This window comes from Astyanax mexicanus, chromosome 6, assembly GCF_023375975.1.
Source record: "Astyanax mexicanus isolate ESR-SI-001 chromosome 6, AstMex3_surface, whole genome shotgun sequence".
In the NCBI taxonomy this organism is placed as follows: domain Eukaryota; kingdom Metazoa; phylum Chordata; class Actinopteri; order Characiformes; family Acestrorhamphidae; genus Astyanax; species Astyanax mexicanus.
This window is the reverse complement of record NC_064413.1, coordinates 17,804,549-17,928,954: the sequence shown is the minus strand read 5'-3', so window position 1 is coordinate 17,928,954 and position 124,406 is coordinate 17,804,549. Positions and strand designations below refer to the sequence as shown.

At 37.9% G+C, this 124,406-nt stretch overlaps 5 protein-coding genes across 12 annotated transcripts; 3 read left to right on the top strand and 2 right to left on the bottom strand.

The window, feature by feature from the left end:
• Positions 1-4,827: 4,827 nt before the first annotated feature.
• kcnv1 (potassium voltage-gated channel modifier subfamily V member 1) lies at positions 4,828-33,701 on the bottom strand. Its single transcript, XM_007228869.3, has 3 exons — positions 33,332-33,701; positions 21,721-22,685; positions 4,828-7,637 (listed from the first exon to the last, which is right to left on the bottom strand). The coding sequence occupies exons 2-3, from the start codon at positions 22,661-22,663 to the stop codon at positions 7,123-7,125; spliced, it is 1,458 nt and encodes a 485-aa protein (XP_007228931.2). The 5' UTR covers positions 22,664-22,685; positions 33,332-33,701; the 3' UTR covers positions 4,828-7,122.
• A 6,927-nt stretch (positions 33,702-40,628) lies between these two features.
• dek (DEK proto-oncogene) lies at positions 40,629-48,754 on the top strand. 4 transcript variants are annotated; one of them, XM_007228873.4, is made up of 11 exons: positions 40,629-40,739; positions 42,578-42,692; positions 42,793-43,004; positions 43,098-43,192; positions 43,837-43,957; positions 45,005-45,310; positions 46,157-46,282; positions 46,372-46,474; positions 46,733-46,881; positions 46,977-47,045; positions 47,669-48,754. In XM_007228873.4, the coding sequence occupies exons 2-11, from the start codon at positions 42,605-42,607 to the stop codon at positions 47,678-47,680; spliced, it is 1,281 nt and encodes a 426-aa protein (XP_007228935.1). In that variant the 5' UTR covers positions 40,629-40,739; positions 42,578-42,604; the 3' UTR covers positions 47,681-48,754. The 4 variants fall into 4 exon arrangements, with proteins under 4 accessions (XP_007228935.1, XP_007228932.1, XP_049336466.1 ...); XM_007228870.4 differs by having other exon boundaries at positions 46,154-46,282; XM_049480509.1 differs by having other exon boundaries at positions 40,658-40,739; positions 42,581-42,692; positions 46,154-46,282.
• A 1,251-nt stretch (positions 48,755-50,005) lies between these two features.
• On the top strand, positions 50,006-68,459 carry aldh5a1 (aldehyde dehydrogenase 5 family, member A1 (succinate-semialdehyde dehydrogenase)). The gene is made up of 10 exons (XM_022674141.2): positions 50,006-50,446; positions 57,649-57,732; positions 59,180-59,350; positions 59,457-59,573; positions 59,702-59,845; positions 60,763-60,906; positions 61,781-61,939; positions 63,333-63,496; positions 65,000-65,058; positions 66,036-68,459. Exons 1-10 carry the CDS (start codon positions 50,162-50,164, stop codon positions 66,245-66,247), a joined length of 1,539 nt encoding a protein of 512 aa, XP_022529862.1. The 5' UTR covers positions 50,006-50,161; the 3' UTR covers positions 66,248-68,459.
• A 1,274-nt stretch (positions 68,460-69,733) lies between these two features.
• On the bottom strand, positions 69,734-96,027 carry kiaa0319 (KIAA0319 ortholog). 5 transcript variants are annotated; one of them, XM_022674139.2, is made up of 22 exons: positions 95,830-96,027; positions 94,836-94,887; positions 93,407-93,486; positions 91,011-91,735; positions 89,835-90,000; positions 87,860-87,958; positions 87,676-87,773; positions 87,490-87,577; positions 86,199-86,294; positions 84,352-84,484; positions 80,255-80,483; positions 79,904-80,027; positions 78,447-78,576; positions 76,280-76,428; positions 76,014-76,165; positions 74,605-74,743; positions 73,338-73,497; positions 73,091-73,227; positions 72,857-72,979; positions 71,863-71,944; positions 70,537-70,628; positions 69,734-70,438 (listed from the first exon to the last, which is right to left on the bottom strand). In XM_022674139.2, exons 3-22 carry the CDS (start codon positions 93,462-93,464, stop codon positions 70,266-70,268), a joined length of 3,153 nt encoding a protein of 1,050 aa, XP_022529860.2. In that variant the 5' UTR covers positions 93,465-93,486; positions 94,836-94,887; positions 95,830-96,027; the 3' UTR covers positions 69,734-70,265. The 5 variants fall into 5 exon arrangements, 4 of the variants coding, with proteins under 4 accessions (XP_022529860.2, XP_022529861.2, XP_049336369.1 ...); XM_049480411.1 differs by having other exon boundaries at positions 70,274-70,438; positions 70,529-70,628; XM_022674140.2 differs by lacking the exon at positions 94,836-94,887.
• Positions 96,028-97,540: 1,513 nt separating this feature from the next.
• LOC103032754 (tyrosyl-DNA phosphodiesterase 2) lies at positions 97,541-106,473 on the top strand. Its single transcript, XM_049480660.1, has 7 exons — positions 97,541-97,658; positions 97,879-97,966; positions 99,672-100,214; positions 103,388-103,479; positions 103,577-103,695; positions 103,953-104,123; positions 105,596-106,473. The coding sequence occupies exons 2-7, from the start codon at positions 97,938-97,940 to the stop codon at positions 105,977-105,979; spliced, it is 1,338 nt and encodes a 445-aa protein (XP_049336617.1). The 5' UTR covers positions 97,541-97,658; positions 97,879-97,937; the 3' UTR covers positions 105,980-106,473.
• The last annotated feature ends 17,933 nt before the right edge of the window (positions 106,474-124,406 follow it).

The following is a 124,406-nucleotide window of genomic DNA, read 5'->3' as shown; positions in this document are numbered from 1 at the left end:
AATTTTGTCTAAAGACCTATCCAGACAGGATTCGTTTTTCAGGGAGTTCTAGGGTAATTTTGTCTTTTACGAGGGGGTCCTCTGGGATTTTATTCCCGTCCAGAACGACCATGTACATGTTTTTCTTAGACGTCCTTTGAAAAAAATTACAGGTTGAATTACCTACTGTTTTTCTTTTCACTGAATGTGGTCCTCCGGTAATTTTATTACCGCCCGGACCTATCTCTGAGTTTCATAACCTCGCGTTTAATAAGAGTTATTTATCCACTGCCATGCACCATAAAAACACTGATGTCATGTGACCGAGAAAGCCAAAAAAGTCACTGGTCCTCCTGTTTTTTCAATTGCAGTCCGGATGCAGGAGTTTTATCACTGAGTAGAAGTGTGAAATATTGTTCACAGAAGTCCCCCTGAGAAACTAATCCCATCCGCATAGGGCTTAGGTATGTCATTTTCTGTTTTTCTTGTTCAGTAAGAGAAACCTAGTCTGTTTTGAGCTTCAACGAGTGCAAAAAAATATGGTTCAGTTTCTGAGGAGGATATTTAAAGGGCCAGGTATAGAAAGGCAAAAGGCTAAATGTGGCCTCCAGGCCCTAAAATGCCAGGTCTGATATAAGAACACTTTGTAGTTGTGAAATTACAAAAGTTAAAGAGAAAAAAACTCATCTGTTGCTGCACAGTTTGTGTTGGTCATCCTCTAGTAGTCCTCTATCAGTGACCACAGGATGCAACCCAGACTGGCAGTGTTGGTGGACCATTCTCAGTCCAGCAGTGATATGATACTGAGATGTTTAAAACCTCCAGCAGCACTGCTGTGTCTGATCCACTCATACCAGCGCATCACACACTACTAACACACCATAACAATGTCAGTGTCACTGCAGTTCTGAGAATGACCTGTACCTGTAAATAAAACCTGATCTGTGGTGGTCCGGTGAGCTCTTGATGTCATGTTCTCGTCCTGTCCCTTGTCTGTCTCCGTGTTTTTTCCTGTCTTCTCATGGTTTCCCAGACATGTGTTTTCTAGCACATGGCCCTGTTTTGTTTTCTTGTCTCCTCTGTAGTCTCTAGTTACTCATTTGTAACGCCCTCTTGTTACCTTCCCCAGGTGTTTCCTGTCTTCTGTTCCTGTTTTAGCATGGTTGTCCATTCTTGAACGTGTTATGCATGTGTAATGGTTGCTCCTTGTTTGTTCCTAGTCTCAGTTCAGTTCCTTTAATGCATTCAAGATGTTCAGTAGATGTCACATATACAGGTACCTCATTATTTAAAGTATATGAGAGGTGGTTTTAAGTATTTTAAAAGGGCTGTGACACAACTGTGAATATTTTTCTTCATAATTCTGTATTTTTGCAGCCTTCAGCACTGACCCTCACTTCGCTAAAGCCATATGTTCCTCCCTGCTTCTCTGCAGCTGTGTCAGTCCGAGTTCACATTGGGGGAACCTTGTTAGTCTGCCTCCCTTAAATGTCCAGGGAATAAGTCCTGCGTCTGAAAGGAGGGGGAGCCAAACCACCATGTAAGGACATCTCCCTCAGAGTCTGATTCAAAATAAAGGATTCTTGGGAGTGTTGGGAATGGCCAAAATGGGCAAATGTCAAGACCCTGCCTCTCTGACGTATGGCGACCCTTTGCAAAGTTGGCTCTGTAATTTGTGAAAGTGGCATGAATATGAAACAGGCCTTTCCTGTCTCTCCAGGTTTCTGGGACTAACTATCTCGCAGGGTCACTGTGACCTCTGAGGCATCGGTGACATTTAGAAAAGAACACAATGGAGAGTTCACAGAAGAGGGCTAAAGGATGAGCACATATTTAATTCTGGAACTGCTAGATATAAAAAAAATAATAATACAGAGTAGTACATTTCAAACTGAATGGCATACACTAGGACAGTACAACTCAAATAAGATATACACCAGGGGTCGGCAACAGCCAGATGTGGCCCGCAAGCTTGAAACATCTGGCCCGTGAGGTTATTTGAACTATAACGAATGATGAATGAAAAATAAATAAATAAAACGCTTCTCTGGTGAACTTTAGTTTACATGCCTCCCCTGTCTCACTGTTTCCGCCCGTTCTTGGGCTCCCTATCTCCTTATAAGGGCGCTTTTTTCCCCGACCGTGTCCTACTTCACTTGTCGGGGCAGCAGTAGTGTATTGGACCACGACCCTGACAACACGAGTTCAAATTATTCCTTTCCTCTTGGGTTTACCTGCTTTGGGATCAAATGTTCTACAGTTGGGTTCAACAACCCTCTGGGCTGGAGAGCTACTAGTCTGTACCACTTCATCCCATTACACTTCATTTTCCGAAACAGAATTGTTTTTTAATGTCTTGAAAATATCTGGCCCACGGCCAAACTTAATTGCCGACCCCTGACATACACTATACAAAGACATTCATGTGATTGTGATTTTTCTTGTTAAAAATAACACAGAATGGATGTTTTCAGAACCCCTGGTCAAACATCATGATTTGCCAAGCAAAATGTGTTGCCCTCCTGTCTGGTTTGATGCTGGCGGAAGATCAACATTGATTAAGTATCCCTGCTGTTGCCTGAACATGGAGCTGCCTGGATGTGCCATTCCCCCTCCACTGAAGTCAAAAACCTTACCATCATGCTCCACTTATCACCCTGATGGACTACCTCTAACATAGAAGCTTACTAAAACTATAAATACTAACAGTAAGTACAGTAACTTATACTAATAATAGATACCAAGTTGTTCTTTCTTTACATATTTATATTAACATTGCAATTACAGATCGAATCTTTATGCCAAACGATAAAACAGTATTTTGCGAGGATCTGCATTTCTTGTTCTAGGACTCCTGCTACAGTCAGGAAGTGGATTTTTGTGGATTTTGTGCTTTGAGCCAAGACTTTGCTTTGCTTTAAGCAATGACTAAGTATATGCTTTTCACATGCATTTCTGCAGCGTCTCTACTTGAGAAAGCTGAGAAAGGCCCGTCTCCCTCCACCCATCCTCACACTCTTCTATAGAGGGACCATTGAGAGCATCCTGAGCAGCTGCATCACTGCCTGGTTTGGGACCTGCACCGTCTCTGACCGCAAGACCCTCCAGCGTATTGTGAGGACAGCTGAGAGGATCATCGGCGTCTCTCTCCCCTCCATCACGGACATTTACACCACCCGCAGCATCCGCAAAGCAACCAGCATTGTGAATGACCCCACTCATCCCTCACACGAACTGTTCTCCCTCCTGCCTTCGGGAAGAAGGTACCGCAGCATCCGGTCCAGCACGACCAGATTCTGCAACAGCTTCTACCTCCAAGCCATCCTCAACTGCAGAGACTGAACTGATTTCTTTTCTATTCTTTTCTGTACTGTCACTCTACCCCACTTACCCCAGAAAATGAAAGCACTAAAAAACCCTACTACCTCACTGGACTCTATTGCACACTACGTAATAGAGGTAATTACTACCTCACTGGTCTTTTTTGCACACTGCATAATTTGCACACTGTTTTGATATTTATTTTTCTTTGTCTGTATTGTGTTGTATTGTCTGTCTGCACTTTTTGTACTGTTGCACTATTGTTCTGTCTACACTGTGTGTATGTGCACCATGGTCCCTGAAGGAACGTTGTTTCGTTTCACTGTGTACTCTGTATATAGCTGAAATGACAATAAAAAACACTTTGACTTTGGACAAGCTGAGAGACATAGCAATATCTCTGTGAAATAAAAACCTGCAGCCACACTGGCCCAATGTACACAAGTATAAGATCCCTGCTGTAGAACAATATTACAGGTGTCACGCAGCCTGACTCTCCTTCCACACCTCTGGACTCCACTTCCCAGAATCCTTTGGGATATGACGTCACCGTCAGTCGCTCGCCATCGCCCAATCACGTTGCGCTCCGGCGCTCAGACTCACCTGTGTTCTGAGGAAGGTCCGGGTTATGCTCTCTGTTTTTCTGTATTTAAGGTCGCACTGTGTAATGTATCTTCGCGAGGTATTGTCGACTTATGTTGCGTACTAAGCGGTTTCTTCCTGTTCTTGGTTATTGCCTTCTCGTTACGACCCTGTTTTCTGATTACCGGTTAATGTCTTTTGTTTTGCCCTTATTGGATTTGATGTTTGGTTGGACTGTTTCTCGGTTACGAACTCGGACTGTTTATACGACTACGTTTTCTGTCTTTGGTGAGATCTTTGTTTACCTGGCTATACTGTTAGCTACATTTGCTTGCCTGCCTGTAAATAAACCTGTGAGTACATTCTACTCGGCGTGCGTCACTCCTCACTACCTGGCGTTACAACAGGATTTTGCACAAATAAAGCTCAGGTTACTCAGCACTATGCAGTTTTTAAAATCCTTGTTTTGTGTGCTTTCCCAGAGTTACATAGTGTTTGAAGTGCCTGAAGTGGTAATAAAGCTGTAGTAGAAATAATGCTTATTCTCAATAGTACTAGTAAGTGGAGCATCAACATCATTCTGAAACTTCTGCTATTTTAAGGTGAAATGCTACATAATGTTAACCTTTCTCATTACAGTATAATATACCATTAGTCATAACTTTATTTCTGTTGCTTGGGTTGTGTTATCCGTCGTGCTATCTGCTGTCGGTTTGACGGGGATAGGTTCCCCCTTTGAGTCTTGGCTCCTCTCGCTGTTTCTTCCTCCTGCTTTGAGGAAGATTTCCTCACTGCTGTCACCTCTGGCTTTCTCACCAGGGGCTCAGACCCAGTTCCCTCTAAAGCTGCTTTGTGACAGTGGCTGTTAAAAGCGCTGTGTAAATAAACCAGACTTGATGTGAAGTGAAAATAAGAACATGCTCCATAGAGACACACTTCTGCACATTTTAAAGCACAATTACAGTTTATTTGCATAATTTAGCATATTGGAAACAATGTGGAAATACAAAATGGGGGAAGACCAATGGCTTATTCATTTTATTCAGCAAATATACATAAGAAATGTGTCTCTAAAATGTTCAGAAATGCCATAACTGACCTGTTTATTTACGCATCTTGACAAAAATCATTTAAAGAGGGGTGCACAGATGTTTGCATACTACTTTATGTGCTTTTAGATATACAGTGAGGAAAATAAGTATTTTAACAAGTTCTCTCACTTAGAAATCATGGAGGGGTCTGAAATTTTCATGAGCATGTCCACTTTGAGAGACATAATCAAAAAAAAAAAAAAATGAAAATCACAATGTATGATTTTTTTATAATTAATTTGGGGGAACAACCTCCTTTCCTCAGTTAGAGTGTTGAAGATGGATCATGGCTGGGTCTTCCAACATGACAATGACCCAAAGCACACAGCCAGGATAACCAAGGTTCGTAAAAAACATATCAAGGTTCTGGAGTGGCTGAGCCAGTCTCCAGACCTAAATCCTATAGAGCGGGAGCTCAAACTCTGTTTCCTGATTTTTTTTTCCTCTGCTTTTCCACAGACGTGGAACCAGCACCATTTGTTCACAGCAGGAAAACCAAAGAATACCAGGTCACTCATCTGTGGCCGTGTTTGAGAATGCACAGTTGTCTGCTGAGGAAACACAGTATTTACTCTGGATTTGGTGTTCTCCGGAGTTTCAGGATAAACTTGAAGGGAGAACTAGGAAGGAGAAAGTCTATGGTGAACTAGAGGAGGATTTATCTCGGGCAGGGTATGTTCGCACTAAAGAACAAGAGATAAACAGACTGAAAAAGTTTAAAAATGGAGTGGAGCTGGACGGGGAGTGTACCAGCATTTTATGATGTGTTGGACAGCGTGCTGGGCAGTAGGTCAGCTAACCAGCAGCGGACCAGTGCAACCCTGGCTCTCTGACTCCGTCCACATCAGCCAATAGTGTCGGTACGTTTACTGATGTGACGTTTTGACGGTTCCACTAAAACTGGTGGAAACGCGGACCAGTTCGCTGAAAAGCACCGCAATCCTTATAAGTCCGAACGGAACTGGTTCAAGAACCAGAGTTCTTTTGGTGGAAAAGCGCTATGTGTTTCTTAGTGACAGCCCAGAAACCGGGCTGATCTGGAGAAGATCTTTATGGAGGAATGGGCCAAAATCCCTGCTGTAGTGTTTGCAAACCTGGTGAAAAACTACAGGAAACGTTTGACCTCTGTAATTGCCAACAAAGGCTACTGTGCCAAATATTAACATTAATTCTCACAGGAGTTCAAATACTTATTTGCAGCAGTAACACACGTTTTTTTTTTTTAGATTATGTCTCTCACAGTGCACATGCACCTACGGTGAAAATTATAGACTCCTCCGTGATTTCTAAGTGGGAGAACTTGCAAAAGTCGCAGGGTGTTCAAATACTTATTTTTCTCACTGTATAGACTCATTGTCAAGAAATAGTTGCACCTAAAAGCAATCAACCAATAGGAATGAAACTTGGAGGGTTTGGTGTCAGCCATGATACATCCAGAAGGCTAGGTGCCAGGGTGCCCGATTAATACTCCAAAATCTCGATCATATGTGAATATTCAAGCTGTATGGGATGGGTTATCACAGAACACCATTAGGAACCTCTACAACATGAGTTACACATACAGTACATTACACATTACTTCTGTATGTATAGCTAAATAATTAGTACCAATATTAAATCATTTGACTATATCAAGCTAAAATGTCAGAAATAAAGGAAAACGTTGTATGCGAAGGTGTTTCTTTTCACTGGTACTCTACATTCAAATGGAAATGGCAAAAGTCATGGGACAAGACACAAGATACTAGTTCCTATTCTGCGTTCCCAGTAAAGCACTGCAATCCGACTGCACTTCCGTCTGGGTGCAACTATTTCTTTGTAGATAAAGTGTATAACCAATAAATGGCAATAAAACCAAACTTTTATTTGTGTATTTTTTTGTGAACACTTTGTTTATGCTTTCAGAGCAGATGTGTGTTCACACTAGTGATAAATATGGGTCACATGGGTCTTCTGAACACAAATGTGAACCAACAAGGCTAGATCAAAAATTTTGAACTGTGTTTGATACGGCTTTTCAAGTCAATAGCCAATTGGTGGCAGTTCCAATATAACAAACTAAAATACATACAAAAATGTGCGTTTTTGCGGTGCGTCAATCAGCTGTTCACCCAACTCCACTCTTCAATCTTCCGAGGTGTGTCCCACACTACCACCACATGTCGTCGCCTGCGCTGCTGCGTGTGCTGGCCCTTTCTCGGCCCTGCAGCCGCAGCATTTCCAGCACGCTCCTGGCGTAGGCGTCCCGCAGGTTGACCCCCACCGCCGTCACATCGGAGGCTGAGCTGCGCGTCAGGCGCTTCAGGGCCTCGCCGTGCCGCAGCGCCGCCTCCTTCATCTTCAGAGTGAAGTAGCAGGCCGAGAAACGGTCGTTGATGATGGCGATGGGGAGGGCCAGGATGAGGATGCCCGAGAGAATGCAGATGAAGGCCATGACTTTGCCCACAGCCGTGTCAGGACGAATGTCCCCGTAGCCCACGGTGGTCATGGAGGTGGTGGCCCACCACCACGCGCAAGGTACGTTGGTGAAGGTGGTCTCGGGGATGTCGTGCTCGATGGCGTACTCCACGGTGGCGAATATGGAGATGCCCACCGAGAGGAAGAGCATCAGGAGGCCCACTTCTTCATAGCACTGAGCGATGGTCATGCCCAGAGACTTCAGACCTGAGGAGAGAAATATGATATAAGTCAAACGCAGAGTTCAATCATACAGTTATTATGATTACATTACAATACAATAAACAAATATACAAAATAACACAGGTTCTACATTTCTATATTATTTGATTGTATTAATTCTAATTATATAAGTTGGTATTTAATTTTTCTCCTCAGATCCACAGTGGAAAGAGAACAAGATGTGTAGTAATGATGGTGGTCTCTGGCTACAATTGTCAGTGTGAACAGAAAAAATGAGCAGAAATCACATATACAGTACGAGTCAAAAGTTTGGACACACCTCTTCTCATTTATTATGTTTTATTTATTTTTATGATTTTTTTCATTGTAAATTTAATATAGAAGACATTAGTTATACAGGAACAAACCAGAATATGTTTTATGCTTTAGATTTTTCTAAGTAGCCTTATTTATCTTAGAGAACAGATCTGCAGACGCTTGGTATTTTAATCTTAGTGTCTTCATGGAGTCTTGAAGGAGTTCCTGGAGGTGCTGAATAATAGTTGCTGTTTTTTTCTTCATGCTGTGAAGCTCCAGCTTATCCCAAATCATCATCTCAGTTGATCAGGTTTAGGTCAGGGGATTGTGGAGGACAAATACCTTCTTTTGTTTATTGTTTTAAATGATTAATTGTCCATATTTGTCCCTTAATTGTTTTCATGTATGTAATATTAATACACAATGTAGAAAAAAAGGACATTGAATTAGGAGGTGTGGCTTTTGATTGGTACTGTACATTCAATACAGTAGGCCCCACACTCACATCCCTCAGATTGCAGAGTGCAGCATTCTTTAGTTTTCAAGGGAAATGGCAAAAGTCATGGGACAAGATACAAGATATTAGTTCCTATCCTGTGATCATATTGCTTGTGAATTGAATTGTACCAGTCATTCAATATTTCTATATATAACTATATATATTGTAACTTTATAACTCAACCAGTAACAGCTCTCCCCTGATGTTTCCTTGAACTCTATTGCACTCACCATATGTTCCCCATATCTTGTGTACTTTAACTTGATTTTGATATCATGTAACTAAGATTACTTTCACAAAATGCTTTGATCTGAGTCGTTTCAAAGCATCAATGAAACATAGTTAGCTTTCGGGTGTGCCTTCTATTTGTGCAACGGGTGTGCAACCTTAATATGTAAAACAGAGACCATCTGTTTGCATATATCTTCCATTGCTTTGCTTTGCTCACTGTCAGTGTGTAGTCAGTCTACTTTTTTTCTGTATTCCTTTGTATCATGTTATGTTGGGTAGCTGCTAGGCCTCTGTGTTCAAGGTTGTAGGAGCAAATATTTATTTTTCAGCTGTTAAAGGGGCTTTTTGTTGACTTCATGCTATAGTGGCCATCACAAGCTTTACCTAGGCTGACTTAAGTCTTGTATTAGTAAACATGTTCCCAGTTCTGGCCAGGTTTTAAAATCTGGATTCTGGTTTACAGTCACATTAATTTTTGTTCTGCATTGATTTGACCAGGACTAGATACTGAATTTAAGGTCCAGATTTAAAGACTATTGTTTGAGTAATGACTATACAGGGGTTGGACAATCAAACTGAAACACCTAGTTTTAGACCACAATAATTTTTTGTTCTGGTGGAAACAGGAGAGTTGAGGTGCACATTGAGTTCTGCCGTGATTTGAGCAGCCGTGGTTTTATGTTTCTTGGATACAATCCGGGTTAGCACCCGAACATCCCTTTCAGACAGCTTCCTCTTGCGTCCACAGTTAATCCTGTTGGATGTGGTTGGTCCTTCTTGGTGGTATGCTGACATTACCCTGGATACAGTGGCTCTTGATACATCACAAAGACTTGCTGTCTTGGTCACAGATGCGCCAGCAAGACGTGCACCAACAATTTGTCCTCTTTTGAATTGTGGTATGTCACCCATAATGTTGTGCTCTTACCCTGCTAATTGAACCCTCACACTCTGCTCTTACTGGTGCAATGTGCAATTAATGAAGATTGACCACCAGGCTGCTCCAATTTAGCCATGAAACCTCCCACACTAAAATGACAGATGTTTCAGCTTCATTGTTCAACCCCTGTACATTTACCAAAAAAAAATGTTTTTTTAATTAAACATTATTCAAAATCAAATTCTTACATTGAATTGAATACAACTTTGAAATTGTGAATTTTGCACAGCCCCCACACAGGATGATATATTGTTTAAATCATCCTGTTATACAGTCTCTGAATTTCCTGCACATATAGTACATTATATAACACCATCTCAACCCAACAAGCGAATAAAAGGCGATGCTCTTGCAATGCAGCAGTGTTAACAGGGTTTTTCAGCACTGACATTAGTAATGCTAAAAAAAAAAAGTCTTGCTCTGCAGTAGGAGTTTTTGCAGCAGAGAGCCACTTGAATGCACATGTTGAGCTAGTCGTGAAGTTTAAAGCCCTCAGTGAAGGACATTTATAGCTGCACCTTTCAGTGTTTAAAAAAATAGTTTAGGTTTCAGCCTTACAGAAATTGCCAGTATTGACGTGTGAAGCTCTTGGAGAAGGGCTTCTGAAAAAATGATTTAACACCATCCAAGAGATGTCAGTCTAAATATAGGCCCCATTGAACAGCTGTTATCATTTCACACTCTGAGATGGCGTGACACTCTGTGAATTTCTTCATTTATCTTTTGTGTCAGCCTCACTGAATACATTTACATTCCCCACTGTGTTTAGACACAGCAAGTTGCCTATTTATAAAAAGTTTTCTAATCCTCATGAATTCACACAATTTCTGCCTTTGTGAAAGGATGAAAATATTCCAGTCCATCTGTAGATGCATTAAGTAACGCAGAGGCATCTGGATCTTCTAGCTTTTTCATAGTAGAATCCACCAATTCCACCGAAAAACCACTTCTGACAAGATTTTACTGCTAGAGCTAAAACCTTGTCTAGTGTTTGAATACTCTGAGTTATATCCGCTGCCCACACACTGAATAGATATACTGAAGATGTCCTTGAGTCACATCATATTTTCTGAACAGCAAACTGTACTCCAATTAAATTCAGTCAGTATACCTTAAAAAACTACTTTCCTCTCTAAAAGGAGGACCAATTTTATTATAAGCATATTAAATATTGTCAGATAGATATTGTGCCCTATCTGGAGGGGATTAGTTTCTCAGGGGGTCCTGGAGTGATTTTCTCTTTTATTGGGGGTCCGCTGTGATTTTGGATAGGGCTTTTGACACACCTGCCAAACACAGTGGCTTGCAAAAGTATTCATACCCCTCAAACTTTTTTTCCATTTTTTTCTTCTTACACCCACAAACTTAAATGTATTTCATTGAGATTTTAGGTAGCACATAATTGTGAAGTGGAATGAAAATGATAAACGGTTTCAAAATGTTTAATCAAATAAAAATCTGAAAAAGTATTCAGCCCCTTTTACTCTGAAACCTGTGCAATCAACTGCCTTCAGAGATCACCTAATTTGAGTCCAGCTGTGAAGGCCTCAGAGGTTTGTTAACTTGTTAACTAGAACACTAGTGAAAAACAGCATCATGAAGACCAAGAAACCCCAGAGACAGGTCAGAGATAAAGTTGTGGAGAAGTTTTATGCCGGGTTAGGTTATAAAAACATTAAACTATTGTAGGCCTGTCTTCAGTTCTCCCACATGTGTCATTTGTAGCTCTGCCTCCTCGTTACCTGTCCCCAGCTGTTTCCTGTATGTATATATAGCCCCTTTGTTTCGGTGGTACCTTGTCTGTTCTTGTACGTCTTCACGTCTGTTAGGTTGCTAATCCTTTGTTTTCTGTTTCAGTGTTTTTAGTTTCTATGTTCTGCTTTGTTTCTTGTTTTTTAAATAAAATATTCGCATTTGAGTCCACCTCCGCATCCTTCCTGCTGCAACTCCTGACGATAACGTTGTGATGCCAAACATTAATTTCAAAAAGTTGCAAAACATTCTTATAAAGTTCTCTGTTAGCTGTAATCAAACATCCTCACTAATGCTCTTGTGTTGAAATAATACAATCAAATTGTCAAAGCAATGTTTTAACCCTTGTGTGGGGTTCATGTTTGTGTTACTCGTTTACTTTGTTACTTGTATTTAATTCAGCAAAATTAAGCAATTTTACATTAAAATGCTTTACACATGCTTGCTTCACCTAAATTACAAGCTATATAAACAGCTTACATGGTTAATATTTGCCCTTTACCTTTCTTATGTTACATTTCTTTCAAGAAGTGCTACTCTTTTTTTATTAGTTTTTAAATAAAATGTAAAAGAAAATGAATTTAACTCAAGATATGAGTAGAAAATTTGTTTAGTTTCAAATTTACAAATGAAGCAATGTTTATTAGCCCTTGGCCAAACATACTGTATGTAATATAAATGTTGGGTTGGGGGGGTGTGCAGTGTGTGTTTATCGAAAATGTGTTTTGATATATGTTTCTCACAAAAAAATGAGCCAATGCCAATGAGTTTGAGTTAGAAAAAATATTTTTTTAGTATCATTTGATGAAAAATTAAAACGGGTCCCACAGACCCGAACACCACACAAGGGTTAATATTTAGAGTATGGCCTGCCTTGGAGAGGAGAATTTGTTATTGCACTAAATAGAGAACATAATGTGCAGAAGACACAGTGAATGAGCAGATTCTAAGGGTGGGCAATAGACCCTAAGATAAGAACACAAAGTTTCTGAGTATTTTTGCTTATTTCAATAACGATATTCTTTGTAATATGCAAAAACACTGAAAACATTTAATTGATTTCAGTTTAAATAATATAATGCAATAACATCAATGTTAATGATTTATTTAGTATAGCAGTTTCAAACATTCAGTAGAAACAGTAAAAACTGTAAACTTTTGTTGAACAGCAGCCTAATAATGTAACAGTAGCATAATGATGTAACATAAAAATAATGTAATATAACAAAATGCATGTATATAGAAACTGCAAAGATAAAATCTAATATATAATATAATATGATCTGCACATATCGTGCACATGGCTGCGTGGAAAAATACACGCTGTGCTCCATCAAACCGGCAAAACCAACCTATTTGCATCATCTTTCCATCTCATGCCCTGAATGTTCAAGGCTGAATAAAGCTTTTTAAAAGACGTTCATTCAGAGCTATTTCTATGAAGGCTGCCACACACGGCTTAACCTTCATCTATTCATTTTGTGGTGGTTTGTGTTTCTCTCATCAGATTAGCCAGCGGAGGGGACAAACACCTTCAGAGGCGAGGCGAGGCGAGGCGAGGCAGAGTGCAGATGTGAGAGACACACGTTTATTAAAATGGGATGGAAATAACAGCGCAGTGGCTGCTGGCTGCAGATTCCCTTTGTGGATTATCTGCCTGTGTTCACTTGATAATAAAAAAACACATTCATTCAGAAAACAAACATTACAGTGGCCGCTGCTGAGAATTCGGTGCAAAGCACAATATTAATCCACAGTATTAAACAGCTACAGCTTTGGATAAAGAACATCACTGTCTCAACAAATCAGCAAAAAAATAAAAGCTAGTTTTATTGCTTAAGTACCTGAACTGACCACACAGTCTTTCATCTTCTACAATTCATTTTAGGATTTGAAAGAAGAGATGATGCTTTTAGAGAAAAGTTTATGCTCCTTGGATAAAGAGACGCTCACTGGAAAAAACATGCTGCTCTTTAGAAAGGAGATAATGATGCTCGTCGGAAGAAGAGATGATGCTCTTCAAAAGCTGATCTTTGGTAAAAGAGAAAAAAGACATGATATTCTTGTAGAAAATGGATGATGCTCTTTGGAAAAAGAGATGATATTCTCTGGAAAATTAGATGATGCTCTCTGGAAAAGGAGATGATGCTTTCTGAGAAAAGAAATGATGCTACCTGGAAAAAGATTTGATGTTCTCTGAGAAAATGGATGATGCTCCCTGAGAAAAGAAATTATGCTCTTCAAAAGATGCTTTTTGGAAAAAGAGAAAATATTCTTTGGAAAAAAGATGATGCTCTCCAAAAAAGGAGATAATGCTCTTTGGAAAAAAAGATGATGCTCTCTGAAAAAAATTATGCTCTCTGAGAAAAAAGATGATGCTCTCAGAGAAAAGAGGTGATGCTCTCCGAAAAAAAAAAGAGATGATGCTCAATGAAAAAAAGATGATGCTCTCTGAAGAAAGACATGATGCTCCTTGGAAAAAAAGAGATGATGCTCGCTGAGAAAAGAGATGATGTTCTCTGAGAAAAGAGATGATGCTCTTTGGAAAAAGAGATGTTGTTCTTTGAGAAAAAAGATGATGCTCTTTAGAAAAAGAGATGATGCTATTTAAAAAAAGAGCTGATGCTCTTTGGAAAAAGAGATGATGATTTTGCAGTGGCTGTATATAAATGTTTTGAATCCATAACTGAATAGCGCTGAAAATTCAATGAAAAACACTAAATTAATGCACAGTATTAAAAACAGCTTTGGATGAAGAACATCATGAATACCGTGGCTGAGCAAATCTGCAAAGATAAAGGCTGGCTTAGCTGCATGATCAAATAAGCCATTATTCCTTATGTACCTGAACCAACTAAGCAGCCTTTCATCTTCTGAAATTCATTTTAGGATTTGTCATGAACTAATGCAATAAATCTCTCTTTCCCTCTAGACCTTATGAAATGTGTCAGCCCCCTCTCCAATGCCCTCCGCTGTCTGCTCTGAAACATCCTTTTCTTTAATTATTTAGCTCCGTGCTGCATCTGAGAGTTGAACCCGTTTTTTCCCAAATCCACAAGATCAAAGCTCACCACACTCCGCTCCCAAACTTTTTCTGCTGCCGATAGGACTCCTCTCCTCCCAATCTCTGTGGTACAATAGCGAAATGTGAATGGATGAATAAATTTGCTCTCTTCTCGCTCTGACACCAAAAATAGCCCAGCAGAGTGAAAGTTCATGAATTATGTTATCTCTCCTGCACAGGGGTATGTTCTCTCCTGCTGCAATTACAGACTTTAACTGCATTGTTTCTAATGAAACAAATTCATTTTCAGTGTCAGGTAATTACAATAAATAATCACGCTTTCATGGTTCCCAAGCTGACTAGTGTCAAACCTTTAATAAATGTACAAAGAAAAAAAGAGATTTTGCTCTCTGAGAAAAGAGATGATGCTCTCAGGAAAAAGTGATGGTGCTCTCTGGAAAAATAAAAGATGCTCTCTGGAAAAAAAGATGGTGATGATGCTCTCTGGAGAAAGAGATAATGCTCTCTATAGAAAGAAATGATGCTCTCTGGAAAAAGAGATGGTGATGAAAGAGATGATGCTCACTGGAGAAAAAGTAGGTGATGATGCTCTCTGGAGAAAGTGATGATGCTCTCTATCAGTGTTGGGAGTGTTACTAACGCCGTTACTTTTTTTCAGTAACGAGTAATCTAACTAATTACTATGACTGTAACTATAACGCCGTTACCATTTCCGACACCCCGTTACTGCACGTTACTTTAGCCGCTCTATGAACTTTTTTTTTTTACTTCGCTTTACCCTGGTTAACCCCTCCTCTTTTTGCTGAACTTGAGCTTCTGGCCGCTGTGCCTGTGTGTTGGCGTGGTGAAGTGAGGCACAATTGTGACGATTTGCTGCTCTAATTAATTCAGTGATTGCCGTGGACAGGCCAAGTTCCGAATTAAGGACGTTAAGCTCTTTTTAGCTACTCCGGTTTTTGTGGTGCTGCTGCTTTCTTAGATTCTTTTCTTTTCTTAGATTCTTTTCTTAGATTCTCCGCCCGAATCCCACCTGACCTGAGGACCGACCCGAAATCGGGCTCCTATTTTTATTTTATATAAAGCTCTGGTGTGATAATCACAATGTTGCTAAGTAACCAATTATTATTGTTCACTAAAGCGAGCGAAATAGCGAAAATTGAAAGTGAAAAAACATTTGTGTTAACTGAATCTAATAAAAACGGTAATTAAAAGGAAAAAAACAACTATCTCGAACGGTATTTTGTGTTTATAAAACTAACTAAAACGAACTGAAATTACTGATAGAATACCCTCATTTTCGTGTTTATTTTATTTATTAGCGCTGTTGTACAGCGGAGTTGTACAGCGGGCGGTGCCGAGCGCGCGGCACCTCGTGGTCCGTTAGTTCTTGTGTAAAGCGCTCGCACCGCAAAATATGACAGAAAACACTGAGAAACTGCAGAATTATGTATGGGATTACAATATGCGTGCGAGGCAGATGAAAGAGAAACAGGAGATACAGTGTGTGAGAACATTTAGGAGCTCATACCAAAACACGCAAATCTCTCTCTCTCTCTCTCTCTCTCTCTCTTTCTCTCTCTCTCTTTCTCTCTCACGTTTCTTAGATTGATCTCTCTGATGAGATGTGTGAAAACTAATAGAAACTAGCAAGCCCACCCTAAAAACTTACTGAACATAAAAATAAATAAATAAATAAAATTAAACTATAATAAAAATGAAAAATGTAATCACGTAGCTCTGGGCGCACGTGAACGCCTACGCGTTTGACTTGCAGCACTGTGTGTAGCTGTTCTTAAAAATCATTTAAATTAAATAATAGTTCTATGCTTTTATGTTTTATGTTTAGTGTTAATTAACATAATTCTGATTATATTTCGCTCATTCAATCAGCCCCAAAACATACAGTTTATGTTTATCGGCTCATAATGACAGTTCGAGCCGAGTTCGAGTTCGGGTTGAGTCGGGCTCGGGCAGAACGTGCACGGGCTCCGGCTGGGTCGGGTCGGATTTTTTGGGCCCGATCTAAACTCTATTCTCTTTTGGTGAAGCTGTTATATTAATACCATTTTAACGTCATTAGATTGTTGTTTTTGTCCATTATTTTGTTTTGTTTATATACATATTTCCATTGAGTGTGGCTTGGTTTGTTTAATTTCATCCCCAGACGCGTTTTTCCGTTTTTTCCGTTTTAGTAATTTATTTGGTTCTGTGGAGAATTTCGTTTTGTTTTTTTGAAATTCGTTAGATTATATTTTTGTCAACATTTTGGGTTCATTTTCGTTTGTTATTTTTCTAATAATAATAGTAAATGCATAATTGATTTCCTTTTTTTGACGGGCGAATAATAAAAAGTAACGCATAGTTACTTTTACTGGTAACTAATTACTTTTATAGTGGAGTAACTCCGTTAGTAACTCAGTTACTTTTTTGGAGAAGTAACGAGTAACTATAACTAATTACTTTTTCAAAGTAACGTGCCCAACACTGCTCTCTATAGAAAGAAATGATGCTCACTGGAAAAAGAGATGGTGATGAAATAAATGATGCTCTCTGGAGAAAGAGATGGTGATGAAAGAGATGATGCTCTCTGAAAAAAGTAGGTGATGATGCTCTCTGGAGAAAGTGATGATGCTCTCTATAGAAAGAAATGATGCTCACTGGAAAAAGAGATGATGATAAAAGAGATTATGCTCTCTGGAAAAAGAGATAATGAAAAAGAGATTATGCTCTCTGGAGAAAAAGAGATGGTGATAATAAAAGAGATGATGCTATCTGGAGAAAAAGAGATGGCGATAATGCTCCCTGGAAAAAAAAGAGGTGATGATCCTCTCTAAGGAGTAAATGATAATCCCTGGAGAAAGAGATTGTGATGATGCTCTCTGGAGAAAGTGATGATGCTCTCTATAAAAAGAAATGATGCTCACTGGAAAAAGAGATGATGATAAAAGAGAGACTGCTCACTGGAAAAAGAGATAATGAAAGAGATAATGCTCTCTGGAGAAAGAGATGGTAATAATGCTTTCTGGAGATGCTCTCTGGAGAAAGTAATGATGCTCTCTGGAGAAAGAGATAGTAATGATGCTTTCTGGAGATGCTCCCCGGAGAAAGTAATGATGCTCTCTGGAAAAAGAGATGATGTTTTCTAAAGACAGAGATAATGCTCTTTGGAAAAGGAGATGGTAAAGATGCTATCTGGAGAAAGAGATGATGATGCTCTTTAAAGGAATAGATGATGCCCTTTAGATTCAGAGGAAAACATAATGAAGCTCTCTGGAAAAAGAGATGAAAAGGCTCTGTGAGGAAGAGATACTGGTCTCTGAAGAAAGAAATGATGCTCACTGGAAAAAGAGATGATGATAATGAAGAAGACGATGCTTTCTGGAGAAAGAGATGGTGATAATAAAAGAGATGATGCTATCTGGAGAAAAAGAGATGGCGATAATGCTCTCTGGAAAAAAAAGAGGTGATGATGCTCTATAAGGAGTAAATGATACTCCCTGGAGAAAGAGATGCTCTCTGGAGAAAGTGATGATGCTCTCTTTAAAAAGAAATGATGCTCACTGGAAAAAGAGATGATGATAAAAGAGAGAATGCTCACTGGAAAAAGAGATGATGATAAAAGAGAGAATGCTCACTGGAAAAAGAGATAATGAAAGAGATAATGCTCTCTGGAGAAAGAGATGGTAATAATGCTTTCTGGAGATGCTCTCTGGAGAAAGTAATGATGCTCTCTGGAAAAAGAGATGATGTTTTATGAAGACAGAGATAAAGCTCTTTGGAAAAAGAGATAGTAAAGATGTTATCTGGAGAAAGAGATGATGATGCTCTTTAGAGGAATAGATTTGGAAAACATAATGAAGCTCTCTGGAAAAAGAGATTAAAAGGCTCTGTGAGGAAGAGATAATGCTCTCTGAAGAAAGAAATGATGCTCACTGGAAAAAGAGATGGTGATAATAAAAGAGATGATGCTATCTGGAGAAAAAGAGATGGTGCTAATGCTCTCTGTAAAAAAAAGAGGTGATGATGCTCTCTAATGAATAGATGATACTCCCTGGAGAAAGAGATTGTGATGATGCTCTCTGGAGAAATAAATGATGATCTCTGGAGAATGAGGTGATAATGCTCTGTGGAGAAAAAGATAGTGCTAATGTTTTCTGGAGATAGAGATGATGCTCTCTGTAAAAAATAAATGATGTTTTTTCAGGAAAAAGAGATGATGCTCTCTGGAAAGAGAGATGATAATCCTAGAGATGCTAATAAACACATATCAGTAGAGCACACACTAGCATATTGGTGTCTCATCTTTTCAGTGATGAATGGAGTAAAGGGGGTGTAGAGGGGGCTGATAATTTGTGCATACCTCCATTAACTATAAACCAACACAGTGGAGAAAACTATATGTGGTAGGTGCTTTATATACAACAGCCAATAGCAATCAGCTTATCTTTAGCAAAATAGTAATAGATGGGACTTGATAACATTTCATGATGCACAATACATTATAGTTCATTTTCCTGAGGTTGGATCAGTTGGAACAATACAATACAAACAACGTAATTCCACATTTAAAATACAGCATTTTACTGGCAAAGCTCTGAATGGCTTGTGGCAGAGTTTTAAATCTGTTAAAGCTCACCTTCCGCGAAAATCCGATTTTTCTTGTTTTTTGTGGAATACAGTAGGTCTCTCCGAGTTGAATGTGTACACCTGCACATTAAACTGTTTTGCAGCCCCCATTGTCTGCAGGAGCTAAGCAAAGAAATCCCCCCTCCCCCCCTCCGAAAAACGGGTGAATTTTGAATTATCTTTCTGCCTACGTAGGCAGAAACTCACAGACCAGCCCACCTTGGCTCGAGAAACTCCCAGAGGCGGAGCTGAAGCGACGCAACATCACCGCTCATCAGTTAGGAGGTGGGAGGCAGTGAGCGGCAGAGTGGTGGAGGGGCGTCGCAGTGCTCCTAGCCAATCAGAGGAGAGATATTTGCATGCTGTTTGCATGTATGAATATTCATGAGCAAAGCTGGAATCCGGTCATTTTGGACACACCCCTAAAACAGTCCATTAAAAAAGAGCTATACAGAGACACCTGAGCACTTTTTTTTTACAAAAACGGCTCACATGTCATTCATTCATACTAGAGACCACAACTAGACATTTTAAAATGAAAGAAAAAACGACGGAAGGTGACCTTTAATATCTGGGCTGGGACACATGAAAAGTTTGATAACAGCATGGAAGCAATATGTTAAAACAATATGTAACACATTATGCCACTGGTGATTAATTACTTAAAAAAAATGCTAATAAGACATGGTTTTGAGATTTTTGTGGCTGGGAAAATGATTAAAAGGAGTTTAAAACATTCCTAACAAAAATATGTTCATTTTGTTCCCTGAATAGAATAGAATAACATTTAATTAGAAAAATATTCTGAAATACACACAGCATTGAAAATTACGCAATCTGCTTTCCTTCTCCTGATTCGTCAAATGTGCCTACTCATGTCTTTCCACAACATACAGTGCATTCCTCCTCTGGTGCAGAAGTTACTAAAGGATACAGAATTGCAGCAGTGCTTGAGTCACTCTGTGTGAACCATTACAGCGAAACAAAGAACTTAGTTGAGAAAGTAATGAAATAAAAGTTAATGAAAGATTGCTCTTTTTTAATCTTCTGTATTTTCTTTTTAGATGGTTTTATATAAGGATTCTGAACTTCTGGCCTTGTCCTAATGTGATTTTTTCTTAGCAAACAATGTATTTGATAGATCATTAAATATACTAGGGGTGTGCCATATAGCTTCATACAAAAGAATTGCTTTTTGATTTTTCAAACAAGAAAAAAAATCCTATAGTGATAACTGTGATAATCTGTATTGTTTTGCTATTTACTGAGAGGTTTTAATGGTGTCTATAAATGTTTGCAGTGTTAATGCATGCACTAAACATTCAGTTTTGTGGTAGATGTTTTGTCACATTACATTATTATTATTATGTTATACAAAATGTATTGGTCTTGTAAAGTTACAGCTTGATTTGTTTAAAGGTCACCTTCCGCGAAAATCCGATTTTTCTTGTTTTTTGTGGAATACAGTAGGTCTCTCCGAGTTGAATGTGTACACCTGCACATTAAACTGTTTTGCAGCCCCCATTGTCTGCAGGAGCTAAGCAAAGAAATCCCCCCTCCCCCCCTCCGAAAAACGGGTGAATTTTGAATTATCTTTCTGCCTACGTAGGCAGAAACTCACAGACCAGCCCACCTTGGCTCGAGAAACTCCCAGAGGCGGAGCTGAAGCGACGCAACATCACCGCTCATCAGTTAGGAGGTGGGAGGCAGTGAGCGGCAGAGCGGTGGAGGGGCGTCGCAGTGCTCCTAGCCAATCAGAGGAGAGATATTTGCATGCTGTTTGCATGTATGAATATTCATGAGCAAAGCTGGAATCCGGTCATTTTGGACACACCCCTAAAACAGTCCTTTAAAAAAGAGCTATACAGAGACACCTGAGCACTTTTTTTTTACAAAAACGGCTCACATGTCATTCATTCATACTAGAGACCACAACTAGACATTTTAAAATGAAAGAAAAAACGACGGAAGGTGACCTTTAAACTGAATATTTGGAACTGTTAAACTACAGATAAATCTTCAAAGCTGATGTCTGTAAGTTTTGGGATTTAGGGCCCTCTCTGGTGAGAATGAGTAATTGCACTGAACATGCAGAAGAATCATTTTAAAGTGGGCGGGTGTGATGTGGTCTCCTTTCAGAGCAGATGGATCCGATTCCAGTTTATGGCTCAGTCAGAAACCTCACTCCATTGTTTCTTTGTTTTTACTATGAGTGAATGAGATACTGAGTTCTGAGTTTCCCCTTCTGAAGTCTCCATTGCTTCACCAGCCGCTTGCGTTCAGTAACTGAGCCGGATCCTCTTTTAGAGGCTGCACATGTAATGTAAATACGTAAAAACGTGTGACGTGGCCAGAAGAACTCCCGTAAAAAGCATCCGGACACCCTAGTTTATAGCATAAATATATTAGACTTAGCAGGGATGGGCATTCCAGCACACTGGTACCATTAAACACAATATTGTATCCCTTCTCCACTCAGAAATGCTTCTGCTTTTAGTTTAGAAACAAAATAATACAGACTGCCACTTTAACATTACACTAAAATATTTTTCAGTGTTTTATCATTTCACCACAAATATTGTTGTCAAATACCCATAAATATTATTTTAGACCTATGTTGCTCATCCCTCATATGTACTCCCGATCCAAAGTATATTTTCCTCTACTGGATAGATTTCTAATACATTTCTAATTCTAATAAAACCTCCTAAATATTTTTTTGTTGTTGTTTTATTACCTGTGGAATGTCGTCCGAGCTTCAGCATTCTGAGGGACCTCATCAGTCGCAGCACCTGCACCACCCGCCCCACGTTCTCCAGCTCTGTGGATCCCCCATGCAGACACTCCACTGCCAGCGTGACGTAGAAGGGCAGGATGGCCAGCAGGTCGATGATGTTCACCACACTCCTGCTGAACTTACACTTGTCCTTCACACACAAGAACCTGAGCACCAGCTCGCCCGTGAACCACACGATGCAGATGTACTCGAGGATGTCCAGGACGGATGCACCGAGGATGGTGAAGTCCAGGGAGATCAGGGCCATGTTCACGATGGACACCACCACGAAAAAGATGGATAACGTCCCAAACGTCTTTGCTGCCTTTGAGGAGTCCGGCTTCTCCATGAGGTCCCAGAGTCGCTGCCGCAAGTCCTGACACAAAACCCCGGCAAAGTCCTCCTCATCGCTGTCCGCCGCTTCTGCTTCCTTATGGACGTCGAGAGATTCCTTCATCTCCTTCCGCCGGTAGTACTTGTCCCTGCAGCAGTTGTCTATGCGGAGCTCGTCTATGCCCCAGTACTCGATTTCCTGCAGGAAGGAGACCACACAGAGCTCCTCCCTGACGTGCAGGTGGCCCGTCTTGTAGAAGTTCATGACATACTGAAACGTCTGCGAGTTGCGGTCAAAGAAGAACTCGTTCTCCAGGAAGTCTGCGTCGTCGCACAGGTCTAAAGCCGAGTCTCGCGTGGACAGGGCCAGCTTTCCCAGTCGTGTCTCTGGGTGGGAGGCCAGAAGCTCCTGGGAGAGGATATAGCGGCTCCCTCCCACATTAATGATGAAGAAGTCCAGCGGATTGTCGGAAGGTGGAGGTGGTTCGCTGAAGAACACGCTGGAATCCAGGGACAAGACTGAGGCGCTGTCCCCACAGAACTCCGCTGCACTTGATGCATTACTGATCATAGTGCTCTATATGGGGTAGAGCCTTGAAGACACAGAGAAAGATCCATTAAAACAAGCGCAATAATTAATCAAGCATGTGTATTTTTAATCAGAGAATCTCCATCTGTTACAGCGTGAGCTTCAGCAGACATAATGACGATGATGATGCTGTCTGTTCTTCTTTTTTTTGTGATGCTTTATTGAGCACAGATGATTAAATAATAACAGCAGACAAAAGCACAAAGACGAGGGTGCAAAATGAGGTGCAAATACACTGACATTCCTAAAGTGATGGGATAGGAACTAGTCCTTGTCCATGTCCAATGAAAACTAAAGAACGCTGCACTGACCTGCAGGATACTTGTGTGGGGCCTCCTGCATTAATAGTGGATTTTTGTGATTTTTGACAGACTTGTTTGTCTGTTAGATCAGACAATTCTGTCCATTTATAGCCAGACACTGCAGGTCACGATCATTACCACTCACTATATCAGACAGACCTCACTATAAGTCGCCTTGTCATTAACACGCTTGCCAGTTCTCAGCTTCACTCACAAGATAACACCTTACAACTTCTGCAGCTGTGGGTGTTACCAAGTTGGTGCATGCATTTTGAGGTCTTCTTTACCATTTATGTTTACTCATAGGACAAATAGAAAAAAAAAGTTTATGCCAGATAGGCCTGCCACAGTAATTACATTACTGAATTATCGTACAATATATTGGCATGACCGCAACAATTTTACTCATCAAGGATGGTCAATTAATGTGAATGAATGGGCTTGGAATGTCAGCTTTGTTTAAAAGCACTGTTTTTATACATATTTTTGTCATTAAAACTATGTCACAATATTTACATTAGCAATTTATTGTACAATATATGGACTAAAACTGATCTTTGTATCACTCATTTTCTTTTTCTTAGCAAGAAGAGCATATTAATGTGAATGGCCAGAATGTAGAGGTTTATGATCATTTCAATTTTTGTATTTTAATTTAGATTCCTAATATGTACTTAAAACTATTTACTGTGTTTTTGTATAATTATTTTATACATATACATAATATGTTAAACTATATATATTTTAAATAATCTCAAAACTAAAATAATCTTGCTTAACACATTTATTTATGGGACATTATATTGCTCACACAAGTGTAGCACTGCCAGGCTAATGCTCCAGCTTTAGTGGAAATCTGTAAATCTAAGCTTACTCAGCCAAATAAACAGTTTTCAGGAGAGAAATCTGTGTAGTTTAACATCCAGCGCTTATTTGACTTGTTTGACTTTTTTTTTTTAAGAATTTCTGTTTTTTTTTTTTACTTAACTTAGCTTAGCTTTACAGGTCACCCAGTGGCAAGACCTGCTGAATTAGAAGGAAAACATGGTATGGTGACACCCTTATTCCTTACTAGTGTTGCATGAAATGTGCCTTATAATCCAGTGCACCTTATGTATAAAATAGACCAGAAAATAGATATTCATTGATAGTGCACCTTGTAATTCGGTGCACCTTAAAGTGCAACAAAATCCGGTATAGATTTTTCTGACTGTTTTTCTGATTGTATTGTTTACCCTAAATCAAGGCTGTACGACTTTATCTGCAACCTTATCTTATTGGTGTTGCTGCAGGTTTTTATTGTAAATAACCAGCAGCAGACCTAATTTAGTTATATGCATTGTTCATTCTTTAGACGCTTGATGGCATGCTTCTGATTGGCTGGAGCTTGCCGATAGTCTAGACACCTCTAACCTTTAAAGATATTACATAATGCAATAACAACCCTACTATGCCCAGCATACAATATGTTTTTTTCTGGACACCAACTTAATTTAACTCAAATAAATACCTAATATGAACCTAATTAAATTTGCTCATTACTTTTTTTTTCACAGCGTAGTATGCGTGTTTGGAAAGCTTCCCTTATTTTTTACTACACTGCTCCTTAGTGAGGTTCTCTTCAATGAATGTGTAAATTCCCTAAAAGTTCCCTCCTCCACCAGCACTGACTGATCACACATCAGATGCGGAGGGTAAGAGACGAAGCCTTTGGCACTGTCCTACATCTTCAAAGCGGCTCATTGAGATTTAAATATTTTAGCTGGACTGTCTAATTAATTGGTCTAATGGTACTATTCTTGTAATCATTAATTCTCTTTGGTAAGTTCCTCTATAATGTTGTCATGATGGTAATTCTGAGGCCTGCATTTTTAATCAGATCTCATGAAGTAGCCTTAAAGAGGTCCGAAAGCCAAAGCTATGCAAGCGGAGAGACGTGTGAAACTGCGAATAAAGATGAGCACCAGAGCAGTGAGGAGAAAACAGGGATATGATCTCATATATGATCTGGTATTTACCCAGCTGGCCACCAACATCAACATACATTGTTATCTGGTTGAATGTAGGCTGTGACATTGAGTGACCAAAATTCAGTGTCAATACAGTGCAGAGTGCGTTTACATGCACAGCATAACGTGTTTACATAACATCAGAGTTTGTCAGTAATCTGATCAATCTATTTACATGAACGTGTGTTGTCAGATAATAGGAAAACTCAAAAAGTCAGGAAATAATTAGATTTTTGATTTGCAACCAGCCATTAAACTAAAGAAGACGTGATGTCAACATTATGTAAAACCAATTAGAGCTTAGAATCTCTGCCCAAACCCGATCCGGTTCAGGCTAAAAAAAATGTATCTGTGATCTAGGTGTCTAGTTTTTAATGTTATTTTTTATTTTATGTAAGTCTATGGAGTGATAATCACAATATAGCAAAGTTCGAACAAATCGAACTGTTTTTTTAAAAAAAGTTGCACAAATGTGCACTGCACACACCCCTTGTCCGTATTATGCATTTGACTTGCAGCACTGTGCAGTGCATAGCTTTATAACTGTTTTTGTGTGTTTTTGCACATAGACTATAAGCTCAATATAAAAAATTAGTTTGTTCAATATTTCTTTTCTATTCTTAAACCATGTTTAATTATATTAGATTAGAGAAAAGTCATTCAGACATCATTTTTGTAGCCTAATTTACTGACGTTTAGTCCTGTGGATCATTGTTTACATTGTTCGTGTTTTAATCTTTCGGAGATCTATTCTTAATAAACATTTTTCTTAAATAATAGTTCTTTTTTAGTGTTGCATTGTTAATTAACATCATTCTGAACAGATTTCACTCATTCAAACTGCCTGAAAATCAGTTTTAAAAATCTGCACTCTTCTCATTATTCATGACCTGTCAGAGGCAGAATTTATCTGCCCAAAACTGTTTAATTTACTTCAACATTTAATAGACAGAGGGCATTAGTGATATCACAACATGGTATTAATGTATCACTGATGTCTTGAGAAAGCAGGTGAAAATATATATAAAATATACTAGTGCGTAATTCAGATAAAAATGTAAAACTTATTTTTATTTATTTTATTGTTGATGATTATGGCTTACAGTTAATGAAAACCCAAAAGTCAGTACCTTAGGAAATTAGAACATTATATAAGACCAATTGGTACTTTTGGCAGTGTGGGCAGTGTGCCAAGTCCTGCTGGAAAATGAAATCCACATCTCCATAAAAGTTGTCAGCAGAGGGAAGCATGAAGTGCTGTAAGATTTGGTGGGAAAACACTGCACTGACTTTAGAAATGATAAAACACAGTGGACCAACACCAGCAGATGACATGTCTCTGCAAACCATCACTGATCATCAGTAAAGTTTACATTTTGTCATGCCTGAGTAACTGCGCCCCCCCTCCGGCACTCTCTGAGAGAGCACTATGCCCATATAAGGACATCCGCTCCTTCAGAGCACACACACACCGTGATTGCGGACTACGTCCGTCAGGAGCCCACGCCCAACCCCTTGGACAGCGCCGGGAGTTTACTCCAGGCGCTAATGTAGTGAGTACCTCAGCCAGGGGGTTGGTCTCAAAATCATTCCTGTTGCCAGTGCTAATACGCTGTGTAAATGAGTCTTTCTCTGTTTTAGCCCTGATAGACTGTGGTGCCGAAGGCAACTTCATCAGCGCGGAGGTCGTGGAGCGGCTCCAAATCCCCACTGAACCTGTCAATCCCTCCCTCCGTGTCACTGCTCTGGATGGTCAGCCGCTGGGTCAGGCTCCTATCACGCACGTCACCCAACCCACACGTCTTGCTGTCTCCAGCCTTCACAGTGAAGAAATTAGACTTCTAGTCCTGCCTCAGACAGACCATGCCATTATATTGGGTCTCCCCTGGCTTATGAACCATAATCCCCACATCTCTTGGCCTGAGAAGGAGATAATAGCCTGGTCCCCTTACTGTCAGCGCCACTGCCTGGAACGAGTTCCGGTTCAAGCCCACTCTACACGTATAGAGAGTCCTGAGCCCCTAAACCTAATTGACATTCCTCCAGAGTATCACGACCTCCAGGAAGTTTTTAGTCAGGTCCAGGCCACCAAGCTTCCTCCTCACCGTCCCTATGACTGCTCAATAGACCTGGTTGACAATCCTATCCTCTGAATCCTATCACTGAAGCTCTCGCTCAGGGATTCATCGAACCATCCAGGTCCCCAGTAGCCTCGGGTTTCTTCTTTATCAAGAAAAAGGGTGGGGGTTTTCGTCCCTGTATTGACTATCGGGCCCTGAACGCAATCACCAAGCGCTTCCCTTACCCCCTTCCTCTGGTGCCATCCGCTTTGGAACAGCTTAGAGGTGCCCGGGTCTTTACTAAGCTAGACTTAAGAAGTGCCTACAACCTTCTATGAGTCAGGGAGGGGGACGAGTGGAAGACAGCATTTCTTACCACCTCCGGCCATTACCAATACCGGGTTATGCCGTATGGGCTGGCCAGTGCCCCATCCTTTTTTCAAAGCCTTATAAATGATGTCCTCAGGGAGTTCCTTGGCAAGTTTGTGATAGCATATTTGGATGACATTTTGATTTACTCCCCTGATTTCCAGTCCCATGTGAGCCATGTTCGCCAGGTCCTAGTCCGTCTACTTGAGAACGAGCTATATGTTAAGTTAGAGAAATGTGCGTTCCACCTATCCAGAGTTTCCTTCCTGGGGTATATTATTAGTAATGAGGGGGTAGTCATGGATCAGGAAAAGGTTCAGGCAGTCCTAGACTGGCCCAAGCCTACCTCAGTCAAAGAGGTTCAAAGCTTCCTGGGATTCGCCAACTTCTACAGGCGATTTATCAAAATCTTTAGCACCCTGGCTGCTCCTATCACTTCCCTTTTCAAAGGTGCCCCTAAGAAGCTAGTGTGGACACCCCAGGCCGATAAAGCCTTCCAGGCCCTTAAGTTGGCTTTTACTTCCGCCCCAATCCTTAGACACCCTGACCCCCAGAAGCCTTTTATCGTAGAGGTAGATGCATCTGACACCGGAGTGGGGGCTGTTCTCTCCCAACGCCATGGGGAGAGTGACAGAATCTACCCAGTGGCCTTCTTCTCACGTAAGTTGAGTGCAGCTGAACAAAATTATGGCGTGGGAGATCGTGAGCTCCTTGCTGTGAAATTGGCCTTGGGCGAATGGCGTCACTGGTTAGAAGGTGCTGCCTTTCCTTTCCAAGTGATCACCGACCACAAGAATTTGGAGTATCTAAGACACTCAAAGATAGTAAACCCCCGTCAGGCCCGTTGGTCCCTCTTTTTTTCACGCTTTGCTTTTTCAATTACTTATAGACCAGGTTCCAAGAACACCAAGGCCGATGCCCTGTCCAGAGTCTTCCAAAAAGGCCGTCCCATCCAGGCTAGTGCCATTCCTGTCCTGCCCCCTAGTGTTAAGATCCAGGCCATTCAGTGGGATCTAGACAACGAATTATCCCAGGCCTTAGTAAATGTTTCCATACCCCAGGCCTGTCCACAGGGACAGACCTATGTCCCTGCTCCCTTTCGGGTCTGCCTCGTCACTTGGGCTCACACGTTACCCTCATCAGGTCACCCAGGAGGGAGGAGAACCTTCCACCTTCTCTCTCCGAAGTACTGGTGGGAGGGCATGAGATCAGACATCAATAAGATTGTGGCATCCTGTAGTACCTGTGCCAAATGTAAAACCCCTAAGACTCTCCCCACAGGCAAGCTCATGCCTCTCCCTGTCCCAGAACGCCCTTGGTCCCATCTGGCTCTGGATTATGTAACTGATCTGCCCAGCTCACAGGGTTTCAACACAGTCCTGACCATCATCGACCGTTTCTCAAGGGGGGTGCATTTTATCCCCTTTTCTGCTTTGCCATCCACCCTCCAGACTGCCCAAGCCTTGGTGGACCATGTATTCCGCAATTTCGGTATCACAGAGGACATTGTCTCCGACCGTGGCCCCCAGTTTATATCGAGAGTCTGGCGTGCCTTTTGTCAGCATTTGGGGGTGAATGTCAGCTTGACGTCAGGGTATCACCCCCAGAGCAACGGCCAGTGTGAGCGTGCTAACCAGGAACTAGGAAAGTTCCTTCGTGTGTACTGTCATCAAAATCCAGAGGACTGGCCCAAGTTCCTGGTCTGGGCAGAAATGGCCCAGAACTCCCTCAGGTGTGCCACAACTGGTCTGACCCCATTTCAGGTCTATCTGGGCTACCAGCCTCCGCTGGCCCCCTGGACTGCAGTGGAGACCCCGGTACCCGCCATTGACGACTGGATGCGACGCAGCGAAGAGGTTTGGATGTCCTCTCACCAACATATCCAGACCTTCCTGCGACGCTACAAAGCTCAAGCCGATCGTCGGCGGGGTCCGGACCCAGACTACCAGCCCGGAGATCGAGTCTGGCTGGCCACCAAGGATCTGAGGACCGGGAACAAGACGACAAAAAAGCTTCAAGCTAAGTATTCTGGTCCTTATACCATTCTCAAAAAGATAAATGATGTTTGTTACAAGCTGCCCCAGTACTCGAGAGTTCACAACAGTTTCCATGTCTCCCTGTTCAAACCAGTGATCCCAGGTCCCCTGGATGAGGCCACCCCTAGCGAGGCTCCGCCGGAGCCCCTGGAAATTGAGGGTGCCCCAGCCTACCGAGTAAAGGAGGTGCTGGACTCCCGGAGGCGGGGGAGTGGGCTGCAGTACCTTCTGGACTGGGAAGGTTATGGCCCGGAGGAGCGTTCCTGGGTACCGGCTGCGCAAGTCCTCGATCCGGCTCTCCTTCACGAATTCCACGTCAAGCACCCTGACCGGCCGGCGCCCAGGCCCAGAGGGCGGCCTCGTGGGGTGCGCTCCGTCCCGGGGCTGTCTCGTCCCCGTTCTTTGAGCACACACACACACGGCTGCTCAGCCCTGATCACAGACTGGCTTCAGCTGCGGAGAGCAGCTTAAAAGCACGCTGCTCTCCTCCACTCTTCGCCGAGTAATGGTCACTATCATGGTCTGTGTTTCCCTGCGGTTCCGGCCTGTTAGCTGTCTTACAAAGCGTTCTCTCAGACGATCCTGTCTTCCCGTTTTCCCGGAGTCCCCTTTGCCTAAGTATTTTCTGTTATATTTTCTTATTTTGTTTCTTTGCCCAGTTTCAGTTTTTTAGTCTAGCCGTTTTCCCTAAGCTCTGCTTAGTAGTTTTTCGTTCTAGTTTGTAGCCTAGTTGTCCCGTTTTCCCCGTTGTACCGCGCTACGCGCTGGTCTTATTGTTTTGGCCACTTCCTGGTTTTATTGTTTTGGCCGTTTTCTGTTTCTCCAGTTTTTCAGCTTTTTCTTTACTTTGCCCAGTCCCATTTTATTTGTCAGTTTCTAAGTTTGTTTCTAGTTTTCCCCAGTTAGTTATTGTTGCATGTTCATTGTGTTTTCATTTGTTTTCCATTTTTGAGTTTTATATTATTCCCGTGTTTCTTAATAAACACAACTGCTTCGTATTCCATCCCAGCAGTGTCTCCCTTTTCTCTCTCTCTCTGCCTGATCCCAGTCAGGTATGACACATTTCATTTGAAAATTAAGGGATCAGAGTCTGGAGGAAGAGTGGAGATTATTACGTACATGGCTGTAAGCCATAATGATCAACAATAAAATAAATAAACACTTAAAATAGATCACTCTGTGTGTTAAACATCTATATAATATATACGTTTCACATTTTGAACTGAATTATTGAAATAAAGTAACTTTTTTAGATGAACTAGTATATATATTTTTTCAAATATTGCACAGCCCTAATTTTGCATTTTTTTTTCCAATGTTGAATCATCACATCAGTCTAATTTTGGTTTCTGACAGATATTCAACATTTGTATGATTTTCCTTTTTGAAACATAATTTTAACATCTGTCTAATGTTGGAGCTTTATACCAACACAACACTGGTTATCAACAGATAATGGATGTCCACTGCTGTTGGGTTTGACAACAATTTGCACTCCAATATGGTCCTTTTCTAGTTTTGGAACCTCAGTTTTAAGTGGTTTTGCATATTCTCATATTTGGACAAAGTTGGGTTATTAATAATAGCCTGTGTTCAAATGTGAAATAAAAGAGCTCTTGTAATAATAAATAATACCCCCAAAAACAAAGTTGTTCTATAACCTATCACGCATAAAACAATGAGTCTAAATTACTGTGAGGCTATAAATCACTTGATCCAGGCTTGATGAAGGACAAGTGCCACGTTTAGTAAAGATGAGTTGTGAAGTAATAAAATGAAGCAATAAAAACAGAGGACCTCTCCACTGATTCAATGGTCCTATCAGTTTAAAACAGAAACACTTCAGTGATATTAGTCATATTAGGAGGTTCACTAGTAGGTTACAAAACATCACATGCAAATGGTGCCTCCAGTATTACACAGCTGATGGTCAGTATCAGAACACTGTGCCTTTTGGCATAATTCAAAAACTAAAAATATATATTTCTGACTATTTATTATAATTATAAGATTTTAGAATTCACAGAAATAATATTTTCCCAGCTTAACTCAATTTTATTTTTTGTCATGCTTGAGTTCACCCTGACATGTCAAGCTACAGGGTGGACATTGTCAGGGTGCACAATTTTAGAGAAAACTGGTATTTGATTAAAACCATGATTAAAACATGTTGAATTGTTCATGATGACCTTGTTCTGTTTCAAAGATTGATTTAGATTTTTTCAAATTATTTTAAATACTTTGATATTTTACCAAGACAGGGTGGACAGCTTAAACTTTAAATAAAGCTTTAGGTAAGTATCAAGACAATATGAGATATATTATTATTATTATTATTATTATTATTATTATTATTATTATTATTAAAGGAGAAATCCAATATGAAATGGACTTGGGTTGTAGTGGAACATGATAACGAGAACTTTTGTTGAACAGTCCACCTCCATTTACCCCCAGCATTCCAAACTACAGTGCCTATAGCCAATGCTTCCAACAGGCTTACAATTGTAGTGATAGGGGCATAAGAAATGGATATTTTTACACTGTTAACAACTCTCTGCATGTTGAATTTGACTAAATAATACATGTAGTTTCAAAATTAGCATTTCAATTTTAATATACTCATTAAAGCTTAACTTTAGTTCTATTCACCTGTTCCTGTAACTTAGATTAACTTAGTTATTTAAGTTCCTGGGGGATTCCTTCACAGTTTAGTGAGTAAAATATTGAGTATGAAAATGCAGTAAATGGCGACTTGGCATCAACACCAAGGCTGGCCAGTCAATAATTGTATATAACATTAAATAACAGATTACAAAAGAGAAGGTTAGCTTTGGGGCACAACTACACACTGATGGTGAGTAAAGGGGACAGGGAGACACAAACACTATGCAAATAAATGGTTGAAATCACATTTTTTTTGGACAAGTTAAGATAAAAGAAAACATGAGCTATCATAGCTTGCTGTTTAAATACATTTACATGGGTGCTTGTATGAAATGGATAGAAATATGCTGCAGAAACAAAAGGCACAACATATATGGCATATTCCGCTGAATCTGTGCCATTTCGGTCTGCATAAGATTACATGTATAAATGTGCACACAAAATAACTTTAAAATACATTTTTTTTATTAAGCATAGTGTCTTGTACATTGACCTAATCTCACAAGTAAGATATGTAATTCAAATAATGAATAAAAAAACGACTTAGAACTAGGGGTGTTCCATATCATATCATACGCGATAATATCGCCAACATTTTGGAATATCGTGAACGATATTAAAAATAATTCAGATATTAAACTGAATTATTGGAGCATATCACCCACCGCTATTAATCACATCAGGGTACTACTTTTTTGCTGTTTTTAGCAAAAGAAAAATTCACACTCAAAATTACAAATACAAAAAAAAAATTGAGTTTTGTCATATAGTCAAGAGTATCGTTATCGCAAAAATACCATGAAATATCGTGATATTATTTTAGGGCCATATCGCCCACCCCTACTTAGAACACTGAAAAAATAGCATTTGTTAACTTTCCCCACTCTCTAACTATAAAACTAAAATTAAAATCCTTCAGAGATGTATTTTTTGCATTGTTGTGTGACTCCAAATCTCATATATGCTTTAAAATGTTTTATTATATTTTTCATAATGAATCCATATTATTTAAGTTATATTTAAGTTTTCCTATTTAGGTTAGGAAGAGTTACAACAAGCAAATGGCACATATTTAGTGGAAGGATATTGACCCAGTAAATAAACTGCACTAGTCCAGACATGAAATCCAGGACACACATGCATCAAAACAACACACACCATTAACCCAACACACATTAACACACTACATACACACAGTATAGCCTACTTCATGAAACGTCGGTGGTCTGTTAGAAGCGTGTGGAGGTCAGGGGTCATGCTCCAGCTGGATGTTTCTTTCCAGTTCCAGTGCAGAAGAGCGTTCCTCCCGCCGGCGGGGTGATGAGGTGGAGTGAACAGGTCCAGGTCATGCTGGAGGAGAGGAGCAGGAGCTCGCGCTGCTGCTGCGGCTGAACTCTCGCTGCTTCTGGAGAACTGAGGAACACATGTGCGCCTTCTGAACGCTCTGCACTGCCAGCCAATCACAGAGCTCCCACGCTGCTAGGCAACAAAGTCCGCGCGCGCACACATACACTCACTCACGCGGGTCAAACAAATCCCATAAAGGATGTGGGTCCTTCAGCGCGAGGCTGTTTCCTACACAAACTGGTGGGCACACTATGCATTTTTAGAAACACCCCACTCTAACATCATTTAAAATAAGAGATCTGAATGGAAGCTCAAAGCTCCAAGAGCCACTCAGATTAAAATACAAAAAAAAAAAAAAACACTGTAGGCTCAAAGTCTGAAGTCCTTTAACTATTTATAGGTATATGTTTGAGTAAAATGAACATTGTTGTAAAAATACTGTCATTTAGATCATTTATTTGCAGAAAATGAGAAATGGCTGGAATAACAAAAAAAGAAGCAGAGCTTTCAGACCTTAAATAATGCAAAGATTCAAGTTCATATTCATAAAGTTTTAAAAGTTTAAAAATCAATATTTTGTGGAATAACCCTGGTTTTTAATCACAGTTCTCATGCATCTTGGCATGTTCTCCTCCACCAGTCTCACACGCTGCTTTTGGATAGCTTAAGTCCTTAAGTCCATACAAGCTTGAAGTCCTAAGCCCTATATAGGCTCAAAGTCCCAGGACCCATAATTAGGTCTATAAATATTTGGACAGTGAGACAATCTTCATGATTTGTGCTCTACAAACCACCACACTGGATCTGAAATGAAACAACTGAGATACAACTGAAAAGTAGACTTTTAGGTTTATTCCAAGGAGTTGGACAAAAAATATTCTATGAAGCATTTGGGTATTATAACCATTTTTCTACTAAGCCTCCTCATTTCAGACACTCAAGTAATAGGACAAATTATCTCAAAAGCTATTTTATGGGTTGTATGGTCTATCCCTTTATTAATTCCTCATAACTTAATCAGATAAAAGGTTTGTTGATTTGTTCGTAGGTGTGGCATTTTATGTTGGAAGCTGTTACTTTGAACCCACAACATGTGGTCAATGGAGCTCTCAGTGGAGGTGAAACAGATCATCATCAGGCTGAAAAAAAGAAGAACTCCATCAGAGAGATAGCAGAAATTTTTGGAGTGGCCAAATCAATAGTTTGGTACATTTTGGTAAAAAGAACGCAGTGGTGAGCTCGGGAACTTAAAAAGGCCTGAATGTTTACAAAAGACAACAGTGATGGATGATCACAGAATCCTTTCCACGCTGAAGAATAAAACCATTCACAACATCCACCCAAGTGAAATACACTCTTCAGGAAGTAGGTGTATCAGTACCCCAGTCTACCATGAGAGCAAATATAGAGGTGTTCACCACAAGGTTCAAATAATTAATAGAAAGCCCAGATTTAACAGATTTAAATAAAAACATATAAAGAATCCAGCCTAGTTCTGAACAGAGGTGGAAAAATTACTGAAAAATTGTAATTAAGTAAAAGTACCTTTACTTTGCTAAAATTCTACTCAAGTAAAAGTAAAAGTACCCATCTAAAAACCTACTTGAGTAAAATTAAAAAGTACCCAATTTAAAATGTACTTTGAGTAAAAGTTACATAGTTACTTTTAATTTTAATTATTTGATGTAAAAAAGTAAAAACAAATCATAAAATAAATTGTTTTTAATTAACTATTATTATCAGGCAGCATTTGTTCAGAACACCCCATAAAACAAGTAGCATAGGTTTCTATGATCATTTTTTTTCTTTACTATGAAAAGGTTATGGTCATATAGGTGACTATAAACTGTAATTTTATAGTTTTACAGTTCATTATTATTTTTTAACTTGCCATTGCTATGCTTTAACTGCTATATACATTTTTTTTTTACATTTGAGCAGATTGTTTAATGATAAAAGTACTTACACCACATGCTTTCGCAGGTTTGATGTGGAAGTTTTTAAAGCTGACAGCTCTGTCCGGCGGGGCACATTTTGTATTGCGTGAGGACGTTATTGCCTCGTTATTCCACGTGCAAGCATCCGTGCACCAGTGCATCCATGCAAATTTTTTTTTTTAATTCAGACAATTTTTTTTACCCCAGCATTTTTTTTACTCAGTAATTGGAAGTTTTCCAATGTAGCAAAGTAAATTACTTGTGTCAAAATGTACTTGAGTAAAAGTAAAATTACCTATTTTAAAAACTACTTAAAAAATTACAAATTACTCATAAAATCTACTCAATTACAGTAACTGAGTAAATGTAATTAATTACTTTCCACCTCTGGTTCTGAAACAGTGTTCCTTTGGACAGATAAAACTAAGATTGCTGCGGTCTGTGGGTTCCAGTCTTCTGGCAGAGATCACCTGCAAAGGTTTCTAAACAAAGTATTAAAAATAAATGTTTTATTTATGGTAAAGTTTATGTGTCCAATTACTTTTGCGCCCTGAAATGAGGAGGCTTTGTAGAAAAATGCTTTTAAAAGGATACATCATATGATACATATGATAGTTTTGTTCAACCCCTAAATTTAATCTGAAAATCTACACTTCAGTTACATTTTATTTGTTTCATTTCAAATCCAGTATGGTGGCCTGCAGAGCCCAAGTCATTGTCCAAATGTTTATCGACAAATAAAAATATAAAAGGCTCTAAGATTCAAGGTACATATATGTTCTGAAAGTCTTAAGGTCCATATATGCTCAAGCTAAAAGTGTAACTTAGTGTTGTAGTCAAGACAAAGTCCGAGTCAAGACCAAGACTTTTTAGTAGTCGAGTTTGAGTCAAGACCGAGACCGGGAAAAGCTGAGACCACGTCCAAGACCAGATTAAGATTTAAAAATAAAAGTTCAGATTCAAATACTATTTATTTTTGTTCTAAAATGTAAAAAAACAGTCACAAATTGTAGTTCTCTCCCTGGTAGCATTAGTATTTTAGCTAGCTTATTGCTAAGGTTAGCTAGCTCGTTGCTAAGGTAAGTTAGCTTGTCATTAGCTTTAGGTATTTCACCAGTAACAATATTGTATCATTTAGCTTGGTGCTAAGGTTAGCTAGCTTGTCGCTAATGGTAATTATCTCCCCGGTAGCATTAGTATTTTAGATAACTTGTCGGTAAGGTTAACTAGCTCATCGCTAACGGTAGTTATCTCCCCAGAAATATTAGTGTGTTAGCTAGCTCATTGCAAAGGTTAGTTATCTCTCTAGTTTGCACTTACTTATCCTTGTGCTTTCTTTCTAGATGTCTGGAATAAATTAATTGTGGTCCCTGGGGTCAAAAGATTCAATTAACCAAAGAGTATAACTACAGCAAGCAGGTGAAAAAAGTACATTCAACTTAACATTGGAGTATTCAGAATGAAAGGTGTACATTGATTGGAACAAAAGCTGGAGTAGCTTGCTTTTTGCCATTAGCCAATCTGTGTGCAGATTTTAGCCACACAGAGAAAGAACTGATTTAGTGTGTTTGAATGACTTGTTGATTTTTAGTAACATAGAAAAAAGGTTCAGTTTCTAATGAACTTAACCTCAGAGGACTCAGACTCGGCCAGACAAGACTCAGACCGATTCCAAAGAAGATTGAGTCCTTATTTTTGGTTTCAAGACCCAGATCGGACTTGAGTACAACAACACTAGTGTAATTGCATTAAAATATAATTCATTATCAAACTTATGTTCTTTTTTCTTGGATTGGGGTCAAGTATTTTGTTACGTCACGGCAAAAAATCACTAATTTGCACTAATTCACCAATGACAGAAAACTAGATTTGATCAGATTTACTGAAAATAAAAAACTAAAATTTACATAGACATAAGTATTCAGACACTTAGCTCTGGGGTGCCTCCCATTTCTCTGGACCACTAGAGTCCACCTGAGGTCAATTCCGCTGACTGGACCTTGATTTAGAAACATTTTGGGCACATCTTTCCAAATTGATCCTGCAATTTCTACATATAAACTCTCTTACTCACTCTCTCCCTCCTTAAATCATATAGTCTACTCTTTTCCTCATTCAGGTTCATGATTCTCCACTAGGGGTCTTTTTAACACTCAGGAGGTTTTTAAATACTTAATAAGTCAATTAATACTTACTGTTTATAATGTGTTCTTTTTATAATCACCCATGTTACCTAAAATGAGTCTTGAGCTGTTTTATTTCCGCATATTAATACACACATTCAATAGCACCAGGCGTCTATTTAAAAAGATTTGGAGAAAAAGCAGATTATCAAAAGTGATACAACACTGACCCCTGCTGTTCATCAATAGCATGTAAACATATTAAACGTGATGTTCTTTATAGATATATAAGATCTGACAGAGCTTGACTCAAGTAATCCTCTGAGAAATGCTGCTTTGTGATATCCTGTCAAGTTTATTAGCTGTCTCACTAAGAAAAAATATATTTTTGAATGAGCTTAACTAAAATAACTATTAATACTTTTTATGTATCAAATTACAATGATTAAAATGCTCCATTGGTTTAATAAATCATTACATCAATTTAACAAATTGTGTTTCTTACTTTAAATATTTTAAACCACAAAATATAATAAATACTGAAAGTAAGCATTAATTTCTTAAATTATTAAATCATGCTCTAAATTGATCAACTTCTCAAATTCCTTTAATTTGAAAAATATGTTTCATGACTATAATGCATCATTCTGTTAATTACATTAACTGTGCCCCTCAATTTAAAATGTTGTTTGCTCAGTTTATTGCTCCTCAAATCTGAAATTTCTCAGTTTAACTATCAATTTCGTCGATTAAATCATTCCTTTAATGAATCACTTTGGGTTTTTTTATTTAATAATTTAGTATTATAGAGATGCGAAAAAGGCGTCCAATAAACGTCCCTACGAAGTCCTCCAGATGTCATATATAGCCCTATCCGGACAAGATTAGTTTCTCAGGGGGTCCTGGGGTAATTTTCTCTTTTACTGTGGGTCCTCTGTGATTTTATTCCTGTCCAGAAAGACCATGTATTTGTTTCTCTCTGATGTCCTCTGAGAAAATTACAGGCTAAATTACCAACTGTTTTTCGCTGAACTCCGTGATCCTCCGATAATTTTAGTCCAGTCCAGACTCACAGTTTTGTCTCCTTGCATTTAATAAAATAGCTGTTTGTCCACTGCCACGCACCGTAATTACACTTTGGGTGCCCGTTTCCATAGAGATCCACATAAACACAACAGCAAGTGGAAATGGAGGAGCTATTAAACGCGATGTCATGTGACCGAGAAAGCCTAAAAACTTACTGGTCCTCCTGTTTTTTTAACTGCAGTCCAGATGCAGGAGTTTTATCACCGAGTAGAAGTGTGAAATATTTTTCACAGACGTCCCCCTGAGAAACTAATTCCGTCCAGACAGGGCTGGACCGAAAAAAGACATTTAAAATACTTTCTATAAATGTCCCATGGTGGTCATCTGAATGTTAAGTACCCTACCATCCCCTGCAACATTTTGGCGACCCTCCAAAATGCCCCGGCACGTTCCGGTGTGGGTTCGGAGGACTCCCTAGAGACCTGTTGTTTAAGCTGGGTTGTTCCCTCAGTTTAAAGTTACCCCACTAAAATTTAAGGAAACATTTTTATTTTCTTCGCTGTTCTGGTGCTCTGTATTTTTGTTAAGTTTTTAAAAGAAAAAAAAGACAGAATACACTTTCTGTCATTTGTTTGACGAATATGATCTTTTTTAAAAGTGCAAAATTACAAAATGTCTACACTCTAAGAAAAGTAAGTACAGATTTGTACTTAAAAGAGTACAAAGCTTGTCGCTGGGGCTGTACCTTATATTGAGGTACAAAAAAGTACCTTTCCATGAAAGTCCTTTTTTGTACCCATTTTTGTGCCAGTAAAGATTATAAAGATTATAAACATTATCATCAACTAAATATGGCTCAAAAACTTGATGATGCAAAATTGTCTGGCTTTCAAATAAAAAATGTGCAATTAAAATATATATTGTTTATTAGTACAGTGATGCAGAACACTGAATGTACCTTTTGTCTAGTCAAATGGTACAAATTTGTACTTATTGCTGTTAAAAATTACTTTGTACTTCAGAGGGAACAAATCTGACCCTGTAAAGACCAATATTGTACCTTTAAGGGTACAATTATGAAGAGTGTACCTTTGAGTACAAAAAAGTACTCATATCGTACCTCTGTTTTTTAGAGTGTAAGAGAGGTATGTGAGGTATGAAGACCTGAGAGAGGTGGAAAATCTACTGTAATTGAGTAGATTTTATGAGTAATTTGTAATTTTTACAGTAGATTTTAAAATAGGTCATTTTACTTTTACTCAAGTACATTTTGACACAAGTAATCTACTTTGCTACATTGGAAAACTCCCCGTTACTGAGTAAAAAATAAAATGCTGGGGGAAAAAAACAATTGTCTGAATTAAAAATAATAATAATTGGCACGGATGCACCGGCACACAGATGCTCATGCATGGAATAACGAGGCAATAACTTCTTCATGCAATACAAAATGTGTCCCGCCGGACAGAGCTGTCAGCTTTCAAAACTTCCACAGCAAACCTGTGAAAGCATGTGGTGGTAAATATTTTTATCATTAAACAATACGCTTGAATGTTAAAAAAAAAAACATTTAAATAGCAGTTAAAGCATAGCAATTGCAAGTTAAAATATAACAATGACCTGTAAAAACTGTAAAAATACAGTTTATAGTCACATATATGACCATAATTTTTTTACAGTAAAGAAAAAAATTGGATCATAGAAACCTATGCCACTTGTTCTTGAAAATGTTTTATGGGGTGGTCTGAACAAATACTGCCTGAAAAATCCAAATTATTATATGAAATAATAGTTCATTAAAAACAATTTAATATATGATTTATTGTATTTTTGTACATCAAATGATTAAAAGTAACTATGTAACGTTTACTCAAAGTACATTTTTAATTGAGTATTTTTTTAGATTTTATTTTTAGATGGGTACTTTTACTTAAGTAGAATTTTAGCAAAGTAAAGGTACTTTTATTTAATTAAAATTTTTCAGTACTTTTTCCACCTCTGAGCCTTGATGAGGTCATATGAAGTTCTTACATTAGTTTTTTTTACTCTGACTCTCTCCCGACTTTTGTGTGTGTGTGAGACGGTGGTCCGGGTCACGTGACTACACGCCCACACTTTTCAAACGCCATGTTGCGGAGTTTATCGGAGTGTTATCACGCAGCCCGGGCGTAGTTTGGATCCTGTGAGTGTGTTTCTCCTGTTTAATCCACGCGCTGTGTGCTGTAGTTTAGTGTGTGTATGTAGGGAGGCGGTGGGGGTGTCTCGGAGGGTGAGGGCAGTGCGGGATTTGGTCGGTTCTCCGCTTCTGCGGGGATTGTTTTGGTTCGGTCTGTGGGCGGGACGGTCCGCTAGCTGCGTAGCCGAGTTAGCTAGCGTTAGCTCCCTGCGCTGCTGTGGAGTTACCGCGGCGGAAGAGCCTCCAGCAGGAGCCCGGGTCCCCAGCGCGCGGTAAATATTTAGGTTTAACTCCAAGCTCTAACGCACAGCTCTTCTGCGGACATTAGAGGACATTAAACGCTATTTTGGGTCCGTTTAGGCAGTCTGCGTTGGAGTTAGCTAACTAGCTCAGTATTCAGAGCAGGCAGGGCTGTGTGTGTGTTTCTGGTACTCGCGCCAATTTAGTTTGAATTCGGGAGGCAGGCGGCTAACGCTAACTGGAAGATACCCTCAAACTAACAAGACTGCGGGGTTTAATAGGCAGAGAAATACAGTAAAAATAAGTATAAAGGGTCTCGATTATTACAGACTCCGGAGAAACACTTACTAAAACTTAATTCGTATTCATAGTAGCTAGCTACGCTAGCTAACTAAATATCTTAGCTAGCCAGTGTTTGGACAGTTTTGGGGTGAATTAGACTTGCTAGCTAGTTAACCTAGCTAACGCCAGGTTAGCTAATTTAACTAACAATTTACATAAGTTGGGTTAGCTAACGCTAGCTTAATTAGCTACTAAAGTTACACGTAGGTTAGGTAAGTTACCTAACTTCGTTAGCCGTTTTAATCTAAAAACACACCAGCAGTCAGAAAGCCCAGTACACCAGCAAGGTCCTGGGGTCGGTTGCACCAGTTGTGAGTAAGTTTAAACGTAGACTAGTTGTAGCGTTGGTTAAATGTGTACTAAAATCAGATTTACATAAAATCAAAACTACTATATAAATAGGTTCAAGTAGCTACTAATATTCACACGCAACTCAGCAGAAGTAAAGTGTAAAAAACAAGTTTTCATGCATCTTGGCATGTTATCCTCCACCAGACTTACACCCTGCTTTTGGACAACTTTATGCCACTCCTGGTGCAAAAATTCAAGCAGTTCAGCTTGGTTTGATGGCTTGTGATCATCACTCTACCTCTTGATTATATTCCATATCATTATATTCTGATACAGCTCTCTATCCAGAGCATCATTCTGAATGGAGAGATCCATTCTAATTAGTAAATTCAACTACTTTAAGCGATGGGAGATTACCAAATACCTAAAGACATCATTATACACATCATTTAAAACAGGCAACTAGCAATAGTAGCACAAAATGTAACTTGGCTACTTTGTATTTCAATAGAATTTTGATCACTTAATCTATGCACCAGACTATAAGACAACATTATACTAGTTAGAATTACAGTTCTGCTAAAAAAAAAAAGAAGTAATTGGTATCTGTAACTGATTGATTTTTTTATTATTTTTTTTTTTTTACTAGTCAGAAATGGCTATGGAGATGGCTGGGCGATTAAAGAAAAGTAATTAAATGTAATGGGTAGTAAGAATCTCTCTCTTTTTTCTTTTTTTTTTTTTACTTAAATGCAGCTTTTATATTAAACACAGTGCACACATAACCTCCCTGTATTTCAGTTAAAGAAAATGTGAAACATAACATCACTGAGGCATAAATAAAATAAATAAAAAAATTGCATTAAAACAGTAAATTAATCAAATTATAGTTTGAATATATGTGAAAGGCAAACAATCTTTTTTTGTGAGAATATGTATTTGATGCCCTTTTAATCTTTTACCCCACTTAGAAGTACCTAATCTGAGCTTGATTGAATATGGAGGAAGACATGGATATACAAGACGATCACACAAAAGAAGAAGAAGAAGAAGATGAGTCGGAGAAACCGAAGTCCAAGAGCATCTGTAAGTTATACTTCAGAATATAAATATATATATTTCCAGTAACACTAATCAAAATGTGTTGTTCGTTTACTGGAACTATCTTTTACTTTCCTACATGCAGATGAAGTGGAAATCATGGAAGGGAAACGGGAGAAGAAAACAGTCCAAAGACTTGATATGCAGGTGCCTAAACCAAAAGAGAAGCTGAAAATCGAGAGTATAGGCAAAGGAGACAAACTAGGAGACATCCCCCGTATCAATCATGCCATTGGAAGACTCAAAGCACCAATGCTTAAACCTCTTCACAAGATTATATACGATCGGCCAGGAGCTGTGAGTATTTTATTAAATTGAGTGAGATGTTCATAACCATAAGATTAACACTTCAGTAATGTTTTTTGTAAAATTTTGTTTTTAAATTTACAGGTAGCATCGCTTCGAAAACACCTTCGATTATTTAATGGCTTTCCGTTTGAGTTTGAGAGTGATCCTTACAACAAGAAGAGGATAAAGATGTCAAAGTAGGGAACCCATCATGATGTTTTATAACCAAAAATAGTATATATGTAGTATGAAGGATAGTAGTGATAGTAGATGGTCTATGGCAGTGGTTCTCAAACTGTGGTACGTATACCACTAGTGGTGCGCAAAGCATGTTAGGGTGGTACACCAGATGACCTCAGAAAATGTAATGCATGAACAAAAATATTAACAAAATATTTTAAAAATATCTAATTTTCACAACAGGTTTTTTAGTGTTTAATGTGGTAGATCCTGTATGTAAGCTTGTAAGCTTTAGTTCCTTCAGTTTCATAGACCCTACAATTAAACCCTGAGGAACTCCACGATTCACAATAGGTGCCATGTAGACTTTATAGTTCACTACATTCTCTCATAGTCCGGTTATTTCCCCCTGTCTCAAGCTTTCTGACATGTCTCAGTATGCATACTGCATTTATAAGAAACAATAATTTGCAGATTGTAAAGAGGGTAAGGTCCACACAGTAGCCCCAGTAGGTGGTCATTAAAAGATTTTGGTTTGATCATGAGTAGTACATTGCTTTAAAAGTTTGAGAACCACTGGTCTAATGTGTTTTATTGGTGAATGCTGGAAACTAAATTAAGACGTTGTCTAATAATCATTAATGAATGGCTTTTTTTACAGGATCCCCAAAGTACAGCTCAAGTCCATTTGTCAAATTCTTGATATTGAGAGGAGCGGAAGTCAAGCGGTTCTGGCTGATAGGATCATGCAGTTTCTTGTAAACCCCACAAACTCCGGGAAAGTGAGTTACACCTATCAAACTCTCTATTTCACATTAATTTTCCAAAGGACACCTGTACTAAGAACACTTTACATATTAAGTCGAAAAAAGGAAACAAATGTAGGATGTTTTCTTATGGTTAAAAACTAAACAACTGAGCCAAGACAATTCTTCAAAGTCTCCTACTATGAGAAAACAGCGTGTTTACACAGTAGTGCTGTAAACCTTCTACACAAACAAGCCAATTATGAAATTATAGTGAAACAAAACAAAAAAAAAGTTAGCAGTAAAAATCTTTTTAAAACGTAAAAAAAAGCTTTTACCAGCCCCCTACTAAAATTAATATTTCAGTCAGAGTTTGGAGACCTGCATTGTTTGCCAATCTAACAAAACCTGGATCACACCATGTGCAAATATCTTACTATAACTGTAGTATATAATTGCAATATACTGTAATCATCAAAGCCTGAACTACATCATGAATTTAAAAGCTAGAATTTATTATATAACAAAATAAGACGTTATTTGCAAGTCCAACAAGAAGCTGGCCAGCTCTGTGTGTGTGTGTTTCCCTTTATTCTCTCATAGCTCAGGCGAACAATTATAAAAAAAAGGCCAATATTTATTCTCTTCTGGTTTCTAGCTCGGTTACTCTCTCTTCTCTACATCCTTGCTTCCTTAGAGATCTGTTTCTACAGTCTCTTCACAGCCTCTGCCATACATAATTCATAATCAAAGAACTGAAACGGCTTTTCCAATCGATCTTTGTAGTCCTTGTAGTTCAGTTAGAAGTACAATGTGGTAAATCACCAGTTCACAGTTCTCGAAAGAGGCATGCTAGTCTTGCACTTCACACAGAAGTTACAAAGTCTGGTTTCAGCTCATTTAACCTTGGGTCAGGCATAAGAGGGATTCTGTTCTGCCCATTACACCTAATTGGAGTGGTGCAGTGATTTTTGAATCTGAAATGTTACTTCTCTAAAAGTATGAATAATCCAGAAAATTCCTCCTAGTGTCTCTTTTAAGAAAGAATGTTAAATTTATTCTTTTTTTATTATTATTACTCAGCCGGTAAGCTTAAAAAAGAAGAGAAAGAAGAAAACAGCAAAAGATACCAAACGTGAGAATAAAACTGCATCAAAGAGCAAGAAACAGCAAATGGACCCTGGAAAGTCTAAAGAAATCGTTACTTCAAGTAGTGATGAGGATGATGATGAAGATGATGATGAAGATGAAGGTGACACTAAAAATAAAGACACCGAAAAGTCTTCAGCATCAGACAGTCGGAAACAAAAAGGAGATGAAAGCGACTCAGATGAGGAGGAGGAGAGCGTAGAATCTGATGATGGTCTAGGAGACAGTGAGGATGAAGAGGTGAGAAACTTTTTTTAATTGATTTTTTTTTCTTTCTTTTTTTTTCTTTTTTTTTACTTTTTTACTTTTTTTTTTTAAATATTGGAACCAGTGCACATGCGTGAATCTAATAATGTTTATCATTTAAGCAAAAAGTGATTTATCTTCTGACAAGACTAGTTTATAAAATCAAACCTTATAGCTGTTCCATCTTACTGTTTATATATGAAATTCAAAGTACAATATGACTTAAAACTATGGAACTAGGCTTGTTCCATTTCTTGGGTATGTTTTGATGCCTTGCAAAAGTATTGGTGTGCCTTGCAAAAGTGTTGAGGCCCCTTAAACCTTTTCACTTTTTGTCAGTTACAACCACAAACTTGGATGCTGAAAGCTTGGGATATGTTTTTATAACCTAACCTTGCTTTAAAACATTTCCACAACCTAATCTCTGTCTGGTGAGTACCTTGGTCTGTATGAGGCTGTTCTCTAGTGTTCTCTAACAAACCAATGAGGCCTTCACAGAACAGCTGTATTTATAATGAGCCACTGTAGTTCAACATACCTGTAGGTGATTTTGATCTTAAATCGTAAAGCTCTGAATTCTGCCATGTAAATACGGTGTAAAACATGGTCACCAGTCTGTAATTAATTTAAAATTAATTAATTAAGAGAGAGTGAAATGTAGGAACTATTCAGGAATCTTTTTACATGGAATGATCGAAATAATAAGATTCTTCAGTCAGTTGGTTGTGCACTCCCACATCAGTTCACATTACTCTGCATTGTTGTGATTTGCATTGTTGAGTGTATTCTGAATACTAATTATTGTGTGTCACCCCTTGAAATCGAACATCAAATCAGAAGACAAAATCAAAGAAGTCCGGCAACAAAAAGAAACCCACCCCAAAGATTACAGAAGACAATTCTGACCTGTCTGCATCAGACGAGGACGAGGACAATGAGTCTGCTGAAGAGGTGGCTCCAAAAAAGGTTGGTGTTTTGTGTCTCTAAAGGTAAACAAAATTTAAATTTAGTTCTGGTAAACCTATTTTTTAATGGACATCTTTCAATCTTACAAGACTAAAAAGAAGCCAAGTACCCCGAAGAAAAAGCCAGCCCCTAAAACCAAGAAAGCAGACAGCAGTAGCAACAGGAAACGAAAAGAGTCCAGCAAGAGCAAAGGCAAGTAGAACACACAGGATTTATTCTACTAGCTGCCAGTTAGATTTTGATGGCCATTGTTACATGATAATTGTTAGTTATTTTGAATTTGTTGACGTTTATACCAAAAATAGCTGCCGAATTAGAAGAACTTGCAGTGTGTGTATGTAGAGGGCACACAGTAATCTCACAATGATTATACTGAATTTTTCGTCACAGTAACAGCAAACCACAACGCTTGTATTTATGTTTCTTGTATTTGTGTTCCCCTTTTTTCAGCAAAAGTTGAAAGCTCAGATGAGGATGATCAGCCACTGATCAAGTTGATTAAAAAGCCACCAACCAATGAACAGTTGCAAGACAAAATCAAGGATCTCCTCAAAACTGTAAACCTGGAAGAAGTGACAATGAAGCAGATTTGCCAACAAGTAATTTTTTAAAAATATATTTATAAATGCCATTATGTCACTTACTTTTGTTTTTTATATGTTGTATATGTGTTTTTTTTTATATGTGCATCTAGGTGTATGACCTGTATCCAGATTTCGATCTGACAGACAGAAAAGATGTAATCAAAGATACAGTGAAGGGTGTAAGTATTTAGTTTTTTTTTTTTTTTTTAGATTTTTAAATGATTGGTACATTTATTATATATATATATATGTGCCATAAATGGTGGTGTTCTATTACACCCATATAGAATAGCATAATAAAGAATTTATACATTTTTTAAAAGAAACACTGTTTATTGTTAAGAATAGTTAGACACATTTTTTTATATCCAAATACATAAAAATAAAGTAAATAAAAAAAAAAACATAATGGGTAATATTTAGGGATGCACCAAATATTCAGCAACTGAAATAATTCAGCCTAAAATGGTAAATGTAAATATAAAATAGACCTAATAATGTACCCCAAACAATGACGTTTTCAAACAACAGTGTGAAGTGGGGCACTCTTTGATCATTACAAGTCTGTTATTTCATATAAAAATAAGTGTGTATATATATTTTTTATAAAGTCTTTATGTTTAGTCTGCAAAAGGTCAGAGTAAATCATATTTACAGTGTTTGCTTGGATAAATGGGTGGCAGGCTGAACAGTGAAAAGAATGAATTACAGCAAACAGACAAAACCCCACAATAATCTCTTCAGAAATGCAGTTTTATGTTTCTTTGTTCATTTATTAATTGACTTTTCTCTTTTTCTGCAGTTGATATCCTAAAGGATGGAAAGCAGCCAGTCTTGTTGATGGAGAACAGTGTATAAACGTAGAAGGGCACAAGTTTTCATAAAGTTTTTCTCTTTTTTTTTTTGTGCGTGTGTGTTTTTGTTGTTGTTTTTTTATACAGAAATCTCAAATAGCTTTGCATCATTCTTTTTGATAGTTTTACATTTAAGAATACATGTATAGTTTTGTATAGCACATGCATTCATGTTTGTGTGTATATATCTATATATATAAAATAGTTTTACATGTTCTCTCTTACCCCATAAATTATCCTAATTTTATTTGGATTTTTCATTTTTGAATGAACATAATGTATCATTTTCCTCAGTTAGTTGATCTGCCGAAACATGTTTGGAATATGACATGCTGATTTCGTTAGGAACTGGAGATGCTGGGCTAAAGTTGCTAACAGACAGGAGATTTCGATCTTAGCTCAGAAAGTAGACATGTCTTCAATTATGCCTAATTAAAATTAAATTCATCTGGTACAGGACACAATATGTACAACCTGTAACAGGCCAGAGTAAATCGGAGTGGCGGGAGCATTGCAAGATTGATTATATTGTACATGGGTTGATTTTCACAATAATGCTCCAAAGTTAAATACATACTTGCTAATTGATTTTTCCAGTTATTTATTATTGCTTTTTATTATTAAAAGAGTGTGGTCCCATTAATTTCCTTGTGTGTGTGATGGTGTACATAAGGACCCAAGTTTCTGCTTTAAGATTTTTTTGCTTCATTTTTAAGGCAGTTCATATTGACTGATTACAAATGTTGGTTGGATGGTTTAATATTTTGCTTTGACTACTTAAATCTGCTTAAATCAGACACCATGTACATTTTTTAAACTTCTTGTATTTGGCCAAATTTGATCAAATCATACAGTGTTTAATCTGTTTTCTGCAGCAAAAATTTTGAGATGTACAGTGTCATTTTTCTGTTGTTACATTAAAGCAAACTGTCAAATTTAAGACACTAGAGTGTAATAAAAAAACACTCCCTAGCTCAGTTGGAATATGCACTGTGTAAAATAATCAGTAAAATAAAACCGTTTTATTACATTAATCTTATGTATTCCTTTGGTCTTAAATGACATGGGTATAGTTTTACTAAGAATAACAAATGTAAGTTATTTCTAAAAAGTGAGAGCCAGTTTCATCGTAATGTTTTTGATGGTTTTTGGGATTGCACTTGAGGATACTTTCAAAGTTCTTGATTTTTTTCCGATTGACTGACCTTCATTACTTAAAGTATTTTTTTACTTACCATAATATGGATTAGAGCATTACTGAAATAGGGCTATTTACTGTATACATTGATGCTCTCAAACACATTAAGTGTCAAGACATTCAAGTAATTAACTTTTGACATGTTTAGCACAACCTTCAACTAAAAGCCATTCCAGGAGACACTACCTCATAAAACTGACTGAGAAAATGCCAGAAAATCTTTTTTGTTTACTAAATAATTCCATGTTTATATAATAAAAAGTCATATTTAATATAGTGTAAACGTGTCTGAAGGCCTGCTAACTTTCAAAAGCATCCCAAAACAGAGAAAAAAAAATAAACTAACTTTCACAGCAGCAGCATTACTGTATCTACTCATGCTACAAGCTATACACTACACAGCAAATCCATTTCCAATCCTTTAAGCTTGTTTATATGCCAAACTATTAACATACTTGGCTGTTTACATCAGGGAATTTCTTGTGCGTGTTTATTATTATATTACAGAACAATCAAAAGACACAATTATAGTAGTTTAATAGGACCTTATAAGCAGCATGACTCAATAAAACAAAACGAATGTCAAATAAATAAATAATGAAATAGATTAAAACATATTTAGAACCTAATCAGAGAAATGTATTTTGTTGATATATTAACACGATAAAAATGTATATATGTATGTATAAATAAATACATTTAAATATATATATATTGTTTTTTTTTTACATATGATATATAATATATAATACATATTTAATTTATGTATTTATTATTATTAGATTTGTTTTTAGTTTACTATTATTTGCATATTTTTATATGGTCCACTTGTGTCCACATATATTCCTTTTAATTAAGAAATGTTTTGTTACCCCTGTCCTAAAGTAATAAACCACATAAAATCCTGGATGTTTTTTGTGAAGCTGTGAAACATTTGGGCAAAAATATTTTTTTAGCTCGAGGCCCACATCAGCAGCCCTATAAACCTGCAGAATAGCTGGGTTTCTCTCGTTTATAACACACTCAGAGGCTCTTGGGAAATATGTAAATGAGCGGGGAACGTGGTCACGCTGTGTCGTCATGACGCTGCTCCTGTACGTAAGTTTCAGTCTAAGGAGCTGTTGATGTTTTAGGCTTCGCTGGATCAGAGCAGCGGTCTGCAACCCGTCCTAAAGCCCGATGTGAGCTCCGTCCGCCGGTCAGTGTCCTGCAGCCTGTACTCGATCCTGTAGATTGTCCTGTAATGGGCAGTTTCTGTGTTGCGAGCGGCCGCGGTTTTCTCCGCCAGTTCCCGGTCCTGTCCAGCATGCAGAGCCGCAGCTACAGCCTGCAGCTTTCCGGAGATCTGCTCCGGACTCAGGGCTTCATCAGCGGCCGCTGGGTGTCCGCTCCCTCCACCTTCCCGGTGCTGGATCCCGCCACGGGGGCGGAGCTGGCCCGGGTCTCTGACTGCGGGCCGCGGGAGGCTCAGGACGCCGTCAGAGCCGCTCACTCAGCCTTCCAGTCCTGGAGGAGTCAGACTGCGAAGGTGGGTCTGTGGGTAGGCGAGGATATATACAGCTCTGGAAAAAATTAAGAGACCCCTTCAAATTCTGAATCTTTTTCTGTAATTTTGTTATTTATAGATTATTCGTTTAGAGCATTTATTTGCAGATAATGAGAAACGTGACTTCAAATAATGCAAACAAAAGTTCATATTCATAAGGTTTTAAGAGTTCAGAAATCAATATTTGGTGGAATAACTCTGGTTTTTAATCACAGTTTTCATATATCTTGGCATGTTCTCCTCCACTAGTCTTACACACTACCTTTGGATAGCTTTATGCCACTCCTGGTTTAAATAAATTAGTCAGTTCAGCTTGGTTTGATGACTTGTGATCATCTATCTTCCTCTTGATTATATTCCAGAGGTTTTAATCAAAGAAACTTATAATTTTTGTGGTCTCTTATTTTTTACCAGAGCTGTACAGTGAGGAAACTAAGTATTTGAACACCTTTGCAACATGTCCCACTTAGAAATCATGCAGGGGTCTAAAATTTTCATCTGCCAATCAGCAAAAAATCTGTCCCTCAAAGACCTGTTAGTCCACCTCTAAAAAGTCCACCTCCACTCCACTTAATATTCTAAATTGGAAGCGTCTGTTTGAGCTGCATAAAGACACCTGTCCACCCCATACAATCCGTAAGACTCCAACTACTAACATGGCTAAGACCAAAGAGCTGTCCAAAAACAACCAGAGACAAAATTGTAGACCTCCACAAGGCTGGAAAGGGATACGGGACAGTTGCCAAGCAGCTTGGTGAAAAAAGATCAAGTGTTGGAGCAATTATTAGAAAATGGAAGAAGCTTAACATGATTGTCAATCTCCCTCCAACTGAGGCTCCATGCAAGATCTCACTTCGAGGTGTATCAGTGATCCTAAGAAGGTAAGGAATCAGCCCAGAACTAACCGGGAGTAGCTGGTCAATGACCTGAAGAGACCTGGCACCACTGTTAACAAGGTTACTGTGGGTAAAACTAGTGTATTATAGTAATATTAGTGTGTCAAAGCCTAAAGTCATTAAATCAGCACACATCCAGGCCTGTCTTAAGTTTGCCCATGACCATTTGGATGATCCAGAGGAGTCATGGGAGAAAGTTCTGTGGTCAGATAAGACCAAAATAGAACATTTTGGTCTTAATTCCACTCGCTGTGTTTGGAGGACGAAGAATGTTGAGTACCATCCCAAAAACACCATGCCTACTGTGAAGCATGGGGGTGGACGCATCATGCTTTGGGGGTGTTTTTCTGCACATGAGACAGGACAACTGCACTGTATTAAGGAGAGGATGACCGGGGCCATGTATTGCGAGATTTTGAAGAACAACCTCCTTCCCTCAGTTAGAGCATTCAAGATGGGTCTTGGCTGGGCCTTCCAACATGACAATGACCCAAAGCACACAGCCAGAATAACCAAGGAGTGGCTCTGTAAGAAGCATATCAAGGTTCTGGAGTGGCCTAGCCAGTCTGTCCTAAATGCTATAGAAAATGTTTAGATGGAGCTCAAAATCCGTGTTTCTCAGCAACATTCCAGAAACCGGGCTGAACTAGAGAAGATCTGTGTGGAGGAATGGGCCAAAATCCCTGCTGTAGTGTGTGTGCAAACCTGGTGAAAAACTACAGGAAACGTTTGACCTGTGTAATTGCAAACAAAAGCTACTGTTCCAAATGTTAACATTGATTTTCACAGGTGTTCAAATACTTATTTGCAGCAGTAACACACAAAGTACTTATTTTCTTTACTGTATATGAATGTGGTTTTCTTTTTTTTTATCTGACTATGGTTATTTTATAATGAAGCTCTGGCTGGTTAACCCTAGTTTGGGATTTTCTGAGCTAATATGTGGTGAAGGAGCCGCTCAGAACCGTTTTTATCTTTTTCACTGAACAGTGTCCAAAGGTCACTGGGCAATGTGACGTTATCATCTCTCCCAGTATGAAGTGGTATCAGTAACATTATTTCTGTAAACATATTTAGTAAATGATCAGTGCAGTAGGCACAATACAGCAATACTATTCATGTTGCCAGGCGATTTGCTGCTTATTTTTTTCAATAAATATTAATTGTCATGCCAATATGTGTATAATATATCGCCCACAACATGTTTTGAGTCATGTTTAGACCAGGGTGCGAATTATAAGTTGATAAGTCTGATAAGTTAAGGGCATCAAGTTTATTTTCAGGGTGTAAATTGAACCAGTCCAGCCAAAGGTTTTTTCTAACTCGCCTCCTTCTACCTACTGACCGTCCTTCTCTTTCTGAACTGCCTCTTTCCTTATTACAGTTACATGCAAAATTCACCATTATCACCACTCAGTTATCATCTCTTTGTCCAAACTCTGTTCCGGAACATCAGGTCACAGACGCCCTGTGCTGCAGACATCACCTTTTAGTGATGTGGGGAGACCACTAGGGCTGTGACGATAATTTTATTACCGCAATACCGCGGTTATGGGACGTCACCGCGGTGATGAGCTCATTACCGTCATTACCGCATTTTTTTATGGCTGTCAAATCTGATTGACTGCGTTTTGAGCGGTAGTAAAATGCTCCATATAAGCACAACTGTGGTGAATTCAGTATTAATATGTCAAGTGTAAGTCCTACACTATAGGGCTGTGCAATATATCAAATATATTTTGATCGCGATAGATATTGGTGTCAAACGATCTCAAAATTCATAATATCGAATATAAATTTTTTTGTCATTTATCTGTGCTGCCGCTGCACTGGCGCGGCAGCGAATGGGTTAAGCAAAACGCGGTGCGTGGTACTCATTGAGGTCCTGCTCACTTCGTCTCCATTGAGGCTGCTGAAGAGAGTGAAGATTAGCAGCACTAATATTGGCTCGGAAATGGAAGCTACAGGGCAGGCTCAGTAAGTTGAGAAAAAAGGAAGAAAAAGACTCAGAACAGAAGAGAATCATCTGCAAGATTTGCCGGAAAGTGGTGTCTGCACCTCTCGCCAACACATCAAACTAATTCACCCACCTCAAGGTAAACCATAGAGCCATGTAAGGTGTTCCGTGGTCACATTTTGAGAAAGTAAAATATATTAATTCATTGTCTGGCTGCTGGCTGTTCTGCGTGAGCACCGCGGAGAACGCGCGGCATTGCGCCTCAGTCTTGGTAAAAATAGTAAGGTTGGTTGAAGTGTAGTTCAAACAGCAAAGCAATGATATAAAACTATAACCACCATCTTTACTGAAATGTTGTTATCTGACCAAGTCTGAGGTAAAATGCGCTGCGCCTTGTCTCTTTCACAGCACGCGGAACTGAGTTCAGAACCGCTACAAATATAACCATATGAAACTCAGTTCAGATAAATAAACTTCAGATGAGTAAGGACACAAAAATTGTCAAACATAAAGGACAGGTTTCTATTATTTTAAAATGGAACTAATGTCTTTTTTTTGGTCGGTTGTCTCTTGCGAGCCGATTTCTTAACGTCACGACATTTTAATCAACATATTATATGACGCGGGTCCCGTCAGGATATCTTGCGGCACAGACAGAACTGAATTGTTATTGGCGGGAACAGGAGTTTAATCAATCCAGAGGATGTGGGAGCACATTAATAAATAGTTAAGAAAATTGTAATAATCACACAGTGATTCTCATGCACGCAACAAAAAAAACCCTAAGCACAAAAAAGGAGCGGAGAATGGACCGACACGCGCACACACACACCGATTTTTTTTTTGTAATGTGGTAAGAAACGTGACCGCGCGCGGTTTTAATAAATATTTTTTTTAATTTTAAGCACTAAATGTAATTTATTAAATTTATTTAGGACCGCGGGGCAGGTGCGGCAAAACTGTGTATGTGGCGGGCTGATGCGGGATTAAAAGAAGGATTTTTTTTGCGGAACGGTAACGGGACAAAAAAGAAATGATGTCTGAATTAATTTCCTCCAATCGAATATAATTTAACATGGTTTAAGAATATAAAATAATTTATAAACAAACGAAATATTTAATATTGAGCTAATAGCCCAAGTGCAAAAATACAAAATCTGTAATACTCTGCACTGCACAATTCAAACGAAATAGCCGTAACGCAGCTGCGCTCCTGCCCTGCGATGCAGCCGAAGCCTGGGCAGCAGCAGAAATTCTGGGGTGAAAACTACATAACTACACAACATAAGGATACATAATGCACTCCAAATATTCAGGAGGGAAGTGAAATAAATGATACTGTACAGATATAATCTGTATCTAGTAGATATTTAATGAGAAATAAGAAGAGTGTGAATAAAAAAAAAACAGACGCCTATCACAGACTTCTTGAGCCTTGAGCCCGAACGGCCCGAGGAAAGGGGTGAGAAATATATTTTTTTCGGGGCCGGGGGTCAGTGGAAAATTTTGCTGTGGATTAATTCGTCTTTTTTTTTTAAACGAATATTAGAATATTCGCTACCAATTACTGCCGAATATCCTGAGCTCAAAACCGCTATTCGGGCCAGCCCTAAAATAGATCTATGGATGGAGAAGGGGGAGGCGGACAAGCTCCTCCTTCAAAAAGTCTGCACGGAAAAAGACAGGTTAGCTGTACAATGACGAATTATACAGGCAGCATATGTTCACTTGTTATGCTGTATTTATGGTTTATGTAGAAGTTGTATGTAGGCTGTATGGTTTGAAGAATAAAGATTTGTTACCAATAAATTTGCGGTGTTTTTTTTTTTTTTGGGGGGGGTTTGGGGTCTCGCGGTTAACCGCAATATCGCGGTGATGCGTTAGTTTTTTACCGCGGTTATAAAAAATCAATACCGCCCCAGCCCTAGAGACCACACCATCTACCCACCCGGAGCTTGATGGCAAAGCTGCATGAGCGGGGGTTCGAACCTGCGACCTCCCGCTCATAGTGGCTGCTCTTTAGACCGCTGGACCACACGCAATCATCATCAAAGTATTTTAAACCGTACAGTTCAATTGAATTTTTAGCCAGGCTCCTTGTGATTTACATTGGTCAGTAACAGATGCTGTAAATACTGTATATCTCTAACACTATTTTTTTTTTTTTTATAGCTGAAGCTTAGTGACCTCAACATTACAAAAGTATTATAGAAGACGCTCACACTTGCCACAGGATATTTTCCGCAGAATCTAGCCTGCCTTAATACGTCTTAAAAAACTGCACTATAAGACATTTGTACATTTAATAGCTGAATTGTGTTGCTCTGTAATAATAACATATCAGCCCTGCTTAAAAATAAGATTCAGAATTTAGATATTGGACCATAATGGGATAAAATGTTGGCTTATTCAACCAAAAAATGCTAACAGCTAACCGGCAGTGCTAACAGCTAACCGGCAGTGCTAACAGCTAACCGGCAGTGCTAACAGCTAACCGGCAGTGCTAACAGCTAACCGGCAGTGCTAACAGCTATCTAATAATACTGTTAGGTAACTGGTGATGCTATCAGCTAACTAGAGAAACTGGAGAAACAAAAGTAAGGAAATATAATTTATACAATAGAATTTATAGAATTTATAAATTTTATTTATACAATTTATGCACCTCAAGACGAGCTGAGCGAGGATAACCGTGACTAATTTAGGTGAATTAATTATCATCTGTTAATAGTAGTGATAAATACTGCAACCAGCTGAAATGCCTCATAAAGTTACCTGGATATTACAGATATATTATTTATAGCAAGTTTTACAAAACAACACAGTCCGACTGATCTGGCAGTAAAAGTACGTTTGTAATCAAGGAAAGTTGTGTTTAGCACTGCAGACTTACTGTTTTTAAAAATACCTGGATACATGTAGACAGGCCTGCACAAATAAATACCTTGTCTTTGGGGACTATTAGTTAAACAAAGCTCTGCAAGTATATGTCCATTATTTTAATTCTATTTAATTTGAAGAACAGCTTTCTTTCATACCCACAATCTTCTCAAAACTATGGTAAAACAGTGTCTCTGGCATCAGGCAGTGTATTCATAACCATATGATGTAATTACCTTCTGTAAGAGAGTTTAAGAGGCATCTAGAACAACAAACAACACATTTTTAACGGAAGATCAAACAACAAAAGGAAAAAACATGAAATGTTTGGTATAGTCTAGCAGAGACAGCCTACAGTTTTAATAAGAAGCATTAACCCGTTTCTGCTGCTCTGCCTGGTGTTTATGTGCTAGGATGGCTAATCCAAAACATTGCATAAATGTTATGTTAGCGTTAAATTTTTTAGAAGATGAAAAATTAGCCCAGATAAGTGCACCATTATAAGTGAATGTGAACTGAAATAAGGACGACTGCAGGATCCCTTCAGCAGGGTCTAAAGACAAATAGAACCTCACAGTGACGTCACCACCTTTTTTTCTTTACCACCAAAATTGTTCATATTTCCAACTTTTCTCTTGCTCATGATGACTAAGCTGAATTTGAGAAAGCAGTCAAATGTTTGAACCAACATAAACTTCAAAAACACAGTAATATTGTCCCACTGTCTACCTGCACTGTTTTTAAACTGTTTTTACAGTGCATATCTATTATATCCTTATCAAAGTACTGTATAAATTTAGCAACGTTCTGTTCCACCTTACAAACTGAAGATGTTAATATGTACAAAGCACTTTCAAGGTGGAATGGTCAGCTGAAATAATCACATATCTTAAAATAAGGGATTTACTGAAGACAACCCCCCTTAATTCATGCCCTGGTTCAGACCAAGACCACTAGAAAGCGGTGTTGTTTTCTTTACAAAAAAAGTCATACTCCGATTGTATGCATATGATTGTGTTTATAAAATCACAGTATAGTACATACAGAGTGTGATGGGTATCATATCCCCAGGTTTTTGCCAATACACAGCTAATACACAGTCTTAGTGTACAGTATGTTGTGACTGTAAGTACCATCTGGAAGAATGGGTTGATTGACTTTATTATTAATTAAAAGTTGATATCATGTGATACAATGAAATTTTGATATGTTACAAAAAATATCATCATATTGAATTTGAAAGGTATCACCATCCCGATGTGACACTGTAACTTAAAGGTTAATCATGATGTCTATTTATATTCTCTATACTTATTAAAATGTGCAGATTGCTTATTTTTATTGTTTAGGGATGCTAAACTTGTCATAATGTACTTTCTTTTTTTTGTTTCTTCATTCAAGCTAAGCTTGTAGACGAGTGTGTCCAATATCTGCTTTCATCAATTCTTTAGGAAAGGAGCGTTCTTCTCAGAAAGTGGTACGATTTGGTCAATCAGCACAAGGAGGATCTGGCTAAGCTCATCACGGCGGAATGTGTGAGTCCTTTTATCCTTTTATGTGCACTATATGAACCCACAAATTTCGCACTTGACATTATTGTCCTGAAAAATGATTTTATCACAAGGTATCCCATCACCCAGGTATCGGTATTGGTCTATTTGTAAACAAAATATTTGATCAGGTGATCTTTCTCTAATCAGCCAATCTTGAGAGCTTATGAGATTAAATTTGTTAAATTAAATTAAAATGAGTGCACTCATTAATGCGTAACCTACTCACTATGCGTGTGCAGGCTTGGTTCGGCACCTTCAGTCTGGCATTTGTTTGTTTGTTTGTTTTTTACCATTTATTTATAAAAAGTGTAAAATGTACATGCCTTGTGGAACAAGCAGAGTAAAGTCTTTTAACATTATTAACTGGATACCCCTCTTAAGAGTTTATCACTTAGTACATACAGTGAGCAGTTTTTTGCAGAGCAAAACATCAGTTCAGACCGCATTTCACCACAAAACACAGAACAGCAGCAACAGTCTGAAAACTAAACAAATCACATCCAAAAACATATTCCATCAAGATTTTGAGCTGAATAAGCAGCACTTTTTGGTTGTCTATCCACTTAAAGCTTCTCAGTCCAGTTCTGCACAGGAATATAGACTCTCTTAGCTTGTGCTTAAAATTCCAGCCCTGCCCTCAATTGGTATTGAGTGGTGATGAACTTTACTCTTGATGATGAAGTGATGAATTTTTACTCTTATTGCAGCAGAATTTACATATGAGGCTTGACCTCAATTCAAATAATTGGTTATTTTTTTCACTGTCCCCTTTATGTCTAAAATATACAGCAAAGATTAAACCAGAGACTGTAAAAAAAAAAGATGAACGCTGTGTCGCTGTTCCCATTCATTCAATGAAAATGAAGCCAAAATCTTCTGCCATGTTGGCGATCCTGATACCCGAGTCTGCGCAGTAGAGACCAGAGGAGGGAGAAAGACTGTGGAGAGACAGCCTACTCATTTAAATAACCCCGCCCCTGAGGGCTGCCTCCATAGGGCTCATACAGTGTATAGTCCCACCCATACAGTCATTGGTCCCACCCCGGCTAGGTGTAACCCAGCCCTTTTACAATAACCACACCTTTTTGAATAGAGCTGAATAACGTTGTAAAAAAAATTGACAATATAAGCAGAGGGTACACTAGCTGTTGCATTTAAATAAAGGAGGTAGAATTACAGTATATTGGATAAAAACGTGATTAAAAGTTGTCTGTTTTGCCATTGAAACCTATGAGGATGGGTGGGGTTACACAGCTTTCTGCAACCAAACAGCAGGGGGCGCCCGACCTGTGGTGCTACACTTTTGAGAGACGATGCTCTGTCCAGCTATACACAGTCTATGGATTAAACCAAATAATAAAGAAACAGGAAGCTTATCCTGTACATATTTATTTAATATGATTGTTAATACGTTTTATTCCAATGATAGGGGAAGCCAATGAAGGAGTCTGTAGGTGAAATTGCATACTCAGCATCCTTTCTGGAGTGGTTCTCTGAGGAAGCCCGTCGCATCTATGGGGACATCGTTCCTGCACCAGCCAAGGACCGCAAGATGCTCCTGCTCAAACAGCCAGTGGGCGTGGCCTCTGTAATCACGCCGGTGAGAAGCTCCTCCTACAATCAGAAAAAGATGACCTCTGATCAATTGTTTTTTTTTTTAAGTTGTGACATACAGGCTATGTTTGTTTGCGTTTGTTGACTGGTAGTGGAACTTTCCCAGTGCCATGATCACCAGGAAGGTGGGTGCGGCTCTGGCAGCAGGCTGCACTGTAGTGGTGAAGCCGGCTGAGGACACTCCTCTTTCTGCTCTCGCTCTTGCTGAGGTCAGTTCTGACAGTTTTTTTTTTTTAACAATTATTTGCTTAAGAAATTGTATGTGTGCAATGTAAACCTCTGCTGGCTGATACTGGGTACCAGGATCATACGAATAACGAATGCTGTACTCCTGCAGTTGGCAGTGCAGGCAGGAATTCCTCCTGGAGTTTTTAACGTGGTGCCGTGCTCCAGGGAGAAAACCCCTGCTGTGGGTGAGGTCCTCTGCACTGACCCTCTGGTGGCCAAAGTTTCATTCACTGGCTCTACTGCCACTGGCAAGGTATTCAGACTCGCACAGTATTCTTATTTGGATCAATAAGCGGTAAAAAAGGTGTAAAAGAATAAATATTTAGAATATACCTATTCTGTAATTATCATTTTTTCTGTTATTTATAGTGCCAAAATATCTAAATCTGGTGTGACTCATAATAGCTTTAACTGTAATCAGTCCTAAAAAAACGAGAACTAATTGGCTTAAGACTGTATACTCTTTAGACTTAGTTGATAGTTAAGTTGATAGTATACAGCTCCACGAAAAAATAAGATACCACTTAAAAATTATGTTAGTTGTTTCTTTAATTTTACCAAAAAAAACTCTGGAATATAATAAAGAGAAAGCTGGGTGATCACAAGCCATCAAACCAAGTTAAACAACTGGAATTTTTGCACCAGGAGTGGCATAAAGTTATCCAAAAGCAATGTGTAAGACTGGTGGAGGAGAACATGCCAAGATGCATGAAAACTGTGATAAAAAACAGTTTTTTTTTGATTGATTGATTTCTGATCTCTTAAAACCTGTCCAGAGTTTATAACAATATATTAAACAATATATGTTGAATAAAACAGCAATGTTCATTGTACTCAATCATATACCTATAAATAAAGAAATAGCAAAATCAGAGAAACTGATTCAGAAACTGAAGTGGTCTCTTTATTATTTCCAGAGCTGTATATGAAACTTGAAAGGAAAAAAAGGAAATTAATTTTGATATAAATTATGGTCACACCACATGACTTCTGTAAGGCCACAGCAACGAAAATGATAATAAATGTGTATTGTGTAAAGATTTAAAATTTGGCTTGTTGAAAGTCCTTACATGTCATTGTCTCTTTTAATATTCTGTTGTAAGGTGACCTTAATTCTGTATAAACTATGAAAATATTCTTTATCCTGAACATATTTAACATTTAATGCAGCTGCTACTGAAACACGCTGCAGGAACAGTGAAGAAGGTCTCGATGGAGCTGGGAGGACACGCCCCCTTCATTGTGTTTGACAGCGCAGATGTGGACAAGGCTGTAGCTGGAGCAATGGGGTCCAAATTCAGAAACTCAGGCCAAGTAAGTTTTTTATAAAAAAAAAATAAAATAAAATACAATGCAGTGCTTTTATGCACATATATGGTTCCTCACATTTATATCTAGGGCTGTCACGATTTCTCTGTTGAAATTGGCTGCTTAAAAGGATATGAATGAAACAACATTTTCAACAGAAACAGATCTGCAGGTAGTACAAAGCCATGTTCAGCAGTTTAGCAAACCTAATAAAATCAAACATACAGTATTTATGGTTTATATTACATTACATTACATTTGGCAGACGCTTTTGTCCAAAGAGACTTACAATAGTGAAGTACAAAAGTAATAGAAGTTAAAGGTAAAACATCTTTAGATATGGCCTAAAGGATGTCAAAGGGAAATAATGGGATAGAGAAGTGAAGGAGGGGAAGAAGGAAATTAGGTTAGAAGTAGTTAGTGTGTTAGAGGTGTTAGGAGAGAGAGTGCTCTTTGAAGAGCTCTGTCTTCAGGAGTTTCTTAAAGATAGCGAGAGTTTGTGGGTGTGTATCTGTAGAAGTTCTGTATTTTATCTACACTTCAAAACCATGTTTCTTGAACATGGGTATGACAGTATGTCTACATATTAGACATATAAACAGTTTACTACTTAAAGAAAAGTCAAAGCCTTCAATGATCTTTAATGATTTTTAGATCAGTTTTTAAAAAAATTTTACATTTTGATATTTCTGCATTGGTCAACATCTGATACACACAGGTACCCCCAATTAGCGGATGACATAATAAATAATCAAAATAATATTGACAACCTGTATTTCTATTTTCTTGGTAAATACCTGGTGAAAAAAAATTATCTTAAGACTAAAAAATGGGAAAATAAAAAAAAATCTGGATTAACTGACCTCAATGTTTGTTGTAGACCTGTGTCTGCTCCAACCGCTTCCTGGTGCAGAGTGGAATCCACGATGCATTTTTAGAGAAGCTTGGAAAGACCATGGATGCTGAGCTGCGAACTGGGCATGGCTTTGAACCCACCACCACACAGGGACCCCTCATTAATGTCCGTGCTGCAGAGAAGGTAATATCACGTACTTTCACCTGTGTTTTCCTTGCACTTAAAATAACGAATCCTTCTGCCTTTATTTAATATTGGATTACAGAGAGACTGTTTCAATGTTATTATACACATATGCACTTATTTAAAAACAAATATGTTGAACAGAGAAGAAAGTGATGTTAGGAAAGAAGATAAAGGTTACTAAAAAAATATCTTTCAGAAACTGCAAGTGTGATTGCAATGCTGTTTTGTGGGTGGTTGCAATGGTGTTGCTAAGTTGTTGAAAGGTGGTTTCTAAAGTGTTGCTAGGCGGTTGCTATGGTATCCACTGGGGTTGCTATTGTATCCGCTGTGGTTACTCTGGTGCAAAGTGGATGCTAGGCGGTTGATCAGGTGTTATAAAAACCTTACAGCTTATCGGGTCTTATAGCATAAATTCTGAAAGAATGCGAGACAATCTATAAGCATGTTAAATTTGATCTTTGTATTTTGATAAATCTGTGCACTAGAGCTGTTTGAAATGTATGTCCAAAGTACACTTTTATTTAATTATTATTATTTTTGTCGTTTTTATTCTAGTGTTTTATAATTTCATTTTTGTTCTAAGTTCCTTTATTCATTGTATAATTTCTTATAATTCTTAACATTTTACTTTACTTTTACTATTATCTTTTTACTTGTTTTATATTTTATATTTTTTTTTATTTTTTATGTGTCAATTTTATGTTTTTTTATGGTATTTTAGAATTTTCTGTTTTACATATAGATTTTATGTACATAAATTAATGTTGATTTAGAATTAGTACTTCTTTTATTTTTTCACTATTATTCCTTATTATTTCTAATATATTAAATGTTTTCAATCCCTTTTATGTTGTACATGCTTGGCAACAATGTAAAAGAGGGTCACCCTCAATGCTTTTCCCGAGTGAAAATAAAGGTTGATTGATTGATTGATTGAGATGTATCTCGATGCACGTTTTAGAGTTGCCGAGTTAACCGGGAAAAAATGGGTGCAATAATGAGAAGAAGAGAAAGAAGAAGACCTAAGAAGGACCGTATTGTAATTGCCTCAAGTGGAGTTGTAGAGGTTCCTAATGGTGTCATTGATGGTACATTGATAAGCATTAAAGTTTAAAAAAAAAATTATTTGGTATGTGGCATGTGAGCTAAAATTATTGCAGTGATTGTTTGCCCTTGATAAAGTGATTAAAATGATGTCGTACACTAATTCAAGCAATTTCAGCTTGAATTCATGAATCCAACCTACCTTGTGGGAACAGTTCTAGGTGGACTTTTGCAGTACTCTTATACCATAATCTTCCTAAAAGATTGCTTAGTGAGTGCATGTTATCTTGCTGGATAACTCTTAAAGGTGAAGGGAAAATATATATTAAACGCATTCTTCTTTTAGGTGGAGCGCCAGATTGCAGATGCTGTGTCTCAGGGAGCTATGGTGCTGAAGGGAGGAAAGAGGCTGGAAGGATCCTTCATGCAGCCCACCCTGCTGTCCAACGTCAGCACCAACATGCAGTGTATGCAGGAGGAGACGTTTGGACCCCTGATACCAGTTGTCAAGTGAGTTCAGATCCCCACTTTTATAAACATATCATATATATAGTGTTCTCCTGTACTGTACACTGAATAAATCATGAGTTAGATGTCAAAACATAGTTTAAGCTTCTGGAACGAGCCCCTGTACACTAAATAGTTGGAACAATAGAATTACTTTATTGTTTGTTCTGATGCAGACTGAACTATGAAATATAAAACACACAAACAACCAACATTGTCTGTAAAAATATGTATAGTAGTCTCTAGGGATGCAATGGTATTTTATCGAACTGCTCGGTTCGGCCTGTTCGGTTCGATACACCCGGAAGAACCGCGGTATTTCGGTGCGCGCACTAACAGAGCAAACGAACGCTCTCAGTAATGCACAGTAAAGCAGCACTGCACTGTAGGATAGCAGACTCGGCCACATGGCCGGGGGAGGGGCTGCTGAGCACTGCTGCTGATGAAGCAGGTGAGGACACTGTTTTCCTCCTTCCCCCGCCCTGCTTTTCCCTCTGTCTCCACCCCCGCCCTGCTCCTCCGTATCCACCCCAAAACCCCCACCTCCGCCCAACTGCTGTTTCTTACTTTTTACAGAAGAAAAAACTCTTTTGCTGATTCCCTACTGTGAGACTGCTTAGGACCTGGGGGACACTTTTTTTTAATATTTCCCTTAGCCTGTCTCTCCACAACCATGCAACTTCCAATCAGAATTTTTTTCTGAATTTCCAAGGAGCAAATCAGCTCTGAAGGCAGACGCCGAAGATTTGAGTGTTAAAGTACATTTTGTAGAAACTGAGAGCGAGCGTGTGAAATGGTTACAGCAGTCCAGTTTCAAAACGTCTCATTTTGGCTGCAGGGTTGAGTTTGATAACAAGATAAAATAACAGTCAGCAGATAAAGGACAGTGTGAAATCATCAGTTTAGTATTTTCTTAAAATATGTGACTGGCTGAAAATATTTGTTGTTTTAGTTAATTGAATAATATTCATGTTTACATTTCATATTACTGCACTTTATTTAAATTTGCCTGTTTTTGATTAATGGTAAGAATAAGTGTTCCTTTTTTATAATAAATGTTGTGATTTTAATTCATCTGTTCCTTTTTCTGTTTAATATTGGCTCTGCAAGTGTGAGTAGGAGCACCTTGTTGATTTGAAATAGAAAGGGCTAAAAATGTGCTGCATGTTGGAGCTAGATAATATTAATATATATCGAAACCTAACCAAAACCCTGGCCCAAGAACCGCGATATGAACCGAACCGTGTCCACACTGTACCGTTGCATCCTTAGTAGTCTCCTTTAGCAAATGACTTTGTGTTTTGTTTTTTATCTTATGATTGTTGTCCATAACCTCAACTGAACTCATTCACCCACTCCATCAGTCATCATTTGGGATTGAGCATAGTCAGATAAAGAATGTTTGTTTTGTTTTGATTACCGTAGCTACAACAGCTGCTGTACATAGTTGTTTTATATATTATCCTAGCTCATCTCTGTGATATTGACACTGTTCTATTTATTTAGGTTCAACACAGAGGAAGAGGCACTTGCCATTGCTAATGCATCACCGGTTGGATTAGCAGGTTTGTTCTAATGTGTATTTAACCCACAAGTGCCCAGACCCGTTTCTTAATACTGATACAAGTAAAAAAAAATTCAATCAGATAAATTCAGTTCATTCATGTTGGTTTCTTTTTGCTGGCACATATTAATATTTAAAAAGATTACTGTACAATCAGTGAAAAAATCAGAGTGAGTGTGTGAAAGAGCTACATTAGTCCAATTTCCAATCTCTGGATAGAGTTTTCTTATCCACCTACTGCTCTCTAGAAGTGAAGCTTTTTAAAAGGAGCTAGTTTTATCTCCAGCAAAAACCCAGCACACCTACACCTACCTAAGAACATACCTTCACACACTGTCATATATTGATGCTCTCAGAATGTTCAATATACAGCTCTGGAAATAATAAAAGACCCTTAAAAATGATGAGTTTCTTTGATTTTATCAAATTTATGAAAAACCTTTGGAATATAATCAAGAAGAAGATGGATGATCACAAGCCATCAAACCAAACTGAACTGCTTGAATTTTTGCACCAGGAGTGGCATAAAGTTATCCAAAAGCAGTGTGGAAGACTGGTGGAGGAGAACATGCCAAGATGCATGAGAACTGTGATTAAAAACCAGGGTTATTCCACCAAATATTGATTTCTGAACTCTAAAAACTTTATGAATATGAACTTGTTTTCTTTGCATTATTTGACGTCTGAAAGCTCTGCATGTTTTTTATTTTATTTTAGACATTTCTCATTTTCTGCAAATAAACGCTCAATAAATGACAATATTTTTATTTGGAATTTAGGAGAAATGTCTGTAAATGAAACAATGTTCATTTTACTCAAACATATATTTATAAATAGCAAAATCAAAGAAACTGATTCAGAAGCTGATGTGATCTCTTATTTTTTTCCAGAGCTGTATGTCACTTCATGAGTTAAAGTGAAATGAAAAGGATTTTTGTTCATCTTTGTCTTAGGATAATAATCTTTCTCTTTAAACAGGCTACTTCTTCTCTCAGGACCTCAGTCAGATCTGGCGCGTGGCGGAGCAGTTAGAGGTGGGGATGGTGGGCGTCAATGAAGGTCTTATCTCTGCTGCAGAGGCTGCGTTCGGTGGCATCAAGCAGTCAGGGCTGGGCAGAGAGGGGTCCAAATATGGCATTGATGAGTATCTGGAGGTGAAATATGTGTGTATTGGAGGGCTTTCTCTCTAACAACAGAACACCCCCATGATGTGCTGTGGAACCGTGGAGAGAAGATGAGGATGATGAAGAGAAGCACATGAATTCACACAACATTGTGAATCAGACTGTTAATTTAATGCAGACTAAACTATAGGATTACAAAGGCGGATTTTTTTTGTTTAATATACATAAAAAAAAATGACAGTTTTAATTGTAAAATAAATTATACTAATCTTTATCCAGGTTAGGGCTGGGCGATATGACAAAAAAAAACTCATACCTCAGTATACAAAAGAGAAACGGAGAGGTATGAGATAATGTTCCTGAACAAGGGAAAAAAAAATTAGTATTACTGACTAATACAAAAGTATTAGTATCCAACTGTGCATATACAGTACCACTCAAATGTTTGAACACCTCTTGTCACTCAGTGTGTGCTCTCACTTTTATTTATATATGTTTTTTATTTACATCGTAAATTTAATACTCAAGACATTAAAGCTATACAGGAACAAAAAGTATTAAACCAGAATATGTTTTATAATTTCGATTTTTCTAAGTAGCACATTTAACTTTGAGGATAGATCTGCACACTCTTGGTATTTTAATCTCAGTGTCTTATTGAGGAAGAGTAACCTGGAATAATTTTCTCAGCATCTTGAAGGAGTTCCTGGAGGTGCTACTTTTCCTTCACGGGTTTAGATCAGAGGATTGTGGAGATCCTCTTCCATATGTGTCCTTTAATAGTTTTGATGTTTTTAATATTAAAAGAGGGAGAAGGTGTATGCAAACTTTTAACTAGTACTGATCATAAGACAGTTGCACTCTTCATGATGTTTAACTGGCTGAGAACACTGAACAGGATTATGTTGTTTAAGATGATTAAATAAATCCATCATGCTGCTTTGTTAATTACGATGTTGCTACTTCAATTTGTACAAGACTATTTTATCCTTCTGTTATATACCTCCATAAAAATAAGAAAAATGAAGAGACCACGTTATTGCTAAATCAGTTGTTTGATTGTGCAATTTATAAGTGTATATATATATTTTTTGTAAAATAAACAGTGTTGTTTTATTCTATAAACAACAGACATTTCTCCCACATTCCAAAAAAAATAGTCATTTACAGCATTTATTTGCAGAAAATGAGAAATGGCTGAAATAACAAAAAAGATGCAGAGCTTTAAGACGTCAAATAATGCAAAGAAAACAAGTTCATATTCATAAAGTTTGAAGAGTTCAGAAATCAATATTTTTTATTTGGTGGAATTACTCTGGTTTCTAATCAGTTTTCCTGCATCTTGGCATGTTCTCCTCCACCAGTCTTACACACTGCTTTTGGATAACTTTATGCCACTCCTGGTGCAAAAATTGGTTTGATGACCTTTGATCATCCATCTTCCTTCCAGAGGTTTTCAACTTGGTAAAATCAAAGAAACTCATAATTTTTTGATCCCTTTTTTTCCAGAGCTGTATACAATATATAATATATATTATGATATATTCATTTTTTTATTGATTGAATAAAATAATTCCAGATATATCAAAATTAACAATATATCGCCCAGCCCTAATGTAGATATAATTATAAAGAGTTTAATTACTTAAACTGATAATGTGCATTACACATGAGTCATTTGTGGAGTCACCTATAAAAGACTGGAAATGATGGAGGAGTGTGTAAGATCAGGACTTACTAATGCAACAGTGCTGACATAATCAAAAAGACACATCAATGGCAGTTCTCACGTTTGTGTACAAGCAATACCAGTGTTCCTCACCCAGTTATAAAATGCTGGTTTTGAAGCTGAACCTGTGACCTTTAAACGTCCATTGTAATAACTCTAATAAAAAAAAATATTCTGGGCCAGAAATGCACAATACATGTTCTTATAAAGGTTCTTTATAAATCCACTGTGAATCCCTTTAGCTGTATGAATGGAGTGAATGGAGAATCTGTGGATATCTTACAACATATTGTAGTTGTTAACAATTATTTTTGTAAAATGTTTACTACCGTAGCAAAAAAAGGAAAAATGTGTTCTAATGAACGTTATTGTGCTGCTGGAAAAAAAAAAAGATTTTCTTCATAGTTTGTTGTTGCCAAATGTTGCTCTGTAAGTGCAAATGTTCCCCTTCTTCATGTACATTTCTAATTCAAGTTCTTTGTTCCTAATTTTTGTTTCTAATTTTTACTTTATTAATAAATCTCTACATGTTATTTACTGAGAGGTTAAGCTGCTGTTCTTGACTCTTTTTTAAGGTAGGTTATTGTTAGGTAAGTAATAAATGTTCAGACAGACAGTTGTCACACTAGCTGTTCTTAATTATTAATTAGCAAAAATTAAAACCAAGAGTAGAGTAGAATACCCATGTATTCCCTTCACATTAACTAAATGACAAGTGAATTTCAATTGATTTTTTAATTCAGACTGTATTGAAATACAGTGTTTGAGTTCATAACAATCCTTTTAACAGCTGTTTAAACCCCTAAAATCTGATTATTGCTCGAAGGTAATCTAATGTATGTTATTTATGTTTTATTTAAAGTGAAACCTTTCACTCCCTATAATTTGGAATCTCACCTGAAATGACTAAATTTCCTGTGTAGTCCACAAGGAACTACTATTGTAAATACTGTTGTGTGGAATACACATTCTGTAGAAGAGAACAGAGGCAGGTTATAAAAAACTGCAGGTAGAAAGTCACTCAATCCTAGAAAGAACAGTCAGGGCAGCAGGTTTTAGCTGTAGACCAGAGTCAAGCTGGAAAATTACAAGGCTTGACTTATGTCAAGAGGTTTGTGTTTGAAGTGGCAGTCTGTATTATTTTGTTTCTGAACTGAAAGCAGAAAACAGCATTTCTGAGTGGAGAAGGTTTAAAATATTGTGTTTAATGGTACCAGTGTGCTGGAATGACCATCCCTGATAAGCCTAAAAAAATTGATTCTAAAAACTGGGGGGTCGGGTCACTTTTCTTGGGAGTTCTTTAGGCCACGTCACACGTTTTTACGTACTTACGTCACACGTACAGCCTCTAAAAGAGGATCCAGCTCAGTTTTACTGAATGTGAGCACCTGGTGGAGCAATGGAGACTTCAGAAGAGGAACCTCAGTATCTCATTCTCTCAGAGTAAAAACAAAGAAATGAAGAAGTGAAGTTTCTGACTGAGCGTGCTCTTTCTCTCTGACTGAACATAACCTGGAATCGGATTCATCCGCTCTGAAAGGAGACCACATCACAGCCGCTCAGTTTAAAATGATTCTTCCGCATGCTTGGTGTGATTACCCATTCTCACCAGAGAGGGCCCTAAATCTCAAAACATACGGACATCAGCTTTAAGGTGCGGCAAGACAGTCATGCACCACAAAATCTCCCCTAATCCACGTTTTGTTATTTATTTTTAGAATTTAATGAAGAAAACTGAATGCCAGGGCTGATGTTATTACACAACCATAAGAAGAGAAACGACACATGTGACTAACTGTTTGTCCAGGGAGAAGAACTACTAATAATGTTTTCACACTTTTAATTGATAAACAATTGTAAATGTAGCTTCATTTAAACATTTGGTGTCACAACATTGGCATTGGCATTAACATTAAAGGATGTTTCCTTTCAGTACAATCAGAAAATAAAACTGAAGGAGAGGGAGTTTACTTACTAATCAAATGGCAGATTGTCATATTTCTTAAACTGAGGGCAATTAGTGTCAAAGAGCAGATGTCACTCAGCAGTGGGATGCTTTTAAAAGCCAAAACATGCGTTTAAATACCTGAAAAGAATTCATATGAAGTTTTTGGTGTTTTCCCACTAGCTGTTTCTGATTATTAATAGGCAAAGATAAAACCACGAGTAAAATAGCAGCCACTAACAGTAGGAAGTGCATAATAAACAAAACTATTTACATTCAGAATTCTGTGTAATCCTTTTAAAAACCTCTGATCAGTCGATACATTCAGCCAGTCTCTGTAAACGCTCGATTCCCTGCCCTGACTCTTTAACTGAACAGTGTATAGTTATTGAGAAACAAGAAAACGAGTCTCAGCCTTCAACAGGGCGCAGGCTGTAGGCATCTCCGTTGGTAATGGCTCCATTCACTCGGTTCCTGGCTCTGTCCGTCCTCTCATAACTGAACACAGTGTCCTGCTCGCTGTCAAACTCTGACTCGGACATCATCAGGCTGGAGTTGTGCTTGGTGCTCCTGTGTTTGATGTCTGGAAGACAAAAAAAGGAAATGTCATTTCTCCCTATTCCATTTTAATTTATTTATTGAAAGCTTTGTAAATAATTGTAAAGAACCTCACAGACTCACTGTATTTTGGCCGCAGTTCCATTCTCTCCTGTTCATCCATGTTGTCCAGTATTGTGTACTTCGTTTTTTTCCTTACTTTTGTGCGTCTCCCTCTACATGGGGGGAAAAACACAGGTGTGAAACTCAAAATACACTAGTGATAAAACAGTTTGCGTTCTTCTTTTATGAACTTCAATTTATTACTTTGTACATTACCAGTAAAAAGTTTGGACACCAGTACCAAGTTTTGCATTGTAGATTAATACTTATTCAAACTATAAAGAAAAAAATCTCTGCAATTATTAAGTAAACGTGTAAAAAAAGATGTTAAACTAAACAGAATATGTTTTATATTTTATATATTATTATTATATTATTCAAACTAGGCATCTCTTGCTTAGATGACAGTTTTGCATTGTGCATTTTGGCTGTATTTTCTCAGTTAGTTTTATGAGGTTGAGTCACCTGGAATGGCTTTCAGTTAACAGCTGTGCTGAACTCATCAAGAGTTAACTTGAATTCCTTGCCTCTTAATGTGTTTGAGAGCATTAGTTGTAAAGCTGTAAAGAGAGAGCTGATTTGTATACAGTAAATAGCTCTATTTAAGTAATATTCTAATCCATATTATGGCAAGAACTACTCAAATAAGTAAAGAAAAAAATGAGTTTAAGGAATGAAGGTCAGTCAATCCCAAAAATGTTAAGAACTTTAAAAAAAGTATCCTCAAGTAAGGCTGCAAGTCACAAATCACATAGTGATGAAACTGGCTCTCATCAGGACTTCCTCAAGAGTAACTTCTGTTGCACAGGATAAGTTAATCGTAGTTATTTTAGTATTTTGGTTTGTTTAACACTTTTTAATTTATTACATGGTTCCTTATGTGTTCCTGCATAGTCCGGATAATTTCAGCATTATTTCATAATGTAAGAAAACTGAATGAGAAGGTGTGTCCAAACTTCTGACTGCCACTGTATATGATTGTTGGATTAAAAAGTTAAATAGCTGATCCATTCTGCTGTCCAGTGTTTTCCACAGTTTTTTGCAGGCATTTATTCCTTTTGCCACTTTTTTATTTCAAAATGTATTTTTGTCTTGCTTGTCTAAAAAAAATATTACTACAATTAACATTTAATATGCCAGCAGACAAACCAACAAAGCACAATATGATTACCTCAGCAGTGCTATTTTAATCATGAATTTACTTCAGCAGTGTTGTCTTGTCACACCTTTACCCAAGCAGTGCCATTTTAATCATGAATTTACCTCAGCAGTGCTATTCAAGTTTTATGTAAGAACTTTCAGTTGATAACAATACACTTGCCATGTCCATGTTTGTGTCAGTATTACCTTTTACACCAGGCCCAGCTTGTAGACACAAGAAAAATGACCACCACTAGACAGCAGATTGTGACATACAGTACACTCCAGTCTGTGGGATAAAGAGGTCACAATGCTTATTTTCTGAATTATTTTTTAATATACAGTGTCTTTAAAACTATGAGCACATTTTTTTTGTTTAAATACAAGCAACTGACTTAGCTGTGATTCTGTTTTAAAATAAAAACCTGTCTTATCTGGACAGGTATTGTTAATTATTCAAATGAACATTAATACTAGTTAAGTAAATTAAGTAAATTAATATCTAAAATTAATATGAAAAGTGTTTTTTCCATTACTGAGTTTATAAAAAAACTTTTTAAAGGCTCGCCTCGTGGCAGTCTTGTATTATTTATAGTTAGCATCATATCAACAACAGGTGAGCTAGTTATGGAATTAACCACATCCTTGGGCTGACTGGAGGCATCCAGAAGAAACCTGGAACTAAATTTGTTCTTCAAGACTAGCTCAAGATCTTAACAACTTTCTTCAAAATGGTAAACATTGTACTATAATTTTTAATTTTTGTACTAAAGTTTTTAATTTTGCTTAAGTGCGTAAAACCTCCGCACAGCATAGTATATTTTACATTTATTGTTAATTATTAAGAGTAACAGCAAATTCCGGAATGAAAAAACTGAACACGTTTACTGCACCTTTTTAATGAAATTGTGGATAATTAATTGTATTTTAACCTGGCTCGCTCCCATTAGCACAGATTACTTCAGGTAATATTGGGTGATGCAACAAGACCATGACCCAATATCAATAATCGAAGGAATAATTGAAGGAAAAAGGACATTTGTAATTTAGTATCAAAGCAGATCACTTAAGTTTTGTGCAACTGGTCTTTTTTCATCATAAATACCCAGCAGGTGGGTTTTTATGAGCATAAATAACAGATTTTTGGTAGTTAATCTTGAGGTTAACTAGTATTACTTGGATTCCTAGAAGAGCAACTCACCACAGTTGCTCTCGTTGTCATCGAGGAAGCGGCGAAAGGGGTTCTCCATCCACAGTGGATCACACGAACAGCTTCTCGAGACGGGGTCACACTGACCACGCCCAGAACACAGCAGCAAACACACTGGAAGGATTCGACACCACAGCAGACGAAAGGGAAAAATGTGTTTATGATTTAGCATGTGTCTTTACCATGGTATTATATTAAAGATATAATAAAAGCCCTGCCACTCACTGACTGTGTCCACTCTGAGGACCTTAAAGAGCAGGAAGTCCGTTTTCTCCTTCAGTAACTGAAACCGCAAAATACGAGCCAGTTTTGGGCCAGGAATCGTCCCGTCAGGACCCTGAACCGAGAATCTGAACACTGTGCTGTTCACACACACACCCACACCCACACATAGATTCCCACATTAGTTTAACAGAAATTACTAACCAAATAATGAAATAATTATTTAAATATCAGGATTTGTTCACTCTACCTGATATCAGACTGGCCATGCAGACCTTTCAGAGCGATGTCAGTGTCCATCACATGCAGCAGAGCAGCCAGCTGCCTCACCACCGTGTCCTTCTGCTGCTGACTGACCTGAGCTACGGCCACCTGCAGCTCTAACTCCACCTCCTCCCGCTCACGCAGGTCTGCACACACACACACACACACACACACACACAAAGAGCACATAGAATATAAGATATTACACAAATCTAGGACACACTGCTGCATTTGTCTCTTCTCATCACACACTCCTACACATTTCACATCACTCCAAATGCCACTGGTTCATGTTACTGTAAAACACTGAAGGACTGAATATACTAATTTATCACATTTCTAGTGAAACTGTGCAGTGAAACTTCTAAAACATTTTTTAACAACTTAATGAATCAACCTTTACCTCGGGAAAATTTTACAATGTTGCCAAACATTTACAGCATCAAAGGGATTGAAAACATTTAAAAATAAATTAGAAATAATAAGGAAAAATATAGAAAAAATAATAAATAAAAGAAATACTAATATATATATATATATATATATATATATATATATATATATATATATATATATATATATAAAATTTATGTAAAATAGAAAATTCTACAAGACCATATAAAAAACAAATTAACACACAAAAAGTAAAGAATTGATAAAATATAAAATAAATAAAAAGGTAAAAGTAAAGTAAAATTATAAGAATGGTAAGAAATTATAAAAAGAATAATAATGAACTAAGAACATAAGAATCAAAACATAAAACATTACAATACAAAATAAAAGGAATAATAAATAAAAAAATAAATAAATCATAAGAAAAGATAAACTAGTAAAAATAAATTCATTTAAAACAGTTACAGGCTGTTTCATGATTCTGTTTTAATGATTCAGTGATCCCAGTGAGCTTGAGCTTCAACATTTCCTGTAGTGAATTCCAGCTCGCTGGTGCACTGTAGCTAAAAGCAGATTTTCCCAGTTCACTAAAAACTCTTGGTACCTGACCGGTGATCCAGCCACTGGAGCGAGTCTGATAATTACTGTTATTAAATGAGATTAAAGATATAAGCTGGCAAATAGCCAGAAAGTGATTTAAAAATAGAAATTAGCCAATGAGATTCTCTTCGTGCAGCTTGTGAGGACCAACCAACTCTATCGTATAGTATAACTCATTTTTGTCAGGATGACATACGGCTAAAATAAAACTTTTGTATGCATTTTGTCAAAGACATGCAAAGAAAGAAAAACCCTACCAGGACGCACTTCCACAGTGGCTGTTGCGGAGCTGGAGCGGCCCTGAGAATCAGCAACCCGCAGTCGGAACAGGTAAGTGCCCTCAACCAGGTTGGCCAGGTAGAGGAAGGCCTCATGATCTGATCCATAAAGAACATCCTGTTTCCAGAAAACAGAGAGAAATGTAGGAAGAAATGTCAGGAGAGGAAGACTCCAGTCCTGAAGGTGTTTTATGACTCATTTATTTATTAAGTCATGTTGTACTGTTTCCTATAACATTAGTATTTTGTATATATCAGTTTGTATAGCTGGTATTGTTTTAAAGATGTTTATACTGTTTTTACCGTCAATGTCTACATAGGTAATTTAATGGCTTTCTGACATCAGTTCTCAAATTTTTCTCATAGATATGTTTTGTCTTTTACTTTAATGTCAAATGCTTATGTTTGAATCAGGGTTTCTGACATTAGATTATTTTGCACAATACATAATTGCAATGCTCTTCACACAATAAAACACAAAAACAAAAAACAAAGCCATGATAATGTTAGCACTTTCCCACCAACGTGAAACCGGCACAATTTTGAACCAGTTTGCAGCGGAAAGTGAAGAATACTATAGGCCTCATGACCTGACCTCCTGGTACACTATGAGGAGTCTATGTATATATCTCATCTCATCTCATCTCATTGTCAACCGCTTTATCCGTGAAGGGTCGCGGGGGGGGGCTGGAGCCTATCCCAGCAGGCATCGGGCGGAAGGCAGGATACACCCTGGACAGGCCGCCAATCCATCGCAGCTATGTATATATATATATATATATATATATATATATACATATATATTTATATATATGTGTCATTGTATATTTAGTTCAGTAATGGTGGTGCACGGAGCTAAAGCTCATGTTATAGGATGTAAACAGTGGGTTTTAATAAGCTTCTTGTGCACTTTTTAAGTTATTAATGCCTCATTTTAAATGTCAGGGCTGAAGGGTGTTTGGACAAACTTATTACAAACTTATCATGTTTTACTACAGCAAAAAACTATTTTACACCGGAGTTATCCTTTAAAAAGATTTTATCGCTCTTGTTGTTTTGGAGATACTTGTTTTTTCATTGGATTTGTTCAAATTAGCATTTTAACTTTGATTTTCTAAAGTACATTTATGATTATAAAAGCACTTCAGAGTTACCTTTATGATTTGAATTGCACTGCTGAGGTAAATGTAATGTGCCTTGTCGGATTGTCTGCTGAGAAAGTAATAATGTTTTTCAATTGTCGTTTTGTAATAACTTTTTCTTTGAAAATCAGAACAAAAATACACTTTTAGGCTATTTATTCATTTAATAATGATTTAACTGTTTAAATCATTGAGTCAGTGCTGGTTGTTTTGGTGCATCTTTAAAGATTAGTATTGTCTACTCACCCCTGCAGCTGGACTCTGCTCATCTCTGACCCACAGATAGGACACGTTGACGGAGCCGCAGTTCGATGCAGAGCCCCTCAGCACTAGCGAGTTGTTGGGTAAGGTGAGTGTGTGGCTGCCACTGGCGTGAGCAATCAGAGGCAGGCTTTTAGCTGCAGGACAGGAGAACGAGCAAAGCGAAGTGTCAAATTAGTATTTTATTTACACACAGCCCTCTGCAGTTAGCAGTGTGTTTAGCTGTGGATTATGAAGATGTACACACTCACCCTCTGTGACTGTAACAGTGATCACAGCGCTGTCTGCCTCCCCCTGCTGGTCCTGAACAGTCAGCTTAATCTTGTGACTCCCAGCCCGGAGCCCCGTCACCATGGCAACAGCCTTGTCAGCATCTTTTATCTTAGAGCCAGGAGGACCACTTCACAATCAGACACGAGAGGAACATCAGACACTGAAAACTGCTTCAGTACTACAGCAGTAATACACAATCTTAACAATGCTGCTACATGAACTATTAAATTTTTAACTCTCTAGAACTGAACTTAGTCCTCTGAGGAGGTAAATATATTGATGTGATCTGAGAATGGAGAACTAAAATCTGTACTTTCTGTATCTGTATTCTCAATTTGAGATGTAAGAATTAAAAAAACATAAAATCTTTTTTTGTGTAGATTTTACTTGGAGTGTGGCCAAGTTGTGCCACCATGTTTAAGAAGATGCCAGTTCAAGATTTCACATTCAAGTTTTGACTTTTATTTTACAGCATTGTATAACTACAGCACAGTTTGTAATCGATTTTTAAAACAATTTTTTTTTATGTTTATTTTTTTTAACATATTTTTTTCATAACCTTAAGATATCTTGGACTGTAAGAGGTCAAAGGCTACGTTCACATAACAAGCCACATTGCTTAAATCCGATTTTTTGCTCAGATCGGATTTGTCTATCTTGATGGTTCACATTCACAAATGTAAGTGATCTGTATCTGTGTGTAATTTGAATGAATCTGTCCCTGAAACGCTTCACATGCGCACATTGATAAACGCTGCCTTCTTCACCAACAAGAAAAAAAACATCATATTTGATAGACGACTTATAGCTTTATAAAGGAAAATGTGTAATGGATGCATTAGCAGCTCATATGTGGAGCATCTTTTGCTCGAGTGGAGAATAAACAGCTGGTCTGAAGTGCATGCTCAGGTCGAGAAGGTGAAAAAAGACCAGGCGGTTTGCTTTTGCTGTTTTTTGCTATAGCTGCACAGCTAATGTGTGGGTACGAGAGAGAAGCACATAGCGCAGCGTAAAAGCAAAGAGACATATCAATTCTTATTTGACTGTTCATATTCATGTCGCATGTCCATGAATAAGATACATATCCGATTTAGGACCACATGTGAACGTGATTCAAATCTGATTTACCCTGGTAATGTGAACGTAGCTAAAGAGTAACCCTTTAAAATGATCAGTTTGTATAGCTGATATTGTTTTTAAAGTTAATATCTAAAGGAAAATAATGGTTTATTTTCCTGTTATACTGTTTCACTTCAATTTCAAAAACACTTAGTTTGAAGCAGTTTTTTGTAAATGTTACTTTTTTGCACAAAAAAAACAAAACAATTACAATGCACCTTACACAATGATAACAACAACACCATGATAATGTTACAATTGTGGCCAAATATGTTACAGTATATACGAACAGTATATTTTAGATTACAGGGCCGAAATGGAGGAATGGTTGATACATGGATATACGTTGGAAGGATTTAACTGAAAATGCTGAATAAATGTAATGTAAAGCATTTAGAAATACAGCCTTTAAAAATAAGATTTGGAAGAATTACTCTCCCAGTGCCTGGAACTCTGCCTTAGTGTCTAATCATGGACCTGTTTAGAAGAATCTGTTAAGAGTCAATGGGTCCTATTTTAGAGATCTACTGGCGAGCTGTTAACCACAGAGCGTGTAGCTTGATTTAGGGCGTGTCAGTGTGTCTTTACTATCGGAACAACAGGAAAAGTATGACGTGCACAGCTCAAAACACACAAAATTCGTGTACTAATTCTCCTAATTAATCATGGGTGCTTTTTGGGTGTAACATGGAATAAACCAATCACTTGTGCATTTATGGTGTAAAGGTACACAAGCAGTCATTTACGACAACAATGTTATTTCATTTAGTATTCTGGTTATTGTTGATGTAAAACCTGGGAATGCACACTGCTGCGCATCCTTACGTATGATTAATGAGTGGGGGTGCATGTGCAGTGTGCCTGTGTTGCCAAGATAGCAATGAACTTCTGACAGTTGTCTAGGCAGTTGTCAGTGGCGCACCCTCCTTTTCCATTGCCAAAATAGCAACATGCCAGAAATTTACTTAAACACATCTCATTTTGAGATTAGTCAGATATGTCAGTATGTCCCTGGTGGTCTGGTACCTGAGAATTTCCCACTGGTAGTTTGTGATGGCCTGGTCATCAGAGCTGTCAGTGCCGTTTAGCATGACGCTGCTGGTTGGAAGGAGCAGCTGTCTGTCTGGTCCTGCTACAGCTACTGGAGCTCTGTTCTCTGTAAAACATATGGTACAATATAGTATTCTGGCATAAAACTAGCAATTAGTATTTTAGAATTCTGTATTCAGAACAATTTGGTCTTCCCGGCTTAAGAAGAATTCAAGATTTTACCTAGTTTTTCTAATGTTTTCTTACTACAATGCCTAGCATGCAATTATTTATCTCTCTCTATTTTTTTAGAAGGTTCCCTCTACCTTCAAACTATGGTATCATAAGTCGGTTATGCTTGGATTTAAACTGGAGAAACTTGCTGTACTGTGGAAGGCGAGTACGCACTTTAACAACAGATTTAGCCATGTTTTTTTGTTACTTCAACACAAATATCATTTTTAGACAAAATCATTTAAGGCCCATTCAGTAATAAATGCAAGCAAGTGTGTGACATAGCTACAGGAGACCAATTTCCAAACACTAAATGGAGTTTTCTACCCCATCCGCTCCTGCCCAGAAGCAAAGCTCACTTGGGTTGCCAGATTGACAGACAGTGGCAAGCAACGATGAGTCTTACTCTGTAGTAGAGCTTAGATTCTCTGCTTCAACTGCCTGAATGCTATTTTTATATTTTTATAAAGCTGTGGCATGATAATCATAATATAGCTAATATAAGTAACAAAAACTGTGTTTAAAAAAAAAGTTGCACAAGTTGGAATGTTATTATTACGCAGCTCTGGAACTGAGCAGTAAGCACTGCGCACATGTGAGCTCCTCCACTTGTCCGCATTACGCACTTAATTTGCAGCGCTGTGTTTACCTAATCTTGATAAATATTTTTCTTAATAATAGGTCTATGCTTCTTCAGTGTTGCAATGTTAATTAACATCATTCTGAACAGATTTCGCTCATTTAAACAGCCAGAATTTTTTTAAATGCTCAGTTTTAACACTCTATTTACTAAAAAAATGTGAGGTTTAAATTGAGTCGGTCGGGCTCGGACAAAACTTGCATAGGCTCAGGCCGGTCGGACTGGATTTTTGGTAAATTACCTAGCTATAGGTAGTGAACCTTACTGATTACCTATTTAGCAGAAAATTAGCTTTCCATGGCCACATTACACTGTTTATGTGCTGTTGTGTTCTATATCTGGCAGCCCTGAATGTGGAAATGGGACTGGGGGAATGGCGATAGCCCACACAGATTTCCATGATGCACCACACAGTTTGAATATAAACATACTGGCTGAAGCTCTGCGGACAAAAGCTGCCACTGCCTAAACTCAACATGTTTCCTTAATATCTAATGATACATGCTGATCATTTTATGTTGAGTTACTACAGAAAACATAATCCATAATGGTCCTTTAATACACATCAGTATATACGTACCAGGAAGCACAGTGACTACAACAGTGTCCGAGTCCTGCTGGCTACTGGAGTCAGTGACGGTGAGCAGGAAAGTGTACTGACCCTCCTGAAGTTCAGACAGCTGCAGAGCCAGAGATCTTATTCCCTAATAAACACCAAAAGACAATACATAGGAATGTATAGTACAGCAAAAAAAGTAAAAAAATACACCATAATTATTACTATAAAGGGACTTTCCTGAAAAAGAGTCTGCAACCACAGTGTTGTATGTATAAATATAAAAATAAATAAATACTCTCAATCCTGGATAACACTTTCATTTGTCTTTATAAATATAATTTAATAGTATTTTTTTAGTATTATTTTTGTTACCCGCATGGTTGCTGCTTTAGCTGAGCTGCTGGACTGAAGGCTCCACAGGTAGCCAGTGATGGCAAGGTCATCTGTGCTCTGATTGGCCCACAGAGTGAGGTGATTCAGGGGCAGAGTGATGACCTGGTCACTGCCTGCTCTGGCCACCGGAGGGTTGTCTTTTGGACTGCTGACTGTCAGTGTGGCAGTGCTGGAGTCCGTCAGCCCTTCAGGATCAGTCACCGTCAGCCTGAATCAGGACGACAAACCAGGACAGAACACTGAGGGCCTGAGAGCTAATCAGGCCAGTCCAAATTAAACAGCCTCAGAGGGAGAAACATTTACCAGGGAGTAAAGCTGCTGTTTAAACAGGTTTGAGACAGTGGAGTGTGCAGGAAAGTTAGCATGAAATGCAGAGTGGCCTGATTAATATGTTAATCCTTAACAGTCTATGTTATTGTTTTTCATTTTTACTATTCTACTCTAAACCAATTATACAGCTGTGGTAAGTAATATAATACAGGAAATTGACAAATCCTGCACCTAACAGCTGGGGTTATGCATAGGGCTCAGCCAGGATCTACTACTCACTCAATTAACAACAATAGCAAAACCACCACAATCTGATACTGGCTCGACAAGAATCCAGAAGCACAGCCTAACACTATGTTCATGGTCCATTGCCTCAATTGCCAAGTAACAGACCTACCAAAAAATAACCTATGAACACACAGAATCCCTCCTTAATCTAAGCTCACTTCCTTTAACTATGGCAACAACACACTTACCTAAGCACAATCACACACAATAAGTCACATTATAAGTTGCGTGAGCAGAACACAGCAACCACTACCATCCGATACTGGCTCGACAAGAATCCAGAAGCATAGCGAACTATGTTCATGGTCCGTGCCTCAACTGCCAAGTACTCAGACGTCTACAAAAACTCATGAGACAAATTATTACAAGAGCAGGACCACACCAATCCCCTTCATCCAAACTCTAACACAAACTTCAGTGCAAGCTCTTCTCAGGGGTCATCAGGCAGGCACCTTCCTTCGTCAGTGTTTCGCTGAATTAGGCCCACGACACCTCCAGAAGGCTCAACAGTGAAGTCTGGCGTCCCAGACCCACCCCCCTCCAAGCTTGCTGTAGAAGCACAAACTCACTCCCTTCCCCACACAGCCTCAGCCCTTCTGAACCACAACCACTGACTAGATCTTTCAGCTACATCTGACAACTCCTTCACTACAGTCCTTAGCACACAACCTCTAATTCCGAATCCAGACAGCAGTCTTGTGGCAGACTTCGCAACAAAGCCTCTAGTACCTACCTCTACCGGTCTAATATACGCTTGCCACCCACGCTCTCTCACCTCAGCCACCAAGTCTGTATACTTCAGCCTTTTCCTTTCATAAGCTCCATCTACCTCGTCTTCAAACGGAACAGTCAGCTCTATAAAATACACTATCCGCTTACTTTCAGAGTACAACACTACATCCGGCCTCAAGGTTGTAACCAGAATGCACTCTGGGATCTGCAGTTTACTACCTACATCCACTAGTAACTTCCAATCTCGTGCATTGGCCCACTTACCAGCAGTTTTCAAGCACTGTGCTGTTTCTCCACTATGCTGCCCCTCACGCACAAACGTGATTACCCTACTGCAACCTACAACGGGCATGTTATTAACTTCTAACCGTTTCTTATCAAGTGCACCTGCAAGAGATCTAAGTACCTGATTATGCCTCCATGTGTAGCGCCCCTGGGATAGACTCACCTTACATGCCGACAAAATGTGCTTCAGCGTGCCACTTCCTGCACATAGCTTACAACTTGGATCCTCACCCACCCACTGAGCAAGGTTTTGTGGCGTTGGCAGAACATCATATGTAGCTCCCAAAAGAAACTTTATACGGCCTGTATCCAATCCCCATAACTCTCGCCAGGTGATTTTCCGCTTCTCTACACTTTCCCATCTCATCCACTGCCCCTGTTTTCTCTGCCCTGCTGCTTTTGCCCTCCTTGCTTCCTCCTCCTGCTCACGAATAAACCCTGTAACCATACGCCTTTTCTCAGGTGATGTGGCCTTGCCGAATGCTTTCCAAGAATCACCTAAACCTAATCCTGCCCTCCCATTTTGCACCTGCCCCACAACATCCCTGTGCTCCAGTGCCCTCCTTGCGGCTTGAGTAGCTTCTCGAGCATTCCACTTTCTCCCAGACCTAGTCACTGGTGCTGTTGCTTTAACCAGCCCGTCTTTTGACCCTAACAACTGCATTTCACGTCCTACCTTAGCACATTTGAACTCCTCAACCAAGCTCGTCAACGGCAGTTCCAGCACCCCTCTCCCACACCACGCCACACTACTAAGGCAACGCGGCACCCCCAACCATGTCCTTATAGCCTTGCTCATAACCCTTTCTAACCTCTCAACCTCAGAAATCGGAATATCATAAACTGTAAGTGGCCACCTTAGACGAGGCAACAAACCAAACTGCAGACACCACAATTTTAATTTACCTGGCAGAAAAGACTTATCAATTCTATTAATGGCCTCCACCATTTCTGTCCTCAACCCTTCCACCTGCTCTTTATCATTCAGTGCTGCAGTATACCACCTACCTAAACTCTTAACTGGCTTTTCCAATATAGATGGTATGACTCCTCCCTCCATCATAAACCTTTCTTGTATCAATTTCCCTTTAACGATTGATACACTCCTAGACTTGCTCGGTTTAACTTTCATCCTAGCCAGCCTAAGATTATCATTTAACTTCCCTAGCAGTCGCCGGGTACATGGCACCGTGGTCGTTAATGTTGTCATATCGTCCATAAACGCCCTAACTGGTGGGAGCCGGGTGCCATCATGCAGCCTCTCCCCGCCTACGACCCACTTAGAAGCCCTAATAATCACCTCCATTGCCATCGTAAACGCTAGCGGTGAAATTGTACAACCTGCCATTATACCTATTTCCAGTCGTTGCCAAGATGTGACACACTCCCCTACACTAAAGCAAAACTGTATGTCTTCAAAAAAAATCAGTTTTTGAATCAGTTTCTCTGATTCAGCTATTTATTGGTATATGTTTGAGTAAAATAAACAATAAACTACAGAAATTTCTCCCAAATTCCAAATAAAAATACAATGTGTATCAATAGGCTTCTGCACTTTAGATATTTTTTAATAAAAGCCATAAAAAAATCTCTCAACAGGTTTTTACTTAACGCATTATACAGCGTGTAAATGTATTTTGTTTTGGGGGCTCCAAGTGGTCTGAGGACCGTTGGTTCGAATCCTGAAAGATTCTGCTTGCCATCAGCAGCCGGAGTCTGAGAGACCACAATTGGCCTTGTTCTTTCTGGGTGGGTAGATGGCACTGTCTCCCCACATCACTCCAAAGGTGATATTGGTCAGCACAGGCTTCTGTTAGCTGATATACCAACGGTGGGTAACTGTGTTTTTTTTTTTTTTGAGCGTGCTGTAACGCTTCTCGGCAATGCTACATTAGGGGTAGTTTAAAAAGAGGCGGAGTCTGATTTACATCGGGGGAGGCATGTGCTAGTCTTCAGCCTCCTTGTGTTGGGGTCATTACTAGCGATACTAGCGAATTGTTGAAAGAAAAAAGAGAGAAAATTAGAAATAAATGTTTAAATATATATTTTTTATACCATACATTTGAAGGGTCTCAGCAGTGATATTTTAGCTAATCATTAATTTTTCAGAAGTGCAATTTTAGTCATGCATTTACCTCAGCAGTGCTACTCTAATCAATAATGTATTTCAGCAGTTCTGTTCTAGACACGTAGCTATTTTAGTATCAAATTCACCTCAATAATGCTTTGCTGAATTACACCATGTATAAGTGACAGCTGTAACTGTCAATAGAGCTAACCTTACTGGAACTGTTGGGGTTTCCAATTTGATTCCTGACTCCTTAATGGTTTTAACCGTTTTCCACACAGTTACTGTATAATAAATCTTGGAGCATGGGGGCATAATAAGGAAGAGACAAAGCAAATGTCCTTGAGGAATTCCCTTTCCACAGGAATAACCATTTATGGTACAGATTAATCTCTTGTGTGTGTTGGTGTAAACAGGAGCTCTTTGTTCCTACCTGAAGGTGTATTCTCCAGCAGTGATGTTCTGCAGGCGGAGTACAGGCATATCCATAGGGGCTTCACTTTTCCACAGAGGTCCATCTACCTGCTCCCACAGGTAACCCACTACACCTGTATCATCTGAGCTCTCTGGAAGCCGGAAAAAACAGTAAGAAAACACCAGTTACTAAACACAGCGACTCAGAATCACATACATTTCTGCCTAATTAATCTACTTTTCTGATTCTGTGATCTGATCTGATTTCAGTTCAGCAAATATATTAAAAACAGTCATATATTAGTTTATACATTTTCATTACATTTTTATTTTATAAAAATGCTAGAAAAATAAAGATAATCCAGCCTTAATACAGAGTTCTTGCTCCATTTTAAAAGTCAAGTTTAATGCTTTTTTAGACCTCAATAAATATAATTTAAGACACAAAAATGTAGTCAAATTTCTTTAGTAGAAAATAATTTATTGTATTGAAAATTAAAACTTAACGTTTCCCATTTATCAATTAATTTTTTTTAATTTTGTTTAATTGTGATGCAGAAAATGTTAGCTAGCTCTCCGCTAACCCCAGTTCTCTCCTCGGTAACCTAGCTAACTCGCCGCTAATGTTAGTATGTTAGCTATCTCAGCACTAATGTTAACTCCGCTAACCTTGGTTCTCTTCCCTGGTAACGTTAGCCATCTCTGCGCTAACCTTAGTTCTCTCCCTGGGAATGTTAGCTAGCTCTCAGCTAATGTTAGCTAGCTTTATTTTAACATTAGTTACCTCTTCATTAATGTTAACTAGCTTGCGGCTAATGCTAGCTAGCTCTATGTTAACCTTAGTTCTCTCCCCGTTAATGTTATCTAGCTCTCTGCTAACCCTAGTTCTCTCCTCGGTAACCTAGTTAACTTTGTAACATTAGCTAGCTCTGTGCTAACCTAAGTTCTCTCCCCCCGAACGTTAGCTAGCTCTCAGCTAATGTTAGCTAGCTTTATTTTAACATTAGTTACCTCTTCATAAATGTTAACTAGCTCGCTGGTAATGTGAGCTAGCTCTATGTTAACCTTAGTTCTCTCCCCGGTAATGTTAGCTATCTTGCGGCTAATGTTAGCTAGCTCTATATTAACCTTAGTTCTCTCACTGGTAAGGTTAGCTAACTCGCCGCTAATGTTAGTATGTTAGCTATCTCGCCACTAATGTTAACTCCGCTAGCCTTAGTTCTCTTCCCTGGTAACGTTAGCCATCTCTGCGCTAACCTTAGTTCTCCCCAGGAATGTTAGCTAGCTCTCAGCTAATGTTAGCTAGCTTTATTTTAACTTTAGTTACCTCTTCATTAATGTTAACTAGCTTGCGGCTAATGTTAGCTAGCTCTATATTAACCTTAGTTCTCTCCCTGGTAACGTTAGCTAGCTCATGGCCAATGTTAGCTAGCTCTATGTTAACCTTAGTTCTCTCCCCGGTAATGTTAGCTATCTTGCGGCTAATGTTAGCTAGCTCTATATTAACCTTAGTTCTCTCACTGGTAAGGTTAGCTAACTCGCCGCTAATGTTAGTATGTTAGCTATCTCGCCACTAATGTTAACTCCGCTAGCCTTAGTTCTCTTCCCTGGTAACGTTAGCCATCTCTGCGCTAACCTTGGTTCTCTCCTCTGTAACTCGGCGATAATTTTTTTTATTATGTGCTTCCCACCAACATTAAACGCACTGTTTAAAAAAATAATACCTGCAGCAAATGTACAGTATATGTACGACAATTTAAGACCTTAATATTATAATTTAAGACATTTTAAGGCATTTTTAAGGCATTTAAGGTTTCAGTTTCAAAAACAGTGAGATTTGAACAACAAGAAGCAAAAGAAACATACGACTCCCATTAATGAAGATGATGGATCCATCTGAGAGAGACACATCCTGGTGTTTAGGCAGAGCAACTGATTTGGGGGGAATATTCCGCCTCTCTTCTGTAGAATGAAGGAAGACAGTTACGTGTGTAAGCAGGAACAAATAAATATCAGATCTTTATACACTTATTAAAATCAAAAAATTATTCACACCCAGAAGTAATTAGTCAGTTTGTGACAGAAGTTGTGTGGGTAGTCGTGCCAGACTGTCAGTGTATTAAATGTAATATAGGTTGAAAAGGATTTGCAAACCATTAAATCATTTTTTTATTCATGTTTTAAACAACTTCTCAACTTCATTGGAATTGAACTTGTACATTAATGAAGTCCTGCAACCAATGGCCCTATACCTTTTCTAAATGCACACTCTGGTGTGCTGTTCCAACAAGACAATGCACGTCCACATACTGCTGTTATCTCAAAAGTTTGCCTTGAAGAGACGTATACTATGCCATGGCCAGCCGCACAATCTGCAGAAACAGTGTGAATATTTAAGCTACATGGTGTGGATTATTGCAGGACACCATTAGGAACATCTACAACTATATGCACACTTTTGCATGTGCAGCTCAATAGATATTGCCCATATCAGACTTTGTAATCATTTATTGCCCTTGGTAACTTTTATCTTCCTCGCAAATAGCACTGCAATCTGACACTTCCTTCTGGGTGAAACTATTTTGCCATTTTATTTTTCAGTGTATATACAGCTCTGGAAATAAATAAGAAGACCACTTAAAAATTACATGTTTCTTTGATTTTACCAAATTGAAAACCTCTGGAATCTAATCAAGAGGAAAATGGATGATCACAATCCATCAAACCAAAATGAACTGCTTGTATTTTTGCACCAGGAGTGGCATTAAGTTATCCAAAAGCAGTGTGTAAGACTGGTGGAGGAAAACATGCCCAGATGCATGTAATCCAGGGTTATTCTACCAATTATTGATTTCTGAACTCTTAAAAACGGTATGAACTTGTTTTATTTGCATTATTTGAGGTCTGAAAGCTCTGCATCTTTTTTTTATTTATTTTTTTTTATTTCTCATTTTCTGTAAATAAATGCTCTAAATGACAATATTTATATTTGAAATTTGGGAGAAATGTTGTCTGTAGTTTATAGAATAAAACAACAATGTTCATTTTATTCAAACATATACCTATAAATGGCAAAATCAGATAATCTGATTCAGAAACTGAAGTGAATAAGTCTCTTAATTATTTTCCAGATATATCTAGCAGACAGGTAGTTTACCTGGGTACACTGTGAAGTTTCCAACACTTTCCCCATAGGCCTCCTTCCCTTTCACACTTACTCTGACAACATATACGCCTGCAGACAGCTATAAAAGATATAGAGAGGTTCTCTAAGGTCAAATGCCCAAACATTCCCACCAAGTACAACTGAAATGCTGCATGCAGACGTGAAGTGTGAACTAACATCAGATATTTTCACAGTCCTGTTGTGTTTTCCCTCCATCTCTGCCTGCTGTTCACTGGGAGAGCTGACCAAACTCCATTCGTATGTGTAAGGGATCTCTGGGATTAAACATGAACAGCATGAGTCTTATGTACATAAGGATATATAAGTGATTCCTGATTAAATAAGAGAGAAAAAACATTACCTGTTTCAGTCTCTGGACTGACTGAGGCAGTTAGTTCTATTGTATTCTCGGGTAGCGTCACTTCACCAGTGCTTCTGATAAACACATCCAGGGTTTGTGCTGAAAGATATAAAGACTGTATGTATTTATAAATGAGCTATCTACCCTCACTAAGCACTTTATTGGGAACACAGGTAGGTCAACTCATTCGTACAGTGCAGTAAATTAAATCATGCAGATACGCAACCAGCAGCTTCGCATAAGCCTGTCACGATAATTACATTATCAACTTGTCGAGCAATAAACCATCATGACCTAAGTCATTTAGCTGGCCACAGTTTTGCCCATTGTGTTTATTTAATGAGGAGAGCACATTAATAATTTAAATAGGCCAGCATCTCAACTTTTATTCAATTCTATTTTTATCTCATGCTGACATTTTATTTGCTTTACTTACTTATTTTCCTTTTATTTCTAGTTTTTCCCATTTTCTCCCCAATTTTGCACAGCCAATTACCCAACCCACTCATTAGGATTCCCCTATCACTAGTAATGTCCCAACACCAGGAGGGTGAAGACTAACACTTGCTTCCTCTGATACATGTAAAGTCAGCCACCGCCTCGTTTCGAGCTGCTTCTGACACAGCATTGCAGAGTAGCATCACAGCGCACTCAGAGGAAAGCACAGCGACTCGGCCCCGATACATCAGCTCACAGACGCCCTGTGCTGCGGACATCACCTTTAAGTGATGTGGGGAGGGAGCGCCATCTACCCACCCGGACGGAGCAGGGCCAATTTTGCTCCCTCTGAGCTTGATGAAAAAGCTGGCGGTTCAAACCTGCAACCTCCCACTTATAGTGGCAGCGCTTTAGACCGCTGCACCACTCAGTACCCTGCTTTACTTATTTATTTAGGATATTTAAACATTTTCCAATATTACATAATTGCGATGTTTGCATGTTCTTAATTATTAAAAGTTCACTCCACATTAAAAAGTGTATTTACATTATTAGACTATTACAATTATATCATTGGCACAGACTTAATGAGAGTAAAAGAGCCAATCAGTTTGCTGGTTGTGCATATAGCAGAGGAGGGTTAGCATGCTACTGGGGAAGCCCACCTCATTCGTGTGTAAGGAGATGTGTGCAAGTGCAGCAGCCTTCCCAGGCCAAAAAATATTTTTTCTGTGCATTATTGAGTCAAACACTACAGACTGTTCTTGAGGTTTTTATCTGATTTGTTTTTTATCAGTTATTTAAAACATGTTTCTGCAATGGTTATCTGACCCAAGGTTTAGCAGCATTTTGCTTTCCCCATTGAAACAGATGGAAGGCTGGTTTTGCATGACTTGAAATAACTGTCTGTGTTGCAAAATTGAGTAAACTGACTCGCCTATTAGGACTTTATTTTAAAATTTCAAAAACATTGTTTTTTGCAATAATTGTTTAATAAAATACTAGCTTTAAGTAATGTTCCCACCCAACTTTAGAATGGGGTGATTTTGATGACATTGGTTACATAATCATTGGTATCAGACAGGCAAATTTGAGTATTTCTAGAACTGCTGATCTCCTGCCTTCCTAATAAATGGATCTGAATTCAAAACAACCCCTTTAGGATGATAAGTAGAAGAAGACCATACTATTTATACCACACCTGTTCTGGACACAGATGGAATTTAGCCTCTGCTCTTAACCCATCAATGCAGTGAACACACACATACACAGACCAGTAAGCACACACAGGGATACAGTGGAGGAGCAGTGGGAGCAGTGAGGGTTTGTGCATACAGTATATTGTATAGAAAAAGCACCTCTGAGTGTCTTGGTTTATTCAAACACCCACAAACAAATATTCATGATTAGTCAGGACACTCACAGCACACAACATTTGCATCTATAAGCCTTCTGTGATATCAGAATGATCCTTTCAGTCTTATTCTAGGTGTAGAAAGCAGATATGTAATATCCTTTTTTTTGTGAAGGGATATACCTGGCTGTGAAGATGTGGCCTGAGGTGTGGTGTCCATATCAGGCTGAGAGGGAAGAGAGCTGCTGACTGGGAGACTCCCTAACATGGATGGATCTGTGCTAAAAAGCTGCAGTATGGCTGTTGGTTCCATGCTTGTGAAGGAGATGTTAAACTGGTCTTCATCCTCCTGAAACATAGGCAGACCATTAAATCCTCACTGTCACTGGACTCGGGGCATAGCGTTGACAATGCAAAGAAATTCTGAGGAAATTTATTATTATTGAAATTAATTTTGCAATCTGTTTCCTAACCTATTCTAACCTATTCGCTGTTGTGTTCATGAGTCGACTTGTCTTGATTTAATTTTATGATAGTGGCACCTGAAGAACTACCTGCAGGTATTGTGTGTGTATAAACTGTCTTTTTTAATAGACTATCTGTGCACCTTTAAAGGTCTCAGTGCCTCAGTGCTATCATTACCATTGTAAGCCTGTTGGGAGCATGAGCTATTAACACTGTATTTCAGAATACTGGGGGGGAACGATAGTGGGCTATTCAATAAAAGTTGTCAACCTGAGGAAAATACTCATAATAATGAACAAAAATTAATAATCTTTTGTTAATTCACATATCTAGAGCCATGGTTTCACATTTTCTACACCACACAGACACAGCTTTACACAATGATGAATGTAAAGAGATGCTGGGTTGTTACGATTTTTGTTAATGGAGAGTGTACACAAGCTTATTTAACACCAGCATAAGTAGAAATCCTGGAAGTTCATAGTCAAAAAACATTTAATCTAACCAAACATTTTCTGATTGGTCAATTCATCTAGTGAGTAATTTATCATTTATTTTAAGATGTTTTTGTGTGTGTATACTCCTAACCATAACAATACAATTAACATTCCTAAAAAATACTTTCTTTTAAAGTCAAACGAGCTCTGAATATTAATCTACACAGATTTCTTTATTGGAAATTTTAGTTTTTCCAAGTTTACTGTAAATTAATGGAAGTGCTTAATTCACCCAAACAAGTTTCAGGAAAGAAATCTGTTTAGATTAACAACATGGTGACACTCTTGTTCTTAACTATTAAAATGTCTAAAATACAATACGATACATTATATACAATACAATTAAAAAAATTATAATCCTATGCGTCTGTAAAATAATTAAGAACGGAAATCTTACCAGTATGGTGGGCAGAGGGGATTCTGAAGGCCTCAGTGAAGGCAGTGGTGGACTGTTAGATGTTGTCCTTCCATCCGTCACTGTTGAAGGTGAGCTGGGTGCAACTCGGCTGCCCTCGGCAGCATCCGGCTGTGAGGGTTTTCGTCTACCTCCCTCTGTCTCAGAAACATTAAACCCATCACTTTCTTGAAGCGCAGGCCAATCAGGCAGTCCAGGGCTTTCTCTGTGCTCTACCTTTGAGCTGGTTTTCTCCTCGCTGAGGTCATCTCCTCTTCCCCCATCCTCCGAAGTTCTGTAGCTGTCAGGGTAGTCCACTGGAGAGTTATCCAAATCTGGAATGCCCCCTAACAAAGCCAAGTCCTTTAAAGGGTCCTCCGGGCCTCTGTGTCTGGGCAGCGGACGCCAGTGGCTGGGGTATGGCTCGCCTCGTACCAGGGACTGTAGTACCAGTGTCTGAGGAGGACCGCGCTGCAGAAAAGCCAACAGGGAGTCTGTGCCGGGACGCTTTTTTGGCTGGCAGTTCTCTTTATGCTGGCAACTGAGAACATAGCAACGTCTCTCAAAGAACCAGGCCAGGTCACAGCCTGGAAGATCACAGCAGGCCGCTGCACACTGGGTCAGAGAGAGCACTTCTGGGACCCGCAGGATGCTGCTGCTCCTCAGCTCGGGAGACACCACCGTCTCAGAGTATGTAGCCCCTTGCCAGCACTGCCCTGCTACTACATCTACATCACAAAAAAAAGATAAAGGTAATTAAAGATAATAGCATTACAAGTTAGACTCATTCCTATTCCTTAATTAAGGGCTTCTGGAGTTCCTAACAAACAGTACTTAAGGTGTTGTTATGCCGCTTGATGCCTTGACAAAGCATTCTGGGATGCTTGCTTGTAAAGCAGTTGTCGATGCAACTTCTTCTCTAGAGAAATCAATAGCTTGGTTCCAATCTACACACTTCTCTACTTTATTCACTACATTAATGAATGTGTTTCTAATTGTGGTGCTCTGCTTTTAACGGACTGTTTAGTGTGGAAGTGTGTGGTAGTGTGCGGGAGTGTGGTAACACTGATTATGTTGACAAAAAGTGCAAGAACTAAACTCAATGAAATCACACACACCCAGGTTTCTGTCAGTCTTTAAGAGTTAAGACTCCTTAAGAGTTTGCAAAACACAAATGTTATACCAAGATCAGCCTCATTACCAGACAGACCTATTCTTGATTTAAAATTTGTGGGTGTATCCCTACAGCAAAATCTGTTCCAAATATTCAAGCTGAAGGTGATGGATTATTGTTGCACACTATTAGGAACTTCTACAACTAGTGTTGCACAGTATACTAGTTTAACCCAATCAGCATAAGGTGCCAAAAATTGCACTTTGTTGTCTTCTCACCTTAGTAACTTAAGAATGCCTCAACAAAAACCTTCTTAAAAGTCTATTTCAAAGTAACTTTCTGTGACCCTTTTACTGCCTAATTTCAAATTTTTCAGTCACAGGCATGCATTATGAAGTATAATTCAGTGTCTGAGTTTCCTTGCGGCTGTGTATACACAAAGTCAGAGCATGCTGTCAATGCATGGGCTTGAAAACAAAGTTTTAAATCATTGATTTGAATTGGCTCTTGATTCAGGAACCGATTCACTCAATGAGTCGACTCTATACTATCCATTGTGTAAGTTAAAATATCCAAACAATTCACAAAATATCATCGGATTTTAAAGTTTGAATGTCTCACAGTTTTTGAATGTGAATCAAAATACTGAACAATGTATTTTTAAAACTTTGATTCCGAACAAGAGCACGCGTGGGGCTGATGACTGATGATTTTCTATTTAGGAGAGACTCACCTTCCAGACAGCTCACAGTTCACAGACAAATGATCAATAAAAAACTGTTATGTTCTAGAACATCTTCTGTTACTTTTCTTTTATTATTATTAAAATACAAATCATTTTTAGTTCCATGTTCAATTCCATTTATTTCTGTTGTTTTAGGTTTTCCCCTGATATTGTTTCAGTATTGGTATTGAGGTATTTAGGCAGGTATCGTATTGAAAGTCATAATTTTGGTATTGTCCCTCTATCTACAATAATATTGCTCATATCAGTCTCATAAGAACATATATTAAAAAAAATATATCATATATTTTGACATCAGATGCTATTATACAAATATGAAAACAAGTACAAAAGACAAATACGCAAGTTAGGAGTGTAAGTAAATATTGATGTACATTAAAGTATGTGAAAATTGGTAGCAGACATTGGTTCAGTTTGTATTGTGCTTAAACCCTGACATATGCATAAGACAACGTATTTTTATACTTTGACAAATACCTAAAATTCTGTATGGTAATATGTACTGTATCGTATGTATTTTCTGCCAATACACAGCCTTACCTTTTGCGCTTTGCAGGACCAGGGAGAGCGACAAAAGGGGCATGAAGTTCATGGTCATCAGCTTTTCAATGTGCCACTTTCTAAAAAGGGCAAAGAGAACAGTGCAGTCTGGTTTAATACAGACCACTACAAACACATTTTACAAGCACTCGGACAGGCTGAGAACATAAGAGGTGCTTTATACTGCAAACCTATTTCACCAAACACTGAGCGGCTACTCATAAAAACAGACTCATACCCACCACTAATAAAAATGAATAGTTTCTTTTCATTATTAGGTAAATTATTAAAATATTAGTTCTTGATTTTAAACTTCACTTTACAGGTGTATTTGGCCCTATCGTACACCCTGTGCAAGGCGTGTCGTAATGCTCTTTGCTACCTTAAACCCTTTTAACAGTCTATTTTCACGCCTTGCTCCCATGCTGTTAAAATTTCGTCGAAGGTTAGGAATAAATCTAAACTGATGGGCGAGGTTGTCTGGAAGTGAGGTGTGTAAATTTCTGTGCCCAGTATGTGTAAGTTACATCCAACTTTTAATTCAACAATAAACAGAATATAGAATAAATTAGCCCTTAAATGAGCAGGTCATATTCTCTGCTGAGACACACACAGCACTGCACTGTTAAGATACAAACACGCTACAACACGCACGATACAAGTCAGAGCGCACCTGCGTCTTAAAGGGAATGACAGCTGGCAATAGGGCTGCAACGATTAGTCAATATAATCGACAATGTCGATTATTTAAATTTGTCGACTACAAATTTCATTGTCGACTAATTTTTTTTTATTTTTAACAGTACCACATTACACAAAGTGCTGGGAACAAAAACGCAATGGGAGATGGGTAAATGTCTCACTCACACAGATTACACTCAACATAGTCTATGTCTCCAAAAGTGCCCAAACACAACAGATTACATATTTAATCACTACATATCAGTACTCTACACATCTCATGTTTAGCTGTTTCTATTGTTTTTAGAGATTGCTGACTAATCGACTAATCCAAAAATAATCATCAGATTAGTCGACTAGCAAAATAAGCATTAGTTGCAGCCCTAACTGGCACACTGATTGGTTTATTTCACACTATGCACAACAACCCACCCATGATTAATTAAGATAATTAGTACATGCCATTTGCATGTCGCAAGACATATTTTTTACCCTCACAATACCAAAGACACCTGATACAATAAATCCAGCTGCGCAATCCAGAATTGAATGGTGCACTATAGAACCCAAAAAATTAGGGCCCATTGAGTCATCAGTATGTGTTCTCATTATTTTTAGATAATTTTATCTTCATTCTGAGATGCTTTCTTGTTATCGTGAGATCCTTCACACTTTCTGAAATGAAAAAAAATGCAGATTATTTTACGTGGTGGGAATGGGCTATATTGACTAAGATATGCCATCTTACCGTCACCCTGACAGCGCTGAGCTCATGAGGAAGAGCTAATCATCTGAATCATCTGCTCGTAAACACACAAACAGATAACAATCAATACTAATGAGTCATGAAACAGTAAATGAGTCACATACACCATATTGTAAGATAACGCAATAAGGATTTTAATTCTATTTCTATTGATTCATTCATCACTACATTATAGGGATGCAACAAATATTCGGCAAACACAATTATTCAGATGAAAATGGCAATAAAAGCACTTTATGTGTCTGATGAATAACTAAAAAGACTGAATAATTTATACAGAACAATATTGTGCTTTGTTGGAATGTCTGCGGGGATGTTAAAATGTTCTATGTTCAATAAATATTTTTTAATTATAGTGAAATAGCTAATGGCTTTGTATGACAAAAATTAATTTTGGCTATTTCATTTGTGCAGCAGTGAAATTTTTTTAACAAAAACCTACATAAAAAATTGACATATTTGGCCAATGTTTCCTTTATTAATTTTAGACAATGATTTTCTGTCAAAAAATTATGTACAAAAAATCTTAATGTAGTTAAATAGCTACAAGGTGATAATTTGATACTATATTGTTATAATTAAGTGCTTACATTAAGAGAAATATCATTATATCTTTAAGTATCCACTATTATTGTTACTTTTGTTTAAGGAGGTGTTTTAGGTTAAAGTGTATGATTGCAGCTGGTTTATCTGTGCTCTGTAACAGGTAACTACAGCATTAGTTCAGGGTGATGGATCATAATGAGGTGGTTTATTATGAGGAACTAATAAAGCTGGAGATCACACAGCCCCTGTTTTAATATGGAAAAGTAAACACAGTGAAGTTCAGCCTCTCCTGTAGGCTCTCTGACAGAGGCTGTGCAGATCTACAGGCCTGCGTGTGTGTGTCAAACCGCATCAGCAGACATTACTCCCTCTATAACCCCCCAGAACACCCACTTAACCCACTACCCCCAACTGCCGAGCCGCAGCTTACCGTCACCGCCGCGTCCGTCCGCCGGGGCTGGGGCTCGATGGTGGGCTGTAGGGTGTGAGGTCTGTTCAGACGTAGGCGGATGAAGGATGGAGGATGGAGGGGTGGGTGTGGAGCGCTGGTCCCTGCAGAGAGAGAGAGAGAAAGAAAAAGAGAGAGAGAGAGAGAGAGAGAGAGAGAGAGAGAGAGAGAGAGAGAGAGGGGGGGCGGAGCACAGAGGCGGAGAAACACGGCGCGCGCTCACAAACGCGACGGTAGAGGCAGCTCACGTGCTCTTACGCATAAAAACAATAAATGTGTTCATTAAATTATAAACATAATATAATGTTACTACTACTACTACTAATAATAATAATAATAATATGAATTATAATTTATTGTGAAATAATTTATTATTATTATTATTATTATTATTATAAAATAATAAAAAACTATTGACATTGACAGTAATTGTATTATATATTATTATAGCAACATCAATAAAATAACAGCAACACTCATTTTTAACTAACATTCTATTATTATTATTATTATTATTATTATTATTATTATTATTGTTGTTGTTGTTGTTGTTGTTATTATTATTAAATAATAAAGAACTATTGAAATGTACAGTAATTGTATTATATATTATTATAGCAACATCAATAAAAAAAACAGCAACACTCATTTTTAACACACATTTTTTCTTCTTCTTCTTCTTCTTCTTCTTATTATTATTATTATTATTATTATTATTATTTTTATTATTATTATTATTATTATTATTATTATTATTATATAATTCTATAATGTAACCCAAAAAAAGTCGTAATATTAGTTACAGTAGAACTATTAGTACTAATAGCAGCAGAAATAGTACTAGTAGTATTGGTAGTAAAAGTAGAGGCAGTACTAGTACCGGTAATATTACTAATAGTAGAAGTACTAGTAGTTGTTGTGTTAGTAGCAAAAGTACAGGATTAGGAGCAGGATTAGTAGGATTAGTACTAGTAGTATCAGAAGAATATAAATGGTTGTTAGTGTTAGTGTATTACTACTAATAATAGCAGTAGTAATAGTAATATTTGTGGTATTAGTATTAATAATAGCAGTAGTAATACTAATAGTTGTATAAGTAGTAATAATAGCAATAGTAATAGTAATAGTTGTACTACTACTAATAATATAAATAATTATAGTTGTATTAGTAGTAATAATGGCAGTAGTAATAGTAATAGTTGTAGTAGTAATAATAGCAGTAGTAATAGTTGTTGTATTAATAGTAATAACAGCAGTTGTAATAGTTGTTGTTTTATTAGTAATAATACCAGTAGTAATAGTAGTTGTATTCGTAGTAATAACAGCAGTAGTAATAGTTGTTGTTTTATCAGTAATACTAGCAGTAGTAGTAATAGTTGCATTAGTAGTAATAATAGCAGTAGAAATAGTAGTTGCATTAGTAGTAATAATAGCAGTAGTAATATGTGTTGTATTAGTAGTAATAGGTGTTGTATTTGTAGTAGTAGTAATACTAGTAGTTGTATTATTGTAGTAATAGTAATACACTTATATTGTAGTAGGAGTAATATAGCAGGTAGTATTACTCTGTAAATATACGTAGCTCTATTTGTTTTGGTTCGTCTCGCATGAATCATATGAATGACACGCGGCAAAGCAAAGCAAACAATACTTTACATTAACTTTAACCTGAGCTGAAAACCTGTATGGGTGGTGCAGCTTTATTAAGGACAGCGCCGCGCGGAGGCCCCGCCCACTTGCAGAGCTGAGCTGCTGAACTGTCCGGAAATCGAAAGCGAGAGAGAGAGACTACAGTACAACTGAATGTTCAGGTGAGAAGATCTTATTTTACATTACCAGTTAAATATACAATCTTCTAATTTCTCCTGTTTAATGAACTGCTCAGCTCGAGTCTAATAGCAGCATGTGTTTGTAAACCTGATGCTACTGTTCTTATATAACATCTTATAAGTATAGTATTACCTCTGTAATGTAAAATAATATAACTGTTAGTCTGCTGATCTGTGTGCTGTGATCTCTGGGCAAAAACAGTTCCCATCCCTCCCACTGTTAAAGAGTGAAAACTAAAGAAGAACTTCAGAAGCTCTGATATGGAGAACACACAGGACTGTGGACAAAGGTAAGACAGAGGACAGAGGTTTGAGGAAAAACTGTTGCTTTTTGTCTTTTTCAGTGCTTGACACTTATGTTAAAAGCATTAACATAAACAAATATTAGTGTAATGTTTCCCCTTGTGGCATATGCATACTTGCCTTTTAATCAGAAGAACTGCTATATATTGTTTTTTAACTTATTCTTTGAAAAGTAAGAATTGCATGGCTCACCATACAAGATACTGTATTGTAAAGCGGTTTAAAATCACAGTAGGATTATAAGGTGGTATTAAAAAAAAGATTACCAGTTAAAGCACCTGATAAAAACATATATATTTTCTTTTTTCAATAGTTCTAAGGTTCTATATAAAACTTTTTTTGTGGCTCAGAGTGGTCCAGCGCTGCCACTATGGTTTGGAGATTGCTGGTTCAAATTCCGTTCATGTAGAATGCCATCAGCTGCCGGAGCCCTGAGAGAGCACTATTGGCCTTGCTGTCTGGGTGGGTAGATGGTGCTCTTTCCCCTCAGCACTCCTATGGTAATGTCGATCAGCACAAGGCGTCTGTGAGCTGATGTATCAGAGCAGCGTGTCAAAAAAAGAAGCATTGGCTGACTTGGATGTATTAGAGGAGGCATGTGCTAGTCTTTACCCTCTTGGTGTTGGGTCATTCCTAGTGAAAATGGAATAAAATGGAATAAAAATTTGAAATAAAAAAAAAAAAAAACTTTTTTGGACTCCAAAAAACATTAAAAGTGTATTTTCATTGTCATAAACTATACAGTGCATGCATATTTAGCTTTTTAAATACTATTATCACAAGTACTTAGTAGGGATGTCCTGATCAGGGCCAACACAGGCGTGTTTTAATGGATCAGGTATCTGTTATTTTACACTTCATGGTGCTCAGAGAGCTATCTGGTGTCCTCAAACCACCATTAATGGATATTACTGCCTAGCCAGGCAGTTCTGAGGAGAAGGGAAAAAAAATAGTTTTTTTAAGTCTGCAGTTTAGAACTGTTTTACAGTGGAAGATGAAAATGTAACATTTAAATATATAAACTATATAAAAAAGAAAGATCTGCATGCCTTTCTTTTTTTTATCAGCGTTGAAGAGCAAGTTCAGGAGTGAGTGAAGGCTAACACTATAGAGACACACACTATAGAGACCCATAACATAGCTAACTAGCACATTCACCTCACTATAAAACACATAATAAAACTGCAGTTAGTAAAAAAAATATGAACAAGCTTGGTGGATAAATATATATATATAACTATATACACTGCCTGGATTTAAGCCAGTAGGCTTATGCCTAGATGCATAAAATCTGTGATTACAAATCTGGGTAATTCCACCAAATATTGATTTCTGGACTCTTAAAACTTTATGAATATGAATTTGTTTTCTTTGCGTTATTTGAGGTCTGAAAGCTCTGCATCTTTTTTGATATTTCAGCCATTGCTCATTTTCTGCAGACTTCGGGAATTCGGGAGAAATAATGTCTGAAGTTTATAGAATAAAACAACAATGTTCATTTTACTCAAACATTTACCTATAAATAGGGAAATAAATCAGAGAAACTGATACAGAAACTGGAGTGGTCTCTTAATTTTTTCCAGAGCTGTATATCACATGACCTTTGTTGTTAAAAAATATTTTCTTTTCAACTTTTTGGTCATAGCTTTTTGAAGATATTGTGACTTATTAATTCACCTCATTTATTTACAGTTGTGCTGATACCGTGGCTCCAGCAGATGGAGACAGAAGCAGCAGTAAAAGTCCTGCAGACCCCAAAGCTCGAGAAAAACGTGCCAAGAATAAAAAAGGAAAGAAAAAGAAGCAAAGTGCGAAAGGGTCACCTCCTGAAAACACGCTTAATAACAACACAAGCTCTCACAAGTGCTTAAGCAAAGAAGACCAGCATCTGAACAGCCATCAAACCAGTTCCAGTCCCTCCATCTGTGACCAGTCCACTCAGACTGAGAATAAGACCACCTGCACAGAGGCTACCCAAACACCCCCACTCCAGTTCACACACACTGATATTACCACAGAATCCAAATCAACCCAGACTCTCCAGCGCTCTGGGCTCACCTATAAGCAGGTGTATGACGGGGAGACGTCCGCAGAGCAGTCTGATGAAGACCAGGGCAGCTCTGCTGACCAGATCCAGGACCCTAGCCTGCTGACCGTGCTCACCTGGAACATAGACGGCCTCGATCCTGAAGACCTCAAGCAGCGGGTCCCAAACCTACTCGCATATTTGGGAAAGTGAGTGCAGTTTTTACAGAATCTTCAGACTATATATGTAAGGCATACCTGTCAAGTTTTAGATTTAAAAATAAGGGATATTTTCCTACGCTGTACGCCGTCCTACCAGCCCAATGAAGGTTCAGTATCCCTTACATTTTAAGACAGGTTTACAAAAAATAACCACATGTGAACCACTTAAACACTACAATTAGATTATCAGAATCTGAAATGTTTTGGACATTCCTACATATGTCATTCTTTTAATACAGCCAAATTAATACAGCCTTTTCTATATATTTAAAAAAAGGTTAAGATTTCATGTCTTTTTTGGCATAAATGCATTTTTTAGTATGATATATTTTTTATTTATTTAATGGATGTAAAATTGAACAAAGGGGGCACAAATTCTGCAAAATGACTGTTGGTGACCTAAACATAGTATCATGAGCTTTTACTAAAAGGACATGGACCAGATATATTCCATCAGTAAAAATGTGTCCTAAGGGGCCTACACAATAATTTTTAATTAATACTTCTTCCTTTTGATCACTCCACCCCTGATCAGCTCAGTTAATTTCGGTAAAGCTGTAATTTCTAGTCACAAGCTGTAATTTTTTATTTTATTTTAAAAGGTTTAATCTGTGTGTTTTATTTCGGAGACGAGTATTTTTAAGCAGCTATCAGAAAAATCTCATCACAGTGTATATGATTAGCCTACCGTTACCTTTCTTTTAGAAAAATCGCTGTATATCCATATATGTTTTAACATCAGCTGCTCCGACTAGCTGCCTGAACTCTCAGCGACGGGGGGCTTCCCCACACTGACCCTCCTTTGCAAGCTGATTGGCTGTTTCTCCTGAAAGGCGGGACTTTCTCCTTGAATCGGCTCCACGATTGGTTAAGAGACACAGAGCGGTCAGTTCCTTGTCTCCTCAATAATATATATATATATTTATTTTAATATAATACGGGAAATTTACGGGTAAATACTAATACGGGAGGACGGCGGGAAAGAGGAGTAAAATACGGTAGTTTCCCGGCCAAAACGGGAGACTTCACAGGTATGGTAATGCTTTTTAAGGGTGTATGATATATTGTTTGATAATGAATGCTGTGATATTGGTAGTTGTGATACTGAAGTTACAATCGGTAGATAATAACTGACTCATCAGTTGTCAGATGAGTATTTGTTTTTGTTTTTTTTAGATTTAGCTATAGATATCTAAAGTACAGGCCAAAAGTTTGGACACACCTTCTCATTCAATGTGTTTTCTTTATTTTCATGACTATTTACATTGTAGATTCTCACTGAAGGCATCAAAACTATAAATGAACTCATGTACTTAACAAAAAAATGTACTTAACAAAAAAAGATGAAACAACTGAAAACATGTTTTATTTTCTAGTTTCTTCAAAACAGCCACCCTTTGCTCTGATTACGGCTTTGTACACTCTAGGCATCATTCTCTCAAAGAGCTTCAAGAGGTGGTCACCTGAAATGGTTTTCCAACTGTCTTGAAGGAAGGAGTTCCCAGAGGTGTTTAGCACTTGTTGACCCCTTTACCTTCACTCTGTGGTCCAGCTCACCCCAAACCATCTGGATTGGGTTCAGGTCCGGCGACTGTGGAGGCCAGGTCATTTTTTGTTAAGTTCATAACTTCTACATCTACATGAGAAGGTGTGTCCAAACCTTTGGACTGTACTGTAAATAAAAGATAAGATAAAATAAGATAAGATAATGCTTTATTAATCCCACAATGGGGAAACTTACAATGTTACAGCAGTACAGAGGAAAGGACAGAGAAACAGGTCAGGAAAAATATAAACAAAAAATGATGAATCTATATATACAAAAAAAAACAATTACTGGATATATATAAAAAGATACTTATATATATCCAGTAATTGTTTTTTTTGTATATATAGATTCATCATTTTTTGTTTATATTTTTTCCTGACCTGTTTCTCTGTCCTTTCCTCTGTACTGCTGTAACTGCTGTAACAATACGAGCGCCAAACCCTGCTTTCTAGTGTGAACGCAGGGTTTGGCGCTCGTATTGTGTCTCTTTGTCTCTCTCTCTATCTCTCTCTCTCTCTCTCTTTTGCTCGCACCGTCTGTCTCTCTCTTTCTCTTTTGCTCACGCCGTCTGTCTCTTTCTCTCTGTCTCTCTCTTTTGCTTGCACAATCTGTTTGTTTCTCTCTTTCTCTTTCGCTCGCACCGTCTGTCTGTCCGTCTCTTCTCTTGTGCACTCTCTCTAATGCTGTTGTTTTTAGTTCTTAATAAAGCGCCACAACCATGCTCACTGTTTGTTTGTTCCAACAAGATCTAAAAGATGGAGCCTCTCATGATGACAGTAGGAGAGAACTCTGGTTTCAAGCATTTAATAAAAGAACTTGAGCCCCATTACAATATACCATCCTAAAAAAAAACTAAACATGATCATAATGAAGCTCCATTGTTATTATGAAGTTAATAAAGGTGAGGCTATACTGAATTCCCAGCCTCTTCATTTTTTCCACCAGTCATAACGAAAACGTACCGAACCATGGGGTTTTTACCAAGGTGTGAACTTAACTGTGAAGTTTCTGTACTGTTACACCCCTAGTGCTTAGGATTGTTGTCTTGCTGCATGACCTAAATACGCTTGAGATTCAGTTCTGACATTTTTCTTTACAATTCAGACTTCATTGTTCTATTAATTTTTTTCATCAATACATCAATAAATCATATTTATGCATATATATATAGAAAATTCTAAGGGGTTCAAAAACTTAAGTGCTTCATAATACTTCATCTTAATATCAGTGGCATAAATCCATGACAAATCCATAATCACAAAATAAAAAGACCACACACAGTAAAATAAAAAATACAATAAATTCATCTCTATGTGAAGAGGTAAAAACATTGTGGCTATCAGACAGAAAACTTATATCCCCATTTTTACATTTTATATATACTGTGAATCTGGCAGGTGTTCTTTACATGGTGTCAGAATTGCACAACAAATGGCCCAATATAATGAACCAACAACTCTGTAATCAAAGGACCAGTGCTTTGGCCACTGAAGAACCAAGAGCTCAATTTTTGTTGGCATGTTTTAATGTAAAACAGAGATAGATGAGTACTTTGTGTAGCTTTCTTTTACAGTTTGAACGTAGTAACGTCATTCTTTTATTTTTTTTTAAGGCACCGTGCAGATGTGGTGCTGCTGCAAGAGCTTATTCCTCCCTACCTGAAGATTTTACAGGAGATTATGACAGATTATGAGTTTCTACCAGGTCTCTTTCTTTTTTACTTGAGAAATATGCACATGTCTATGTCTGTCTATGTGCTGTACAGGTAACTTGTAAGTTTTTTTAACATGTTCCCTCTTAGGCAGTGACAGTGGCTACTTTACAGCAATACTGCTTAGAAGGTCCAGAGTAGAACTGCTTCAGAGCAGCATCATCAATTTTCCCACCACAGAAATGGGGAGGAATCTGGTCATGGCCACTGTAAGTTCACTCAGGATTGAGAAATTCTAATTCTTGCATAGTGCTGCTTTAATATCCAAAATATGACATTTTTCAGTTTCTTACAACTAAACTCAATAGTGAACATCATGACCAAATCAAGCAAATCCGACTTATAGTTTCAGCAGCCTTGTATTTTCTCCTTCGCTAGTTTAATTGCCTCTTATCTGTCCCTTGTGTGATTGTGATTGTGTGTGTATGTGTGTGTTTGTGTGTGTGTGTGTGTGTTTTTTTTCCAGGCAAACTTCTCAGGTCATCAGCTGTGTTTAATGACCTCTCACTTGGAGAGTTTAAAGACCAGCTCACAGGAGCGCTGCAACCAGCTGCGCAGGGTGTGGAAGCGCATGAAGGAGGCACCAGACGGCCAGACGGTCATATTCGGAGGAGACACTAACCTGAGAGACTGGGAGGTGTGTGAGTGGGAGGGCTTCGTGGGTGTGTGATGTTGTCTGGCTGTCTCTGTTCAAAGGTGTCAAAAGTATTGACATTCATCACTCAGGTAGAAGTATAGATACTAGGGCAGGGGTGCCCACACTTTTTTTCTGACCGGAGATCTATTTTTCCAGTGGACAAGCCATCATATCCACCAGACTTCATTTTCTTAAAGCTTCATGATCATATTATCAGCAATACAGGGCAATTCACACAAGAAAATCATCTCACTAACCTTTTAATGATTTACACTGAATGGTGTCAGCCAGGTTCACGTAGTCTGGACTGTAGCTGCTGATTCCAATTCTCAAGCAGGTTTCAAAGTGTCCATCAGTGAATGTGGACCGATATCTGGACTTAATTATTTTCATGTGGGAAAAGGCTGATTCACATAAGTAGGTTGATCCAAAAAAATTCACATAGCACATTTTCTCATGTTTGGATATTTTTTTCAGCCAGCAAGTTCCAAAACTGCCCAGCAGAGGCCTTCAACTTCATTTGGATGTCAGTTTGCAGAACTAAAATTGGCCAAAGTGTGATATTGTAAAAAAAATAGTCCTCCTCCCACTTCACATGGAAGTGGTATGAAGGGACAGCAATATGTACAAAATGATTAATGCATTAAAAATGACAAAATCCTATATTGGAGTTCAGTTTTCTGTGAAAGTAGCTGTAGAAGCTGCTCGTTTGTTTGAATATAACTCTCTCCATGGGTTTGGAGAGTTGGCAACACCAGTCTCAACACTAGCCTTAACAAAGATAAAGAAAGACCCAGCACAAAGCATGTCTGATTTGCTGCCAGACATGCCTTTAAAATAAATAAAAAATAAAATAAAGAGTTTTTTTACTGTGGTTTTAATTTTGGGTGGGACAAATTTACTTATTTATTGAGTAGGACACAAAACATTGTAAACTATTATTCTACAGCTTGTTTCAACCTTGCAATGTGATTTGCTAAGAGTTACAGTATTCAGTGGATGCCAGTATCTCATAATAAGAGCCTCTATCAGTCTGCTGTGATTGCCTGTAATGGATAGAAATCATTCAAAACTAATAACCAAGTGTAACGAGACAGGTAATGAACATGCTAAAGAGTGAATTAATATGAACTTGTGTGTATTTGCCTTAAAATTTAATCAATATTAGGACTATTAGTGTTATCAACTATTGTACAATGGTGATGTTATACTCAGGATTGTGCTATACTGTAGATCATGGGGAGTGGGCACATTTTATATTATGAATCAAAGTCACCCTATGGTAATTTGGCAATAGCATAGATATTAGCATTGGTGGGCTAATTGTATGCAGCACAAACTTGAGTGTATAATTGTATAATTATTTAGTTTTCAATCAAATTGTTGTATTTTTGCATAACTTAGTAACATCTCTAACCAGCCTTCTTGTTTCTTGCACTATGTGTGTGTGTGTGTATGTGTGTGTGTGTTAGGTAAAGAAACTGGGGGGTCTCCCGGACGGTATTACAGATGTATGGGAGATGATGGGATCGCCTGAGGACTGCATGTACACCTGGGACACTGTCACGAACAACAACAAAGACATTCCCTTCCCTGCACGACTGCGCTTCGACCGCGTTTACATGCGAACAGCAAGAGAGGGCGCTCAGCTCCGTCCACAGAGCATGACGCTGGTGGGGCTGAAGAAACTGAAGTGTGGCCGTTTTATCAGCGATCACTGGGGCATTCTCTGCACCTTCTCTTTTCAGCCATTAAAGGAAGAGTGCAGAGATGATAGAGAGAAAGATACACAGACTGAAAAACATACAGATCTGGAAAAAAATGAGAGACCAGTTAAAAATGATGAGTTTCTTTGATTTTACCAAATTGAAAAGCTCTGGAATATAATCAAGAGAAAGATGGATGATCACACGCCATCATAAACCAAGCTGAACTGCTTGAATGTTTGCACCAGGAGTAAAGGCATAAAGTTATCCAAAAGCAGTGTGTACGACTGGTGGAGGAGAACATGCCAAGATGCATAAAATCTGTCAAATATTGATTTCTGAACTCTATAATTTCTGAAAATAAATGCTCTAAATGACAATATTTTTATTTGGAATTTGAAAGTAATGTTGTCCATAGTTTATAGAATAAAACAACAATGTTCAATGTTCTCAAACATATTACTATAAATAGCTAAATCGGAGAAACTGATTTAGAAACTGAAGTGGTCTCTTAATTTCTTCCAGAGCTGTATAGATAAGTATACTAGGTAGATTCACTGATAGATATACTGTATGGACAAAAGTATTGGGACACCTGCTTATTTCTACATCATTTTTCTTTTAAATAAAGGGAACTGAATCAAGTTTACTAGATTTACTTTTTGGAGTGAATGTCAGTCTCTACTGTCCAAGAAAACCTTTATACCTTATTTTGAAGCATTGCTGTGCGGATTTGATTGCATTCTGAGAGACAAATGAGGTTAGTAAGGTTGATGAAATGTGGACAGTTACCACCCCACCTCATGACTAACTCCCCAAATCATTCCGACAGTATTAAATAGATCAGCATCATTCCAAAGAAACACAGCTCCACTGTACCACAACTTAATGCTAGCAGGTTTTAACCCCATCTAGGCCACACGCCTGGCACTAGGCATTCACTACATGGTTCACTGTGAGACTGTGGTGATTAATTATGGATGCCTTGTCTTTTTAAACTACAGTAATTAACAAATAATGAAAAAAGCCTCATAAGTCCTAATAATTAAGAAATTCCAAAAGAAAAAAATAGATTTATTAAGTATATAAAACCTGGACTGTAAATGGATTGTAATACTAGCATAAATTGGTGTTGTTTTCCTACTGCACTGCCAGGAAAAGTATTGTCTGTCTGTGTTTTCAGCTTTTTTGTCATGTCATTGTTTGTGCTTTCTTTCCCACTGGAGGGCAGTCTAACAATGCTTTGAGATTCTCCTCATATAAGCTTTCAAATGCAGACCCTACAGAAATGAACCCGTTCACTCCGCCGTGTATGAAAGAACGCTTTTATATTTTAAGTAAATTACATAACCTAAAATATTTGTCTTGTCATGACAAAAAGCAGTTACTACAAAAGTACCATTAAAAAATATTTATTGAACATCAAAAAGTTTAGCAAGCCAACAAAGCAATCTCAGTTACTCCTTTAGGTGGTTAGCTACCCCAGCAGTGCAACTTCAGTCATGAATTTACCTCATTAGTACTGTTCTAATTCTAAATTCACTTAAGCAGTGCAATTTTATTCATATATTTACTATATTTACCGGGGTTACTTACTGACACACAGCACAGGCTCAGCAATCTGATACAGTCAATGCCACCAGGGGCTTGAATATTTCTTCACATTAGAGGACACACTGAAAATTAACTTTGTTATCATTGTTCTGTGTAAATTATGCATTTTTAGTTGCCAAATATTTGATGCATCCCTAGAATCTATATTAATTTTAGATGTTCTCATAAAGCATTAATTTACAGATCAAAATAAAAGGCAAACATGCACCAATACATGCAGAAACTAGCACCAAACCATGCTGTTGGTATGCTGTGACAAGAATAACCCCATTGCGAATTATTTTGACTGAGTAAGACAAGCAGTACTGCAGGGATTATTTTCTCCTTTTATGTATCATTGTTTTTTTCCCCATTGAGATCCCCATGGCCAGTATATACTTCATATTGCTGTCTGTTTTTTTTACTGAAGTTTGCTTTAATTTGTTTTAGTTATCTTAGCAGACAATGTTGAACGCTCTTAAAAGATCTAAATAGATGGATGGGAATGTTTATTTGGTAAGGAGTTGGGAAGCAGACCCTGTGTTCTCATTTGGGAAATTGATCTGGAGCTCATCTTCTCTGCTGCCTAATCTAAGCAAAAGTGAAATATGGAGTTAAAGTCCTCTGGAAATTAGGAATGATGGCCGGCCGTCAACCAAAAAAATAATAATAAATTTGGGGCGGAAATTGGGTTAGCTAAGAGAAATGCACATATATAAACAGTGGTGTGAAAAAGTGTTGCATTATTTATGATTTTTTTTTTTTTTTGCATGTTTGTCATGCGTAAATATGTCAGATCATCAAACTAATTAAATATCAGTCAAATGCAACACAAGTAAACTCAAAATTCAGTTTTTAAATGAAGGTTTTTATTATTAAGGGAGAAGAAATATCCAAACCTACATGACCCTGTCTAAAAATGTTATGTGCTCCAGTCAAAACATAACTTAACTCTGGTTCATCACATCTGACTTCAGTTTCTCTATCCACACCCAGGCCTGATTACTGCCACACATGCTCTCAATCAAGAAATCACAAAATAAGTCCTGCCTGACAAAGAGAAGTAGACCAAAAGATACTCAAAAGCCAGAAATCATGCCAATATCCAAAGACATTTAGGAAAAAATGAGAAATAAACTAAGTGAGACCTATCAGTTTGGAAAGGGTTATAAAGCCATTTCTAATGTTGTGGGAATCCAGCGAACCACAGTGAGAGCAATTATCCAGCAAAAACATGGAACAGTGGTGAACCTTCTTAGGAGTGGTTCACTGACCAGAATTACCCCAAGAGCGCAGCGACGACTCATCCAACAGGTCACAAAAGACCCCACGACAACATCCAATGAATTGCAGGCTAGCTTCCGCCTGCTAGCCTACAGCTTTAGCAGTTAAAACAAACACTTTAACTCAACTTATACCTCACATATTTACACTCTGGTTGTTTTAATAACATTTTAACTCTCTTAATATCATTTTAAGCTCCTTACAAAACAGAAATATCCACTGATTTACTTGATTTCGAATGAGCGAATCTTTTTAACAAATCTTTTAAGTGAACGGATTCTAATGATTCAGTTCATCTAAAAGAGCTGCTGTGCCCATTACTACTAGTTAGCTTCTGTAAAGAATTAACCAACTCCAAATAGCGGGTTTTTGTAGTCCTTGTAGAACTGTTAGAACTACATATAGGTCGGAAAGCAGGTGGCAGTTCTCGAAAGAGGCGCAGTTCTCACGAGCGCTGGTTGCGCTGGTCGCCTAGGAAAACTTACAGAGTGTAGCTCAGAGGAGCCTGGCACAGACACGGACCACTAATTCTCCTATTACACCTCAATGGAGCGTAGCAGTGAGTTTCAAGCTGTAATTTCACTTCTTTAAAAAGTTCAATAATCAAGAAAATCCTACATAGTGTGCCTTTAAATACAAATAAGTATATTTTTTTTCACCAGAGTATGTAGATGCACCATGTGCCTCTCTCAGGGAAAGGCAATCTCCCATGATTGGCTCTTTAAAATTCAGTGTTAAGCACTTCACTGAAAGCGTTCACTCAGTATAATCAACAGTGTCAACAAACACAGTCTCCTAAAGCAATTCCAGACTCAAGGTCACAGTGACGTTCCTGTTTTTGGATCAATAAATGAAGAGAACAATAAGACAGAGTAATTAATCACACATTTTAACGCACATACATCAATGTCTATCTAATCTCACGAGAGCATATATCATAAAGATGCACGATAATTGGAATGCCATTCCTATGGATGATATTTAATGGGCTGTCTAATATTGATAGATGCCTTGAGTGAGATTTTAAAGCGTAATTTGACTTGTGAAAGAAATAAGAGTGATTTTAATTCTCATGTTCTAATGACCTTCACTCACGTGTGGATTTACACACATGTGCACTGTGTGTCCAATCATTTGTAGGCATTAATAATGAGTCAAGGGCTTTAGGAGAGAGTTTACCCCCTCAGTTGTTTTTACACTGCAGTATATTTTCTTCTTGGAGGGCTTCTGAGAAGAGAAGATGTTGGAAGACTGTTGTGAGGATTTGAGAGTGGAGAGAGTGCGCATTTCTAGCACAGAAAAACAAGGCAAAAGAGTCTAAAAGCGGAGAGAGTGCGCATTTCTAGCGATGAAAAACCGGGTACAAAGTCTAAAAGCGGAGAGAGTGCGCTTTTCTAGCACAGAAAATGGGGCAAAAGAGTCTAAAAGCGGAGAGAGTGCGCATTTCTAGCGATGAAAAACAGGGTAAAGAGTCTAAAAGCGGAGAGAGTGCGCATTTTTTAGCACAGAAAAACGGACCAAAGAGTCTAAAAGCCGAGAGGGTGCGCATTTCTAGCGATGAAAAACAGGGTAAAGAGTCTAAAAGCGGAGAGAGTGCGCATTTCTAGCGCAGAAAAACGGGCCAAAGAGTCTAAAAGTTGCCGTAATTAAGAAGTTTCAGCATTGGAACAGTGAGGCTGATCCAATTATTTCTGCTGTAGACTGAAAACATTTGGGTTTGACATTAAAAGATGAATATGAAGCAAAAGATCAATATTTCAGTTTTTTTTTTTTTTTTAAGTATTTATGTATTTACATCTGTATCTGATACACGTTTCAGAAGATAGCACCTTCTGTCTGAACCCGCCATTTTCTTGTGACCAAAAGTATTGGAACAGATAAATTTAAAGTTAATGAAAGTGAACAAGACTTAAAATTCACTTGCCAATGATTTTCTTGCAGTAACTGCATCACATCTTTGATCCACTGACATCGCTGAACTTTTACATTCTTCTTATGTGATGCTTTTCCAGGCAGAGTGTTTTGGGTCATTGTCTTGCTGCATGATGAAGGATCTAATAAACTGTTTGGTTTCATTTCTCTTTAAATTCACAGACAGAGTTCATTGTACATCAATTAAGATGTCACAGATGAGCTGGTATGTTTGAGATGATCATGATCATGATCTCGTTTCATTTCATCCAATTTAAGTTTTTCCATCACATTAATCGTTGTCTCATCAGTCCATAATAAGTCTATAAGTTTGTCTCTGTACTTGGTAAATACCAGCCTGGTCTTCCTATTCACCTCGTTATTTAGTGTTTTTTATCTCTGTACTTTTGTTTATGAAGCTTCTGTGAAGGCTTCTGTGCCTTCTGTGTATCATTTTCGTTCCACTTCACAACTATGTGCTATTTTGTGTTGGTTTATCACTTAAAAAAAAAAAAAAAAAACATTTAAGTTTGTAGTTGTGAGCTGACAAAATATGAAGAAGTTCAAGGGGTATGAATACTTTTGCAAGCCACTGTATGTTTTGATGCTGTTTTCTAGTGCTGTCAATGTCTTTGTCAATATTCTTTTATAGAGATGTATTTTTATTTAGCTATGTAAACATGGCATCACTACTGCTGAGTTTAGAATGTAATTACTTCTTCTTTATGATAAAATACGAATTAAATTTCATAACTAACTCTTTCTCCCTCACTCTCTCATACAAACACACAAATCCCACTGTGTTGATCTTACTTTGTTTGAAATATTTATTTTACATTTGAAAAATCATTATCTAATGTTGCAAAGGTAAGAAAGAATTGCAATTAATTGTGATTAATATTGCAATATTGTTTTACTTGATTGACAGCCCTTCTATTTTCACATTATGAGCATCGAGAACAGTTTCGGCCTCTCATTTCTTATCAGATTTGGTTCCTTTAGTCTACCTCATTTATTTCTCTTCTTCTTTTACATAATCACTCTGGCTCTTTGCACTGTAACTGCAGTTTCCTCTCTGTTCCATCAAATTCACTTTGTTCTAAAAGTGTTTGTTTCAGCACTTTTTGTGCGGTTGTGGCATGTGTCTGGTTGGGGGCACAGGACACTATTAAAGGGCTGGTCTCAATGGACATATTAGCATATTGTACATCTACTTTCTTACCCTTGTCCTATCAGCTCAGGAGGTTACAGAGTTGCCTTTTTAAAGGGTAAACAATGTGGATATTTTGTATCAAACTGCAAAGTTTAGCCGTTTTTCACTTTCACTTTTCACAAGTAAATCTGGCTGCTAAATCTGATATTTTTCTGTACATTGTGTCACATTGTTGTTTATGATGAATGGACCAATCAAAATTAATCAAATCTTTTTATGTTGACTTCAATCAGTCTAATGTAAGCAATTTATAAAGTGTATTTAAAGCAATAAAGTATATTTTAAAGCAATACAGTATATTTAAGAGAGCTAGAAAGTAAGCTACTTACATGTGGTGTCATTGCTTGTGCCTGTGCTACCTTAATAGAGATGCAACCCAAGTGACCAATACTATACATTTATTCTAATATTTAGCATTATAGGTAAGAAGGATATATTAATGTTTTGAAAGCCTACTGCCCAATGTCTCTTTTACCAAAGTTAATTTGTGCAGTTTGCAGCATTCACTGTAAAGTAAAAAAAAAAAAAAATCCTATTCCTATTACAGTCATGATTTTGAAGCTGTTGTTTTGAGTTCTAGAAATCTAACATGTTATTTGAATTATCTGGATATGAAATTAGGCGTGCAGTTTGTGAAATGAACAGCACAAATCTCACTCTATTACTAACAACTCAGCAAAGTCGTCCTACAAAGTGTTTTTATAAGGTACTACCTGGTAAAGTTGCAATTCAGGGCCTAAACTATAAAGTATATGTTTATATTAGTGGTGTCAATCGACTCAAAAACGTAATCACAACAATATTCTGTGATTAACTGAACACTTGTTCGTCCTAAGACACAAGTTTTTATAGTGGATATGGAAATGTAAATAAAAGAATAAGTGTATGAAATGTTAAATGCAGTTATATTAATATTAATGATGTCAATTTGAAATAATAGTATATACATTTAAGTTTGAGGGGAGATAAATCCAAGGTGTGGGGCTGTAATAAAGACAGCATGATGGATGGATGGATGGATGGATGGATAGATAAACAGACAGACAGACAGACAGATTAGATGGATAGATATCCCTCTGTTTGGTTTGGTTTCACACAGGCATAAACCTAAACATACCAAAATGACCACCAACGAACTACGCGAGCACACTGTCTCCTCTGATTGGTCAGAGCTGTGTTCCAGTGCATATATCTGTGCTGGGTGAAGCTGCTTTAACACAGGATGCTGAAAATTTGCTGCTGTGCTTTTTAAACACAGTGTTTCTGGGACGTGCAACGAAATAGTAGTAAAAGGAATCGTGCGGCTGTGAGTATTGAATACATCAAAGACCCCTCTCTTAGTGTGCATGGAGCATGGAGCAGCAGAGACAGCGTTTGTTCATAGCAGTATATTATCAGGCTAATATATCAGATTAAACAGCGCCTTATCAGCAGTTATTAAAAGAAGTATATTTAATAGCTGGTTCAGATCGAGACCAGATCACATAATTAATTGCATAATTAAAATGTAGAACATTTTACTGATTCCAAATTAAGCCTTAGTATATATATTGTTGTTATTATGCAAAAAATACAAAACTACAAAAAATTAGAGTAGCTCTCAATGGGAGTCAGTTTTATTCCAAGTGATTTCTATTCACTAAATGTTGCTCTCACTGATACACATCCCTGACATAGTTTCGAGAGGTGGGGGTGTGCAGGGGGGGGGAGCATGACATTGATCGAAGAGGAAATTAAGAGAACAATGCAAAGTTCAGGGACACAAATTGCTAATTGCTATACTGAGACAATGTGCTGAAAGCAGCCATTAAGAAGGAACACACAGACACACACACACCACATATACACTCACACAGACACACACACATGCCATTCCCAACTGCACACAGATTCTCAGTCTCCTCTTGGCATGTTATTATTCTCATACAACCCAGACTCGAATTCTGCCACATCAACTGATATGAAGTTTATCTTTCTAAACTTGAAGGTAATGTGAGTCAATGGGACAGTGGAAAACGAACAACAGGTTATTTATAGTTCACAGTGAGCTAGAGAGAAAAGGACCCTCTTATATGAGTTGTCCATGCTCTTTTTTATGACTAATTTTGGTAGGCCAGTCACGCCTGGTAAGGTTCACCAGTGTTCCATGTTATCTCATGTTTTCTATCAGTAAATTGTGCATTTTTTTGTTTTTGTTCTCAAATCAGTGCAAGTTTTAAAATCAAGACCTTGAGTCCAGTTTTCAGCCCTGGATTTTGTTCTTGCAGTAAGATAAAGGCAATATTTAATGTACCACTTTAGTGCCACACCTACCAAACATGACAATTCAGACAGTAGGTCCAGATTTTTAAAGAGCACTGTTTGAGCAATGACCACTTTACCTACCTAATTTAATTAATTAGGAAGTGCTCAGGTAGGCTTTTCATTTAAAGACAAAAACAAATCTGACATTTATTTTTTTATTTGGTTTAACAGCTCTTTTTTCAGTGTTGCTTGTGAATGTATTCCTGGTATGTTTTGCAATTCTGAAAGCTGATTGGCTGTGAGCCACATTTGAAGCTGCTGTAAAACACTCAATACACTCACATATGGCCATTCACATGCACTTACTGTAATAAAGTTTGTTAATTTTTTTTTGACATTCATAGCTGTAACCCAGCAACAGACAATAGAAACACAACTGAAATCCCAGTATAAACATACGACCGCCACACCTTCCAGCACACAGACACACTCATCCTTTCAGCTGCCAGTTACCATGGGGATTAACAGATGTCACGGCCCTCCCCGGTCCACCTGTGCCTGTTCAGATTAGCAGGGGAGATAATTTCATCAGAAGGCATCCGCTCACATCCACTGCTCATATTTCAGATTTGATAAGGTGAAGCTGTCAATAACCTTAAGCCTAAGGTGGACAGATAGCGCAGCGCTAAGTGGAGGAAATGAGTGCAGGCAGATAGAGATGGAGGAGGACAGACACTCAGACGGCTTTTAAACCAGGTCAAATATAGTATAGCGTACAGTGCTGTGAAAAAAAAATTACCCCCCTACAAATTTCTTGTGTTTTTGCTTTTTTATCATACTTTTCAGATTAACAAAATTTTAATATAAGACAAAGATAACCTGAGTTAATATAAAAAGCAGTTTTTAATTGATAATTTCATTCATTAAGGAAAAAATAAAGTAATAAAGTATTTGCCCTAAACCTAATAACTTGCTTGTGCCAACCTTGGCAGCAACAACTGCAATCAAATGTTTGAGATAACTGGCAATGAATCTTTCCCAGCGCTGTGGAGGAATTTTGTCTCTCTCTTCTTTAGAGAATTGTTTTAATTCTGTCATGTTGGAGGGTTTTCAGTCATGAACAGCCTGTTTAAGTTTTTTTTTTTTTTTGAGACATTCCAAGATGGACTTACTAGTCTGTTTTGGATCGTTTTCTTGTTGCAGAAGTGATCCTAGTAGTGATAAAAGGAAAGAGTGCAATCTACGTCTCCAGCAGCTAATGGAAAGCTGCAGGACCAGGATTCAAACCAGCGATCTACCTATCATAGTGTCATTGTTTTAGACAGCTGGACCACACAGTGCCCCTACTTGAAATAAAACAATATGAATACAGCAGTTGCCCCCTTGCAAATGGTAAATAAACAAGCTAAAGGAAAGAAACATATATGTTGTTAGGTGTTATCTTATCAATAATGCAATGAGAATTGTGAGGGTCAAGTTTTTCTTAAGGGTTTAAAGAGAAATCAGTACAGCGCAGGCATGGGCTTCAGTGAACTGTAGTCTTACAATCCCTACAGTGTCTTCCAGTGCTGTAAGTTGTTGACATCACCAGAGTGTAGACTCTTTAGGAGCAGTGCAGGGAGCAGGGAGTGATTTTGGGAATGATGTGTGAAGTACCGTATTTTTCGGACTATAAGGCGCACCGTATTATAAGACGCACTATCAAAGAACGCCTATTTTCTGCTATTTTTCCATACATAGGGCGCATCGCATTATAAGGCGCGTTAAGTGACACTAGAAAGGGTGCCTATATCAAAGTGAACAGGGGTGGCGCCATGTTTCCCTTCCCCCACCGGGGGTGGTCGCTTGCCGGTGGAGCGTCTCAGTATATATAAATCTAGCTCTTTCAAAGTCAAACGAGTGCTGGATATTAATCTACACAGATTCCTCTCCTGAAAACTGTTTATTTGGGTGAGTAACGTGCTTCAGTTTATTTACAGTAAGCTTAGATTTCCAGATGTCCACTAAGGCTTGCTGCACCAGCGTTAGCATAGCTATCCGCTAGCACGCTAGCTAGTCACCTAAACTAGTAAAGTTAACCCAAACTTAAACGACAGCGTTACACTGAGTAATCCTGCGTGTTCTGGTAAGACAGTAAGATATTAGCTAGCGATTCGTCCCCCGTAGCTTGTTTTAACACGGTAAACAAGCAGATTACAGGCTGATAAAACTCACCTCTGAGAGAGTTAGCGCTTAGCATCTAGCTAATGCTAGCCAGGCAAAGCAGCACAGACTTACAGGCCGATAACTCACCTCTGAACGGTGAACGCTTAGCGACTAGCATCTAACTCTAATAATACTGCTCCAGCAGTATTAAAAGTGCTAAATTTAGAAAATACTGATCTCTGAACAGTGAAAAAGCTAGCTAGCTAAGCGGTTAGCATCTAGCTAATGCTATTGCTGCTCCAGCCTCGGAGCGGAACGGCTCTGCACGGAGTGTGTTTACTGCTCCTTACACCTGACGGGTAAAATTTAGATAATACTGATCTCTGAACAGTGAATAAGCTAGCTAATGCTATTTGCTGCTCCAGCCTCGGAGCTGCACGGCTCTGGACTCTGTATAGCACTGAAACTCTGTATAACGCTGCACGGAGTGTGTGTTTACTGCTCCTTACAACCTGACGAGTAAAATTTAGATAATACTGATCTCTGAACAGTGAATAAGCTAGCTAGCTTAGCGGTTAGCATCTAGCTAATGCTATTGCTGCTCAGCCTCGGAGCTGCACGGCTCTGGACTCTGTATAGCACTGAAACTCTCTATAACGCTGCACCGAGTGTGTGTTTACTGCTCCTTACAACCTGACGAGTAAAATCCATACAAAAGGCGCACCGTATTATAAGACGCACTGTCAATTTTTGTGAAAATTAAAAGTTTTTAAGTGCGCCTTATAGTCCGAAAAATACGGTACACTGTTCTGAGCAGCTGTTCTAAAGAAACTGAAAAACTAAATATTACATAAGAGAGAGGATGCTAGACCACACCCCCTCCATTAACATTGCCAGCTAGTGTTTTTACGCCTTTTGGTGGTGTTTAAGTCTTAATTCCCACCATAATTTGTATTCTACGGTGTACTATTTGCTATCAAACCAGATATTGGAGGATGCAGCTATATATAAATATCTAAAATTGTGTTTTACTATTTTATTAGATTATTATTGTGTTCTTATTTGCTAGAAATGAACAAAACATGTCATCTTTATATAAACATTTGTGTCTCATGGAATCTTTAAATGATTTTCATAATATTGATTACATATTGTATTATTAAAATGTTTAATTATTGTCTAATAAAACCAAGCCAAACCAAACCAGAACAAAAGCAGTGTAATTGGGTGATCATCACTCCTAAAGCTTTTAAGCTTAAAGTTTTGAGAATCACCTCTGATGCTGAGATATAATGAGGCAGAGACGTGGCATTTCCTCTCCTGGCAGGTTCAGCTCTGGTAAGAAAGGCTTTGTGGGGAGGAGAATCTTATGATGTATCGTTAGGCAGGTTACTGGTTGGTGATGGAGAAGATCCCTGATTAAGTGTGGCAGCTCAATCATGTGCTGCACTGGACATGGTAAACACACATGCTCCTTTTGTGACCTACACTCCAAACCAGACCCTGATAGATCAGTTTAGACTGCTTCATTTACTGCCTTTGTCTCATTCTACAGCCTGATCTTCTGTAATTACGCTTCAGAGCTGCTCCACCCCTCATTCCTCTTTCATCAGTTACCGAGCACAGATTTTCAGTATCAGCTCATTGGCTGGGCTATTATTAGAACACTGGGCAATTTGGATTTAGAAATAATATTTTAGATTCTTTAAACTATTTATCATATTTATCATATATTTACACAAAAATCTGTTTTTTTTTTAGCTTAATCACTTTTTATTTTGTGGACAATTTTAGTAAAAATTGGCATTTTTGAAACAATTTGAATTGTTTATGGTAAGATTGTTTTGTTCCAAACATACATTTTAAAATGTCAAAATTATTTTAATTACCTTAAATTTTTATCATGAGAGTTTGGACAGCTTAAACTTTACTTCACTTAAGTATGAAGTCAATATAAGACCTGAATTATGTTCCAGTTATGGTTTTCTATCATTAACGCACACAAAATAATTCAGTTTTATCCTATTTTTTTATTCCTAAACATGATAAAAAATCACAAATAATCAGCTTTTATTAATTTGATTAATTTGTTCTGTAGCGCTGACATTCCCTCATGTCTGCCAGTGCAGTGGGTGGGGCTAAGCTACTGTTTTATTGGCTGTTTTATGATCTTTTCTGATGGACATCAGGTCTCAATTAGTGTTCTGTGCAACAAAACATTAAAAAAAAAACTACATGATGTTCATTGTTACTGACGCAGGGTCTGAAAGGGTTAAATGCTGAAGATGCTGCATGTGTCTTCAGTCCCCTGAAAATAAAATGAAACAATATAAAGGTTGTGAAATCACTGAATTCAGAGGTTGCTTTTTTTTAAAGAGTTGTTTATCCCAAGATGGGAGGGCAGACTGGGATTTCTTGGGCATTGGTATACAGTGAATAGCCCTATTTGAGTAATGTTCTAATCTATATTATGACAAGAACTACTCAACCAAGTAAAGAAAAAATACTTTAAGAAGAATGAAGGTCAGTCAATCTGAAAAAAAGAATTTTGAAAGCACCCTTAAACACAATGCATTTACTAAAAACTAAAAAGTACAATCATTAAGCGATTCTAAATGAAGTGTAACGTGTGGTGTTTAGTGTGACTCCCTCACCGGCAGGTAGTCTGCAGTATCACAGCAGGAGCAGCTTGTGGATGTTTGGAGTGGCGGCATCTGGCCGCGGCTGAGCTTCTGACAGGTCAGCTGGCCTCCTCTCACCAGAGGTCACCGCCACGCCAGACAACACAGCGCCGGTGATCATGGCAACCGTGCCGGGAGAAGAGCAGGAGCCGCATGGTGGGAGGCAGATCGGAGGCAAAAATAAAAGTTTTTTTTTCTTTGCTTAGTTGAGAAGTTCTTGCCATAATATTGATTAGAATATTACTCAGATAGGACTATTCATCGTATACCAACTCTACCTCTTCACAACTTTACAACTGATGCTCTCAAACACATTAAGAGGAGCAAGAAGTTCAGCACAGCTGTTAACTGAAAGACATTCCAGGTGACTACTTTTGTTTACCATATAATTCCATATGTTTTTCTTTATAGTTCAGGTGAATTTAATATTAATCGGTTTGTACAAACGTTTGACTGGTACTGTCCCTGGTGAAAAAAATATATAATAATTATTTGTACTTAAAACATATTAAGAAATGTCTGAGTATGCTGTAAATGCACTAGTGAACACAGTTAGTTAAGTACACTTAACACAATTTAAGTAAGATTTTGTACTATTTTTAGTATACTTTAATCTAATCTACCTTTTTTTACTAGGGGTAATTCTGTATTTTACCTCAATGGATTGAAAATGAAGCAAATGTGAATGGATTTTGCTTTAATTAACAACATAATATTACATTTATCAATTTACAAAGTTCATTAATTTTCACAGATTCACAGCTATTTTTTTTTTACATGAATTTGGGTAATCAGTTAATAGGAAAACTCAAAAATTAGATTTTTTGCTTGTAACCAGTCAATATAATCTACCAGAATAGGTTGTGACATATCAAACTTCCTACTGCAGCTTTGGAAGATATAAGATTATTTAAGTCCTTTTTTATTTAATTTATTATTTTATTATTTAAGTTTGAGTTTCAGCATTTCTCCAAAAGTGTTTGTCTCTGTCAATGTTAAACATTGTTCATTTATATCGGTTACCAAGGTCTGTTTTCAGGATCATGGACCTGTTTCTTCCTTCCCTATACTCAACTGCTCAGTCAGATCCAAACAAGAAATTCAGTAAGCAACAGAACTGTTGGCAATACTTCGCAAATATTAAGTGGAAACAGGAACGTACATATAGACAAGCTTAATCACAAGGTGTGCAGGAAAAGTGAATGTAATCTAACAGTCAGGTGGCTGGGAATGTGGGTATTGTCTCTGATTGGCTAGAGATGAACACATGACAGAAGGTTCAAGGAAGCATTAAGCATTGTGCGTAATGTTTGTGGCAGCAGGTAATAAGGCTGAGATCAAGATGTCTATTCAAGTTGTTCTTGATTTTATCTTTTTTTTTCTCCAAGAACGTCTTGTTTCTTAAATTTGGAAGATATGAGGTAATGTTTTTTATCTAGAAATTTAATTTTGCACTCAGTTACTTTAGATGGTTCTAGACAGATTATTCACCATTTTAAGAATGCACCTAAATGCTCTTCTCAAATTTCATTTCTCTTTCTAGTTTGATTTGTTTGTTGTTTTTTTAAGTCTAATAAAGCCCTTATTTCACTCACATTGGCACCCATTTGCACAACATAATAAATTGTCCTAAATGGCAAATGCACATTTAAATCTTCAGATCATTTATCATGAAATAATGAGTCAAAAGGGCCACATTTGGCTGTGAAACTGTGCTTGAGCCTTTGAGTTTGAAGAAACTATAAAAACAAATACACTGCCCGGCCAAAAAAAAAAGTCTCCACCTGGATTTAACTAAGCAAATCATGTGGGGTTGCTGCAGTTGGTCTGCAGGTTTAGGTTCAGCAACAGTATGTGCTGAAAGAATGAGGTCAGCTGACTACCTGAATATACTGAATATAGACCAGGTTATTCCATCAATGGATTTTTGCTCCTGACTGCACGGGAATATTCCAAGATGACAATGGCAGGATTCATGGGGCTGGAATTGTGAAAGAGTGATTCAGGGAGCATGAGATCATCATTTTCACACATGGATTGTTCACCACAGAGTCCAGATCTTAACCTCATTGAGAATCTTTGGGATGTGCTGGAGAAGAGCTGCTTTGTGCAGAGGTCAGACTCTACCATCATTAATGCTGCTGCAAGATCTTGGTGAAAAATCAAGGCAACACTGGATTGAAATAAATCTTGTGACATTGCTGAAGCTTATTGAAACAATGTCACAGTGAATGTGTGCTGCAATCAAAGCTTAAGGCGGTTTATGATTTAGATCAAGGTTGAGACAATTTTCTTTGGGACTGTTGGGACATTTCTTGTCCCACCACTTAAATTTAAAATGTATGTATCCAAAATATCTAAATGACTATTTTTTGTGAGAAATTTACTTGTTGTAAGACAAACTGTAAAATATGGTGGAAAAATAAGCTCCTTAGATATTATTCAAAAGACCGAATACCTTTGGACCACCTCAAAAAATGGCCGTTTTCTCTTGTCCCACAAATTGGGTGACCAAATCCTTTGGCAAATTCAACAATTAAAATAAGCTCTAAATAAATGACTTCCTCTTGTATATTGTTGATATACATCTTCTTTACTTATGAAAACAACTTCTTTGGTCTACATTGTATTGCTTGTTACAGTTTTAATGCTATTAAATTGTGTCCCACAACATGTGCGCAACCCTGTTACCATAAGGAATTTTACCTGGCAGAGAGAGTTAAAAATATTTGTCTTCTGGCACAAAGGAAGTGACATCACAAGGACATTTTCTGCCCACATGGCAAGACCAAGAGTAAGTGCTCTAACAATTTTTTTTTTTTTTCCAAATGTGTTTGTCCAAGTTGTGTGTGTCACTCAGTAAACGCAGCCCTGTTACTCATATTGTAAGACTAATAATGAGTAGAGTCAAAATTTACTTTATATACTTATATAACCATGTTTGTCCTTGCTCTTGTATACATAGCTAAATTTTACAGTTAGCATCTTTTCCTGGGGTAAACCACAACTTAGCCTAGATTTGCAACCCTGTTACTCGCAACCCTGTTACTGTAAGTTACCAAATATATTGCATAATCTACTTAAAAACTGCTTTGATACCTGAGCTGGACAAATCAAACTTTTTGATAGTCTATTACCTGTATTTAATAAATATATGACTAAAAATGATCAAATTGAAGATCAAATTTTCAGAAGTGACCACCCCTGAAATGTACCAAAATCCTGGAATGTCCCTGTTATCGTATCACACGTGGTAACTGGTTCAAAAGTAAAAGGCAGCTAACTGTAAAGCTCTAAACTGCAGAACTGCCATAAAACACTGATTCTACTCTATTAATCCAGATTGTTAATTAACTGGAGGAAAGCAGCACAGAAGTCTTGGTCAAAAAGCCAAAATCAAATCAGCTCTCTGTTTGTTTGGGATCCTACTGCACAATGCATTCCGTTATTATAATCATCATTATCACAATCTATTCACACAGGCTATAATCTTCCTCCTCCTAACCCTGCAACAAATTAGCCCCACCGTCTCACAAGCTGTGATTTGGAGCTGTGGGGAGGCGCAGCATTGATTCGATAATCTGGCTTTAAAAGAGCAGCATCCTATTGTTCACAGCTTCCTAGAGAATCATCATACGTGTGGAACCAAACACACATCACCGAGAAGAACATGGGCTGTGCTCCTTAGTGTAAAATTAGACAATCTGCAATTTTCTTGTTTTTGTGCACCTGTTTGTAAAATATGTCAGAATACCTGATTATTCTTTGTTTGCTTCTTTAAAGATTCCACTTTGGAAATAAGTTATGTGAGAAGAACATTTTATTTTGATGCACAGAGGTTAAATGTATGTAAAATGTTCTGTATTAACAGGAACACTCCTAAACAATTATATCATATATTAAATAATGATTAATTAATAAGCAACATGTGTATAATATAATACACTAAACAGAAACTTAGTGATATGTAAATGCTCATAAAGAATGAATGACTGAATGAATAAATGAATGGATAAATAAGTGAATGAATGGGTGATTTCTTCAGTTTGAGGTTTCTTTACCATCTACAATATACAAGAAATACTCATTTCCTTTCAACTCCAAGCCTGATATAAGAGTGTGATGCTCTAAATGGTCCAGTGGACAATGACGCTGCCACTATGATCTGATCAGGAGATCGCTGGTTCGAATCCAGGTCATGCTGCTTGCCATCAGCAGTCGGAGTCTGAGAGAGCACAATTGGCCTTGCTCTTTCTAGGTGGGTAGATGGTGCTCTCTCCCCATATTACTCCAAAGGGTGATGTTGATCAACACAAGGCGTCTGTGAGCTGATGTATCAGAACCTAGTCGCTACGCTGTCCTCCGAGCACTCTGTGCTGTTTAGCATAGCTAAATTGGGGAGAAAAGCGGGCTAAAATAAGTAAATTAAAAGGAATGGGTGTCACACCCATTATGCTAATGGTTGATGGCAGGAGCCAATAGGAAAGGTGTACTTTTGTGTTGCTTTTGTTTTTTTAGTGTGTCTTAGTTGTTTAATTTAGGTAACATTTACTCTAGATATTAAACACAGTGTTTTACATGGCAGTATATTATCTGGCTAATATATCTGATTAAACTGCAACTTATCAGAAGTTTATATATATATATATATATATATATATATATATATATATATATATTTTTTTTTACTTTTTAAAGGCCGATCATCATAATTATTCTGTCTGCATACATGAAGCATGATTAAGCTTTGTGTAGTCACACACGTGTCCATGCATGACCGCCTGTCAAATGCACAGCGCTCAATAGTATAGCGACACTGATCCGCTTGTAGACACTTTGTTTATCTGTCTGAAGAAGGCCAGTGATTATATTTGACTCTGCATTGATCTGGTCTGCTGAAGCTCCTTCAAGAGCACTCTCAGATTCCTCCTCACTTGTCCTCAAGGTTACAGGCAGCCGTGAGAGCTAGCTCCTCCGTGTGATCTGCTGCTGAGACTCGATGTGGAGTGACAGCTGGAAGGCATGACTGGAGTGATCTAACATGAAGCAGGGTGAGAGGAAGTGCTTACACACTTTTAAATAAACACATTGTCTAGTAGTATTGCTATTGTGACTCCAGGAGTTGGCTCACAAGAGGGTAGAAATTCCGTTCGTGATATGTAATTGTGATCAAATATATAAATCCATCCATTGTTTCACAGAAATAAAGATATCGGTAACCAGTGATGCGAATAACGTACTTTTTTCAGTAATGAGTAATCTAACTAATTACTCTGACTGTAACTATAACGCCGTTACCATTTCCAACACCCCGTTACTGCACATTAGTTTAGCCGCTCAATTAACTTTGGGGGCACGTGTGTGTATTTTGTATATTTAGCACAGCGCATCCTATTCATTTCAATAGATAGAGCACCCGCATAAGCGCAGCCCCGCCCTCCGACAAAACAGTTCAGCTGTGTGTGATACGAGGAACATGGTAACTAATGCATTAATTTATGTTAGT

Coding starts and splice junctions, on each gene's coding strand:
- kcnv1 (XM_007228869.3), bottom strand. CDS start 22,663: ATGATCAGTAATGCATCAAGTGCAGCGGAGTTCTGTGGGGACAGCGCC. Junction 7,638..21,720: donor GCTCGGACGACATTCCACAG/GTAATAAAACAA, acceptor TTCTCTCCTCAG/GTCTGAAGTCTCTGGGCATG.
- dek (XM_007228870.4), top strand. CDS start 42,605: ATGGAGGAAGACATGGATATACAAGACGATCACACAAAAGAAGAAGAA. Junction 45,311..46,153: donor GAGACAGTGAGGATGAAGAG/GTGAGAAACTTT, acceptor ACATCAAATCAG/AAGACAAAATCAAAGAAGTC. Junction 46,283..46,371: donor AAGAGGTGGCTCCAAAAAAG/GTTGGTGTTTTG, acceptor CAATCTTACAAG/ACTAAAAAGAAGCCAAGTAC.
- aldh5a1 (XM_022674141.2), top strand. CDS start 50,162: ATGGGCAGTTTCTGTGTTGCGAGCGGCCGCGGTTTTCTCCGCCAGTTC. Junction 59,846..60,762: donor GCTCTACTGCCACTGGCAAG/GTATTCAGACTC, acceptor CATTTAATGCAG/CTGCTACTGAAACACGCTGC. Junction 61,940..63,332: donor ATGTCCGTGCTGCAGAGAAG/GTAATATCACGT, acceptor TTCTTCTTTTAG/GTGGAGCGCCAGATTGCAGA.
- kiaa0319 (XM_022674139.2), bottom strand. CDS start 93,464: ATGACCATGAACTTCATGCCCCTTTTGTCGCTCTCCCTGGTCCTGCAA. Junction 91,736..93,406: donor GGTCCTGCAAAGCGCAAAAG/GTAAGGCTGTGT, acceptor TTTGTGATGTAG/ATGTAGTAGCAGGGCAGTGC. Junction 87,959..89,834: donor GGCCACATCTTCACAGCCAG/GTATATCCCTTC, acceptor TATATCTTTCAG/CACAAACCCTGGATGTGTTT.
- LOC103032754 (XM_049480660.1), top strand. CDS start 97,938: ATGGAGAACACACAGGACTGTGGACAAAG. Junction 97,967..99,671: donor ACACAGGACTGTGGACAAAG/GTAAGACAGAGG, acceptor ATTTATTTACAG/TTGTGCTGATACCGTGGCTC. Junction 103,696..103,952: donor GGAATCTGGTCATGGCCACT/GTAAGTTCACTC, acceptor TTTTTTTTCCAG/GCAAACTTCTCAGGTCATCA.